At 42.4% G+C, this 106,278-nt stretch overlaps 2 protein-coding genes across 5 annotated transcripts in view; both read left to right on the top strand.

Moving 5' to 3' along the window:
* Nucleotides 1–333: 333 nt before the first annotated feature.
* Nucleotides 334–58,620, top strand: snx4 (sorting nexin 4). Of its 3 annotated transcripts, XM_085986510.1 has the most exons (14): nucleotides 337–472; nucleotides 7,571–7,695; nucleotides 26,332–26,470; nucleotides 35,044–35,193; nucleotides 36,805–36,852; nucleotides 41,329–41,384; nucleotides 44,411–44,483; nucleotides 44,770–44,831; nucleotides 45,249–45,314; nucleotides 46,016–46,105; nucleotides 48,494–48,593; nucleotides 51,022–51,167; nucleotides 53,057–53,171; nucleotides 56,798–58,620. In XM_085986510.1, the coding sequence occupies exons 1-14, from the start codon at nucleotides 359–361 to the stop codon at nucleotides 56,843–56,845; spliced, it is 1,332 nt and encodes a 443-aa protein (XP_085842636.1). In that variant the 5' UTR covers nucleotides 337–358; the 3' UTR covers nucleotides 56,846–58,620. The 3 variants fall into 3 exon arrangements, with proteins under 3 accessions (XP_085842635.1, XP_085842634.1, XP_085842636.1); XM_085986509.1 differs by lacking the exon at nucleotides 53,057–53,171 and having other exon boundaries at nucleotides 334–472; XM_085986508.1 differs by lacking the exon at nucleotides 36,805–36,852 and having other exon boundaries at nucleotides 335–472.
* A 39,647-nt stretch (nucleotides 58,621–98,267) lies between these two features.
* The window catches only part of znf148 (zinc finger protein 148), a 47,881-nt gene continuing 39,870 nt past the window's right edge, over nucleotides 98,268–106,278 (top strand). The window contains exon 1 of one of the 2 annotated variants that reach the window (XM_085986506.1): nucleotides 98,268–98,427. The gene's annotated coding sequence lies outside the window, so the exon portion shown is untranslated. The remainder of the gene's footprint in view (nucleotides 98,428–106,278) is intronic. The other variant, XM_085986507.1, reaches the window with a different exon arrangement.

The raw sequence follows: 106,278 nt of genomic DNA, 5'->3' as shown, positions 1-106,278 counted from the left end.
GAAATTCCACAAGTGTAAAGCTTCATAAGGCCAGTGACTGCATTCACACCTGAGAACATACTCAAAAAAGTGGCTGCAACTAATCTTGAAGAAACTAAACTTTCCTGTAAGTCAGGCATGCCTGCAAAAATTTTGCAAGGCTATGGGGAAAGAGCAGGGGAGTGGGGTTAATTGGGTAGCTCTTTCAAAGAGCCGGCAGATACACAAAGGGTCGGTCGAGTGGCCTCCTTCTGTGCTGTACGATTGTGAGAAGCGTGGAACGGTTGCAGAGCGTGGACTGTGCCTTTAAGCGACGGAGGGCGCGCTGTGCCTTTAACTGCGGGCTGAGCAGCGGTGGTTGCGCAGTGTTGGTCGGCAGATGATGGCAGGTCGGGTCGGGGTGGATGAGGACGAGGTGGCGGCGAGTTACCCGGGGCTTGAAGCTGATCCGGAGCCCGAGTCTGGACACAACATCTCCGGCAACAAAAGCACGGTAATGAGCGGAGTGGCGGACAGAGCTCGGGGAATAACCCGGCCTCAGGCCCGGGCCCTCGGGGGGTGGGGGGTTTGGTAATCGACGGCCCACTGGGCCGCAGCCTCGCCTCTAGCCCCGGGAGCGAGCAGTTCCCGCAGAGCGGGCCGGCGGTGTCTCGGTGCCCGGAGCCCGGCCCTGGCGATTGCAGCCCGCAGCTTCACTTCAGACCGAGCCCAGCTCCTCAGTTGGTCTCAATTCCCCCCCCCCCCCCCCCCCAATAAAGTCTTAGAGTGCAACAACTTGTCGTGAAATCCCTGTGCCTCTCTACAAAAGTGTTTTATTTTGCAGTATCATCGCCGTTTATATCCCTTTTATAGGAAACTGCGTTTAATCGTGTGATCCAAGCAACCAGTCATTGACACGGAGTGATGTTTTATTTATGTAGCAGGAGTTTTTCAGCACCCACCCTCTGCCGTGCCCCTTGCCCTCGGAACCTGGTTCTGAAATATCCCACTTTTAAGGGTGCTGTGTTTCAGCGGAGGTGCTCAGTTTTTACACAAACAAAAAAAACCTGGAAACACTCAGTACGCCAGTCAGTATCTGTGGAGAGAACAGATTTGTTCATGTTTCAGGTGTGGACTCTGTTTACATTGCCTGGCTGATTCTTCAGACCTGCTGCCCAGGATTGTGCTCTGTGCACATGGGTTTACATGCATGTGCATAAATAAATCTTCTCCCAGCAGTTTAAGTTCAGTTTAAATTTTTTATTGTGGATGGCAGCTTGTTCCTTGTCTGAGCACTTAAATTGATAGGTTTATAAAGTGTCCAGGAGTCGGTTTGGATACTAACTTTGGATTTTTATTACAACTTGTGTTGTGAACTTGCTTTGTATTACTAAAGTTGCAATGTAAATGCACATTTTCATTGGGAACATAACATAAGAACATAAATAGGAGCAGGAGTAGGCCCTTCGAGTCTGCTCTGCCATTCAATAAGATCATGGCTTATCTTCTACCTCAACTCCACTTTCCTGCACAATCCCCATATCCCTTAATAACCAAAAATCTGTCGATCTCTGCCATGAATATACTCAACGACTGAGCAGCCACAGCCCTCTGGGGTAGAGAATTCCAAAGATTCACCACCCTCCGAGTGAAGAAATTTTTCCTCAGTACTAAATGGCCAACCCCTTATTCTGAGACTCTGACCCCTAGTTCTAGACTCCCCAGCCAGGGGAAACATCCTCCCTGCATCTACCCTGTCAAGCCCTGTAAGAATTTTGTATGTTTCAATGAGATCACCTCTCATTCTTCTAAACTCTAGAGAATATAGGCCTAGTCTACACAATCTCTCCTCACAGGACAATCCCCCCATCCCAGGAACCAGTCTGGTGAACCTTTGTTGCACTCCCTCTATGGCAAGTATATCCTTACTTGGGTAAGAACAAAAAAACTGTACACAATACTCCAGGTGTGGTCTCACCAGGGCCCTATATAATTGCAGTAAGACGTCTTTACTCTTATACTCAAATCCTCTTGTAATAAAGGCCAACAAACCATTTGCTTTCCTAATTGTTTGCTGCACCTGCATATTAGCTTTCAGTGATTTGTGCACAAGGACACCCAGGTCCCTCTGAACACCAACATTTCCCAATCTCTCCATTTAAAAAATACTCTGCTTTTCTATTTTTCCTACCAAAGTGGATAACTTCACATTTCTCCACATGTTCCATTTGCCATGTTCTTGCCCACTCGCTTAACCTGTCTATATCCCCTTGCAGCTTCTTCGCATCCTCCTCACAACTTGCATTCCCACCTGGCTTTGTATCATCAGCAAACTTGGATATATTACATTTGGTTCCCTCATCCAAATCATTGATGTAGATTGCGAATAGCTGAGGCTCAAGTACTGATCCTTGCGGTACCCCACTAGTTACAGCCTGCCAACCCAAAAATGACTCGTTTATTCCTACTGTTTTCTGTCTGTTAACCAATCCTTAATCCATGCTAGTAACAATAAACAAGTAACTGTGTGCATGTTTATTTGCCAGTCTGCATTTGAGTTATAAAATTCTAACAGGACTAGACAGACGAGATGCAGGAAGGATGTTCCTGATGGTTGGGGAGTCCAGAACCAGGGGTCACAGTCTAAGGATAAGGGGTAAGCCATTTAGGACAGAGATGAGGAGGAATTTCTTTAACCAGAGAGTGGTGAACCTGTGGAATTCTCTACCATAGAAGGCAGTAGAGGCCAAGTCATTAAATATATTCAAGAAAGAGTTGGATATATTTCTTAAGGCTAAAGGGATCAAGGGATATGGGGAGAAAGCAGGGACAGAGTACTGAATTTGGATGATCAGCTATGATCGCATTGAATGGCGGAGCAGGCTCGAGGGGCCGAATGGCCTACTCCTGCTCCTATCTTCTATGTTTGAGTTCATATGTGGCTGCTGGGCCCTTCCTGAAGGTAGGAACAAGCCATGGATGGGACTTTGCTGATGCTCTCTTTGGGTAGGCTGTGTCTGCTAGGACCAGATAAGATTGCTTCTGCATTTAGAGGCATTGGTTATATTCATCACTAGGATGCTGGCAAAAAACACCAAGTTGGGCCTTGGCACTTCTGAAGGTAGCATGTTCCATTCTTTACAATGCCGTTGCCCAGATTGAGGCTGGCTTTGCTAGCCGTGCTGGAAAATAAACTAGTCTTTGTTACTAAGTGGCTTCTATTGTGACAGAATCCATATTAAAACAACTCAGCATCTGTGAGCTTGAGTCCAAATGACTGAGGAAGATCTGTGCAAGCCAGCACAAGGAAAAACTGATTTGTAGCCTGCATCTAATTAGCAAGACCACTCGGCCTCTTTGTCTGCATGTGACTAAAAGAACAGGACAATGCCTTGGAAGCCCTTGCTGTTTTTGCTGCTGTCAGGTGCAGACTGCAATCAAATCTCTTGGTGGTGTAAACTGTCTTGAGTAGCATGAGGGTGGATTTTCATACATTGCCACTTTGTGGCTGAACTAATGCCTCTGCACCAAGTAGATATTAGCATATTAAACCATCCTTTTTTGTTCCATAGGAACAATCTTCAGATGCACATTGATGTTTACTGTATATGGGACTGGGATGTATATTTTGCAGTAACCTACTTTAACCTGGTTTGTACTGTACAGAATAATCCAGCGAATTGTAAATGGACAAAAATGTTTCCTTTTTGTCACATAAAACATTATCGTCGAATGATTGAGTCTCAATAATTATTAAAAATCAACTGAGACCTAACTGTTCAATCTTTATGCCTGTTTGTTTTTGAAGAGTCTGTCTGCTCTTATTATTTTCCTCTCTCTACGCTTTTTCTTTTGTTTTGCTTGTTTCTGGTGTTCTCTTGCCATTTTGGTTGGAAGACAGTGAGTACTATGGCTAAGAAGGAGGTGTCAAATGGAAGTCCTGAGTGGCAGACACTGCATTTTATGATGGTGGCTTCATTATGCAGATTGGATGGGGGAGGGAGCTGCTGAGGGTTGAAGGCTGTTAAGCACTGAGTTATGGGTGAGGGTTGTCAGTTCAAGCAATGTTGCACACTCACTTGGTATCTGCAACATGACAACATAATGCCTCAAACATTGACCAAACATTTAATGGATTTATCCCTTCTTCCTCCACAGCCACCAAATTCCCCAGGCTTCTTGAATTACTAGAAAATTACATAGAAACATAGAAGATAGGAGCAGGAGTAGGCCATTCAATCAGATCATGGCTGATCATCCAAATTCGGTACCCTGTCCCTGCCTTCTCCCCATATCCCTTGATCCCTTTAGCCTTAAGAAGTATATCTAACTCCTTCTTGAATATATTTAATGAATTGGCCTCAACTGCCTTCTGTAGTAGAGAATTCCACAGGTTCACCACTCTCTGGGTGAAGAAATTCCTCCTCATCTCTGTCCTAAATGGCTTACCCCTTATCCTTAGACTGTGACCCCTGGTTCTGGACTCCCCAGCCATCGGGAACATCCTTCCTGCATCTAGCCTGTCTAGTCCTGTTAGAATTTTATTAGTTTCAATGAGATCCCCTCTCATTCTTCTAAACTCCAGTGAGTATAAGCCCAATCGACCCAATCTCTCCTCATACATCATTCCTGCCATCCCAGGTATCAGCCTGGTGAATCTTCGCTGAACTCCTTCCATGGCAAGAACATCCTTCCTCAGATAAGACGACCAAAACTGCACACAATACTCCAGATGTGGTCTCACCAAGGCCCTGTACAACTGCAGCAAGACATCCTTGTTCCTGTACTCAAACCCTCGCTACGAAGGCCAACATACCATTTGCCTTCTTAACCGCCTGTTGCACCTGCATGCTTACCTTCAGCGACTGGTGCACAAGGACACCCAGGTCTCGTTGCACTTCCCCTTCTCCCAATCTATTGCCATTCAGATAATCTGCATTCCTGTTTTAGCCACCAAGTGGATAACCTCGCATTTATCCACATTATTCTGCATCTGCCCAATCGCCCAACCTGTCCAAATCATACTGGAGTTTCTCTGCATCCTCCTCGCAGCACACACGCCCATCCAGCTTTGTGTCGTCTGCAAACTTGGAGATATTACATCTAGTTCCCTTGTCTAGATCATTCATATATATTGTGAATAGCTGGGGTCCAAGGACCGATCCCTGCGGTACCCCACTAGTCACTGCCTGCCACTCGGAAAAAGACCCGTTTATTCCAACTCTTTGCTTCCTGTCTGCCAGCCAGTTCTCTATCCAAGTCAATACCTTGCCCCCAATCCCATGTGCCTTAACTTTACACGCTAATCTCTTATGTGGGACCTTATCGAAAGCCTTCTGAAAGTCCAAATACACCACATCCATTGGTTCTCCCTTATCTTTTACCAGTTACATCCTCAAAAAATTCCAGTAGATTTAGTCAAGCACGATTTACCTTTTGTAAATCCATGTTGACTTTGTCTGATCCTGTCACTGTTTTCCAAGTGCTCTGCTATTACATCTTTTATAATGGACTCTAGCATTTTCCCCACTACCTTACCAGTCTATAATTCCTCGTTTTCTCTCTACCACCTTTTTTGAACAGTGGGGTAACATTAGCTACCCTCCAATCCACGGGAACTGTTCCAGAATCTATAGAATTTTGGAAGATGACCAGCAATGCATCTACTATTTCTAGGGCCACTTCCCTAAGTACCCTAGGATGTAGATTATCAGGCCCTGGGGATTTATCGGCCATCAATCCCGTCAATTTCCCTAACACCATTTCCCTACAAATACTGATTTCATTCAGTTCCTCCCTCTCATTAGACCCTATGTTCCCCGACATCTCTGGAAGGTTATTTGTGTCCTCCTTTGTGAAGACCGAACCAAAGTATGTATTTCATTGGTCTGCCATTTCTTTGTTCCCCATTATAAATTCCCCTGATTCTGACTGCAAGGGACCTACGCTTGACTTCACCAATCTTTTTCTCTTCACATATCTATAGAAGCTTTTACAGTCTGTTTTTATGTTCCCTGCAAGCTTACACTCGTACTCCAAAATTCCTAAACCTGAAGACCAAAGATAACCAAACTCGTGTAAATTCAGGAAAATATGGAGGCAAGAGGCAGCCTGGGATTGGAGAGAAAAGTGCAGAAAAAGTAATGAGTATAGGAGACACAATTGTAACTAGGCTAAAGCAGCTGAGAGGTGGCCTGGGATTGACTCGCGTGATGGCAAAAGGAGAGAATTGGGAAGAATGTGAGGTTGGAGTGGGAACTGGGCAGCTGAGATAATCCCAAAGCAGTTTACAGCCAATGAAGTATTTTTGAAATGTTGTAATGTGGGGAAACACGGCAGCCAATTTGCGCTCAGCAAGCTCCCACAAACAGCAATGAGGTAATGAGCAGATAATCTATTTTTGTCATGTTGATTGAGGGGGATAAATATTGGCCAAGACATCGGGGATAACTCCCCTGCTCTTAGTGCAATGGAATCTTTTACGTCCACCTGAGAGGGCAGAGGGGCCTCGGTTTAACGTCTCATCTGAAAGACGGCATCTCTGACAATGCAGCACTCCCTCAGCACCGCACTGGAGTGTCAGCCTAGATTTTTGTGCTCAGGTCTCTGGGGTGGGACTTGAACCTACAACCTTCTCTCTGAGGTGAGAGTGCTGCCCACTGAGCCACAGCTGACACTTGAATGGGAGGCATTTGAATGGGGGCCATAAGGAGAAATACGTTTTTGCCAATAGTTTTTTTTAAACTGGGGTTGTGGAACAGGAAATCTTTAATGTAGGCAGTAGGGCCTCTTGCTGTGGGAGTGCATGGGAAGGTTCTATAGTGACACCTGGTGGTTGGGCAGCTTAATGAAGACATTAACATTGACATTCCCATTAGAGCCACCTAGTGTCATTACAAGCAAGTGACATTTTTAACATTGGAATTCCCATAGGAAATGTTTACAAAGCAATTTTCAACAAGTGTGTGCCCTATAATAATTTTTGATATAAGATTTGTTTCCCCCCCCCCCCTCTTTGCAGGAGGGCAAGGGGAGCATATTGGAGCAAATGTTCAACTTGTAATGCTTAAAATAGCTGATCGGAAATTAATCTTGGGAGTATGCCGCAAGTTTATTCAAACCCAAAACTACCACAAACCCCTGAAGTTCACCCCTTGGCAATCTATAATATATTAAAAGTTTGCATCTGTCACCATGTATTTTCTATGTCAACATTTATAATGGAAAACTGCCTATATAAATTTTTCACAATTATTTCACTGGTGGTGATGTAATTTGTTTTTGATCTCCAACTTTTCAGCCTGTACAGCAGAGAAAGTCCAATGCTCCAGCCACCTCTGCTTCCAAAATTACTGTTTTTACTGTATAAAAAATAAAATAATAATATCTGTGAATTATGCTTGTACACTGTCCTTTAGCCCTACCTCACCTGAAGACTATGCTTGGTCTTGACTCCTAATGTGCAATGGTACTGGAGGTTCCTTAAAAGTTTATTTAGGAATATTTGTATAGTGCTGCTACTGCATGGTGCTAAGGGATGCAAATGCATGGGTAAATGGTAATTTTTAATTTTCTAGTTTGCAATTAACACTTTTTTTTTATAAATGCAAAGATAATGGAAGGCGAAAGCTGCTTATTGAAGAAAATGGAGATCAGTGTGTCGGAAGCAGAAAAACGAACGGGAAAAAATGCAGTGAACATGCAGGAGATTTATACCGTGTACCTCATTGAAACAAGGTAAGTGCAACTGCATTATAAAAAATGATGTTTAGCTCTGGTTTACAGAAGTTTAGTGGTCTGTAATTTACATTTTTAGGTGAAAACAAAAACTACCTTTTGAATTTAGTCACCATTGATTTTACAGTCAAGCTGCCATTTTAAGAGGTCCTACAAGTTAACTTGGACATATCACTTCAGAGTTTTGGTAGGCATGCATCTTTCTTCATAGAGCTGCTGATTCATTCTTTACAACATGTTACTATTCCTTTATATTGTACTACTGTACTGTATATGGGAATATAACATTTTCCCCTGAAAGTGACCAGCTGACAGATCACTTGTGCCAGGCCAGTGTTGTAATGTTGTTAACTGAATTTATAACCTGGAGGAACAATCACGATTGACGTCAGCATCTATCAAGAAAAATCAGCTGGAACAGAACATTAATTGTAAGTAAATTTGTTTGCAGTGCTGTACCAGAATCTTCATGGTTTTTTTGGGTAGTAAATTACTGGTATCTAAAATCCAGTGACTAAATTCTGTTTTTTTTTTTTTTAAATGGAGACTTTCCCAGCTTTGGCCTAAATTTGGAATTGGGGGAGAAAAATGAACATTCTAAGTAACATCTATGTTCGTTATACCATTTTTGATCTTTCTTCACTCTACTTTCTAGCTAGTTCTAACCCTTTTTGTGCGCTGTTTGTGTTTTCCTAATGCACTGAGCATTCCCGTGTGCATTTTATTTCAGTATGATGTTCATATTATTCCTGTTTTAATGTGCTCCTTAAACTTAAACTTTTATGGTACAATCCAACTAGGCTTATTTAGTGTAATTCGTGTTGGTATGTTGTAGGAAACATTGAACAACCCAGCACAGTTTAATACTGGGCAATGAGCTTTATTATAGTCTTAAATATTTTCAAACTGCTCTTGCTGCTACTAAATATTATGTGACTCAAAATCTGGTTGTATTGCTGATTGTCAAAATACCTGCATTGCAGTTATGTATAAAAAAAAATATGCCTACATTTCAATATTGTTGAAATCCTAGGGACACCACTGACATGATTATCTATCTAATGAGACGATTCTCCTAGTATAGAAATGGTCATCACGCACTTGCCAATTTCACCCCCCACCCCATGACCTCAAACTGGTGGTAGCTTTCTTGTCTGTCTGTCTGTCTTCTACAGTCTGGGAATAGTACAGGTGGCCTAAAGATGGGAAGAGAGAAATAGTTGGTGTGAAATGTTTACTATGCAACATGTATATTTTTTAAAATTAGCTTTCAGTTTTGGCTGGATGCTGAGAGCTAAGTGAATATAAGTTGGAATCTTGGTTGTGTTCATTTGAGACCGTACTTTTATTTAAAAAAAAAAAAAAAAAAATGGCACAGCTTTAGGAGCTGCACAGAAAGTAATCATGATTTATTTTTCTGAAATCTCCCTACAGAATGTACTGTTAAGTATGTGCAAGAAGGTTTCATTATGTTGCCATACACTTCCAGAATCATTATGTAGTCTTTAGGCATTGGCCTCCTTTCCTTAAAGATCCTGGTCAACATATGCCAAAAAAGATTGATTTAAAAAAAAAAAAATCTATTGGAGTAGGAAGACATTGGCAGTTGTGCCGATTTATTTTGCAGGGGGAAGGGGAAATTAACCTGAAGCATTTGGAGTGTTGCTCGTTCTCCTATTGATGCTATTTTGCTTGCCCTATACAGAGAACAGGTACATGCAGCAATGGCTACAAGGTTGCATCCCAGATATCCTACACTGGGGGGGAAGAATTGGCTTGTAACTAGTTACCATGTTTTTCATCTGAATTAAAGTGTCTTTCTTTTCTATAAAATGTATAAACACTACTAAACTAACCTGAGTATCAAAGTTGCTGCTGGGGAAATTATTCTATGGCCTCCTCCTAAGGTAACTTGAAGTAAGAATAAAGGCAAGAATAATATTGAATATCTGGTTGAAGCTGAGTCTGGGAGTTGCTAGCAGATTATATCCAATGTGCTTTATTAGAAAATGCATTGGATACTCTAAATGATTTGTATCATTGGCCTAATCCTAATTTGTACATTAAATAAGGGATAGCAGAAATGGAATTAGACATTTGTACAATACAGATACAGTTGGCATTCAGAACTCTGCCCTTGTGACTAGATTACAGCTTTATCACTCCTTGCTACCTCAAAGTATACTGGACATACTGTAAATGTGTTTTATGTTCATAATCTTCGATTTTGATTGATGGAGTTTGCCAAACAAGTTGGGTTCATTACAAAGTTAAAAGTAGTGCAATATGACATTTGTAGAAAAGTATTATGCTTCTTTGTGGATTTGTTTTGGCACTTGCACTTATCAATAAATAGCTTGTAGTTCACATGCAAAGCCTGTTCAGTACAGTTCTGGGGCAGGAGGGACCTGTTCAAGAAAGATAGGTTGCACTTCATCAGAGCTGGGACCAATGTCCTCGTGCTGTGGGAGGGTTTAAAGGGGGGTGGGCACCTAGATGACACATTAGAGGGGAGAAATGAGGTACACAGGACTGGATGAGACAAATAGCACTAGAGTAAAGAATAATTCAGAAATCGGATGGACCAAATGGGGAACATGCAAGGCAGTCTGAGGTGGGTTTGGAGTGCATGTATGTAGTAAGAGACCTGGCTTAATGAAGGGGAGGATTTGGAAGTTGCTAATCCTGGCTACAAGGTATTCAGGGAATGGAAAAAAGGAGGGGGGTGGTGCTGGTGGTGGTGGTATTGATCAAATAAACTATAATAGCATTAGACAGGATGATGTAGTTGAATCCGTTTGTTTTGAATTAAGGAACAATAGAGGAGCTATTGCACTAGGTGTATACTATAGGCCACCAGTGGGAAGGAGATGGAGGAGCAAGTTACAGAAAGTTGCAAGAACTACAGAGTAGCGATAATGGGGGATTTTAATTATCCTAATATAGATTGGGATAGTAACAGTGTAAAGGGCAAAGAGGGGGAGGATCTTGATCAGTGTGTTTCCAGACTAACGAGAAAGGAAGCAGTGTTGGATTTAGTTCTGGGGAATGAAGTGGAGCAATGTTCAGTGGGGGAGCATTTTGGGAATAGATCATTATATCATAAGGTTTAGAATAGTTATGGAAAAGGACAATGAACAATCAAGTGTAAAAGTACTTAACTGGAGAAGGGCTAACTGCAGTGAGTTGAAAAGGGATCTGGCCCAGGGGGATTGGAATCAAAGATTGGTAGGCAAAACAGTAATTGAACAATGGGAGGCCTTCAAAGAGGAGCTGGTTTGGGTACAGAGTAGAGACATTCCCACGAGGGGAAAGGAAGAGCATCCAAAACTAGAGCTCCCTGGGTGACTAAAGAGATAGAGATTAAAATGAGACAGAAAAAGGAGGCTTCTGACAAATGCAAGGTTCATAATACAGTAGAGAACCAAGCTGAATACAGAGAGTACGGAGATCTATAAAAGGGGCAGGGAGTATGAGATTAAATTAGCGGCAAATTAAAAGGAACCCAAAAGTCTTTTATAAACATATATAAATAGTGGAAGGGTGGGGCAGATTAGGGACCAAAAAGATGATGATCTTGTGGAGGCAGAGGGCATGGCTGAGGTACTAAATAAGTACCTTGCATCTGTCTTCACCAGAGAAGAGGATGCTGCCAATGTAGCAGTAGGGAGGTAGTGGTGATACTGGCTAGGATAAAAATGGATAGAGCAGGTACTTAAGTTTGGCAATAGTCAAAGTAGAAAAGTCACCTTGTCTAGATGGGATACATGCTAGATTACAGTAAGGGTGGAAATTGCAGAGGCTCTGACCACAATCTTCCAATACTCTTGGATATGGGGGTGGTGTCAGAGGACTCTGATTACAAATATTACACCCCTGTTCAAAAAAGGGAGAGGGATAAAACCTGACAATTGCAGGCCAGTCAGCCTAATGTTGATGGCAGGGAAACTTTGAGACATTAATTTGGTCACAATTAATTAGCATTTGGAAAATCATGGGCTAATAAATGACAGTCAGCATGGATTTGTTAAAGGCAAATAATGTTTGACTAATTTGATCAGGTTCTTTGAAGTAATGGAGAGGGTTGATGAGGGTAGTGCGGTTGATGTGTATATAGACTTTCAAAAGGCTTTGACAGAGTACCATATAATAGACATGTAAGCAAAATTATAGCCCATGGGTTTAAAGGAACAGTGGTGACATGGATATGAAATTGGCTAAAGGACAAAGCAGAGAGTAGTGGTGAACAGTTGTTTTTCAGACTGGACTGAAGTATACAGTGGTTGGTATTTGGACCACTGCTCTTTTTGATATATTAATGACCTGGACTTGGGCGTAAAGGGCATAATTTCAAAGTTTGCAGATGACATGAAACTCGGAAAGTAAATAATGAGGAATGTAACAGACTTCAGGAGGACGAGGACATGGACAGACTGGTGAAATGGCTGGACACATGGCTGATGAAATTTAACGCAGTGAAGTGATGCATTTTGGTAGGCAGTATGAGGAGAGTCAATATAAACTAAATGGTACAATTTTGAAGGGCTGCAGGAACAGAGACCTGGGGTGTATGTACACAGATATTTGAAGGTGATGGGACTATTTTATAGATTTATGTATATAAAAGCATATCGGGTCCTTCGTTTTATTCGGAGTACAAAAGCAAGGCAGTTATGCTAAACTTTTTATAAAACACTGGTTTGGCCTCAGCTGGAGTATTGTGTTCAATTCTGGGTACCACACTTCAGAAGGATATCAAGGCCTTGGAGAGGATGCAGAAGAGATTTACTAGAATGATATCTGGGATGAGGGGCTTAAGTTCAGTGGAGAGAATAGAGATGCTGAGAAGGTTAAGAGATTTGATCGGTGTTCAAAATCATGAACCATTTTGCTAGAGTAAATGAGAGACTCTTTCCAGTGGCAGAAGAGTCAGTAACCAGAGGGGACAGATTTAAGGTGATTGGCAAAAGAACCAGTGGTGGCAAAAGAACCAGTGGTGACATGAAGGAAAATAAAATTTACGCAACGAGTTGTTGTGATCTGGAATGCACTGCCTGACAAGGTGGTGAAAACAGATTCAATAGTAACTTTCAAAATGGAATTGGATAAATACTTGAAGGGAAAAAGATTAGACAGCTATGGGGAAAGAGCAGTGGACTGGGACTAATTGGATAGTTCTTCAAAGAGCCAGCATGATTAGCCGAATGGCCTCCTTCTGTGCTTTATGATTCTATGTTACAGTATATCCATTTTTTTGTTCATCGGATGTGGGCGTCACTGGTAAGGCCTGCATTTATTGCCATCCCAAATTGCCCTTGAAGATGGTGGTGAGCCGCCTGCTTGCACTGCTGCAGTCCGTGTGTTGAAGGTACTCCCACAGTGCTGTTACAGAAGGAGTTCCAGGATTTTGACCCAATGACTGTGAAGGAACAGCGATATATTTCCAAGTCATGATGGTGTGTGACTTGGCGGTGATGGTGTTCCCATGTGCCTGCTGCCCTTGTCCTTCTAGATGGTAGAGGTTGTGGGTTTGGGAGGTGCTGTCGAAGAAGCCTTGGCGAGTTGCTGCAGTGCATCTTGTAGATGATACACACTGCAAGATTTGTGCAAGGAAATATCTTCATTGTTTTAATGTAGAGGTAGATATATCTAAGAATAGCCAGACTGAGTGTCTCCTATTCCCTGTTGCTTCTAGTATTGTTTAACAAATTTAGCTAAAATTTAATCTTGCAAGCAGGAAATTGTCTTTCATTTCTTGTTCAGCCATCCAGTCACACTTTGTATAATCCTTATTTGAATGTTTTAAGTGAATTACAACCTAGCTGGAGGTTTGTTTTCATGCTTTCATTTTGCCACACTTCTGGTTTGAGTGCTGAAAAACTGAAATTGTCAGCTCTCAAAACTTTGTGCTAACCAAGATGAGGAATATTAATAGTGGGAATTGGAACATAAGAACACAAATAGGAGCAGGAGTAGGCCATTCAACCCCTCGCTTGCTCCGCCATTCAATAAGATCATGGCTGATCTTCTACCTCAACTCCACTTGCACTATCCCCATATCCCTTGATTCCCTAATATCCAAAAATCTATAGATCTGTCTTGAATATACTCAACGACTGAGCCTCCACAGCCCTCTAGGTAAGAGAATTCCAAAGATTCACCACCCTCTGAGTGAAGAAATTGCTCCTCGCCTCAGTCCTAAATGGCCAACCCCTTATTCGGAGACTGTGACCCCTGGTTCTAGACCCCCCAGCCAGGGGAAACATCCTCCCTGCATCTACCCTGTCAAGCCCTGTAAGAATTTTGTATGTTTCAATGAGATCACCTCTCATTCTTCTAAACTCTAGAGAATATCAACCTAGTCTACTCAATCTCTCCTCATAGGACAATCCCCCCATCCCAGGAACCAGTCTGGTGAACCTTTGTTGCACTCCATCCTTAGTATATCCTTCCTTGGGTAAGGAGACCAAAACTACACAATACTCCAGGTGTGGTCTCACCAGGGCCCTATATAATTGCAGTAAGATGTCTTTACTCTTATACTCAAATCCTCTTGTAATAAAGGCCAACATACCATTTGCTTTCCTAATTACTTGCTGTACCTGCATGTTAACTTTCAGTGATTTGTGTACAAGGACATCCAGGTCCCTCTGAACACCAACATTTCCCAATCTCGCACCATTTAAAAAATACTCTGCTTTTCTATTTTTCCTACCAAAGTGGATAACTTCACATTTCTTCACATTATATTCCATTTGCCATGTTCTTGCCCACTCACTTAGCCTGTCTATATCCCCTTGAAGCTTTCTTGCATCCTGCTCACAACTTACATTCCCACCCAGCTTTGTATCATCAGCAAACTTGGATATATTACATTTGGTCCCCTCATCCAAATCATTGCTGTAGATTGTGAATAGCTGAGGCCCAAGCACTGATCCTTACGGTACCCCACTACTTACAGCCTGCCAACCCAAAAATGACCCATTTATTCCTACTGTTTTTCTGTCCGTTAACCAATCCTCAATCCCATGACCCCTAATTTTGTTTAATAACCTCTTGTGTGGCACCTTTATTAAATGCCTTCTGAAAATCTAAACACACCACATCCACTGGTTTCCCCCTTAACAGATTCGTCAAACATGATTTCCCTTTCATAAATCCATGTTGACTGCCCAATCCTATTATTATTTTCTAAGTGCCCTGTTACCATGTCCTTATTAATAGATACAAGTTGAAGGTTGTCCTGTTTCAGGCACCCAACATCAACATAAACCTCTGAAGTCGGGCATAGCTAGGTGCATTGTAAAGCTTTCTCTACTCTGCCTCGATGTTTTTCCAAACGAGCACTCTTATTGCACCTGAGATCTCTTCCATTTTAAACATCAGACATTTTCTTGCATAATTACTTTTGGAGTGTATAACTTGTGTAAAGTGCTGTCATGTGTTACCTCTAAAAGGTGCTTTATCCCGTGGTCTTTGCGTGAGATTGGCCCAGTTAATTGCCACGAGAAACAAGGTTGACTATTTATTTTGTGTCAGATCCTTTCAACCACAGGGAGAAAAGACTTTCAACCTTTATTAGTCTGGGCTGGATTTTAACCCTGGTCCCAGAGGTGAAAAGCCAATTTACCAACCCGTCTGAAACATCCTCCAAAACTGAAGGTATTTCAAATATTAATTTCAAGTTGATGGTTGTATGAACTCATCTGGTATTGCACTTTGTATGTCTGATACCAGGGTAGTGATCAAACTTTAAACTTATAGAAAGAAAGAAAATCTTGCATTTATATACAGTAATGTCTTCTCGCATCTTCAGGACATTACCACTTTCTGGTCCCTTTTCTTCCTGAGACACAGGCGATGTGGAGAGAGGGATGGGGAGAGCGAGAGAGACAGAATGTCTATAGCTTTCTAAGGCAAAAAAAAATCTACCTATTCCTTGTGTTGGGATTTATCTTGCTTCCAGCTGCATGCTCTTGAGGGATTACATGACCTTGGATAATTTGTGGCAGAACTTTGAATGTTTGGTTCAATATTTTCCTTTGGAAGCAGAATGGTGAAAGAGCAAGGAAAATTGGAGGAGGGTGACAGAAATCTGATACCATGGATTGGGAGGTAAAATTTCCCCCTTTTTTGAAGTAGTGGGTGGTTCAGGGAGCATATGTAGCTTGGCCAATATGTAAAACTATTTGGAAGTTTTAGAAATGTTGGACACTAGTGAAATGAAACAGCACAATAACTTTTTGAATTTTCAATCATAACTGGGGGAGTGTAAGCCAGTGATCATTCCCTTGTATTTTCCTAACAGGATACTTGTACTGAAGCTACATTTGTTTTTATTTGAAGCTCCCACAATATAAGTTCATAAAAACTTGAGTTATGCAAATGAAATGAAAATTTTAGGCTTTAAATTTGAGTAAAATGTTTTTGGTAATAAATGGGATACTTTCTAAAAGCTGCAGAAAGCATTAGATTTGTTTTAGGTGCGATGGAATGGGAAGAAAATACCTGAATAATTACCAGATTAAAAAAAAAGAAATCAGGGCAAACCTCTCTGCTTTCAGCTGAAGAGTTAATAATGGGGGCAGGGTGCATCCTGCAGGCCGTTTAGAAAGTAGCTCACTTCCTATTAAATGCACACTTAATTATCGATTTTGTTACAACAGTTCTCTTTTCCTGTGCCTTGAAGCCATTGCTGGGTTGTCGTGTTTGCTGTGTCATACTAACTGAAGTTCTTTTATTGGATCGTGCATCTAATAATCGAAGGGAAATTCTGCAGGAGAAACAAAGACAATCCAGTACTAAGCCTGCTCTAAAATTAGTAGATATGGCTTATGACGGGTGGAATCCTTGCTGATGGCCATTGAAATTTAATTGAATCCATATGGTTTTTGTTGGAGCTGAAATGGCTTCAGCATCCTGCTGTTTGCTACAAAAGACCAGCCCAATCTATGTGGATCAATTTACTTCAGAATATTTTTGTTTAACTGTTCTTGTTCTGCCCTTGATTTTGTTTTGTGCCCCTGGGGCTGTACACACTAAGCCACAAAGAATTGTACTAACAATGTTGCTGAAATTGAAATGAGGGGGTTTATTATTGAAATGCATATCCTGCACAAAAGTAAATGGTTCTAAAGTCTGTCTCTTTCTTACCATAAGGGAGTGCAAAAGACAAGGCTGAAGCATTTGCAACCACCGTCAGCCAGAAGTGCTGAGTAGATGATCCATCTCTGCCTCCTCCCGAGGTCCCCACCGTCACAGAAGCCAGTCTTCAGCCAATTCGATTCACTCCACGTGATATCAAGAAACGGCTGAGCGCACTGGATACACCCGAGGCTATGGGCCCGACAACATCCCGGCTGTCGTTCTAAAGACTTGTGCTCCAGAACTAGCCGCACCTCTAGCCAAGCTGTTCCAGTGCAGCTACAACACTGGCATCTACCTGACAATGTGGAAAACTGACCAGGTATGTCCTGTCCACAAAAAGCAGGACAAATCTAATCCGGCCAATTACTGCCCCATTAGTCTATTCTTAATCGTCAGCAAAGTGATGGAAGGTGTCATCGACAGTGCTATCAAGCAACACTTGCTCACCAATAACCTGCTCACTGATGCTCTGTTTGGGTTCTGCCAGGACCACTCTGCTTCCGACCTCATTACAGCCTTGGTCCAAACATGGACAAAAGAGCTGAATTCCAGAGGTGAGAGTGACTGTCCTTGACATCACGGCAGCATTTGACCAAGTGTGGCATGAACGAGCCTTAGTAAAACTGAAGTCAATGGGAATCGGGGAAAACTCTCCACTGGCTGGAGTCATACCTAGCGCAAAGGAAGATGGTTGTGGTTGTTAGTCAATCATCTTGGCCCCAGGACATTGCTGCTGAAGTTCCTCAGAGCAGTGTCCTAGGCCCAACCATCTTCAGCTGCTTCATCAATGACCTTACCTCCATTATAAGGTCAGAAGTGGGGATGTTTGCTGATGACTGCAGTGTTCAGTTCCATTTGCAAATCCTCAGCCAATGATGCAGTCCATGTCCGCATGCAGCAAGACCTGGACGACATTCAGGCTTGGGCTGATGAGCGGCAAGCAACATTCGTGCCATGTAATTACTATCTCCAACAAGTGAGTCTAACCACCGCTCCATGACACTCAACGGCATTACCATTGCTGAATCCGCCACCATCAACCTCCATTGACCAGAAACTTAATTGGACCAGCCACATAAGTACTGTGGCTACAAGAGCAGGTCAGAGGCTAGGTATTCTGCAGCAAGTGTCTCACCTCCTGACTCCCAAAGCCTTTCCACCACCTGCAAGGCACAAGTAAGGAGTGTGATGGAATACTCTCCACTTGCCTGGATGAGTGCAGCTCCAACAACACAAGAAGCTTGACACCATCCAGGACAAAACCGCCCCATCCCATCCACCACCTTAAAAATTCACTGCCTCCACCACCGGCGTACCGTGGCTGCAGTGTGTATCATTTACAAGATGCACTGCAGCAACTCACCAAGGCTTCTTCGGCAGCACCTCCCAAACCCACGACCTCTACCACCTATAAGGACAAGGGTAGCAGGCTCTTGGGAACACCATCACCTGCAAGTTCCCCTCCAAGTGTCTCACATCCTGACTTTGCAATATATTGCCGTTCCTTCATTGTCACTGGGTCAAAATCCTGGAACTTCCTCCCTAACAGCATTGTGGGAGTACCTTCACCGCACGGACTGCAGCGATTCAAGAAGACGGCTCACCACCACCTTCTCGAGGGCAATTAGGGATGGACAATAAATGCTGGCCTTGCCAGCGATGCCCACATCTCAGGAATGATTTTTAAAAAACACAAATTGCACAGATGGCATAATTCACAAGTGCAAGTTATATTTGTGATGCTTGGGTGGGGGAAGGAGGTGTTAAAACAACTTATTAAACAAGTTTTTGGTTCTGTTATTAAATTTTATTGGTGTCTCTGTTTTAAAGGAATAACATGTATTTTCATTTTCCTCTAAATCTGACTTGCACTTTTGGGCTTTGCATACTCTGTAACCAGTGAGACATTGGTATTGTTAGTAACGTTTGGTTACATCCTGTGGTGCTATATAATTTGCAGATTGGGCTCTCCTGCCAGGACGGTGTATGTAGTGGCATTAGCGCCTTCCAGTGCAAGTTACAGAATGTTTTGTGCTGCAGGCTAAGTTTTTCAATTCTCTATGCATTTAATATTAGGATTATTTTTTAAGTTTTAAGAAATAAAAGTACATTAGTCATCTGTATGGCAGTGAAAAATGCTTTTGAGGAATAGTATTTACCTGCTTGTGCAGTGGATAAAGCCAGAAATAAGCAGAATATTGTTGAATTAGGATCTTGAGGCACTGAAGGTTGCAGGAACTCCTGGCTTTTGGCAATAATGCACTCGCTACTCTCTCTTCCTCATTTCACTTCCTTGGTCTGGTTTGCCTGTAGAGGTATATGACTCAGCACATTATTTTTTAAAATTGCTCTTTGACAACATTCATGACACACTTATGTTAAAATAATGTATTTTGTATCATGTTTGCATGTCATGTGTGACCCCTGCCCCACCCCCCACCCCCTAACCACCTTCTGCTCCTTTTTATTCCTTTAATAGAGGAACAGGTATGCTGTCAGGCTGCAAGATATAACTGCAAGCCTGCTGGGAATTTGATGTCCGGACCCTTCCATGGGCTGTGGGTACAGTACTACCTTACCTGGGAAGATAGCAGCAATTGGAGCATTAATGACTGATTCTCCCAAAGTCCTTCGCAGTAGCTGTCATGCGCTCCATGACGGTCTGAAGTGCAGTCCATCATGATTGTACAGATTGTGGTAGTGGTATCCTTCACACTGCTCCCAAGACCTTGCAGTGTGTATCTTTATTGAGAAGGAATCCTCTACTGCTCAAATAGCATTCTCCATATAAGCAGGCTCTGAAGTCTGAATCCCCACCTGCTGCAACAGGATTGGGTTCCATGCTAGACTTCTGCTTCATGGGTGCCAAGTCTTGGGTAATCAACACCGCTTATTGTTTGCCCATGGATTGTGATGTATCTGCTCCCTCAGCAATTCCCTTGTGCAGAGGATGTTATTGTGCTGAGATGATGCTTGTACGGCAATGTGCTATGAAGTGTGGGTTTCTGGGAGGCATGGGCAGGGCTTTCTAGGTCTATACCAGCTCTTTGTTTAACAATCTAAAACTAAAACTAATCCAGGTGCTCTCCATAGCCTTTTAACTTCTGCTTATGTATTCTCCCTGACTCCCCAACTAGAGGAAATAGTCTTCCTCGATTTATGGATACCAACGCAGCACGGTGGCATAGTGGTTAGCACTGTTGCCTCACAGCGCCAGGGACCCGGGTTCGAATCCGGCCTCGGGTGACTGTCTGTGTGGAGTTTGCACATTCTCCCCGTGTTTGCGTGGGTTTTCTCCGGGTGCTCCGGTTTCCTCCCACAGTCCAAAGATGTGCGGGTTAGGTTGATTGGCTATGATAAATTGACCCTTCGTGTTAGGGGGATTAAATACGTGGGGATAGGGTGGGATATGTGTTGATGTAGGGGTTACGGGGATCGGGTGGGATATGTGTTGGTGCAGGCTTGATGGGCCGAAATGGCCTCTATCTGCACTGTGTGATTTCTGTGAAAACCCTTCATATTATGAAAGTTTTAAAATTAAAACCCTCTAATACATCCCTCCCTTGGCCTCTGCTGCAGTCCCTGCAGCTCAGGTCTTTTTATAATTATAGTTTCTCATTCCTAGTGTTATCCTGGTGAATCTATGCTGTACGTTCTTTAGACTTTAATGCCCTTTCTATAATGGACACCAAAAGCTGCACACTATGCTTTTAACTGTGACCTAACTATAGCCTTTTTACAAATTTAACATAACCAATGTTTTGTATATATCACAAAGATCATGGTGAATAACTTGGAAGTTGTCTTGCATATAACATTACAGATAATGTCATGATTTCCTTTACCAACTTAATTCTGGTCATTCAAGGAATTCCTTCAGTAGCTTGCTGTGCTTTTACCAACATTAAGTAGTAGCAAGCTCAAGGGTTGTTGGGGCTGACTTGGAAGTCCTACTGGTGTTGCAATTGGAGGGCATGCCTAATAATCTTTGGCAGTAACCTTGTTTATTTCTGCAAGCTTGTTATCTTCCTTGCATCGTTCAAGGTCCTGGGGTTTTTGGACACGAAATTCATAGAATCATAGAATAGAATGGTCTTCCATTCAGCCCATCGAGCCTGTGCCGGCTCTCCAAGAGCACTTCAGCTAGTCCCACTCCCCCACTCTTTCCCTGTAGCCTTGCAAATTTCTTTCCTTCAGCAACTTATCCAACTCCCTTTTGAAAGCTGTGATTGAGTCTGCCTCCACCACCCTTTCAGGCAGTGCATTCCAGATCTTAACCACTCACTGCGTAAAAAAGTTTTTTCTTACATCGCCTTTGGTTCTTTTGCCAATCACCTTAAATCTGTGTCCTCTGGTTCTCAACCCTTCTGCCAATGGGAACAGTTTCTCTCTCTCTACTCTGTCCAGACCCCTCCATGATTTTGAACACTTCTATCAAATCTCCTCTCAATCTTCTCTGCTCCAAGGAGAACAACCCCAGCTTCTCCAGTCTCTCAACGTAACTGAAGTCCCTCATTCCTGGAATCATTCTCGTAAATCTTTTCTGCACCTTCTCTAAGGCCTTCACATTCTTCCTAAAGTGTGGTGCCCAGAATTGGACATAGTATTCCAGTTGGGGCCGAACCAGTGTTTTAAATCGGTTGTTCATAATTTCCACACTACCTCTATTCATGAAGCCCAGGATGCCGTAAGCCTTTTTAACTGCTTTCTCAACCTGCCCTGCCACCTTCAACGATTTGTGCACACATACCCTTGAGGTGTCTCTGTTTGTGCACCCCCTTCAGGATTGTACCATTTAGCTTTTATGTCCTCCTTACATTTTGGTAGAAAGAATATCACTTCACACTTTTCTGTTAAATTTCATCTACCACGTGTCCGCCCATTTCACCAGCCTGTCTGTCTTCCTGAAGTCTATCCCTCTCCCCCCTCACTGTTCACTATACTTCCAAGTTTTGTGCCATCTGCAAATTTTGAAATTGTGCCCTGTACACCCACATCCAAGTTATTAATATATATCAAGAAAAGCAGTGGTCCTAGAACTGACCCCTGAGGAACACCACTGTATACCTTCCTCCAGTCCATTAAACAACTGTTCACCACTGCTCTCTGTTTCCTGTCACTGAGCCAATTCCGTATCCACGCTGCCACTGTCCCTTTTATTCCATGAGCTTCAACTTTGCTGGCAAACCTATTATGTGGCACTTTGTCGAACGCCTTTTGGAAATCCATGTACACTATGTCAACTGCATTACCTTCATCAACCCTCCCTCTTACCTCGTCAAAGAACTCAATCAAGTTAATTAAACAAGATTTGCCTTTATCAAATCCGTGCTGGCTTTCCTTAATCAACAACTTGTATTTATATAGCGCCTTTAACGTAGTAATACGTCCCAAGGTGCTGCATAGGGGTATTTTAAGACAACAAATTTGACACTGATCCACAAGGATAAATTGGGGCAGGTGACCAAAAGCTTGGTCAAAGAGGTAGGTTTTAAGGAGCGTCTTAAAGGAGGAAAGAGAGGTAGAGGTGTTTAGGGAGGGAATTCCAGAGCTTGGGGGCCTAGGCAACCGAAGGCACGACCACCAAAGGTTGAGCGATTATAATCGGGAATGCTCGAGAGGGCAGAATTAGAGGAGCGCAGATATCTCGTCTTTTGGGGGGGGGGGGGGAGGTGGTGTTGTAGGAGATTACAAAGATAGGAAGGGGCGAGGCCATGGAGGGAAACCAGGATGAGTATTTTGAAATCGAGGCGCTGCTTAACTGGGCGCCAATGTAGGTCAGCGAGCACAGGGGTGATGGGCGAATGGGACTTGGTGCGGGTTAGGACACAGGCAGCCGAGTTTTGGATGATCTCCAGTTTACGTAGGGTGGAATGTTGCAGGCCGGCCAGGATTGCATTGGAATAGTCAAGTCTAAAGGTAACAAAGACATGGCTGAGGGTTTCAGCAGCACTTGTCCAAGTGACTTAATTTTGTCCCTGATTGATTGATGTTATTCATCAGCTATTTCTTACCACGTATGGTAAACTTGGTGTTTTGGGGGGGGAGATGGGTGTCCATTTTATAATTTCCATCACCATCAATTTCTTGTGTTCCCTGAGCCTGACCCTTTTTTCCCCCCAAAAAACATTCACTCCTTTGCTCTGTTAGCATTCCAATATTGTGCACAGGTGCTGCTGTTGCATGCATTTTAAACTGCCTTAACCGTCCGTTACAATCCCTTTTAAAATGTCTTTTAAAGCCAAATTGTGACCACAGCTTGGTTCCTAAAGCACATGGGCTAGCACAAATGGATAAAATGGTGAGATTGTGCCTTCACCTCTGCTCACAAACCAAAGATTAGGCACCGTTAATTCTCAGAAGGTGTAGAACAGTGATTTTTCTAGGAATTTATTTTAACTAGTTTTACTAATGATATTTGATTCTGTCTAATCTAACCATTTTCTTAAAAAATTGTCTCGCTGCAGTCCATCCATTTTGAAGTTGGTTGCTGTGGGGTCGGGGGTTGGTCTTTATGGGTTCAGGAAAAATTGTTGGAACCAATCAACCTGAAGTTTGATATAGTTGTCACAGATATGACCATGTCCACCTTTAAAGTGTTATTGCCAGTGAAATTGAAATGGGCTGGCAATGGACGAGTAAAGGCAGCCCCAAGAAGAGATTGTGCCTTCGTGAGTAAACTTCATAGTGCACTAAAGCTTAAAGAATGTCTTTGTGTAACAATGACACGTGGTTACCCTGAAATTTAATTTTGTGGTGAAGGAGCTTAAATCATTATTTTTAATCTAGTTCTCTTGCAGTAGAAGCCAATTTTAGAAAGGCATTATTTATAATCGTCACTTATTTACTTCCGGGATTATGACCATCGTTTTGGGCTAAGAGCAGAATAAATATTGGGTATACAAATTGCATAATCCCACACTTGACTGCTCGAAAATCCTTTGTATTAAAACTGGCCTTGATTTCGTGGCTGTGAGGAGAAGAAATTGGAAAAGGAACATCAAAAGACTTCAGTATCTAGTACAGGTCTTAGAATTTTTATATATTATAATGAGTCTTTTGCCATTGTTTCCAGTAAATTGAATAATGTTAAGGATATGAATGTTGTACAATGCACAAAAGTCTTAAATTCCAATTGATTGTACACTGTCTGCTTAACAATTGAGTTAACAGCAAGGTTGCCTCACTTGGAGTTTTTGTTCTTCAGGCTGCAAGCCAGGATGAAATGTCTGATTTTAAGCTTTTTTTGAAGTCCCAAGCTGCAAACCTTCTGATTTGTAGATCAATGTATATTGCATTCCAAGTGACTGGGTTACTCAGAGAAAAGTCGTCTTTTTTTTTAAACAAAAAGCAATCTGTAGCTTCTAGAGTAGAGTAATATGTATTTAAAATTGCACCCTGTTTTTAGACGGGGGAAATTGGTTGGTCTCTTATGTTGTGTGTGGAAAATACAAGAAGCACTTTGGAAAGCCAGAGGTTCCTTTTTTGAAGTTTTTATGGCTAACTTCTGTGACATGGATAAAGGTATTTGACGTTCAAGATTATGAAGGGGATTTGATGCAGGCAAATGAGTATGTTGAAGTCACTGGGTGAAAGTTTAAAAATTTGTAAGTTGAGAATAGAATTGTAGAAATTGCAGCACTTGAGGCCATTCAGCCCATTGCTCCAGTGCTAGTTCTTTAATTGGATCTATCTACTGATTGCATTTTGCTGCTCTTTCACCATATTTTTTTCAAATATTTGGTTCCATATCAATAGCTACTTGTGGTGGAACAGTACATGTTCTAATTTTTTTTGTACAGAAAAAAATCTTCCAACTTCCCCCTTCATTCTTCTGAGTCCTGAATCTGTGTTTTTCCTTGTTGCTGATCATTCCACTAGTCGGCAAAATCTTCTTGTTGACCCCTGAAAGCTTTTATTGGATGTTCCATTAACCACCTCTCCTCCAATTTGGAGGAGAGGATCAAGAGGAAGGAGGTAAGAAAGGGGGATAAATTACAGTTTGTTCCTGAAACCTTCACAGCCCCTTATATTAATGTATTTTTGCTGTACCTTTTCCATGGCTCTAATATCCTTCCTTTAATGAGGTTCCCGGAATTGCATGTGTTAGACTAACTGGCCTAATCCAATGTGTTGCATAAACTCCACATGGCTGGCTTTCTTTTCATATTCAGTGCCCCATCCCTCAGAATCCCATTTGTGTCTCTTGATGGCATATTTATAACTGTATTCACTTTTTAAATTGCATTTTGATGCTGTATGGCCTCTAGAACTGAAGGCAAAGATGACTGACTTTTAATAGAATACAGTAAATGCTTTTGAGGTATTAGTTGTGATGTAACTGGCATTTAGATGATTAGGAAGTAAACCTTCTGGAACACAGCATAACATTGCTCAGTCATGAGCAAGGTTTAATTGGTTGGTTTAGAGGGCATAGTTTCAGGAGTTAAAACTGAAATGAGGAATTTCTTCTGAGGGTTGTGAATCTTTGGAATTCTCTACCCCAGAGAGCTGTGGAGGCGGAGTCATTGAATATATTCAAGGTGGAGACAGATATATATTTGAGTTACAGGGGAGTCGAGGGTTATGGGGAGCGGGCGGGAAAGTGGCGTGGAGGCCAAGACCAGATCAGTCATGATCTTATTGAATGGCGGAGCAGGCTCGAGGGGCCGAATGGCCTACTCCTGTGTGTGTGTGTTTGCTCCTTTCTCCCCCCCCCCCCCCCCCCCCCCCCCCACTCCATTTAATTTCAGAATGTAACTCTAACCAGCTCTGAGAATAACTTGTCAGATCCTGTTGCAGTTACTTGACACTTAACAGTGCTCAGCTGTTAAATTAACTTGGTTCAACATCACCCCTGCTATTCATTTTTTTCCCTGGCGACTCCTATGGGTACGGTAGCAATATATACTGACAGATGTATGTGCCAATATTTCTTTTCATATTCTATGCAATTTGAGTTTTCTGGTTTTCATGGCTTTTATTTCCTGCATTACGACTGAATATTTTATTTTAAAAATTCAGTTTTAAGTGATGCACCACTGGCATATGTATATACCAGATCTGGTAGATCAATTGTTGTGTTCCAATCTAAATTAAGAGTCTAGAAAGCACTAAAGGATGATTTTCATTTTTTTTTGCCGCTCATACCATAGTATGTGAGTACTTCATGTAAATTCACCTTTTAATATTGACGTAGAACCCCTTTTTTTCTATTTAGTAAGCTTCTGTACAAGTGAGAAGATTTCCCTTCTCTGGCTGACTGGGAAAACATTGGATACTGTCCACTTTGAGTTTAGTGTCGAACAATAGATGTATTGGGTTAAATGTTCCTCCACTTTTTGCTAGAAATGTGCCTTTGTTACTGGCAGCACTTAACTTAAAACCATGAAGATAAACTTTATCTGTTACAGGAGGAAAATGAAATTTATTAGTCTGTCCCAGAGATTAGTGTTTAATTCTGATTTTTTTTTTTCCCCCCTCACATAGGCAAGTTGATTCCCAAAATGAAGATGAGAATTCTGTGCCAGACTCTCTCTGGAGAAGATACAGTGAATTTGAATTGCTGAGGAGCTATTTAGTTGTTACTTATCCCTTTATAGTAGTACCGCCACTGCCTGAAAAAAGAGTGAGTAATTTTAATGTTGGAAATTGCATTAAAGTAAATGCTGTGTTTCTTCTCTTCTAACCCTATCTTCCCCACCCCCAACAATTTGGAGAATTCAATCAATTGCAATGGACAAATGGGTAGGCCATTGTTCAAAGAGAAGGACTACCCTGTAATCATTTGATATCCTATACATGTATTGTAAGTGAAGAGAATATCCAGTTGAGATTTTTCCTCATTTGCTGAACTCTACAGACAAGTAGGAATACCTTCCATCCCATTTCTAGCAAGGGGGAGGTGGGTGTCATCTGGGGACACTCTTTAAGAAATCTAAAGGAAGTCAGGTGTTTTACAGTAGACTGAAGTTTTTTTTTAAATGTAGGCTTCTCTCTAGCCAAATCAGACCTCCATTTTATTTATGTGGATGTTGGTATGAACCAGGTTCAAATCCGCAGTGTAATGGAGTCATCCTTGCAGCAATCCTTACTCCAAAGGAATCCTTTCAGCCTGGTCACACTACTACAGCGATAAGTTGTACTTCCAAGCCCTAGATATCCATTCATTGGATTCTGCCATGAGTTCAAAGGGCAAATTTACAGCAAATCTCAAAGCACATAGAAAGTTGTACGCACAAGGAATGCCCCAATTTTTGGATTGCTTCTCATCAAGCCCACTGGGTCATGTTTGGACTCAATTTCCTGTAACCTTATAAGATAACCCTGCCTTTGTGAGGATTTGTGTTCCTCAAACTTTTCTAGAAGGTGAGGCCTGCTGTCCTGTAGGAAACATAGGGCAGGATTTTCATTGGGCCGTGGAAGCGGGATTGGAGGCGTGTGGGGAGTTAAAATCTCTATCGGGGGGCACGAACCCATCCCGCCCCCGACCCACCTCCATGCCAGTTTCAAAGGAGGCGGATACCCGACCTGTGCCTGTACCCGCCTCCGAGGCGGGAAGGGGATTAGTGCCAATTAACTGCCTGTTCAAAGGTAAGTGTGTCTAAAGTGTTTAAAGAAGTTTTACTTACATTTACAGCCTTCCTTCCTTCAGGTCTTGGGAGTCCCTCATCTCACCGGCACAGAAAGCAGAATGGCCGCGAGCTGTCAAAAGTTGCAGCGTTCAGCTTTCTGTTCCGGAGAGATCTCTAAATCAGCCCGAGAGGAAGGAATTAACTTGGAGTACAGATTGTCAGTGTTTGACTGCTTCAAATGCTGATATTTCATCTGTCAAAAGCTTTTGACAGATGAAATGTCAGTCTGTGACGTCACCTGTTGCCGGGTGGCCCTCAATTGGCCTGGGCTCAACAAGGTCAATCAAGTGAAAATCGTGTGGGTTGGCCACAACTCGATGGAGGTAGGACTACAACCCCGAAAGTTGTGGTCCCACCTCCTACATGCCACCTCAATGAAAATCCAGCCCATAGACACTGATGTCAACGTACAATAGTTTCAATATTCTTTCATAATGAGGCTTCACAGACATAGTTGAGTGCTAGAAAATAGGTAATCAATCCAAAATATGTAGTGCAAACACCAGATGGTCAAGGAGCGGAGCGAACCATTCATTTAAAAAAAAAAAAAAAAAAAAAAAAAAAAAAAAAATTTATGGGTTCTGGGCGTCACTGGCAAGGCCAGTGTTTATTGCCCATCCCTAGTTGCCCTTGAGAAGGTGGTGGTGAGCTGCCGCCTTGAACCACTGCAGTCGGTGTGGTGATGGTACTCCCACAGTACTGTTAGGAAGGGAGTTCCAGGATTTTGACCCAGCAACGATGAAGGATCGGTGATATATTTCTAAGTCCGGATGGTGTGTGACTTGGAGGGGAACTTGGAGGTGGTGCTGCCCTTGTCCTTCTAGGTGGAAGAGGTCGCGGGTTTGGGAGGTGCTGCCGAAGAAGCCTTGACGAGTTGCTGCAGTGCATCTTGTAGATGGTACACACTGCAGCCACGGTATGCTGGTGGTGGATGTTTAAGGTGGTAGAGGGGCTACCAATCAAGCGGGCTGCTTTGTCTTGGATGGTGTCGAGCTTCTTGAGTGTTGTTGGAGCTGCACTCATCCAGGCAAGTGGAGAGTATTCCATCACACGCCTTACTTGTGCCTTGTAGATGGTGGAAAGGCTTTGGGGAGTCGGGAGGTGAGACACTCGCCGCAGAATACCTAGCCTCTGACCTGCTCTTGTTGCCACAGTATTTATGTGGCTGGTCCAGTTAAGTTTCTGGTTAATGGTGACCCCCAGGATGTTGCTAGTGGGGGATTTGGCGATGATAATGCCATTAAATGTCAAGGGGAGGTGGTTAGACTCTCACTTGTTGGAGATAGTCATTGCCTGGCACTTCTGTGGCGCGAATGTTACCTGCCACTTATCAGCCCAAGCCTGAGCGTCGTCCGGGTCTTGTTGCATGCGGGCATGGACTGCTTCATTATCTGAGGAGTTGTGAATGGCACTGAACACTGTGCAGTCATCAGCGAATATTCCCATTTCTGACCTTATGTTGGAGGGAAGGTCATTGATGAAGCAGCTGAAGATGGTTGGGCCTAGGACACTACCCTGAGGAACTCCTGCAGCGATGTCCTGGGGCTGTGATGATTGACCTTCAACCACCGCAACCATCTTCCTTTGTGCTAGGCAAGACTCCAGCCAGTGGAGCGTTTTCCCCCCCCGATTCCCATTGACTTCAGGTTTACTAGGGTTCCTTGATGCCAGACTCTGTTAAATGCTGCCTTGATGTCAAGGGCAGTCACTCTTGCCTCACCTCTGGAATTCAGCTCCTTTGTCCATGTTTGGACCAAGGCTGTAATGAGGTCGGGAGTCGAGTGGTCTTGGCGGAACCCAAACTGTGCATCAGTGAGCAGGTTATTGGTGAGTAAGTGCCGCTTGATAGCACTGTCGATGACGCCTTCCATCACTTTGCTGATGATTGAGAGTAGACTGATGGGGCGATAATTGACCGGGTTGGATTTGTCCTGCTTTTTATGGACAGGACATACCTGGGCAGTTTTCCACATTGTCGGATAGATGCCAGTGTTGTAGCTGTACTGGAACAGCTTGGCTAGAGGCGCGGCTAGTTCTGGAGCACAAGTCTTCAGCACGATAGCCGGTATGTTGTCGGGGTCCATAGCCTTTGCTGTATCCAGTGTGCTCAGCTGTTTCTTGATATCACGTGGAGTGAATCGAATTGGCTGAAGACTGGCTTCTGTGATGGAGGGGACCTCTGGCATAGACCGATATGGATCATCCACTTGGCACTTCTGGCTGAAGTTGGTTGCAAACGCTTCAGCCTTGTATTTTGCACTCGCTTGCTGGGCTCCACCATCATTGAGGATGGTGATATTCTTGGAGCCCCTTCCTCCCGTTAGTTGTTTAATGGTCCACCACCATTCACGACTGGATGTGGCAGGGCTGCCGAGCTTTGATGTGATCCGTTGATTGTGGGATCGCTTAGCCCTGTCTATAGCATGCTGCTTCTGCTTTTTAGCATGCATGTAGCTTGTGTTGCAGCTTCCCAGGTTGCACCTCATTTTTAGGTGTGCCTGGTGCTGCTCCTGGCATGCACTTCTACACTCCATGTTGAACCAGGGTTGGTCCCCTGGCTTGGTGGTAATGGTAGAGCGAGGGATATGCCAGGCCATGAGGCTACAGATTGTGGTGGAATACAATTCTGCTGCTGCTGATGGCCCACAGCGCCTCATGGATGCCCAGTTTTGAGTTGCTGGATCTATCCCATTTAGCACGGTGGTAGTGCCACACAACACGATGGAGGGTGTTCTCCGTGTGAAAACGAGACTTCGTCTCCACAGTGACTGTGCGGTGGTCACTGCTGCCAATGCTATCATGGACAGATGCATTTGCGACAGGTAGATTGGTGAGGATGAGGTCAAGTAGGTTTTTCCCTTGTGTTGGTTCACTCTGCACCCATCGCAGGCCCAGACTGGCAGTTATGTCCTTCAGGGCTCGGCCAGTAGTGGTGCTACCGAGCCACTCTTGGTGATGAACATTGAAGTCCTCTACCCAGAGTACATTCTGTGCCCTTGCTACTTTCAGTGCTTCTTCCAAGTGGTGCTCAACATGGAGGAGTACTGATTCATCAGCTGAGGGAGGGCGGTAGGTGGTAATCAGCAGGAGGTTTCCTTTCCTATGCTTGACCTGAAGCCATGAGACTTCATGGGGTCCGGAGTCAATGTTGAGGACTCCCAGGGCCACTCCTTCCTGACTGTATACCACTGTCCTACCACCCCTGTTGGGTCTGTCCTGCCGGTGGGACAGGACATACCCAGGGATGGTGATGGAGGAGTTTGGGACATTGGCTGAAAGGTATGATTCTGTGTGTATGACTGTCAGGCTGTTGCTTGACTAGTCAGTGGGACAGCTCTCCCAATTTTGGCAGTTGCCATCTGTTTGGTGTCTTTGGTTATCCAAATCCTCTACTTTGACTTCCAGAGTGAGGTCAAGTAACCAACAGAACCAATTTTGCATGAGCAGACTGCAGGGTGTACAAGGGTAAGCAAGTTAACATGGAGTATAATTTGAGATGAAAAATTTTCCCAGGCATGCTTGTTATACTAGTCAAACATTTGCCTGAAACCATGTTTTCAGTGCTATCCTATGATTAATGTACTTGATTTAAGACACTGTTAAACACTTGCTTATTGTTACAGGGTGGGAAATTGTAAGGACTAGAGAAAGAGGAAGAATCTATGCAGGCAATGTAAACATTTAACAATTCATGGGGAGGTGCATAAGTACTTGGAGGAGGAAGATGATCACTATGTACAGATTAAATGTTTCATGTGCATATATAACCTGTTTTATCCAGAGTGTCTCTCTTGTGTGCACACTCTCCTGGCATTCTCCACCTGTACATGCACTTTTAGGGAATTGTGTTTTGAACTCCTTCAGGGTTTTTCCATTGTGTATTCTCTCATCCCTTGCTTTTTCTCCCAACTCTTGCACTTATCCATATTAATATAAGGATCAGATGGGGGGGCAAAAGAAAGCAGTCAGAGGAGTTTGGAGTACTTGTATGCAAATGCACAGAACATGGTAAATAAGGTTGGTGAGCTGCAGGCAGGTCGCCAAGTGGGACTATGATATAGTGGCAATAACCAAGACCTGGCAAGGGGTGGATTGGGAACTTAATATTCCTGACTACAATGTATTCAGGAAAGATAGGAAAGGAAGAAAAGGAGTGGGCTGGCAGTATTGATCAAATAAACTATTATAGCACTGGAAAGGGATGATGTAGTTGAGGGGCCAAAGGCTGTCTTTTTGATTAGAATTAAGGAACAGTAAAGGAGGTATTACACTCGGTGTATACTATAGGCCACCAAATAGTGGGAGGCAGATAGAGGAGCAAATTACAGAAAGATGCAAGAACTAGAGTAGTATAATGGGGGATTTCAATATTCCTAATATAGACTGGGTTAGTTAGTGTAAAGGGCAAAGAGGGGGAGGATCCTGATAAGTGTGTTTTCAGCCCAATGAGGAAGGAGGCAGTGCTGGATCTAGTTCTGGGCAATGAAGTGGGGCAAGTGGAGCATTTGCGGGAATAGTGATGATAATGTCATCAGGTTTAGAATAGTTAAGGAAAAGGACAAGGAACAATCAAATGTAAAAATAATTAACTGAATAAAGGTTAATTTCAGTCAGTTAAAAGGGAGCTGACCCAGGTGGATTGAATCAAAAATTGGTAAGCAAAACAGTAATTGAACTCATTCAGAGAGGAGATGGTTTGGGTACAAGTACATTGGGCACAAATTTGGGTGCATTTCCTCAAGGGGGGAAAGGCAGAGCATCCAAAGGCAGTGCTCTCTTGATGATTAAAGGTATAGAGGTTAAAATGAGACAGAAAAAGGAGGCTCATGACTATTTTAAGGTTCATAATACAGTAGAGAACCAAGCTGAAAAGAGAAAATAGAGATCTAAAAAGAGGGCAGAGAGAGAGTATGAGAATAGATTAGCGGCTAACCTAAAAGGAAACCCAAAAGTCTCTCTTAAACACTTAAATAGTAAAACGGGAGTCAAAGGAAGGGTGGGGCCACTTAGACCAAAAAAGGAGATCATCTTGTGGCAGCAGAGGGCATGGCTGAGATACTAAATGAGTACTTTGGCAGCATCTTCTCTAGTGAAGGCAGATGCAATGTTGCAGTGAAGGAGGAGAGGTAGTTACAATATTGGATAAGATAAAAATGGATCAAGGGGATGTATATAAAAGGTAGGAGCTCAAAGTTTAAAAAAAAAAAAAAAAGTCACCTGGTCTGGATGGGATGCATCCTAGGTTACCGAGGAAATGAAGGGTGGCAATTGTGGAGGCTCTGGCCACAAATTTTCCAATCCTCCTTGGATATGGGGGTGGGGGCCGGAGGATTGCAAATGTTACACCCCTGTTTATAAAAAAAAAAGGGAGAGGGGTAAACCCAGCAACCACAGAACAGTCAGCCTAACATCAGTGGTGGGGAAATCTTTGAGACAATAATCCAGGACAAAATTAATTGGCATTTGGAAAAAGTATGGGCTAATAAATGAAGTCCTCACGGATTTGTTAAAGGCAAATCGTGTTTGACTAACTTCGTCGAGTTCTTTGAAGTAATGGAGAGGGTTGATGAGGGCAATGCGGTTGATGTTGTGCATATGGACTTTCAAAAGGCCTTTGACAAGTACCACTTAATCAATTTGTTAGCAAAATTAAAGCCCATGGGATCATGGATACAAAATTGGCTGAGGGACAGAAAGCGGAGAGTAGCAGTGAGTTGTTTTTCAGACCGGAGGGAAGTATACAGTGGTGTTTCTTGCTCGGTATTAGGACCACTGCTCTTTTTGATGTATATTAATGACCTGGACATGGGCATACAAGGCATAATTTCCAGGTTTGCAGATGATGCAAAACTCGGAAATTTAGTAAGTAATGAGGAGGGTAGTAACAGACTTCAGGAAGACCTAGACAGACTGGTAAAATGGGCAGACACCTGGCAGATGAATTTTAACACTAAGAATTGTGAAGAGATACATTTTGGTAGGAAGAATGAGGGGAGGCAATATGAACTAAATGGTACAATTTTAAAGGGAGTGCAGGAACTGAGACACCTGGGGGTGTATGTACACCAATCAGTGAAGGTGGCAGGACATGTTGAGAGTTTTTTTTTAGTAAAGTCTCCACTGGAGTATTGTGCCCATTTCTGGGCACCACACTTTAGGAAGGATGTCAAGGCCTTGGAGAGGTTGCAGAAGAGATTTACTAGAATGATACTGGGGTAAGGAGCTTTAGTTATGTGGAGAAGCTGGGGTGGTTCTCCTTTGGAACAAAGAAGGTTAAGGGGTGATTTGATAGGTGTTCAAAATCATGAAGGATACTTTTCATAGAGTAAATAAGGAGAAAGTGTTTCCAGTGGTGGTAGGGTCGCTAACCAGAGGATTTAAGGTGATTGGCAAAAGAGCCAGAGGTGACATGAGGGAACTTTTTTTTTTTTTACGCAGCAAGTTGTTGTGATCTGGAATGCACTGCCTGAAAGGGTGATGGAAGTGGATTCAATAGTAACATTCAAAAGAGAATTGAATAAATGCTTGAAGGGAAATTTTTTTTACAGCATTATGGGGAAAGAGCAGGGGAGTGGGATTAATTGGATCGCTCTACCAAAGAGCCAGCACAGGCACGATGGTCCAAATGGCCTCCTTCTATGCTGTCTCATTCTATGATTCTGAAAGCCATTAAGACCACAGGATACCTTGCTATTGGATCATAGGACAATGAATGTGGAAATAGAGAGAGTAGAACGAAACATGGGAAAACTGGAGGAGAATTCTGAAAGCCCATTAGAACTGTCACTCTTGAAACATTAGCCCATTCTACTCGCCAGTATGTCTTCCTGAAGTCTTTCACAGTATTCATTGTTTGCCAAACCCCCTAGTTTCAAGATGATCGCTATACCCAAGTCCAGATCACCTGTATATACAGAGAACAAAAGTGGACCCAGCATTGACTCTTGGGGGCACCACTTCCAAACCTCCTTCAGTCCGAGCAACACCCACTGACCTTAACTCTGTTTTCTGTCCGTTAAGCAACTCTATCCATATTGCTACATTTCCTCTTCTACCATACATCTGTGTTTTTCTAACTATCCTTTGAGATTCCTTATTGACCTACAAATGGCAAGCAAGGGAAGTGATTAGATAAATTGTGTATTCCACAGTAAAACACCCTAAACCCTTTATCCTATGACTCGTGCTGAACAACACCATGGACATCTGTCTTGAGTTCAAATTAAAGTGAAAATTTAGGATTCTTGTTGGGAAATTCCTGTGAAGAGTAATCAATACTTTGGACTTCTGGCTGAGGTAGTAGCTACAAAAGAACTTGTGATATTTTGAGATAATTGGGATAATGTAATGGGGGACTACACCATTTTCCAGAAAGTTAGGTGGTATTGCCTTCCTCATCCACACTTTGTGATCAAAAATCTTGTGACCTGGAGAGAGTACTCAAGTACAGTGCTTTTGAGAGTTTATGTAAACCTGCAGGATTTTTCAAGAGTTAATGCATTTTCTCATTTATTTTACAGATAATAAAGCACAACTCGACTAACATGTCTTGTATTGATTCCTGCAGGCAGAATTTGTTTGGCATAAACTATCCGCTGATAACATGGATCCTGATTTTGTTGAACGACGAAGGATTGGTCTTGAAAACTTTCTGTTGCGTGTTGCTTCTCATTCTGCGCTCTCTCTCGACCCGATCTTCTATTTATTTTTAACACAGGTATTGGAAGCATGCTTCATTTTTCAACTCTGTTCTTGCATTTTGAATACCTTTCATTGTGAAATGCAATTGGTTTAACTTTGGCACTGTTGGGGGTGCGGTGGGGAAGAGGAGAGAGAAAGTGAGGAAAGAAAACATTTTTAAAAACTACACTAGCTATAGTGTTCTATAGTAAGCTACATAATGTACCACAACAATATTGTTGAGCACGTGACCAAGGCCTTTATCCTGCTGTTATGCTGCTTTTGAGGCAAATAATTTTATAACTTTAGTGTATGTAATGGTATGGAGCAGTAGTCATAATGATTTTAAATCTACAGTTAGATTCTAGGTACAAGCCACTGCAATGCAAGAGTTTTACTATCCTTATTTTCTTAAACATAGTTGCCTAATTTGTCAGCTATGGCTCAGTTGGTAGCATTCTTACCACTTGAGCACATAACCTCAGTTGACACTCCAGTGCAGCACTGAGTGCTGCTATGGTTAATTTCCTTTCCTCTTATTTCTATTTTCTTCCTCCTCTTTCTCTCTCTTTTCTCCCCCCCCCCAAAAAAAAAAAGAAAATCTCTACAGCATTGCCTTGAGATTCAGAATTTGCCCTGTCAAGAATCGAAGGATACAAAGCTTGAACAGCAAATGCCCATTTGGCTCATCAATAAGTTTGTTTCCACAGACTCTACTCTATTGAGGATTCTACTGTACTCTTATTCTATTTCCTGTTAGAAAGCTCTGGAAATGCTCCCTTATCCCTGGGCTCTACATCTTTGCTAATGAATACCCTTCCTTTGTGTACCTGTTCAAAGCCACTTCTATTTTGTTGCTACGATAGCAAAATACTGCGGATGCTGGAAATCTGAAATAACAACAGAAAATGCTGGAAATACTCAGCAGGCCAGGCAGCATCCGTGGAGAGAGAAACAGAGTTAACGTTTCAGGTCTGTTTTGATGAAGGGTCACAGACCTGAAACGTTAACTCTGTTTCTCTCTCCACGGATGCTGCCTGGCCTGCTGAGTATTTCCAGCATTTTCTGTTGTTTTTATTCTATACTGAGATGAGGAGGAATTTCTTCACCCAAAGTGTGGTGAACCTGTGGAATTCTCTACCACAGAAGGCAGTAGAGGCCAATTCATTAAATATATTCAAGAAGGAGTTGGATATATTTCTTAAGGCTAAAGGGATATGGGGAGAAAGCAGGGACAGGGTACTGAATTTGGATGATCAGCCATGATCGCATTGAATGGCGGAGCAGGCTCGAGGGGCCGAATGGCCTACTCCTGCTCCTATCTTCTATGTTTGTTTCTATATTGTTGCTGTTTAGTTCAGATTCTGAGAGAATAATTGGTGTGTTGATGCAGTTTTGTAGGACTCTGCACCCCGGATAAAGAAGCCAGGTTTAGCAGTGTCTCGCAGAATCCAAAGTAAAACTGCGCTGGTATAAAAGTGGCTGAAGGTTTCATTTTCCACATGATTCCACAAGTCAAATGCCTACAGATTAGTACTTCTTTTCAAACTAGTAGGTGCTGGTTACTGTATGTGAAAGTAACGTTATTTTAAATCATACGCTAGTATATTGGAAGCTGGTTATTTACTTTTACTATTAATTTTCTTAGGAAAATGGCTGGAAAGAAGCAGCAAATGAGTCAGGATTTCAAGCTAAGGTAAAATGCACTTTTTAATCTGTGACAAGGTAAATGGGAAAATGTGAGCTATACTAATTTAAAAATACTCCCTAGTTTGCTTTTTTTTTTTAAACCAAGGTAGAGCATGATTTTGCATCACTGAAGCCGTGCAAAGGTAACTAACATTTAAGTTTGTATATAGAATTTTAGAAAAAAAATCGCCCACATTTTCAGCAGTGAGGAAATTACATTAAACTCATTTGAGTGATGCATTGAGTTTTTTGGGGTGTAGGTTGGAATTTATGAAAATTCTTCTAGTATGGCTTCTCTGGAAGAAATTAGGTTTTTGAGTTAATTAGGATGGACAGTTTAGTGCTTGTTGGATTAGGCAATTTCCATCATCTTTTCCTGGAAGGTGCCCAATGTCCATTGGGTCTTGAGCAGACTTTGAAGGAAGACTTTAGAGCTATTTTTGACCAAAGAAAGAAAAGAAAATGCATATTTTGTAATAAACCAATTGACTGAACCAGATTGAGAAGAGTGATGCTTCCTCCCATCAAGATGAGGTCTTCATTACTGAAAGTTGTTGGACCAGTAAATGTATAGTATTGCAGTGTTTATTTTTAAGCTTAGAAGGTGGTTGACTCAAAACTGCATAAGTGTTGAATGGAGCTGCTACCTGTTTTACAGCACTAAATGTAGGTGTAAAGTGCATATGGATATCATAATACATGTACAGGAAACTTTCGATTAACCGGCCCCATAATAACCGGAACGCTCTATCCACCGGCAAAATTCAGGAGTCGGTTCAGATAACTTTTTTTTACTCCATTTGTTGCTGTGCAAGGGTGTAGCTGAAGCTGTTGCTAAGCTACAGAGGCGCTTGCAACTTGTGCCGATTGTTTTGCAGCAACAGGGTTTGTTGCTTTATACTGAGCTCCGTATCTTTTACTATAGCGTTCGGTTATCCGGAATTGTTGATGAATCGGCACCACGTCGGTCCCGTCTGTGCCGGATACCAGAAAGTTTCCTGTACCTTAGTTTGTTTATTATCTTTCTCTCATACTCATATTTGGCTACACCCTAACTAACTAACTGGGGAGTTGCACTGCAGAAATCCACTGATTTCTTTCCCATGAGGTAGTAAGTAACTAATGGAAAAATGTCCTCCCTTTGTTTAATTCAAACCAGTCTGTGTGCATTTTAAATATTTGGAGCACAGCATTGACGACAGTCCTGTAGAAGGTGATGCAATTTTTGATGCACTGAATTACAGGAAATTGTGCATCACCCAAATTCTGTTAATCAACATAATTTTCTATCCAAAAAATACTTGCTTATAGTCAGAATTATTTTGAGGGTTGTATCGAGACATCTTGGCTGCAAAAGACCCTATTTACTTACCCACCTCTTCCTTGCCCCAAAGAAGAATAGTCACAAATTGATCATCATTGACAAATGATTAAGTGCAGTTTTGAGCCCTCATTGTAACATGCCTCTGAAACAGCACTGTGTGTAGCACAACCCATAAAATGAAGTCTGGCGACTATCCTTTTGATCAAAGCACAGACGCACACCATACTGCATCAGTGCAGACCTTCAACAGTTGCTTGCTCAGCTGAGAGGGGCACAGGTATACATTCTCAAGCCTAGGTAATGTCTTCCTGCAGCTGTCATTCCAAGTTCGAGTTTCGGGCATTTAAAAATCTGTAATGAACGGCAATGTGTCGGCCACCTTCATGGTTCTAGGGGCACTGAGAGCACAACCTACTTGTAACTTTTTTTCCTCTTCTGCCATAAGTGCCCCTTGCAGCTTGGTTCTCAAACTCACATTTGCAATCTATATGCTTGGGAGCTCCAAACCATGATTGTGATGTGTTTGCTTAACTTGTATTGGGGCTCTGGTCTTTGTCATTTGTCTTCAAGAACAAGAGTGCCCTTTGCCCTAGTTTCAAAGTGCTACATCAGTCAAACTTGGCATCCACCAGAGCCCCAAGGACTGAAGGGGGTCATTTTAAATCTTTTAGTCCATACCTTTGAGACCCCTTCTTGAGCAGTGCAGACATGTAATTTTGGGGAATCAACATTTATATTCTGTTGGTTAGGCCATATTTTTGAAATGGTGAACGGTGTGCACTAGATTGTCTAGTAACCTCTGCAGAAAGAAACTCCATAATTCTTTTAGAACTGGGTGACACTTGAAGGCAGTTCCTTATGATGCCATTCAGCACATTGAAGATCTTAAATTAAATGTTCCCCTATTTTCGAAAGGAGTTTAATAAAAACACTCATCCACCCTTTCACTAATCCTGTAGATGGATTAAACATCTCTGGTAAAATCCAAGATTAAGCCAATTACTCATAGCTTCCAGCTTCATAATGTTAAAACCCTTAAATTGAAAGCAAATGTTAGTGGATTTGGATTTTCCTGAGCATTATGATATTCCATTCATGTAACTACATGTTCTTCAAGAATAAAATCAAGCCTAATCTCTGATCTGTTGATCTCCAAAGCATCCGATACATGTGCTGTAACAACCTGAAGAATCACCGAGTCAATGATGCAGCTGCGGTCATGTTCCTCTGAACTTTCTTGTACTTAAGCTATAAATATGCTGTTTCTCTTTTCCTCCTTCCTGTATCCCTACTATCCTCTACTCTCAACTTGCTACACAGTCTCCTATTCAAACTGAATCTAAAAACTGCAGCTTCTTACCCCCAGCCCTTTCCTCCTCTTGCCCCCCGCCCCCACCACCAGCATTATTTTAAACAATCTTCAAGCTTTTCATACCCAAGCTTGGCACACCTCCTTGCTATTTCCTTTTAAACTTATCTTTTATTGTACTCTGTACGCCTTGGTATTGTCCTGATCTTTGGATCTTGGTGCTGTACCTTGGTTGCTCAGTACACAAAGTATACCACTTTTAAAAGGAATACAGCAGAGAGCTCTACTGGATTGCTCGGTATATCTGAGAGCTTAATGTGCCTAGTGAAGGGTATAATAGCATTTGAACCAATTTTCACAAGTGAAAAATTGAATTGGCAATGTATTGTCAACGCTGTGTTTATAGGATGCTGAGCAATGTGGGGGAAAAATGATTTATTCTGAAATGGTGTGGTCCTCGAGCAGCTAATTAGGTCCATGAAGCAGAACACTTGGATTGCTGTAATTTGTATATATCTGGTGTTACATTTGTGTTGGCAGCTCTCCAGTACCTTTGCAGAGTGGTCATTCTTCATGTTTGAGCTCGGAGAGTTACATGTAGGCAGGCTATTTGACGGTGGGGCATTCTAGCCAAGCCTGATGCTGTCGCCATGCGTCATACACACTTTCCAACAGTGTGTTACTAGATAGCAATCAGGAGCAGCAACCCTGGCTCCCAAATACAAACATTGCTGTACCTTTCCAACCACTCGGCATGCTCCAGGCTCTCTCCTCACTTTTCTTCCCTCTCTTCTCTCGCCTCTCGATTCCTCAATGCTCCTAGTTGCTATCTCCTGCTTTTGCTTCAAGTGATTGAACGTGCTGCATACTATTCACCATAGTGTCTGGGCCTTTCAATGGCTTGGAACAGTATTAGAAGGTAGGAACTAGTGCGGAGGGCAAGGACCCGAGAGTGGTATTGAGGGCAGTGCAAGAGGAGGAGTGCCATAACAGCAGGAGGATGTGGAAAGGGTAGAACTCTGGCCTTTCTTGAGCAGGTTCCCATTGGCGGTCTGCTGCCAATGGGTTACATGATGAAAAGCTGAGCAGTTGATCATGAAAATCTCATGGCATTCATGCTCTATAATTGGAGTTGTATTAAGCTTTGAAAGGTCTCTTAATACAATTACATGTTTGAGCAATGGCAATCTTTTGATGTTTACAAGAGTGGTGATTTAAAAAAAAAAAAAAAAATTGCTTTTCACTTTGCCTGTGTCTTTATTTTACATTAATCCATGAGAACCTACAATTTTCCTTTAAAACTACACTAGCTTTTGCAGTTCCAGCTATTCCTTGAACTCTCTAAAGAGCTCATCAAAAATGTGTATCACAGCACTGTAAATAGGGAGTCAATTTAGCTGGAAATTTGGTATTTCTTGAAATTAGAACTTTTTTGAAGTGTGGGTCTGTGGCAAATTCCCATTCTTGGCAGTGCCCACAGACGCACTTAATGTGGTTTTTTTTAAATCAAACTCTTTATATAGAATAACCAGTGAATTTTAATGAAGATGTTCCATTCCCATTGCGTGCACTTCCCTCCCTGCCTGTCTGTCTATACTCCCTGTTGTCTGGAGGATGTAGCCCCTCTGCGGCCACTGCACTAGCATAGTCTTGTAACCTTGATGAACCTGCGCTGAAGTGAGGTTAGAGCCCTCTTTAAAGGGGGAGGCGGAAGCTCCGCACTGTATCTTTATAACGCCCAGTTTGAAAGTTAAATTGACTTGAGTTTGGGAGCAAATCATTTTCTTGCGAATCAATCACCAAATGGAGAAGAAACATTTTCAAACTGACATGTAACTATTTTTAAACAGGCAGATTCCAGGTTGAAAGCTCTCAATGCAACATTCAGAGTCAAGAACCCAGACAAGTAAGTTTTCCTTTACATTGTCACATTGATTTGAAATTTTGTAGCCGTTTTGTATTTTTCTTTCCCTCCTAAGGGCGTTGTAGGCACCTTTGTCTGTTCTACAGCAGTTTGTCCTTGAACACCAAGGTTTTCAAATGGAGGTTATTTTTTGCACTAGTGACAAAATGGAAATGCCCACTATAGATCTAGTTAATGGTCCAGATTTTGCGGTGTTAATGACAGCGAAATTGTCGCCGTTCGCCATCATTACTCCTCTGAAAGTGACAGCAACTTCTGGAGTCAGCGCATGTGTAGATAAACACGGAAATCCAGAAGTTGCTGTTGGTGATACTATGCTTCTCCACAGGTTATGCTGTGGAACTCGCCAGAGCCCACAATCAATTCGAATCACACTGCAATGTAGTTCCTGACGAAAATGTCCCCGATCACGCTGGAATATCACTGTTTAAACCCCCACCAACCACCCGAAAAAGTTTAAGCCTTGCTGAGAGGAGTATCTGGGGTTTTAATAGCGCATTGACTGATGAACAACCGTTCTGGCCCTGAAAAACTCATTTTTATATTTGTGGAATGTCAAATTTTTCCATTAAGTTTAAGAATTACATGGTTTTTTGAAAAAAAAATGTTTAAGTTTGATATTTCAGCTTCTACCTTAACCCTATATGTCCCAATCTTCATTTTGCTCTCTAAAATTTATAAAAAGTAAATTAGAATCTGCCATTTTCTGTCTGAGAATTCTTCAGTGTGATTGGCTGCTTAGCCTGCTTGATGACATCACTATTGCTGGACGCTGGAGATTTGCTTGATTTGGCGCCAGATTCAAACTAAGGTCGGGAGAGCTGAAATTCACGCCACAGGGATCGCTAGATCTTTGTGGGCTGCTTTCTTCGAGGTCAGCGGTGCGTGCCATCGCTTTGCCACTGACCACAAATTCTGGCCTGTTGTAGATGCCAAATAACCACCTCCTTGCAATGTATGTCAAATGGTTAGTTTTTGTGATAACTCTTGGTTTAACTTTTTTTTTCCTTATGGCTCATTTATAAGGGCCAATGGCTGCTCACAATTTCTTCTATACATTTAACATGTGCAAGATGGAATAATGTAAACAAATGTCGATTTTAAATATGTACGAATAGCATAATTTGGTAACAATCTCAACAAAGAAACTCCACTGATGCAGTTGTGACGGTGTTACGTTTTCCCCCCGATCACATGATTTGCTGAGGTCTCAAAGCTGCTTATAGGATCACAGAATAGTACAGCACAGAAGGACACCATTTGACCCATCAAGTTTGTGCCGGCTCGTTCGAAGAGCAATCCAGTTAGTCCCACTCCCCTGCTCTTTCCCCATATCCCTGCAATTTTTTCTCTTTCAAATATTTATTCAATTCCCTTTTGAAGTCAACTATTGAATCTGTATCCACCACCCTATCAGGCACTGCATTCCAAATCCTAACCACTCATTGCATTTAAAAGTTTTTCCTCGTCACCTCTTGTTCTTTTGCCAATCACCTTAAATCTGTGCCCTCTGGTTATCGACCCTTCAGCCATTCAAAACAATTTCTTTTTATTTACTCTCTCTAAACCCGTCGTGATTTTAAACATTTCTATCAAATCTCTTCCTGGAAGTCTTCCATTTATTGATCACTTTGTGTCAGCTGTGGCTCAGTGGGTAGCACTCTATCCTGAGTCAGAAGATTGTGGGTTCGAGCTCCCCTCCAGGGACTTGAGCATGTAATCCAGGCTGACATTCCAGTGCAGTACTGAGTGAGTGCTGCAATGTCTTTTGGATGAGATGTTAAACTGAGGCCTGGCCCTGTCTGCCCCCTCCGGTGGAAGGATCCCATGGCACTTTTCGAAGCAGAGCAGGGAAATTCTCCCCTGTTCGGTCCAATATTTATCCCTCAACCAACATCAAACAGATTGGTCATTATCTCATTGCTGTTTGTGGGAGCTTTTTGTGTGCAGATTTGCTGCTGTGTTTCCTACATTACAACAATGCCTATACTTCAAAAATACTTTGTTGGTTGTAAAGTGCTTTGGGATGTCCTGAGGTAGTGAAAGGTGCTATATAAATGCAAGTCTTTTGTGTAATGTGAAATCTTTCAGTCCTAAATTTATCATTTATTAGTTTCAGTTTATGCCTTGCCCTACTCTTACTATTTAACTGTAAATATTCTGTGTTTATCTTTTTCATTCCTTAACTATCTCTTGTACTTGGGCTTTTCAGCCTAGAAAGGAGATCCAAGTTTCTTGAGCCTTTGCTCATAATTCAGACCTTGGACACCAATGATCAGCGGCCTGACCAGAATCCTATACAGTTTGGTCATCACTCCCTCTGACTTGTATTCCACCATTTTGGCTATGTAGTTCAACATCCTCCTGGCTTGGTTGATCACTACTCTACATTGGTTGGACATACTGGGAATCAAGTCTACTTACGACTCCTAAGTTTCTCTTTCAGCTTCATCTTTAGCGATTGCAACACCATTCGTGGAGCACATGTCACTTGTGTGCAGTAATGCATTACATTTCATCTATCATTATTCTCCCCACATTTTATTTTATCCAACTCCAGAAAATGCTTTCAACTTGATGCTTTCCTCCCTCCACCTTCCTGAGTAAGACTTTGCATAAAGTTTTACTATCTCCTGCAAGCTGTCGTTATTGTGGCTATCATGTTTGGCATTTTTTTTTAAAACTGTATAGAGATGAGTTGAAAGTTTAATTGAAACCATATACTCTTGTGGTGATTAGCCTGTAAGTTAGCTTTTAAAAGAACTAGAGCAGTTGCTTGATCTATTTGTTTAGTTGTGCACACATTATATTGTACGTTCCTAGAAAGTCCAGCAAGTTTCAAGAGGTGCTTGTTTTCCATCATGTCATGATATGAAGTGACCTCAGTGTTGTAAAGTGTAATAGAAACTTGGCTTCACTTTTGTGGAACAGTTTATTGCTGTTCAATATATTTGCATTTCATAATTTGGATCAAGATTAAAAGTAAAGAACTGTTCATCTATTCACAGGAGATTTATGGAGCTGAAACATTATGGAGATGAACTGCAATCCGTCATCTCGCACCTCCTGCGGGTCAGAGCAGTATGTAATTCCAAGCTTTTTGGCAATTTTTCAGTCATTGCCTAGTAGTATAATTCAGAATTGGAGAAACCTCGTATCTATAGCAGGCAGGAGTTTAGGGCATTAACTTGATGAATTGAAACCAGCCTTTTATTTTTAGTTTTTTTAAATTGTGATATTGTATCAAGATTTTTCTCTAATCTTCCTAGTGTTTTTTTTTAGTTATCCACATGTGTACAATATTCACTTAAGTAGTAGCTCATATTTATTTTTGTTATTTCCAAAAACCTGTTTGTTGTAATTGCAGAGAGTGGCAGACCGTTTGTATGGTGTATATAAAGTGCATGGAAATTATGGAAGGGTTTTCAGGTAAGTTGTAGAATTTTCACCTTTTCCAAAAAAAAAAAAAAAAAAAAAAAATTTGAAAGTTAATGCAAACCACTTGGTTACATATAAAGCATGTATGTTGAGAAATCACGAATAATGAAATTAAGGTAAAAGTGGTATGGTTGTGTGGAATATGCCATGCCTGCTTCCCATAATTCACTGCTGATCTGATGTGTAAACCGAGTGCATGATTATTTAAAAAGAATTCATTTTATCAACAGTCCTAGAATACAAAGTTTTACTAAAGCTTCTTGCTGCTTTTTAACACCCTAGTTGTGAATTATTTTGTATTTTTTGGAAGCATTTCAGGGTTTGGCGTTGTGACCTGACTCAGGACAGCCATGTCCTATGAACTGCAATGCAAATATTAAATGTAACTTTTTTTCTTTTTATGAATAGTGAATGGAGTGCAATAGAGAAGGAAATGGGCGATGGACTGCAGAGTGCTGGTCACCACATGGATGTGTATGTATTTTTCTTGATGTATAACACAATGTCGCAACAAGATTTAAGTAGTCTGTTTGTGAGTTTAAAACCTTTTTGGGGCAGTTAGGAAGCAAAATATTACTGACATAATTTTGATGTGTTTAAAAGACAAAGAAATAGCAAAAATTAAAGTAGCTAAATATAAAACCTCAAGGGAGTTTCCAGTTTTATAATTGCAGGAACATTTTGGCATTGTTCCCATATCCCTTTTGAAACCTATGCCAAAACTCATGAAATAACAAAAAGGCTGCTGTACTGCACACTTGATGAGTTCCATTTGCTTCACAAAAACGACACTATCAAGGGCTTTAGATTGTATGTGACTGGAAAAATTGGTCACGCAGGATTATGTGATGCCCTGCTAACCATCAACAGACTGAAGCAATTGTAGAGCTGCACACATTGGTTTGGTGATCTGAGGAGCTGTGGTTGTAAACATTTTAGAAATAGTTTCCAGCAAAATACAAGAGTATCCTGTAGCAATAGTTGGGCTCTCTGTGGAGTAACTGTATATGATCTTAACTGTTCAAGATTTGATACACCGGTTAGTCACATCACTGAAGTGGGCTACATTTTAATCCCTTCTGTGCAAAGCAAAGACCTGTTATTAAAAACAATCTAGCAAAACTATTACAGTAATGTCTTGTAGTTCAAGCTCTGAAACTTTTGCCTTTTTTTAGATATGCAGCATCTATTGATGATATTCTAGAAGAAGAGGAGCACTACGCCGATCAATTAAAGGAATATCTCTTCTTTGCAGAAGCTCTTCGGTGTGTATTGTGTACTTGTTTAAATCCAAATCAATATGAGGAAATAGGATAATCAAATTGAAGCTTCTGCATGCACAGAACATTGAGTAATATCATTCTCGAGATGCACAACTCAAGATGTGTTGCTCCAATATAATTTGCTTTGATATAAACTTTTGGCTTGCCCAGACTTTAAGTTTCCATGTTATCCATACAATCTTTCAGCATTTGATGTCGCACACCATGTTATGCGCAACTATTGACCGTGTATGAAGCGGCTATCGGAAAATGTTCAGGTTACTTTAATGGCTAACTGAAGTTGTTGCAATGAAATATTGGGAGAAATTAGTTTTAAGACAAATTTTTAATGCTTGATCCAATACTAACCAAGATCAATTTGCTACAACATCATTAAATAAACACCTGTTACAGACCTTCATTATTGCTGGGTCAAACTTCTGGAAATCCTACTTCTCCATTGCAGCAGTTCAAGAGGGGCCATCACCACAAGGCAACTAGGGATGGGCAATAAATGCAGCCTTGCCAGTATTGCCCACATCCTAACCATTAAAAAAATTCTGAACCTCAGAATGCAAAGGCAGATGATCCAAAAATTCCTTGGAAGAGGATCTTTTCCTTAAGATTTCTGCATCAAAAGCAATAATGCTCAATTGATCAAGTAGTAGTTTCCCTTGAACATTTGTGATTGAAGGATGGGGGAGCAACTGGAAAACGGGGTTGGGGGGTAGTGGCCATAGTTTTAATAGGGAGCAGCAGTCCTGCACCTCCTGGCTCCACGTTTAGCTAAGTTTTTTAATTTAACTTTTTGGTGGCAGCCTGCTGGAGTCCCTTGAAGGATGGTTAAATTTGCAATCATGTTTTCTCTGTTCAAGTATACAAATGCGTATGCAAATAAAGGGCTTAATGCCTGTTTCAGGTGTAGGCCCTGGAGGCCTCTTTTGATGCCCATACCAATATGGTGTGTGGCATGGAATGTGCACGTGCTGCCAGCCAGTTGGGGCACTTCTGGCACCTGTTTTTTGCCTGTAAAATGGGAGCAGTGTCATCAAATGTCAAGGCCAGTGTTTGTTTTTTAAATGAATCACAAAAATGGACTTCAAACAGTACACAGCTAGTTTGTGGAACTGACAAACCATTGCTATTTTGGCTTAATACAATGAAGTTTAGATCTGTTCATAAGCAAAATCCAAATTAGTTCTGGCTGCTTGAGGAAAGCAAATGGCAAGAAATAAGCTTCATCAAAATAAAATTTAAAAATGCATTTTAAAATGAGTAGGGACTGTTTTATTAAGTTCTATGTTTAAAAACTATGTCTAAAGTGGGACTTCAGACATGTGTATGAGAGGATTATTTGACTAAATGTCATGCCTGATTTGCATACCTTCATATTTCCATTAATGCATAGCTAATGTTTCTTTTCGTAAAGGCTTAAGTCACAGTTCTCAAACAAATAACTCCTAGCATTCCTATAAATCCTCCAGACTCAAGGAATGGATCCTGACGTACAATAACAAACATGGTGAAACTGCAATGTATAAATTATGGCTCAAGACTGCTGTTACAGCACTGTCTGGCTTACAACTACCAAAATACAATTGTGCCCTGGAATTGTAGCGCATGCTTTCTAGCTTGGGAAAGAAAAGGTGCAACTGGGAAGAGGATTCTTTCACTAGGATAGGAAAATTTAAAAATGGAAACAAATTGAGGATAGTTGGAAATCTGGTACAAAACCAGATTAGCAGCTGTAAAAACTTTTTTTTTCTCTAAAAAATTTAAATTCAAGTTGACGGTTGGAAAGTCTAACTTTATCCCAAATTCTCTAGTCCTCTGGCATTATCCTGAATGTGTACTACAGGAAACTTTTTTTTTTATCCGGCACCAATGGGACTGGCGTGGTGCCGGTTGATCAAAAAGTCCGGATTACACAGAGGTATACTTATCAAGGTACGAGAGCCCCGTACACAGCCACAGGTGCAGGAGCCCCGGTTACACGGCACTTGTGCAGGAGTCCCGGTTACACGGCTACAGATCCAGGAGTCCCTGTTGCACGGCCACAGGTGCAGGAACCCTGGATACACGGCCACAGATTCAGGAACCCTGGTTACACGGCCACTAATATATAGTAAAACTTACCTGAACCTACTCCTGAATTTTGCCGGTTAAGAGAGAGTTTCCTGTATTTGGTGCATATTAATCACACTTACAAGTTCAAATGTTTCTGTTATTAAACTCCTTGAATTTAAATAATGTAAAAATGGGTGTTATCACAATGCAAACCTAAGCCTTTTACAGAATAATTGAATTGTGGAAACAGTTTAAATCAAATTAGGATGAGTACGAAGTGTTACACTATCGGTATTTTTACTTGAATCTTTTTTTAAATTCTAGGTCCGTATGTAGAAAGCATGAACTGCAACAGTATGATTTGGAGATGGCTGCTTTGGATCTAACATCAAAGAAACAACAAAGAGAGGAGCTAGCTACCGGGGTGCGACTATTTTCACCCCTGCCCCCATTACTACCCCTGCCCCCATTACTAGTCTACATTTCTATCTCGTAGAAAGCACTATGGTTATATGTCCTCCAGCAAATTCAGTTTTAGTTTCAACCAAATGAGGATTTTAAAAAAATTATTTCTGCTGCATTTATTTGAATAATGTTTTGAATTCTTTTTGTGCCTTTAAGTACATGTGTAGAGTTCAACTTGCATGGAAGAGCAGAGTGCAAATCCCAACCATTGTAGGCAGCTGCAGACATAAGCATGCAAATTGCAGTGGTAGGTTCCTAAGAGGTGAGGTGGTGCCAGTGTGCCACACTACTGGCTTGTGTGGATGATGGGCCAAGGGCTGAGAGAACCAGTAAATGTATTTCCAGGCGATGTGCAGGATTTATTTAGTTATTGGTGCTGTTCTTCTGTAATAAGCAAAACCACTAGCTTACTGTTTCCACGACAAAACAATCAATCATGTGAATTTTGAATTTGGCACGTGCATGTGACTGCCTCCTAATCTACTGCCCGAGTTGGATGTTTGTTCTGGGTTTGCCTGGCCATGATCAAAGATCTTCAACAATAATTGTATAAAAAGCAATATAACGGAGATGTGGTTACTGAAATGTGATGGCATGGAAGCCAAAAGTTAATGAATTTTTTGATTTTTAATTAAATGACTAGCGAACAAATTTTGCTGTTCTACTAATACATATTAGTTTTAATTTGAGTTGCCAGACACATACAGAATTTCTCCTGAATTGGATTTAACTTTAATTTGCATTGCTTAAAGTATATACAGAAACTGCAAGTCCATTTTACTCCATGCAAAGCAAACTATTAGGCCATTATATGAAAATAAATTAGAAAGGCAAATTGGGTAACACTACCTTTTAAAATGAATTGGCCATCAACCAATTGGGGCAATCACACTTTTAATGCTTTTCTTGTATTAGCCTTGCAGCCCATGTATAAAATGCCTCATTCTGGTTTTAATTTAGTTTTGAAAGAGTAGCGGTATTCTACTGGTGCACTGCTCTAGGAAAAAGATTTTCAATTTCAATTTTTTTGGTGTTTTTCTTTGGCTAAGCTACTAAACTATTTAATTATAGTCTTGATCACTTTTTTGCACATTTTATTGTGTTCTTAATTCAGATGTTTGTCTCGCCATAATGTTTGCTCTAGCACTTTCTGACTGCCTCAGTTGATACCAGCAGCATGATTGAAGTAGTATAATCTAGACCTAGTTGTCTATCCTGACTTCAAGTCTGTCATTACTCCTTGTGGTACACAGCTTTTTAAGCTCTTGAAAGGTGAATGTTTGAAAGAAAGGATACACTTGCTTGATCTTTTGTGCTCTGCAGATGAGACTTCAAGTTGAATCTGTAGATTCACAAACCCAAGTCAGGGAATAGAGAAGAACTTTGAGAGGTGGGGCTTCTGTAGCATCTGTACAAATCAGGATGATCAATTCCCAACTTTCTTTGGAGCAAGTATGTTCACTAGCAAGTGACCCAGATTAAATTTGCTGTCAGACAGGTGCACTTCTCTGCAAGGAATAATTAACATTGTGCAATTAGCCATTGAAATAGTTTGTAGCTTGGGTATCTTTCTGTGGAGACATCCTGCCCAATGTCTTTTTGTTGAGCTGCTGGCAAAACTTTTTTTAAGAGAAATAATTGACCAGGCACTAGGAGCCATTCTTGATCATTAGCATGAACCAGTACCCAGCCTCTTGACTTGCACAACTTGGTTCAGGAGGCCCTAGCAGACAAACCAATGAGCTAGAAAGAAACTCCCACCTGCACTCTTGGGAGTAACTTTTTTTGTCACTGTCCGATTCTGGCAGAGTATTCTTTGTGTAATGGCTGTTATTGAATCGGCTTGGCCGTCTGCTGTTTCCATCAAAGGCCTGGGGAAAGAATCCATAATGAGAATTTATATGCAACTTGAGTCAGGAAAATTGCATAGTTACTGTAATGGTGCATAAAATTTTAGTGTTACTTCTGGAAGTGGAATACATTCAGCAGTAATGCTATTTTATGTTTTTTGAAACTGGAACACTACGGTGAAATGCTGGTAGTATCTGTTGGTGGCAGTTTGGAGTGATTAATTTGTCACGAAGCGTATTGCACAACACTCGCGTATTGTTTTTCTCTCCTGTATCAGTATGCTAAATAAACCTAGTGATCGTGTGTTAACTAACCATAACATTTAGATTCATTCAGCACAGGAGTCTTTTATTATCCTTTCTGTTGCCTGAATAGATAGTTTTAAACACTTCACAGTTGCACAACTCATGCTTTTTAATAGCATTAATTCTTAAATGTTTCCTGCAGTGACAATTGGTCTATATCTTTATGGAAAATGTTAATTTGCAACATCTGAATGGTAAAACCAATTTTTATTTTTCTAATCTGTTGTGTAGACAGTGCGAACATTCTCCCTAAAAGGTATGACCAGCAAACTTTTTGGGCAGGAGACGCCAGAACAAAGAGAAGCCAAGCTAAAAATGTTGGAGGAGCAAATTACTGATGGAGAGGAGCTTTTGAAGGCCAAAAATCTTGAGTGCGAGTAAGGCCACCAGCATGACTTGTATAATCCTACTACTAAACAAACCTTAATTAGACCTAAAGTATTGTAGCATTGAATTGTGCAGAATATATATTTAATCTTGGGATCTGCACTGAATCCCAAAGGCCAAACCTTTACCAACCAGGAGATCTTAAAGGGGATGAATGGGAGTGTTATTTCTGTTGGAAGTGTTTTCCCCCTCCTAGATTCCTTTCCTTGTATTGAGAATGTTATGACTACTTGGTGAAGTCCTTTGGATAGACTTCAGAAATATTCAGTAGCCAGTACAATAGTGAAAATCTATAGTCCTGGCACTTGTGTTTTGAAGAACTTGCAACTGTATTAGGATTTGGAGTTAATTTGCGCAAAAGCTGTATTGGTTTAGTCATGATTTTACTCCATTTTGGAGTTTTTGGGGAATGGGCCATTTTATATTTGCCAATAGGTTAAATTCAGTTTATTAAAACCCACCAATGGGCAAGAGTTTTGGCAGTGGCTGGACTGAGGTGGGTAGTGTTACAAAGGTGGAACTGAACAGTCTTGTGATGGATAGGATGCAGTGTTGGATGACCACTTAATGCTAAACTGAGGCCCCATCTTGTGTCATTGGCTTGGGTAAGCACTAAAGATCTAGTGGTATTTGCAGAAAAGCAGGAAGTTCTCTACCCTGAATAACATCCATAACTACCCATATTAAAAAAAAAAGGATGAACAGGGCATTCATCACATGGTTTGTGGCATTTTGTGTGCAAAATGGCTGCCATGTTTGCCTATGTAATGCTAACTTTACTCCTATATATGAAGTGCTTTGAGAAATTTGAGGGATGCAGTAATGCCATAAATAAATGCAAGCCTTCCTCCTTCAGATTTGTGGAGAGCCAGAATCTTGACCTTGCAGCGTTGAATGTCTGCATTTCCACAGTTAAACCATCTTGGTGTTTATGGATGTGGCAGTAGCTTGCCCACAGGACTGCTACTCCTCAAGATGCCATCATTTGAGGCTCACTTAAATTTACCTCTGTCCCTTCAAGCCCTGTAGACACCAGACTTGGTTTTCTTCTAAATAGAATAGCTTTTTGTAGAGGAATGCTTTGTTACGGCAACTGTTCTTGTGAAAACGTGTAATCTCCTGGCCCCAACTTGACTCTCTTGCCTATGGTTACTAAAGAGTGGAATTCTCGAGGCTTAAATTCTTGTCAAAGTTGTGCTACAATAAAAATTAATGTAATTTCTGGCATGTTTTGTGATGCAATCTTTTGGCACCTCCATCTTTGTGTATAGGTACAGATTTGTCGCTCGAGACCGTGGTGTTCAAAGCTAATCTGCTTAAGTTTTTTCTGCTCTGATCTAGGTAGTCCATGGAGATGTCTTTAAATACCTTTATTGCCCATTTAGCATCTTTCACCTAAAGTTTTTTTTTTGGTATTTCCCAAATTGCTTTTTCCCTTTACACCCTAGTATGAATTTTCAAAGGTATAAATGGCATTTTACTGAGCCTTGCTTTCCTCTGGTAGGGGAGGGGGAGGTCTGTATGTCTACACCAACTTGCTATTGTACTTTTTCCATAATGGCTTATTCTTGGGCTTAATTCACTTTTCAGTTAACTTTTGAAATTTTAAGTTGGGTCTCTGTTCTGGGTTCTTTTAGAGCTAGGGGTTTGTATGTAATGTTCTTGCTCCATATTTTTATTTAAACATTCTGCTGCAGGTGAGTATGGAAACTTTCCATACTGCTGGGATATTTGAGCTTTACAGCCACATCAAATATCATGATTCTTTTGATACTGTCTTGTGTGGTTTTCCTGTTCAACACTAATCAAACAGGAACTTCTTGAATCTACATTTCCCAGTAAATTGAAGTTCTATTATGATATCTACTTCACCTTTTAGAGATTTCATGAAGGGTGCTTGGGCAGACATTGAGCGTTTTAAGGAACAGAAGAACAATGACCTGAAAGAGGCCCTCATCAGCTATGCAGTGATGCAGATAAGCATGTGCAAAAAGGTGGGTTGGTTATCAATGCAGTCACCTTTTTTTTTTTTAAAACTACCACTGATAGAATGACTATGTAATATACAAGGACAAAGATGGCAAGAAAAAACCATTGAGCCCCATAACATGATCTAGAATTAGCATTGTAATAGCATCTTTGATCATCTGAAAACTTAAGACATTGCAAGTATTTTCCACAAGTAAAATTTTAATGGTAAATACTCTGCTTTTGAGGCCATACTCATAATTGAAACTTGCCTATGCAGTTATGAGTTTCAAACCAGCGTAAGTGCATTGCCTGACTCTGTTGAATCAAGTCGTGCCTCGATTTTACAACTTTCAAAGTAACATGGGACACTTCTGTGGTGACATGTCTGTATGATCGAATTTAAAAGTCTGTCTCTTGTCCTATGACATGGCAAAGCTAATTTACTTTGGAAGTATAGGTTCAAGAAGCTGCAAAAAAAAAAAAAAAAAAAAAATTACACCATTACAATTCATTTCAGAAAGTGATTATTCTTCTTCATGGGAGTGTGGCTCTCTTGCTCTCTCTCTCACACACACGCACACGTTTCCTCTTGACAGTATTGTATAAGTCAGCAGTTGAGACCTTGGAAGCAAACGCATCCCATTGTTCCATGGTGCAGAGTAACTTTTACCTTTTGCGTTCCTTCTATGTGTGTTCAGTCTGTAGATATTTGCTTGTACGTTTTTGGCAAATGTTTGACTAATTCTTGGGTAAGCTAGAAACCAGCTATTGAGTTTTACTGCCTATGAAAGCACACCAGGAAGCTGGAGGCTATGATTTATTTTGTTGGCACCAATCCATAATTATTAAGAGCAGTGTTTGTTCTATTCCGATTTAGTGTTTGTATTGAAATACTTCCAAATTGGTTTAAATGACCTGATGGTGAGGGATTACATTTGTTCAAGCTTATCAGATTGCTGAAATCAAATAAACACCACAAAGTCACGAATGCTTTTAAGAAAATGCTGATTTTTTTATTCTTTTGAGAAGTAAACAGTTTTAATAAAGGTTAATGTACTTTTTTCCAGCGCTTGCTCAAATGCGTGAGCTTGAAATGGTACTTCAATAAAAAGCCAGCAACATTATTGCTGCTGTTCTTGAAAGCTTTGTTTAGTTTTATTTGGATTGTGACCTAAACCCATTAAACAAGTTTTCTGTTGGATTTATTGTACCACATTTTAACTTTGATTTGACTTACTTAGAAGTTGGTCATATTAAGTGACTAAATAATTGTAAAATATTTAAGTATTTCAGAACAAGCTATCTTGTGCGTGCAACATTCCCAATTTGGTATAGATGGTATACTTTTAAATTTGCTTACCATGCATGATCACTCGTTGCTCATTTATAGCTGCCACAATTTGGCTTAGAATTTTCTTTTATCAAATTGATTCTCCATTAGTTTGATCTTATTCTGATCTATTGTTTAGCTGCATCTTGTATCCTTTTGGCATTCTGTGTACCAGAACTGAATAGCTATTATTTGCCTTTCCTTATGGTGTAGTTCAGTTGAAATTCTTGCCACCAGAGAATCCTAACTACAAATCCCATGATTTGAGAGCATTCTATTCATGTTTTGACTACCTGGAGAGAAATTTATAAAACCTGATGACTAAGAGTTAATGCACATTTATAATGCTGCAGTAGTTAGTTTTTTAATTGAACTGAACTCTTGTTAATGCATATAAATTGTTAACTTATCTCTTTGTTAAAAAGTACTAAAAGTGCTTTTGTTCCAATATTCCTGCAGTTTCATTATTGGGGGAATTAAGTGGCTTGGTCTAATAATGGGGAAATGTTCAAGACTTTTATTGGACCCTGGGTGTTTAAAGATTGTAGAGACTGAGCAGTCGATGTGGTTGAAGTTGTAGCTTGTGTATCCTTTGCATGGTTTTTCATAATGCATTGAATAAAACATTACATGTATTTTTTTTTTAAGATTTACATTGTGGAAGTTAACTCAAGGCAGTGTCTCGAAGGAGTCAAATCAAAACCTGTTTTAATCTAATTTTAGAAAGACATGTCAAATACTGTGCTATTATGGGCTCTCTGCCTTTTTTAAAAAAGAGCATAGATGCATTAGCTCATGAGCAATGAGGATTATTCTAGCGCTTTGAAGAGAGGTTAACTGGTTTCAATTTTCACAGCAGTAAAAGATTGGAAAGGGACAGCATTCAGGTATTTTAAAGTGGCGAGTTGTATAGATGGGAGCAGGTTATTTACTTTAACTGACTTGCACAGCTAGAGTATAAGCACAACATTAAGTACCATTTCAGAGACCTGCCTCTTTATCTCCCCATTCCCTTTCAAAAGAAATTTTCTGAAATGTGCTCCAATATAAAGTAATTTGGCTACATTGATCAGTGTTGAGTTAAATATCTCTACGAATGGGATTGAAAGTGAGAAAGCCAAGTATAGATGGAAATGATCAAATATATCCTGAAGTTTTGAGCTTGGCAGAAATTTGTATTTTTTGTCTTATTCCCTTGGGAATAAAATTTATGTAATGATATAGACAGGAATTTCTTATGCCTCTCCTGCTCCACTTCCGTGCGTAAATAGGAATTCTGCCAAAGTTACAGCAGTGGAGCGTAAGTGGCCTGAGGAACATTGATAGTTGTGGAGGGGTCTGAGGCCTAGATTATCCCGACTCCATGTCAAGTAGTTTCTGCGTAGGAAGAAAATGAAGAGTAAGAATTAAGGACACAAAATTGTCTCTTTATTTTGTCGGTTATTCACTTTGACAAATAGTGGTTAGAAGGAGTGAATGCATTGTAGCCAGTCTTCAGCCTAGCTAGTTTTTTTAATATGTATATAAAATGGGTGTTGCCTTTCTTGATTGATTTTAAAATGATAGTTATTAATTCAATAAATGTTACAAGTTTGTAGAGCATAAATTGTAAATGTACAACATTTATCTGAAGCTGAGCATAAATACTATGATAGTTATGTAATAGAGGACATTAAACTACAGTAACTATTGTATTTTAGTGTCTTTGGATGATTGCAAACCAGTATAAATCAAATTACTTTTTAGATGAAAGTAATGCATAGAATTAGCACAAAGTTAATAGTTTTATTTGGTATAAGCACCAATCAACAATAAATAACATTGCCGAAAAAAATAATTCTGGGGAATGTAGTTACTTTTTGAAGAACCGTAAACCATAGCTTAGAATTGTTTTAACTAGAACTAAAGTTGCTGTGGATTTAGTACCCAGAGGTTCACTGCTTAGTGGCAGGAAGGAATGAAAACAAATCATGTAAATGTAATGGAAGAATGTAATGGAAGAGAGGCAATCATTGGGGTGAGCTATAGAAAATAGCTCTACTTAGTCCATTCAGAAATTCAGAACTGTTGACTATTTAAATATAGCTTATTGTGTATATAAAAATGGCATGGTAAATCCTCAGTGGAGGCTACAGTATATGTTTAAAATCATTGTCCTGGAAGTCAAACATTTTTCTTGTGTTGCTTGAACTATAACACTGTTTCTAGTTAACATGTTTACTCTTTGAAAATGCATACGTCTCGAGCAAATCATTTACACCTAATACACTATTTTGAAATTGATATCTACTAAAGTAATGAATTTTTTTCTTTTTTTAGGGAATTCAAGTTTGGACCAATGCTAAGGAATGCTTTAGCAAGATGTAAAAGTTTACATTCAATAAACTCAAACCTTACATAATAGAAGCACAAGAAAAGCTACAATTCAGAAATTAACTTTGAGCACGTGGAATCCTTTTTACAGCAATTGTATATCTGTCTTTCAATCCACTTGCTTGTGAACTGGGCACAAAGAAACTTTTGTGAGAAAATGTCTTGCTAATAAAGCTTAAAAATCATGTTTCCAGGGATGTGGGGTTAAGGGGAAAGCAGGCAGAGAATTTCATTCTGTTACAGAAACTAATCCATATGCTATGCTGGTTTCTTCCTGTAGATTTGGAGGCCTTCAGATCATTTCCAGATGTAGTTGCATTGTGCCAATTGTTTTTTTTTGTGAAATTTTGCGTAGGCTTTCAACAAGGCTAGTTTCCATAAATCTTAATAAAATGGATGACTGCTCATATGCTGCAGAATGTCTAGATATATACAATCCAATCTTAAGCTTATTTTGAAGAGGCAGATGAAATTATTTGATTTGTCTTAATACAGAAAAAGTCCCAATTTTCTTTGATTTCTTCTAGCTGAACCTCCTGGCATTAAGCAAATGAGTAGATAACCATTCAGCATGTTTAGTATTTGGCTGGAATATAGAGGAAATGCCTTGCAGCCAGCTAGACCTAATTAATGATGGCACAAAAGGCTGTTAACTTCTTGGTGTGACCAGTGTAGCTCATTAATTTCAGTAAAAAGATTAATTCAGTTGCTCCTATTTATGGCAAATGGTTTAAACGTCATGTTGTCATCTGGGGAATGTCATTTGTATAGTTAGCAATCGTGGTCTACAAGTGACTATGAAGGTCTCGTAATTTTTTTCTTAACTTCATTCCACAAACTCATAGGTTAACTGCAGTTTCCAATTTATGTAGACTTTTTATATTCTAGCTATCCAAAACTTGTAAATTTCAGAGAAGTGTACATTTTGACAGATGGCCTTCTGTGGGTGTTTGAATAAATGTGATTTTGAAAATATTTAAATGTAGTTAATGACACTAACAATTGTATCTGTCTATTGAAGCCATTTTGTCATTCTTTAAGGACTAATGGGGGTGAAATGCTTCCTCTAATTTCAGCAAAAATGTCAAGGGAAAATTGCCTTTTCTACTCATGGTGACTTTTCTATACTAAAATTGCCAATGGGGGAAGTTCAGTCCTGTTAGAAGCATGCTTTATGTATGGTATGCAAAGCAATGAATTGCCCTCAATTTTCTAAATTTGTTCTAACTAACACCATTTTGTTGCATGGATTATAAAAGTGTTTGTTCTAGCACAGCTTAACATTGAGGTGATTTTTTAAAATCTGTTAACCAACACTTGAGTGGATGGCAAAAGGGATAATTTGAACATTTATAAACATCACCTGTTTTATGATGACAAAAAAATTGCAGTTTTAAAAAGTTATTACCTGTTCAAGAATAGTGACTTAAGTGATGCCATTAATGCTTTTGTTGCCTTTGCAGTTTCTAAATTTTGCCTTTAAATGCCAAAACAGAATAGAAAACACTAAATGAAGGTGCCTTAAATTTTCTGCCAATCTTGTACTTGTTTGTATTTGTAAAACAATTACTGCGTGTTAATTTGCTTTGCTTCCATCTTGGTTTGCTTAAAAAAAAAGGTGCCTGAAAATTGTTCAAAATTTGCATGTAGACAAGTCCAGAAAATACCTTGAAGTTTGTAGAAGAATAAAAGGAATTTCTTCCCCCCCCCCCCCCCCCTTGTAGACAATGTGTCAAATATGCAGAATAAAATTGCTTTTAAAATGCAAATTTTTTGTGCTTTTATTTGAATTTACTTTTCTAGTTGGAAATTTGAACAACAAAGCATCATGTTGCTCATCTTGCTGGTGGTGATGGAAGTAGAGATTTGCACTGGACTAGCTACGGAACAAATAATCAACTTTAATAACTTATAATTTAACCCCCTCCCTTTTTTTTCTTTTATCCCCATTCCTTCCTAGTCATTGATGGCTCCAAAAGAGGAAGTTGAGAGGAAGGCGGCTGCCTAAAGTGATCTTGCCCAGTGCTGTGGATGTGGATCCTAGTGGAGAGTGATGAGCTTTGGATAGCAATCCTGAGAGCGAGTTGATTTTAAAAGATAAATGGCCTGCCTTGTCACTGAGCTTTTGTGTAGTTTATTAATTAGAACAACAAACTTAAAATCTAAAAGTAATCTTGGAGTAACAAATTAGAAAACCTAGTCCTGATAGACCTGGTGAGAGCATAGACGAGCTTGCTCCAATCCAGGGATATTGTATGGCGATCTTAACTGTCAGATTGTAGGTTTGAGCTCCACTGCATTTGAGCATATGATTAGCCTGACATTCTCAATGCACTACTGAGGGACTGCTCCATTTTTATAGAAGTCATATTTCAGATGAGACACTAAACTGGAGTCCTGTCTCTGTTCAGGTGAATGTAAATGATTCCATTTGCACTTCTTTGCTCTACAGAGAACAACCCCAGCCTATCCACGTAACTGTAATCCCTCATCTCTGGAATCATTCTAGTAAAACTCCCCTGTATCCTGTTAGCAGTCAACCTCCTTCCTCCTCTGATTCACAATAACACGTTTCGTGTAAGCACGAGACACTTCGTAGAGTAGTATATGGAACAGGCTTTATTAATACACAGTACAGGTGATCAGCCTAACTGTATAAAGAGTGGCTTTTCAGTATCTTTCAAGCCCTCAAAGAAATGCTCCATTATACATCATATTTTGCCTACGTCAAAGGTACATGTTATAAATAAGACCATGACGTATCCCAAATCCTTTGAAGATAGACTATTTATGTAAACCCTTTAAAGAATAGGCTTTAGCAACCGCCATCTTTCCATGCTATAGCGAATAAATAACACTTATTACCCTAGAGCTGCACTTTAATCACTCATGGCTGATGTCATCACAAACACTTCTTTCCTGGCACAAGCACTTTTTGCATCAGAAGACAAGTTATGCCTTCCTCTCAACACTTCAAAGTCATCCTGTTTATATTGGAAAGCCTCTTGCTCTAAGATACAAAGTTTGACTTTTAACTCTCTACGATGTCCAACATACCCTCTCAAGCCTTCACGTCCTCCCTAAAGTGTAGTGCCCAGAATTGGACACAATAATCCAGCTGGGGCCGAACTAATGTTTTATATGGGTTTAGCATAACTTTCTGGCTTTTGTATGCTATGCCTCTATTTATAAAGCCCAGGATCCCATCTGCTTTAACTGCTTTGTTAACCTATCCTGCCACCTTTGAAGAGTTGTGCATAAACACCCCCAGGTTGTCTTGCACCCCCTTTAAAATTGTACCATTTAGCATATATTATCTCTCCTTCCTTCCAAAATGTATCACCTCTCACTTTGCTGTGTTGAATTTCATCTGCCACGTGTCCACCCATTCCACCAGCCTGTCTATGTCCTCTTCAAGTCTATTACTATCTTCATCACTGTTTACTGCACTTCCAAGTTCTGTATCATCTGCAAATTTTGAAATTATGCCCTGTACCCCAAACCATTAATGTATATCAAAAACTGCAGTGGTCCTCGTACTGAACCTTGGGGAACTCCACTATATACCTCCCTCCAGTCTGGAAAAACAGCCATTCCCCACAACACCCTTAGCCAATTTTGTGTCTATGTTGCTACTGCCCCTTTTATCTCCTGGGCTTCAATTTTGCTAACCAGTCCAATGTGTGGTACTTCATCAAATGTACCATATATTGGGGTACATTCTTAAAAATAACAGGGAGGTTAAGAGCAGGATGCAGTTTGTGTGAAGCAACTCATGGCAAATCTCTTAATCCCCTGAACATGCTGGCCGATTTGCACATTAGTAACAGTGTACATTGTTAACATGCCATTATTTTTCAAGCAAGATTTGGCCTAAGTTTCTCTGCAGTACAGCCTAAGGAGCTGTGAGAAGCGAATGGGTGTTACAGTGCCACCACTGGTAGCAGGGAGTAATTATAGCATTTAATTTGCATAGGAAAGCTTTTTTTTAATTATAAATGGACATAAGAGTTTATAATTGGGGGGGAAATGAGACAAAACTGACAACAGGAAATTTTGCAGACCGGATGTACTTGCAGATATAACATTTTTAATATTGAGAGTTGATGATCTGTGGTGGTGCATGCGGGGATTAAAGATAAGGTGTAGTCTTCAGATGAAGTTGGAGCTAGAGGCCGGGTGATAATTAAGCCAAGGTGCACAGATGTAAATTAGACTCAATTTTAAAGTCATACATTCTGTCCTTATTTTTATTTCCTTTTTATAAATGCCTATACCCACGATTGTCTATGTAAACGTGTCACTGTAATTGCAGCTCCTGCCAGTGGTGCAGTAGCACCTCCACTGGCAGGGTGGTATAATTACAGCATAATAAGTTTGCATATGTACATTTTACAATGGCAGCTACCTAAAGAATTTTTAATGGAAAAAGTTGACATTAATTACCATTGCTGAATCCACCAACATCAACATCCTTGGGGGGGTCACTATTGACCAGAAACTTAACTGGACCAGCCACATAAAAACTGTGGCAACAAGAGCAGGTCAGAGGCTAGGTATTCTGTGGCGAGTGTCTCGCCTCCCGACTCCAGTCTTTCCACCATCTACAAGGCACAAGTAAGGAGTGTGATGGAATACTCGCCACTTGCCTGGCTGAGTGCAGCTCCAACAACACTCAAGAAGCTCGACACCATCCAGGACAAAGCAGCCTGCTTGATTGGCACCCCATCCACCACCTTAAACATTCACTCTCTCCACCACCGACGTACCGTGGCTGCAGTGTGTACCATCTACACGATGCACTGCAGCACCTCCCAAACCCGTGACCTTTTCCACCTAGAAGGACGAGGGCAGCAGGCGCATGGGAACACCACCACCTCCAAGTCACACACCATCCTGACTTAGAAGTATATCACCGATCCTTCATCGTCGCTGGGTCAAAATCCTGGAACTCCCTCTATAACAGCACTGTGGGACTGCAGCAGTTCAAGAAGGCTGCTCACCACCACCTTCTCAAGGGCAACTAGGGCTGGGCAATAAATGTTGGCCTTGCCAGCGATGCCCACATCCCATAAACAAATTAAAAAAATGTTAAAAAAATATATTAATAGATTGATATTTAGGATAATTGGGATTGTTATCTGGCAGAGTGCTTGAAAAACATGATTGTGGATCACCTGATGGCTGAGATAGTTTTAAATAAGAGCTGGGACAAGAAAGAAAGGACTTGCATTCATATAGCTCCTTACAAGACCTTCAAGATGTCCCAAAGCACTTTAGAGCCAATTAAGTACTTTTATTCAAACCATGTGCTAGGCTGTGAAGGAATAAGCCATATAACCTATTCAGAAAAAGACACCATTCGATGAAAGAATTCTGGCCTTATTAAAACATGACAAACTGGGTCTGGAGACCCGGCTGTGAAGGGTGTGATAGCTTTCTGGCTATAGAGATAAGATAAGTTGTTGACACTGAATCAATAACCTTATTGAAACAGAAGGTTAAAGGCTCCTGAAGTCTGAACCTTTGGGAACACGACAATAGTTACCCGGTACAAGGTATTCTAATTTACACCTCGTAAAGGAGCACATAAAAGTAACAAACATCTGCCTTCATAAAAATGATACCAAGTAAAGCGCACCTGCTGTTATACCGTTTTTTATGATAAATTTTGAACACCTAGAGAAGAGACAAAATTCTGTAGTGCTACCAGCTGAGGTGACTGTAAGAACTGCAGGGGTCAGCAGAAAAATGACAAGATAATTAGCATACATCAGCAGAAAACCTTAAAGGAAATGCCATTGGAAAAAGGTATAAATATTGAGTTCTCAAATGGGATAATAGACTCGCTTAAAGGGGCAAAGCGATTCTTGGCTTCAGTACCAGCTCTGTAAGTCTCCAACTCTTTGTACCTCGGGGATCAAGGTACTGTATTTGATTTTGGTGGATATCCTGAATAAACTTTAAGAACTGTAAAACTGTAGCGAAGTTAAGTTTTGAGAGTAAGGATCTCTGATAAGATTGTAAAGCTTTCTCTTTTTGGAACTGTTAATGTTGCGATTGACTCACCAACTGTAAATTATATGTCGGTTCTTTAATAAATCTATATATTTTTAGAATTGTCTCACATAATACTTCTGTATCAAACTTGCAAACTCAATCTCTGTACACTCTTTGGTGAGGAGTTGCAGAATTCTGGGGGAGTTTTCCAGACCCTCATAATATCCAGAACGTTACAGTCTAGCTAAACTTATTAGAAGTGTTATCTGGAGGACGGTAACATTTTCAGGTTGTTCCTTTCCTTTAGGGAGAGATGGTCCGGACCTTTAGACCCATATAAGCATCTTTAGGATTCGGCTACCTCAAACTTTAGTTGAAAGTGAATGTCTGAGGAATACACCTGATCCGGGGTAGCTCTAAAGGGGCTAGGACTAGTAATTATCCTTTCAATGCAATGGTACCCCACTTTTTACGAGAGAAAGAAGAGGACAAAATCGGAGGTAAAAGTTGTAGCTCAAAGACATTTGCATTTTTGACTATTTGAAGAACATGAACTCTCTTCGGGATCATCCAGGTGTCTAACATGCATGTAAACATATCTCTGCCTAAGAGTTTCGAAACCAAGCCATTAAGAAATCCACACACAATCCACAAATTAGGCCTTTCTATTTGCCTAATTTGGAGTGTACACTTTCTCCCCAAAGAGACATTACTTTCTTCAAGTTCAAAGACCTTAGGTTGGCAAGAGCCAAGGCTTAGAGACCCTGTCCCCCAAGAATGCATTGCAGTACTACTGGAGCTAAACTAGCTAAAAGTGTGCAGCTTATCAGCACAGAGCACTGTTGATTTTCCAACGTCTTGTCTAACTACCCTACCCATTCGGGCATTGACTTGCAGGGTGGTCTGGAGCCAAGTGGCTCAGCTTTCAGATGACCAAGTTTTCTGTGGTAGATTGACTTGATTCTTTTATCACCAGGCATGTTGTTAATGCCAGTGTAGAACTACCGCTAAATGTTGGTAAGTATCCTCTGCTCTCTGCTTTCGTTTATTTCCAACATGGTGCCTCTAAAGTTTATTTATATTTGCAATGCTACTGAGTCACAAATGGAAACTAAGTTTAGCCATGTGACAAATTGTTACTACTGATTTTGGAGTGTCCTGGGGACTCAAGTATAAGAAAATATTATATTGTCAGTTCTCATAGCTAAATAAATTATGCAAGTAAGGGAGGGAGTCTTTTAGTTTTTAGTTCTGATGAAGGTTTACACCCGAAACATTATCACATCTTTACAGATTCTGACTGGCTTTCTGTGTATTTCCAGCATTTGCAGTTTCTTTTTGTTGCAAATAAAAGAGTAATTGATAACCATATACTCAGCAGTCTGTATCCAAAAAACAAGTTATATAAACTATAGCACCTCTCACTGATGCTGTTATTCTGCAGGTCAAATGCCATCTTCTCTATCATTTCCATCCGATACCCATCTGCCCAACACTGCCAATGTTACCCCTTAAAAGGAGCCGATCATGAACTCCAACACTCTGAAAACGTTATTCAAAATACCAGATCACTTGACATTTCTTCAAGTCATTAATTCTAATAAATGCTTTTCTTATAAAACCTGTCTCCATTTCTAACTGCTAAATACGCACACTGTCAGGAGGTTGCACGGATCTCCCACATGACAGTTGCAGGTCCTTTCTCTCTGGTAACAACTGATCTCCATTAAATGACTGCTATACAAGATAAAAACTGCAGGGGAGTGAGTTGAAAGGTAATAATTCAATCTAGAGGGCTTTATTAACTGCTTGAATGTCACTCTTGCATTTTTTGTTTCACATTATCATTGCAAACTGCCCATATTGGCAATCATCAGTAAACACCACCTAGTTCCATTGTTACAGTCTCTGCAACTACAGCACAAAGAGCTGACAACAAGTAGCTTTTATTCAATTTATCACCGATTGAACTCAGTTTAGTCCAAAAACCTCTATTTGATTTCCTTATGTTCCTTTCTCTGCTTCAATGGAAAAAGTCCTAGTATTACAAGTATCATAACTATAGATTACAATCCCTGGTATCATCTAGCTGTAGCACACTCTGGTCAATTTTGAGCGCTTTTGCCAGCTACCCGTTCCAGCGGTGAAGAGGCCCCCGTGATTTTGAGGGCCCAGTGCAAGGCACCAAACAGGCTTTCCGGTGCAGCTCGCCAGATTGAGGCCTCAAGATTGATCCAGGGCCGCTGCCAGCAAGGTAAGTTACTGGGGTGGGTGGGGGCATGGGGCGTGTTTTCAGAGGGTGGGGTTCCTGAGGTGGCAGCAGCCCAGATTATTTTTGTAGGCCCTGAAGATGCTGCTCTGGGACCCACAAAACTACTTTGACACTTACCGTTGGCGAGCCTCTTCGATCCCACCACCCATGGAACTGTTTGGAGTCTGCACAGTGCCGGCTCCGACCAGTCCCGAGCTAAAATGGCAGTCAGGGTCCTATTTACCCTGAATTTCATATTAAAAAGGGCCTATCACCTCAAACAGGCTGGTGCTTTGGACACCCAGTGGTAAGCCCCTTTCAAAATGGAGCCAGCTGCATCACCAGTATTAATGGGGCGGTAAGGCTAACAACCCCATTTTGAGGCTGTTACTGCCCTGTTAGCACCAGACGAATGTTGTTTCTATAATGGGGTGCCCAAAAACTGCACACAGTCTAACTATATTCTAACCAATGTTTCATGCAAATTTATCATTACTTATTTACTCTTGTAGTCCATGCCCTTATTTATAAAATCCAAAATGCTGGTCTTTTTATATGGCTTTGACTATCTACACTGGCACTTAGAGACTTATGCACACTATTCAGTGGGTCCAAGCAGCACAATCTCTCGTGCCACACCTGATGTCTGAGATCAAGTGGGTCCTGCGGGTGCACCTCCGATGTTCACTCACTTCCTTGGCTGCACTATTGTTCTTATTATTCGTCAGCTTTTTCCAGGCATGGTTTCACCGTAGTTTGGGGGAAGTGAAATAGTGCACAAGCTTTCATGAGGAAGTCTTCATATACGTTTAATTAGAATTTAGACAAGCTAAACTAGACTTGCACATGGAATTTACTGTAATTTGCGTAGTAAAAGGGGGAGTCATTTTCTGTAAGGAGTAGCTTAACTGCCGCATTAGGTCAAACTTTAAAAGCTACTCAGCATTCGCACTCAGTTTGTGTATGTGCAGTAACTCAATCACACACTGATTTCAATCAGAAAATGTTTTTCAGCCTACGATTGCCCCCTTGTGTCAATTGAAGAAAAATCAATGACCAGGCCTTTGGAGTTACACATTTTAGAGCAAATAGCACTGAACCTTTTACAGTATCATCATAATATATGTGAATGTTTGAATATTTAAAAAAAATCTCACTTTTAGTATAATATTCACCATCTATATGGCAGTAGTATTTGCAGTATCTTTGCATTAATTATAGAAGTATTTGATTTACAAAAATGTATCTTTCTAATATTGTAATATTAATGATCAAAAACAGAATTAAGCCATTAAAATAAAAAAGCAGTTGGCATAGATTTATAAAAAGGAGCCATTGAAGGCAATAATCCAGTTTTGGTTTCAAAGTTTATTATATCTCTGATATTTTACTTGCATTATCTCCAATTATTATATTATATGATGGTAATATTGGTGTGTGTTCAAATAGCACTGATGGAAGGACTTCAAAGGGATTGTGTTATCCTCTGGAGGATTCAGTCCCTGGAACAGCCATGAACACTCTGCCTCACAAGTCTGCCCTTAAGATTCCATTCTAAAGAACACTTTACTGTGCACCAAAAGCTCTATCAGCTTCAGAAATATATTTCCCCGTGATTTATATAGAACAAAAAAAATTCTTTACATTTTGTAAAAGTAAATCAATATAGCAAAACATACCTCACTTACAAATAATGTACAAACTCAATGGACTGATATAAAAGTACACGCTGTAGCACTAGCATCTGTCATTAAAAAACACAACTCCTGAAAAGATAATGGCCCAGAAATTCGGGTCCCCACGCGTGAGTACGCGCTGGGTACTCACGCGTAGGCCCAACGAAAGTGTCGGATTCGTGCATGGACTGCGCATGCGCGGGAAACCGCATGTATTTTTACGACAAACCAGTTACATATTTCAATCTTAGTTTGGAAATCATTAACAGTGTATGATCCAGGTTCTAGTATGTAACAAAATGATATTAAAAAAAAACCTAATGGATTTTCTACAAAAGAAACACGCTAAAATACAAAGAACTGCATTTAAATTGTCCATACCATACAGGTTTTGAAATATTTTTAACTTTGATTGATAAAAGTGGGTTGCCTTAACTAGTTTCAACTGAAAACAAAATCATTTGTGCTTTCAAAAAGAAAATCAATAGATTTAATAAATGTTCTACAAGGATCTCAAGGAATATTTACAAAACTAGGGAACAGAATGCTAAATCCCTCTTTCTGGCCTCCTTTATCAGTGACTGGCATGACTGGCAGTAGATAAACATGAAATCCAAGAATATAGGTATACCAATGCTATTCTCTTGATCGGCAGGGTGGGGGAGGGATGTGGGTGTTACATTTATTTACAAAATATTTCTGGAGCATGCAGAAACGTTGAGAACAACAACCTAAAAAAAAAATTTAAGTATAAAAACAAGAGCTGGATTTGTCTTTCCTGCTGTAATGTCACCACATACGTAATGCATTGTTTCCACTGATAGTACTGCAATACTTTAGCTGAAGCAGCATCAGCTTAGCCTGGTGAGGCCATCACTCGGATTTGGCGCACACTGCTTTGGGGTGGGGAGCAGGATGAGTGGGGGTTGGGGGCAAGGGGAAGGGTTGGGGTCGCAGCAGTGGGGAGGGGGGGATGAGGAAATAGGGACGAAAAAGTACCTGGAGGAGAGGCAGAGATCTGGTGCAGCAGCAGCATAGAAAACCTCCAGCTGCTTAAAGTGATAAAGGCAGCACTGGAGAACGAAGGCAATCTGGGTGACAAGGGTGGCAGCCAGATCAAAGAAATGAGCAGCAAACTTCAGGGAGCCGGACCTGCATGTCCTCCTAATGGAGATACAGATCAGGAGAGAATGGTTTGTTTTGGGTTGTGGGCTGGACACCTGCTATGGAGGGTGGTGGCTGTGCCAGTGAGTGCCACCTCCATGAACCCTAGGTCTTATTTGTATTGCAGGAAGCAGTTTGAACAACCTCACCAGAGCAGCGCAGGTAAACTATTTGCTCCTCCTGACTCTTTTCTTGCAATCTCTTTATATGTGTGGCACTCCTTCCTTCATTCATTACCCTCACTGTGCCAGAGGATTCAGAGGTTAAGGTGGGATTGATAGTAGGGATTGGAGGACTGGTCAGCCCTTGGTTCTCAAGCCGGTAACCAAGTTGTTCCAGTACAGCAATAAAACTTGAATCTACCTGTCAATGTGGAAAATTGCCCTTGGATGCCCTATCCACAAAAAGCAGGACAAATCCAACCCAGCCAATTTCCGCCCTATCAGCCTACACTCGATCATCAACAAAGTGGACAAATGTGGGAAGTCACACAACACCAGGTTATAGTCCAACAGCTTTATTTGAAATCACAAGCTTTCGGAGCGCTGCTCCTTCGTCAGGTGAAGCAGCGCTCCGAAAGCTTGTGATTTCAAATAAAGCTGTTGGACTATAACCTGGTGTTGTGTGACTTCCCACATTTGTCCACCCCAGTCCAACACCGGCATCTCCACATCATCAACAAAGTGGTGGAAGGAGTTATCAATAGTGCTATCACCAATAACCTGATGCTCAATTTGTGTTCTGACACGACCACTTGGTTACAGTCCTCATTACAGCTTTGATCCAAACATAGTTCAGATCAGCCATGATCTCATTGAATGGCAGAACAGGTTTGAGGGGCTTAAAGGCCTACTCCTGTTCCTATGTTCCTATAGACACAAGAGCTGAATTTCAGAGGTGAGGTGAGAGTGAATGCCTTGACATCAAGGCAGCATTTGACCGAGTGTGGCACCCAGGAGCCCGAGTAAAACTGAAGTCAATGGTGATCAGAAGGAAATCTCTCCAGTGGCTGAAGTCATACCTGGCACAAAGGAGGGTGGTTGTGGTTGTTAGAGGCCAATCATCTCAGCCCCAGGATATCGCTGCAGGAGTTCCTCAGGGTAGCATCTTAGGCCCAACCATCTTCAGCTGCTTCATCAATGACCATCCTTCCATCATAAGGTCAGAAGTGGGGCTGTTTGGTGATGATTGTTCAGGTCCATTTGTAATTCCTCAAATAATGAAGCAGTCTATGCCGCAGGCAGCAAGACCAGGAAAAATACTTTGATATTATAACTTATTTGAGTTAGCCTGACTACTAGAAATAAAAATCATGAAATATTCTCTTTTTATTCTATACATTCTAGGCCATGCAACAAATACTGTCGCTGCTTACAGTCATTGGTGAACACAGATAAAGCAAAAAGTAATGAATCAACCCATTGAGATGTGTCTTCTGCCTTAGTTCTGTGCTACTTAATCAATTATTTAATTTGTCATCAATTAATCATTAATCCACTTGACTTGGAGCCAATCAGTAGTAGTACTGTACAGTGCTTTGCCAACACTTAATCCAGTTTTTCACATTCCACTTTATGCATGACAGCAGATACTATTGTCAATACAAACAAAAGACTGGAATGTACTTGATTACTGCAGATTTGCGGATTACCCATATATTAGCTGAAAAGTGCAATTTGGTGCATCCAAGATGAAAATAACTGGTCACTATGCAAGACATTGAATCCACATGTGAGCATGGAATTATACCATTTTATTATTTAACACCAATCCAGATTTACAATAATTTATAGAATTTTCACTTCCCAAAATGCATTTGATCAGCCCTTGTTTCTCTACATCTGTGTGATCCTTGTTCTGGGGAGCTTTGACCTTTAATGTTGCCTTTGTATATCACTGATCAGGGGGAAAACGCTCCACTGGCTGGAGTCATACCTGGCACAAAGGAAGATGGTTGTGGTGGTTGGAGGCCAATCATCTCAGCCCCAGGACATTGCTGCAGGAGTTCCTCAGGGCAGCGTCTTAGGCCCAGCCATCTTCAGCTGCTTCATCAATGACCATCCCTCCATCATAAGGTCAGAAGTGGGGCTGTTCGCTGATGCTATGACTCAATATAATACCCTGAGATTAGGAAATATTAAATAAACCAAAGCAAGTTTCTGTTATGTTTGATGTTTTTTTTCCTCCAGTACATTTTAGGCAGAAGATTTCCACTGCTTGTTATTTGTATTGAAATTGTAAATGTGTTTGTTATACTTTTGTTTCTGATTCACTACAAGTGGCAGATGTTTCCGAAAACATTGCAGTGCCCCTTTCTTGCAGATGATATTATTCTGCTCACAAACTGGGGATCTTATGTTCTCTACTCAGAATCTTGAACAATTAGCTAACAGGTGGGATATAGTGATGGATGTCACCAAGTTTGGTATTTTAGCCTTGCATAGTTCAAGAAAGGATCTTAGAGGTATTGATTAGAAGATGCAAGAAATATTTGAACTGAATGTTGATTAATCTTGGTACCTGGGTGGCAACTTCAGCCTGGAGACAGTCCTCCTGTACTGAAATGAGAAAGGACAAAAGGCACTTTGTTTTTTCTTGTCTTCCCTCAATGACAGAAAAGTTCCAATGCAAGTTAAGCTTTTAGTATACAAGCCATCTGCCCAAACATTTCTCCTTAAGAACTGCTAGATATGAAATGATGGAGCTTTCTTCAGCCACGCGCAAGGTTCAGGACCAAGCTTTGAGATGGATTTGTGGCAAAAAGGGTAGTGAATGATGGGAGGGTTGACTCTAGCCTACACCAACCTATCACTGAGCACCCTGGAGGAGGCCTCAGCCTCACTGCAGGCATGCCTATTGACAAAGCTCCTCATGTAAAGATCTGGATTAAGCAGTTGGTGATGAGTAAGTGTTGTATGTAACACTAGACTTGGACATCTAGACCATTAAGGCAGTTGGCATGATATAAACTGCTTTGTGTAGGTCCTTCCACCAAGCTGAAAATAGATGTCCCTCATGTAGCTGATGAGGAGACTCTGAGACTTGGGACAACAGCTGCTGTAAGTTGTTAACTACCAGTTGGGTAGGAGAACAAGCACTCATATAAGTAGGACTTGGTGCCTACGATAACTGGGTAGCAGCTGCTACTGAAGCTATACATCTCCACTGTTCCACGGGGGATACTGTGTGTTGATACTGTCATCAAGAGAACAGTGACAATGCACTCACACATTTTATGGTGAGTTGTGCTGCTCACCACGTCACTTGTGAGGGGCTCATATTACCTGCTGGCCACCTAGAAAGAGTTCAAACCCAGGCTTGCCAGTTTTCTAATGACTTCTCCAATGAATGGGGAGGTAGCCAATGTCTTCTTGGGGTTTACGTGCCTCCAAAATGGAAAGTCGGAACTTGGTAATCCGATACATGAGACAGGCAGGTCTGTAGTACTTCAGGATACTGTTGATGATTGACCAGCAAGTCTAGCTTACTAATGGAACATGATAATTGACCTGACAATGGGAGCTGGAATTCTTCCCACCTGACTCCATATAGCCAAAGCCCTAATGGGTAGGATGGTCTGAGCTGGACAACTAGCAGAAAGCTCACCAGTGATTTGCTTGGTTCATCCAAAAGCACAATGTCAGCTTTCACATGTACACTAGCGACACTGAGCTCTGCCTCACCACCACCTCCACTGCCTTTGTATTGTCAAACTGTTTGTCTGACATTCAGTCCAAGATGAGCTGACATTTCCTCCTATTAAACATTGGTAAGACTGAAGCCATTGTATTCGGTTCCCTAGCCACCAATTCTATCCCCCCTCCCTGGCTACTGTTACAGGCTAATACTGTGGTAATTAATCTGCCCTGTCACAGTTAATATCTTTTTAAATTCTAATGTTGGTCAGTATATGTGCTATAAGTTGCAACTGTCAGCTCAGTGAGGTAGTTCAGACAGTTTTTTGTTAGATGTTTTAAGCTCTCTTGAAATTATATGGTACTTATAGCACCAAGCCTTTGGTAAAATAAAAGCTACTCTAAAATTCAAGAGTTCTAAATAAAGTATTCTTTGGTATTTTAATTACAAGGAATAAAATTATGGCAGTCACTTACAAGAAATTAAGTTTAGCTCTTCAACCCTTTAACACAAGGTTAATGCAAACATATAATGACATTTTTCAGAAATGGATTACAACTTTCTTTTTCCCTAGACGAAGGGGATTCAAAAATAAATGTTATGTGGTAATATAACCTCCTTTACTCTATGCCATGCAAGGAAAGGGGGAGAGCGAGCGCATCACTGCTTGCTGTGGCACAGCATGGAATAGCATTGACAGAAGTTGTGAAGGTCATGGTTCAGACCACATTACCCTCTTTGCAGGAAGAGGATGCTTCATTGGCAGCCAGAATTGTTGATAGGAAAAACAAAGAAAGGCTTATACAGGGGAAAAAAATGAAAGGCTTTACAGATCTTCGTCTGTATTACAGCAAAGTTCATGAGGAGATATATTGCTTTCAGTTAGACAAAAAATGACTTCATTTTAAAAATTGGCTGAAGTGGCACATTTTCAGTGGTGGGGTGGGGGGGCGGGGCCTGGGCAGCGGAGGAGATGCCATGGTGCAGCTTGTTGATACACCAGTGTGCTGTGACATGTGATCCTGCTTAAGTTTCCACATGGCGAGGTCATCATCTCAGCAGTGCTGGAAGGGAGGATAAACAGTACATAATTCGGATCTGGTTGATCACTCCTTTGCATTCAAGGAACTGGCTCAAGGGCAGCATAGCCTTAGGCCTAGAAGCGGGTTATCTGCCCATTAGGTCTGGTTGACTGAAAGGGAGGGAATAAAATGAGGACAAATAATATGTGAGGAGTATGATTGAAAAGCAAATACTCATGAACAGCTTAACATGTCCAAATACAATAGGCAAAACTCCAGAGGAACAGCTTTTCCCCATTTTAATGTTAGTATTTTTTCTTTGAAGAAAATAAAACAAGTTTTGACAAAGACTTTTTTTCAAAAACACAAGTAAAGTAACTCAAGAACAGAATCTTAGATATCCAGAAAAATTGTGTGCATTTCCCCAGAAAGAAATATTCTTTCCTTTCAAACTTGTGTTTGATGGAATAAAAATCAAGATGGAATTTAAAATTTCAACACTCCTACTTGTGTTCTGACTGTATAAAATGAACATTCAGAATAAAGCTAGCTTTTCAGTGCTCGCATGTATTTAAGAAGTTGTAAGAGAATTTATGGCAGTCAGAGGCTTCTTAAAGATGGAAAGGGGGAAGGGAAGTTATTATTATAATCACTGCCTTGTTTGAAACATCCTAAAATATATTGGCAGTCAATGTAATCATTAAACACCTCTTAGCTTTTAAATTTCAACTCAAAACACGAAGGTTAATGCTGCCAAGATATAGCAGAGATATAGCATTTCTGTACCTGCTCTCAGTATGAATTACGATGTAGTGTTGGGGTAAATAGTAATAAAGGTAATGTAATACTTTTAGTACACATGAGTTGTCTACAAGGTGTCATAAGCAGATCTGGCATCAACATTACGTTGTGTTCTTGTCAGTTTTTATTTTGATTTAACTAAGATGTATTTGTTTTTGTAATTCCTGGTTGTGTGCAGAAGTACCTCTAAGCTAATAGGGAGTTCTAGTAGACCTTTATGAATCTGACTAGTAATTTTCAATTACATTAAAGAAAGTATTACTGACTTAAATCTAACTATTTATATATCCCTAGATGCTGATCTCATATTATGCTTTCTATTTGTTGAAATGTCTTAATATTTGTTCATTTTCTGCTGATACCTCAATATAGGGAGATGAGAGTTTGCTGTGTTGATATGCAAACACTATTATGTAACAAAATAGTCTGACAACATTTGTAGAATGATTCTCTGCTTGACATCAATGACACTAAAAACACTAGCTGAGGAATTAGCATCATGGCACATGGTTACCTACTACATTGGTAAACAATTATTCTGCATTATAGCGTAAACGAGAAGTAAAACCTTGCACATACATTGTGCATAAGAACATAAGAACATAAGAAATAGGAGCAGGAGTAGGCCATACGGCCCCTCGGGCCTGCTCCGCCATTCAATAGGATCATGGCTGATCTGAATCTAGACTCACGTCCACTTCCCTGCCCTCTCCCCGTAACCCCTAATTCCCTTATCTGCTAGGAAAATGTCTATCTCCGTTTAAAATTTATTTAATGTTGCAGCTTCCACAGCTCTCTGGGGTAGCAAATTCCATAGATTTACTACCCTCTGAGTGAAGAAGTTTCTCCTCATCTCAGTTTTGAAAGGGCAGCCCCTTATTCTAAGATTATGCCCCCTAGTTCTAGTCTCACCCATCAGTGGAAACATCCTCACCGCATCCACCCGATCAAGCCCCCTCACAATCTTATATGTTTCGATAAGATCGCCTCTCATTCTTCTGAACTCCAATGAGTAGAGTCCCAACCTACTCAACCTTTCCTCATACGTCAACCCTCTCATCTCTGGAATCAACTGAGTGAACCTTCTCTGAACCGCCTCGAGAGCAAGTATATCTTTTCTTAAATATGGAAACCAAAACTGCACGCAGTATTCCAGGTGTGGCCTCACCAATACCCTGTATAACTGCAGCAAGACTTCCCTGTTTTTATACTCCATCCCCCTTGCAATAAAAGCCAAGATTCCATTGGCCTTCCTGATCACCTGCTGCACCTGCATACTAACTTTTTGTGTTTCATGCACCAGGACCCCCAGATCCCTTTGTAATGTAGCACTTTGCAGTTTCTCTCCATTTAGATAATAACTTGCTCTTTGATTTTTTCTGCCAAAGTGCATAACCTCACATTTTCCAACATTATATTGCATCTGCCAAATCTCTGCCCACTCACTTAGCCTGTCTATGTCCTTTTGCAGGTTTTTTATGTCCTCCTCACTCACTGCTTTCCCTCCCATCTTTGTATCGTTGGCAAACTTGGATATGTTGTACTTGGTCCCTTCCTCCAAATCGTTAATATAGATTGTAAAGAGTTGGGGTCCCAGCACTGACCCCTGCAGAACACCACTAGTTACTGATTGCCAGCCCGAGAACGAACCATTTATCCCAACTCTTTGTTTTCTGTTAGATAGCCAATCTTCCACCCATGCCAGTATATTGTCCCCAATCCCATGATTTTTTATCTTGATCAGTAATCTTTTGTGTGGAACCTTGTCAAATGCCTTTTGGAAGTCCAAATACACTACATCCACTGGTTCCCCTTTATCCACCCTGTATGTTACATCCTCAAAGAATTCAAGCAAATTTGTCAAACATGACTTCCCCTTTGTAAAACCATACTGACTCTGTCCTATTAAATTATGTTTATCCAAATGCTCTGTTACTGTTTCCTTAATAATGGACTCTAACATTTTGCCAAACACAGATGTTAGGCTAACTGGTCTATAGTTTCCAGCTTTTTGTCTACTTCTCTTCTTAAATAAGGGTGTTACATTAGCAGTTTTCCAATCTGCCGGGACCTTTCCTGAGTCCAGGGAGTTCTGGAAAATAATCACCAATGCATCCACAATCCCTACTGCCACTTCTCTCAAGACCCTAGGGTGTAGGCCATCAGGTCCGGGGGATTTATTCGCCTTAAGCCCCATTATTTTACTGAGTACCATCTCCTTAGTGATTTTAATCGTGTTTAGCTCCTCCCCCGCCATTGCCCCCTGTTTGTCCAGTGTTGGGATATTTTTAGTGTCCTCTGCTGTAAAGACTGATACAAAATATTTGTTCAGCATCTTTGCCATCTCCATGTTCCCCACCACTAGTTTCCCGGTCCCATCCTCTAAGGGACCAACATTCACTTTAGCCACCCTTTTTCTTTTTATATAGCTGTAGGAACTCTTGCTATCTGTTTTTATATTTTTTGCTAGTTTACTTTCATAATCTATCTTCCCTTTCTTAATTAATCTTTTAGTTATTGTTTGCTGGCTTTTAAATGCTTCCCAATCTTCTATCCTCCCACTAGATTTGGCTAATTTATATGCCCTTGTTTTCAGTCGAATACTATCCTTTATTACTTTACTAAGCCACGGATGGCTGTCTTTTCTTTTACTCCCCTTTTTCCTCAGTGGAATATATTTATTTTGAAAGATGTGAAATATCTCCTTGAATGTAGACCACTGCTCTTGTACCGTCTTACACTTTAATCTGTTTTCCCAGTCCACTTTAGTCAATTCTACTCTCATACCTTCATAGTCTCCTTTATTTAAGCTTAGTACGCTGGTTTGAGATCCAACTCTCTCACCCTCAAACTGAATTTGGAATTCAACCATATTATGGTCACTCATTCCAAGGGGATCCTTTACTAGGACATTTTTTATTAATCCTGTCTCATTACACAGGACCAGATCTAAGATTGCCTGCCCCCTGGTTGGTTCAGTTACATACTGCTCAAGGAACCCGTCCCTAATACACTCTATGAACTCTTCCTCAATGCTGCCATGCCCAATTTGATTAGTCCAGTCAATATGAAAGTTAAAATCCCCCATGATTATAGCTGTTCCCTTATTACAAGCCCCAACTATTTCCTGATTTATACTCCGACCAACAGAGTTGCAACTGTTAGGAGGCCTATAGACTACGCCCACTAGTGACTTTTTCCCCTTATTATTCCTTATCTCCACCCAAACTGTTTCACTATCCTGATCCTTTGACCCAATATCATTTCTGACTATTGCAGTGATTCCATCCTTGATTAACATAACAACCCCACCTCCCTTTCCTTCCTGTCTGTCCTTCCTAATTGTCAAATACCCTTGTATGTTTAGTTCCCAGTCATGATTATCTTGCAGCCATGTTTCTGTAATGGCCACCAGATCATACCCATGTGTAGTTATTTGTACCATCAACTCGTCAATTTTGTTACGAATGCTGCGTGCATTCAGATAAAGAACTTTCAAATATCACATCTTAAAGCACTTCGCACAATTTGAAGAACAACACTGGGAGAACTCACTGCACTTCTTCGAATACTGCCATGGGAATTTGAATTCACCTGAACAAGCAGTTGCAACCTTGGTTTAACACCTTATCCAAAGGACAAGACCTCTGGCAATGCAGCATTCCCTTAGTACCTCATTGGTGTATCAACTGAGATTATGATTTTAAATCTTGGTTTGGAGTCTGAACGCACAATCAGCTGACTCAGAGGCACACATTCTACCTACTGAGCACAGCTGACACCAGAGAGTAGCTTCTCCGAGTCTCTGCCCGCTACCAGCATTTATCAGAAAATGTTCCAATACGTGATGGCCACAGGTAAAGATGCAGAAAATAAACCATTTATAAGACAAACCTGCCAAGGCCAGAATTTTTGAATTTTTATATACCTTTTATTGTTTTTAAGGTAATGTTTGTCAGTGTTTAAGAATGGAACACTTTTGCACTTTAGCCATCCAGTATTCTCAGTAGAAGCTCCAACGATAAGTCATTGACCTAAAATGTTAACTCTCCCCGCAGATGCTGCCTGACCTGCTGAGTATTTCCAGCATTTTCTGTTTTTATTATAGGAGCTCCATCTATTTTATTCTAGTGATATGTCATAACCCACTCTCAAAACCGCACCCTATTGTGATAGTGTGAATTTTCCATTTTCAATACTTGCCATCTTTATGCCCTCTCTGAATGAGATTGCTAATTAGTTGTCAATTTGTTTTGAGTTATTGGTGGTTTTGTGCTGTGGATTTGCACACACTAAGAACTTGGTTGTGATTGCTGAAACTAATTTCATATAACACTCCTTTCTTGATCTCTCTGTTTCACACTAACTGTGGTCAAGATGTTAAGCAGACCTGATTGCAAGTGTTCACCAGTGTTACTAATTACTCAGTATTACTGAGTTAGCAACTAGGAAGTTCATGATACTAACCGGGTGATAACTCTTACTTTAACTTTAAATTTCCTCCTTTCCCTTCCTATGGCGAAATATCTGACCTCCATTTGCCCCTGTCCCACAGTGAAAAAAATGAGACCAGGCTCAGCACTGTAGGGGAAGTTTGGGTGTGAACCCTAGTTGCACCATTGATAAACACTTCTTCTTCTTAGGCAGTCCCTCGGAACTGAGGATTGTATTAATTTCTTTGTGGGTTCAATAATGAGACATTTATGAAAGAGAATGACTTTTAATCTAAAGCTTGTTCAACTCTTTTATACAGCTTTTACAGGAGACACGATACTTGTGATGCATCTAGAACGAAACTGAAACTAAACTCAACTGCCTTGCTTGTCTCGGTCACATGCCCTCTGCTGCTCAGGCACAAGCAATCAATACATGCAAACATGCTATTAAGGCATCATAATCAAACAGGCAAATACCATCTCTATTTGCTAATATCATTACATCTCCTTTTCTTAAAACAAAAGTATTTTACTTTTAACTAACAACATGTTTTCTTTGTATTAATCTGCATTTTAACTGTAACACTTAATGAACTTACATTATCATTATCATGATCAAGGTTTTTTAACCTTGCTTTGTGTGTTCACATGAAATATGTCAATACACTAGAACTTGAAGAAAGAATAAGATAACATTACTTCCTTCTATAACAATAGTCCTTAAATTTGCTCCATGAGTCTCTCAGGAGGCTTCACGTGTCTTGAGGATTTTCTGTTTGATTGTCCTTGAATCTGAGTTGTTGCCTCAGATGATTGGTTCTCAGCTGTGTGATCAGGTTGTTCAACAGTATCAGTCTCTTGACCAGCTGTGGCTGGTCCCATGAGAAGATCTCGACGATTTCTTCTCAGAACAGCACCCTCATCTGTCTGAATGATGTATGATCTTGGTTGAACTTCACTCAGGACAGTTCCCTTCTGAGTCCATATGTTTGTTTTGTCTTTCAACCTTACTTGGTCACCAGTGTGGAGTTCAGGTAGGTTTTGTGTTCCTCTGTCATAGTAGTACTTTTGCTTTTCTTTCTGTTGTTCTTTGAACGTCCTCACTTTCTCCCCCTCTTTTGTTTTCAGGAGGTTCTCCGGGATGGGTAGGTTTGACCTTAGCCGACGTCCCATCAGGGGTTGGGCTGGTGACATACCACACTCGAGCGGCGTTGTGCGGTATACAAGCATGCTTTGGTAGAAGATAGTTCCACTGTCTTTTGCCTTGTACTTCAGTCTTTTCACTGTGTTTGCGGGCTCTCCTGGGTCAACAGCTCTGGACAACGTGTCTGCTGTATACCTCAGCTTACCCTGTGTGTACGCAACATTCAGTTCATCATAGACTGTCTCTCCTTCGCTTTCCACAACGAGGACTCTCTTTACCAGGTTCAGTCTCTCACAGGCTTTTAAACCTAGTATGGCTTGCACATCCTTTGGCACCACGATTAATGCTAGCGTGTGCTCTCTGTCCTTGTGTGTCACTTTGACAATGCATCTTCCTTTCACTGGTATATCAGTACATGAGTATCCTGTCACTTTCACTTTGATTCCATGTATCTTTGGTCTGGGTCTAATTTTCTTAAAATCAGTCTCTGATATCACATTAACTTGTGCTCCAGTAACCAATTTAAATGGAATGTGTATGTCATTCACTTTTAGTGTCAACATCCAGTCTCTTTTTTCTTCTTTGTTTTCAGACACTACATCTACATAGAACTCCTCTACCTCGCTTTCATCTACTGTATGGACCTTGCTTTGTTGCGCTTGGTTCTTACAGCAACGGGCATAATGGTTGATTTTGTTGCAACTATTGCATGTTTTACCATATGCTGGACACTTTTTTGGTGGATGCTGTGTACCGCATCGACTACATGTCTTTCGATTGTCCCTTTCATTTTCGTTCGCTGGCCACGCCTCTTTTTTCACATTGGTGCTCTTTTTGTTAAACAGTTTGTATCCGTTCTTTCTCACTGCATCCACGTTGCAGCTATTGTCACTGAACAGCTCCTTTGCCTGCAACTTCACAGTCTCTGTAGCCCTACACAGTGCTATGGCTTTTCCCAGGTCTAGATCTTGCTCTCTTAACAGTCTTTCCCTTAGACCATTATCTGGAATACCACACACCAGTCTGTCTTTTATCAGCGAGTCTGTCAGTCCCCCAAATTCACATGTTTTGCTTCGGTTTCTCAGTTCAGTCACATACTGATCAATAGTCTCACCCGTTTTCTGTACACATGTGAAAAATCTGTGCCTCTCAAACGTCACGTTACGTTTAGGTATGCAGTAGACCTCAAACTGTTCCATTATTTTATCTAGCTTCATTTTGTCTCCATTAGCAGCAAATGTGAAGTTATTATACACCTCCAGCGCTTCATCACCCACGACATGTAAGAACAGTGATGATTTCCTTTTATTACTTTTCTCGTCAGCTCCGATTGCCGCTAAATACAACTCTAAACGTTGTTTGAATCTCCTCCAATTTTCAGCCACATTACCTGTCAACTGAAGCATCGCCGGTGGGAGTAAACCTTCCATTTTTTCACTTCGTTAGCTATTCTCCAATGGTAAGCAACGATGTTCTCTTTTGGCTTGCTAATTTGTGGAGAGCTGATTTAACTTCAGATTTTTTCTCTTCATCTCTTTCAATCACTTCTGACACCATGTATTGATTTCTTTGTGGGTTCAATAACGAGACATTTATGAAAGAGAATGACTTTTAATCTAAAGCTTGTTCAACTCTTTTATACAGCTTTTACAGGAGACACGATGCTTGTGATGCATCTAGAACAAAACTGAAACTAAACTCAACTGCCTTGCTTGTCTCGGTCACATGCCCTCTGCTGCTCAGGCACAAGCAATCAATACATGCAAACATGCTATTAAGGCATCATAATCGAACAGGCAAATACCATCTCTATTTGCTGATATCATTACAAGGATGACTTGCTTCAACACTAAAAATGAGTTTGCAGGTGACAGATGAGTCCACTGCGGAACCTACAGTCTCTGTCACAGGTGGGGCAGACGGTGGTTGAAGGGGCGGGTGGGTGGGGTGCTTGGGTTGACATGTGCTCCTTCCGCTGTTTGCGCTTGGATTCCGCTTGCTCCCGGCGAAGAGACTCGAGGTGTTCGGCGCCTTCCCGGATGCTTCTCCTCCACTTTGTGCGGTCTTGGGCCAGGGATTCCCAGGTGTCGGTGGGGATGTTGCACCTTTGGAAGGAGGCTTTGAGGGTGTCCTTGAAGCATTTCCTCTGCCCACCTGGGGCTCTCTTGCCATGTCGGAGCTCCGAGTAGAGCACTTGTTTTGGGAGTCTCGTATCGGGCATGCGGATGATGTGGCCCGTCCATCAGAGCTGATCGAGCGTGTTCACAGCTTCGATGGTGGGGATATTGGCCTGAGCAAGAACACTGACATTGGTGCGCCTATCCTGCCAACGGATTTGCAGGATCTTGCGGAGGCAGCGTTGGTGGTACCTCTCCAGCGCTTTGAGGTGCCTGCTGTACATGGTCCATGTTTCTGAAGCATACAGGAGGGCTGGTATCACTACTGCTCTGTAGACCATGAGCTTGGTGCTGGGTTTGAGGTCCTGGTCTTCAAAAACTTTCTTCCTCAGGCAACCGAAGGCTGTACTGGCACACTGAAGGCGGTGTTGGACTTCATCATCGATGCCTGCCCTTGTTGACAGTAGGCTCCTGAGGTATGGAAAGTGGTCCATATTGTCCAAGGCCTCGTCATGGATATTCATAATCGGGGAGCAGTACTGGTACTGCAATGAATCCTCAAGATGCCTATGTAGGGCTGCTTTTAAATGCAGCATGCACATCACTGTATGAGTGAGATTAAATAATACATTCAATAATGAATCAGAACAGATCAATAGCTTGGAGGTAGGAATAACTTAAGCACCCAAGGTGATGATATTGTTAGATTTGACATATTGATGAGGATTAATTCAAGTACAGCGATTTAGTGCACTGGCTCTCAGAGGAACAACTGTAATGAAAGTGATATAGTGTGGGGGACTACGGTCTCCCGCGTAAAGAAATAGGCAACACAGCGAGCTACAAGAAATAGGTCTTTACTCCAACTCTCACAATACAGTACTGAATTCGTGAAGCCCGCGAACCTGTGATGACTCACGGATTGGTCACCTGCTGGAACCTGATTGGTTTTCCTTCTATCAGCAGCAGGCAAGTCTGAACCTGCCTTATTCCTCTCAGCTTGCAACTGTCTTGCGGGGGGAGGGGAATACAACAGTTAAAAGGGGATTATACAGGTTTATCTACATACACACAGTGTTTCCCCAATGTGGCAACGCCACATACGCCCCCCCAGAATCCTCGTTAACTGTAAAAGTCAGTCTCTGCAGAGGTTTGACCAAGCGGCCGTAGCGGCTGTAGTAGCCATCTGGCGTGTGAGGAGGGCTGTCTGGGAGGTCGTCCGGTTGGTTCGTCGGCTGGTCTGGCGGCTGGTGTGCCGGTGGGCTGGCTGGACGGCTGCCGGCGAAGGTGGGGTGGCGGCCGGAAAGTAAGGTTCTGGTGTGTCTTGGCCCTCTTGTGGGGCCGCCGCCAACGCGGGAGGTCTGCCCCGCCGTGGGGGAAGAGCCGGCCGAAACGGGAAGCTAAGGTCCAGGTGCGCCGGTTTGAGGCGGTCTACTGAAATAAGGTCCGGCTTCCCGCCAACATCGATAAGAAAAGCTTTGTCCCCCGTCTCCAACACTGAGAAGGGGCCGGTGTATGGTGCCTGCAGCGGGCCTCTGTGTGTGTCCCGGCGCACGAAGATGAACTCCGCATGTCGTAAATCTCGAGGCACGTAGGACGGCTGTGGGCCGTGTTGCGAAGTGGGCACTGGACGGAATTGCTGGGCCGCGTCCTGGTGCAGGGAAAGCTGTCTGGCGGCCGACCACGGCTCCATTGTCAGGGGGCGGAAGTCGCCTGATACTCTGAGCGGTTGGCCGTAGACCATCTCGGCCGCAGAGGCGCGGAGGTCCTCTTTGGGCGCGGTATGCAATCCCAGGAGAACCCAGGGCAGTTTGTCGATCCAGCTGGTGTCGACCAGGCTGGCGCGGAGAGAGGCTTTCAAAGAAAGATGAAAGCGCTCGCAGAGCCCGTTGGCCTGCGGGTGGTAGGCTGTTGTCCTGTGTAACTTGGTGCCGAGGCCGGCGATGATGGCATTCCACAAGTGGGAGGTGAACTGGGGGCCTCTGTCCGAGGATATGTCGGTCGGCACGCCGAACCGGGCCACCCATGTCGAGACGAATGCTCGCGCGACGTCGGTCGTGGTGGTGGAGACGAGGGGAACCACCTCGGGCCATCTGGTGGTGCGGTCGACGATCGTGAGCAGGCGTGTAAAACCGTGCGACGGCGGCAAGGGGCCTACCAGATCGACGTGGACGTGGTCGAAACGCCTCTCGGGCACCGGGAAACACTCCAATGGCGCCTTGGTGTGCTGCTGGACCTTAGCACGCTGACACGGCACGCATGTGTTGGTCCAGTCTCTCACATCCTTGTGGAGTCCAGGCCAGATGAACTTGGTGGACATAAGTTTCTGAGGCGCACGCATCCCTGGATGTGAGAGGCCGTGGATGATGTTGAAAACTCGCTTGCGCCAGGCGGATGGAACGACCGGCCTAGGCGAGGGGACTGAGACGCCGCACAGGAGGGTTGTGCCGGCTGCGTGGAAGTGGATGTCGGCCAGGGTGAGACTGGTAGTTGATGTCCTGAGGGCCTGGATCTCCGCGTCGGCAGCCTGGTCTCTCGCCATGCTGGCGTAGTCGACGCCCAGGTGCACTGCGTGGAGCGAGGGTCTTGAGAGGCAGTCGGCCACCAAATTATCCTTGCCGGCGACGTGGCGGATGTCCGTGGTGAACTCCGAGATGAAGTTGAGTTGGCGCTTGTAATGAAATCTGTTTGTCTTGCCTGTATTCGTTTTGCACTCATGTATATTACCCTCCCCCACACTGTGTATAGTTTCACTTCCTCTTTCCTGACTAACCTGGAAGGTTCCAGGTCTTGGCTCTTGGCTCCGCCCCTGACTTCTCTTACATAAAGATCTCAGGATCTGTATGACTCATTCATGTGAGCCAGTCGGTGTGTTGAGATGTTAGCTCTGATCTTAGTGATTAAAAGCCAACTTGTTTAAATCTATAACTTCTAGTTTTGTGGTTATTGAAGGCACATCAATTTTAATCACTAACGAATACTAGGATGGATCGACTCCTAAAACCAGAGCGTCTGGACTTGGATCCACATTCTGCTGAAGCATCAAATCAATTTGGACACTGGCTCAAATGCTTCGAACTCTTCGCGAGGGCCTCATCCGCTAGCGAGGTAGATAAACTGAGTCTACTGACTACTCGCGTTAGTCATCGGATTTATTCGTTCATCCGGGATGCCACCTCTTACACGGAGGCCATCACTATCCTGAAGGCCCAATACCAGAGGCCAGTAAACGAAGTGTACGCCAGACATCTGCTGGCTACACACAGGCAGCGACCTGAGGAATCAATGGACGATTTCTTACAGGGCCTAAAGGACTTGGTCCGGGACTGTAACTGCAAGGCCGTGACGGCCAACGTGTACTCTGACGAATTGGTCCGCGATTCCTTCATCACGGGCCTCAAATCGAATTATATCCGGCAGAGACTGCTGGAGAAGGAGGTCCTGGACTTTAAAAAGGCAGTGGCCACTGCGCGATCGCTGGACGTGGCCCAGAAAAACTCTGACTCTTATTCTTCTGGCCATGCGGCCCTCACCGCCTCGTGCGCGCCGAGCGGGCCGCCATCTTGGAATCAGCCATCTTCCCCATCCAGGTCTCAGACCAGCTCTACACCGCCGGAGTCCCCACACAGAAGTTCACCCAGGAGTCCTACTACAGCGGCAATGTCTCGAGGCCCAAAATGCTACTTCTGCGGCCAGGCCAAGCACCCCAGACAACGATGCCCAGCGAAGGACGCTACATGCTTCAAATGTAAGAAAAAGGGGCATTTTAGCAAAGTCTGCAGGGGGAATCCGATTTCCAACTCCGTCACCGCCTCGTGCGTGCCGTGCGGGCCGCCATCTTGGGATCCGCCACCTTTTCCCGACTCAACGGCCGCCCAGGGCCCAACAGTGGCTTCGATCACGGTGGATCAATCCAGGCCACACCCGTTGACAAAATCCATGATGGACATACAGGTAAACGGGAATTTAACTAAATGTTAATTGACTGTGGGAGTACCAAGAGTTTTATCCACCCTAGCCTGGTACTGCGGCACTCATTAACGGTAACCCCTACACGGAGCAGAATTGCTATGGCTGCTAAGCCCCACACTTCGGACATTTTGGGCTACTGTGTGGTAACACTGACTGTAAAAGGCACGGACTACAAGGATTTTAAACTCCTCGTGATGCCAGAACTCTGTGTTAATGTAATCTTGGGCCTGGACTTCCAGTGCCACCACGAAAGTGTCACGCTAGCATATGGCGGGTCCCAGCCGCCACTCACAGTCTGTGGCCTATCAACCTTAAAAATCAGCCCGCCCTCTTTATTCGCTAATCTCGCTCCGAACTGTAGGCCCATAGCGACCAAAAGTAGACGGTACAGTCTGGAAGACAGACACTTTATCAAGGCGGAAGTGGACAGACTCCTGCGGGAAGGCATTATTGAATGCAGTACCAGTCCGTGGCGTGCCCAAGTAGTCATAGTTAAAAATAGCGAAAAGAAACGGATGGTAATTGACTACAGCCAGACTGTTAATATTTATACCCAGCTGGACGCCTACCCTTTACCCCGCATATCAGAAATGGTCAACCAGATTGCGCAATACCGAGTCTTCTCGACTATCGACCTCAAATCCGCGTATCACCAGCTCCCCATTAGAACGGAGGACCGCCCATACACCGCCTTTGAGGCGAACGGACGCCTCTACCATTTTCTCAGAGTGCCCTTCGGGGTAACAAATGGGGTCTCGGTCTTCCAACGTGAGATGGACCGCATGGTTGACGAGAATAAACTACAAGCTACCTACCCCTATCTGGACAATGTCACTATCTGCGGGCACAACCAGCAAGACCACGATCTAAATCTTGCGAGATTTTTAAAAACTGCCCTAAAGCTGAATCTAACCTGCAACGAAGACAAATGTGTCTTCAACACAACCTGTCTCTGTATCCTTGGCTGTGTGGTGGAAGATGGGGTAATTGGACCGGACCCTGACCGATTACGCCCCCTAAAGGAACTGCCCCTGCCACACAATCCCAAAGCTTTAAAAAGGTGCCTGGGATTTTTTTCGTATTATGCCCAATGGGTGCCCAATTACTCTGATAAGGCCCGACCCCTCATTAAATCGACGTCCTTCCCACTATCAGCTGAAGCTCGGGAGGTTTTCACCAGTGTCAAACAGGACATTGAAAGGGCTGCACTGTGTGCAGTGGACGAAAGCATTCCCTTTCAAGTCGAAAGCGATGCATCAGACTTTGCCTTAGCTGCGACCCTCAATCAGGCTGGGAGACCTGTGGCCTTCTTCTCCCGAACCCTTCAGGGACCTGAAATCAGACACTCTTCTGTCGAGAAGGAGGCACAGGCTATAGTGGAGGCAGGGCGGCACTGGAGACACTACCTAGCCGGCAAACGTTTCACCCTGCTCACCGACCAGCGGTCGGTGGCTTTCATGTTTAATAACAAACAAAGGGGGAAAATCAAGAATGACAAAATACTCAGGTGGAGGATCGAACTATCCACGTTCGACTATGATATTATGTACAGGCCGGGAGCCCTTAATGAACCACCAGACGCCCTATCGCGGGGAATGTGTGCCAGCATTCATACGGACAAATTACAGGGTCTCCACAACGACCTCTGTCACCCAGGGGTCACCCGACTATACCATTTTATAAAGTCCCGCAATCTGCCCCACTCCATCGAGGAGGTCAGGGCAATGACCAGAGCCTGCCGCATCTGTGCGGGATGCAAGCCTCGTTTCTACAGGCCTGACCGTGCACACCTTATCAAAGCCACACGGCCATTCGAGCGCCTAAGTCTGGACTTCAAGGGACCCCTTCCCTCTGCCGACCGTAACGTATACTTCCTCAATATCATCGATGAATATTCCCGCTTCCCCTTCGCCATTCCCTGCCCAGACATGACCAGTGCCACAGTCATCAAGTGTCTCTGTAATCTATTCTGCATGTTTGGCATGCCGAACTACATACACAGCGATAGGGAGACGTCATTTATGAGTGACGAACTGCGCCAGTTCTTGCTCTCAAAGGGGATAGCCACTAGCAGAACCACTAGCTACAACCCCCGGGGTAATGGGCAAGTGGAAAGGGAGAATGCTACTGTTTGGAAGGCTGTCACGTTAGCCTTAAAGTCAAAAGGCCTTCCGACCTCCCGCTGGCAGGAAGTCCTCCCAGACGTGCTCCACTCCATAAGGTCTCTGTTATGTACAGCCACTAACGCTACCCCTCACAAAAAGATATTCGTTTTCCCCCGGAAATCCACCTCGGGCATATCTCTACCCGCGTGGCTGACGTCTCCGGGGACAGTACTATTGCGGAAGCACGTGAGAGGCCATAAAATAGACCCCCTTGTGGAAAAGGTACAGCTCCTCCATGCAAACCCTCAGTACGCCTATATTGAATACTCTGACGGGCGAGAGGACACTGTTTCCATAAAAGACCTCGCTCCCTCGGGGAGCGGAGAGAACGATGAGAGACTACCCGAGGAAGACCTACACCAAAAAGAGACAGGACGCCCAGAGGTATCAATACCCAACTTTAACCTGGAGGACACTGCAGATAACCTGGAAGACACTGCGGAGGCCCGGACAGTGGAGGAACCAGAATCTACTCCCCTAGAGGCACCCCAACCGGCTTTGCACCGATCACTGAGAACCACAAAACCTCCTGACAGACTCACTTATACCAACTTTTAAGAAACATCACCCCGATGGACTAAATCTAAAGAAGGGGTGAATGTAATGAAATCTGTTTGTCTTGCCTGTATTCATTTTGCACTCATGTATATTACCCTCCCCCACACGGTGTATAGTTTCACTTCCTCTTTCCTGACTAACCTGGAAGGTTCCAGGTCTTGGCTCTTGGCTCCGCCCCTGACTTCTCTTACATAAAGATCTCAGGATCTGTATGACTCATTCCTGTGAGCCAGTCGGTGGGTTGAGATGTTAGCTCTGATCTTAGTGATTAAAAGCCAACTTGTTTAAATCTATAACTTCTAGTTTTGTGGTTATTGAAGGCACATCAGCGCTGTTGGCGCGTGGACCAGGGTTCGGTTACTTTGGCCATGGCGAAAGTGAGCGGCTTGTGGTCCACGAATGCGGTGAACGGCCGGCCTTCCAGAAGGAAACGGAAGTGCCGGATTGCCAGGAACCGGGCCAGGAGCTCTCTGTCGAACGTGCTGTAAGCCTGCTCGTTCTTGCGCAGCTGTCGGCTGAAAAATGCCAGTGGCTGCCACGTGCCTTCGACCCACTGTTGCTGGACAGCGCCGACGGCGTAATCCGAGGCGTCCGTGGTGAGGGCGGTCTTGGCGCCCGGGATGGGGTGGGCCAGTAGTGTGGCATTGGCCAAGGCGCTTTTGGTCTGGTGGAAGGCTGTCGCCATCTCGCTGGACCAGGTGAGTTGCTCTTTGCCCGTTTTGCCCCTGGTGGCTTCGTAGAGGGGGCGCATGAGTGCGGCGGCCTTGGGCATGAACCGATGATAGAAATTGACCATCCCCAAAAATTCCTGCAGCGCCTTAACCGAGGTGGGCTGGGGAAAGTCCGCCACCGCCTGCACCTTGGAAGGTAGGGGAATGGTTCCCCTTGGCGAGATTCTGTGGCCGAGAAAGTCAATTTAGGCTGCTCCGAACTGGCATTTGGCCGGGTTGATGATTAGCCCGTGTTGGCTGAGGCGCTGGAAAAGGGAGCGCAAATGCGCGATGTGCTCGGCCTTGCTGGTACTGGCCATGAGGATATCGTCCAGATAGACAAACAGAAAGCTCAGGTCCCGTAGGACGGAGTCCATGAGCCGTTGGAAGGCCTGTGCGGCATTCTTAAGCCCGAAGGGCATGCGCAGGAACTCGAACAGTCTGAAGGGGGTGATGGCCGCCGTCTTCTGGACGTCTGCGTGGTGGACGGGGACCTGATGGTAGCCGCAAATCAGGTCGACCTTGGAAAAGACGGACTTTCCTGCTAGGTGTGCTGAGAAGTCTTGGATGTGCGGAATGGGGTATCTATCGGGTGTGGTGGCGTCATTGAGCCGTCTGTAGTCGCCGCAGGGGCACCAGCCACCGCCTGGCTTGGGCACAATATGGAGGGGGGACGACCAAGGGCTGTTCGAGCAGCGGATGATGCCCAGTTTTTCCATCATGGCGAATTCTTCCTTGGCCACCGCCATCTTGGCTGGGTCCAGGCGTCTGGCTCGAGCGAACACTGGTGGTCCCGTAGTGGCGATGTGGTGCTCGACCCCATGCTTGGCTGCCGCGGCTGAGAAGGTCGGTTGTGTGAGCCTCGGGAAATTTGCGAGTAGGCGGGCGTAGTCGTCATGCGCCGGGGCGGAGCAGGACCCGACGAGGGCCGGGCTGTTGCTCTGCTGGCAGGCCAGTGAAGCGAAAGTTGCTGCGTCGATCAGGCGACTGTCGCGGACGTCGACCAGGAGTCCATGGGCGCAAAGAAAATCGGCGCCCAGCAAAGGATGTGCCACTGAGGCCGTCACGAAATCCCACGTAAATCGCTGGCCGTTGAAACAAACCTCGGCCCGTCGCTTTCCGAAAGTAGCGATGGTTGCGCCATTTGCTGCCACGAGGGGTGGGCCGCTGTGGCCTGCCTGGATGTCGAGCTGGGAGGCAGGAATTATGCTGCATTGGGCTCCGGTGTCGCAAAGGAATCTGCGCCCTGAAAGAGAGTCGGTTATGTACAGCAGTTTACCTGTGGTGCCGATGGCCATCGTGGCGGCGGGGGTGCGGTCAAGCGGGCCTAGGCGGCGGCGTGGGCCTGGTGCGTTGGGCCGGGCGGCCATCTTGGTTTGATCGAAAGAGCAGGGTGCTCTGCAGCATTGGGCCTTGTGGCCGAAACACGCGTGGTAGTAGCATAGTTCTGCGGCCTGGCATGGCGGCGCGCGCTCAGTGGTGTCGGGGAGCCTTGCGGCTGCACAGCCGAGTTGGGCGACGGCGAAAACTTTATCCGCGGTGGCTGCCAGTTGTACGCAGCCTGTGATCGGGGACCCCGTGAGGGCAGTCTGTACCTGCTGAGGAAGCAGGCTGAGGAAAAGGGCCCGAAACAAAAAGCACTGCGGTTCAGAGCCCAGGAGCGCAAGCATCCGGCTCATCAACTGGGTCGGGGTAGAATCGCCGAGGCATGGTAGTGAGAGAAGCCTGCGGGCCCTCTCCTCCTTGGACAGGCCGTAAGCCTGCAGCAAGCGGCCCTTAATGGTTGAGTACTTGCCGGTCTGTGGTGGGTTCCCCAGCAGGTCGAGAACTTCGGCGGCGGTAGAGCTTGCTAGTGCTGAGACTACGTGGAGGTACCTTTCTTCATCGTCTTGAACCCTGCGAAGGGTGAATTGGGCCTCCGAGTGCGCGAACCAAGCTGGTGCTTGGTGTTCCCAGAAGGTGGGGAGCTTCAAGGACGTGGCGCCGGCCGACATCAGGCTGCTGCTGGTTGCCATCGGGTCGTTGCTGGCCTCTGTAGGGCTGCGTGAGTCGGGGGCTTCGGCCGCCGACATTCGGGGTCACTAATGTGGGGGACTACGGTCTCCCGTGTAAAGAAATAGGCAACACAGCGAGCTACAAGAAATAGGTCTTTACTCCAACTATCACAATACAGTACTGAATTCGTGAAGCCCGTGAACCTGTGATGACTCACGGATTGGTCACCTGCTGGAACCTGATTGGTTTTCCTTCTATCAGCAGCAGGCAAGTCTGAACGTGCCTTATTCTTCTCAGCTTGCAACTGTCTTGTGGGGGGAGGGGAATACAGCAGTTAAAAGGGGATTATACAGGTTTATCTACATACACACAGTGTTTCCCCAATGTGAAAGTATATCAGATGATTAAACAGCTATAGAGAAATTACTCATTTTTAAAAATATGCTCGTAGAAATTCAGTTGAAATACAAATAAATGAGAAACAGAAGAATAACATGTAGACCAAACCCAAAGTAAACTGAATAGAAAGGCAAAATGAGGGCAAAGCTTCAGACCCCTCGCCATTCCTACTTTGTTTACTGGTGACCTAGCTTTGGTTCTCAGGTACCCATTGGATTTCCTGTATTTTTTTTCATGAAGATGATCATGTTGCACATGGAGAAGGAGGAATGACGAACGGTAAGGAAAGAAACCCCAGCATCACCACCAGCAACAAGATGCACAAAAACCAACACAACTTCATGCATTGTACATACTGAATCCCACACAAGCTCCACCAATTTCACCCCTCCGTACGTGGTACGTAGTAGGTAGTTAATAAACCAATTGCGAGCCTTGCTGTTGCTTCCTCATAGATTGTGCATAACATGTAATTTGTTGGCTTGTATCTGTAATTGATAAACAGCTCATACCTACTGTGTTGGACAGTTTTTGATCTCTTTCTGACTGAATAGTCAGGAATGAAGCAGAATGTCAGAGACCGAAAAGACAGTCTAGTTTTTGCAACCAATGTGGCAGCCTGAGGAAGAAAAGTTCCAAAAAATGCAGGCACAAGAAAAGTAGAGCTATTATTCTGTTTAAGTTAAGGAAGTTGACCCATGGAAGTGGGGGTAGTGGAGTGCATTCATTATTTTCATGTGATCATATGGATACTGTTGTGTATGTAATATGTGTGCTACTTTTAACCTATGGACAGGACTGCACTACTTGTTGGGCGTAGTGATACGCAGTACCACTCCTGGCCATAGGGGTATAAATAGTACTGTGGGTACTGATCCCCCTCAGTTCCCGCCTGTGGGCATGAAGTAAAGACCTATGTATAGTCCCTACCTCCAACCAGTAAAGACCTGTTTGAGTTATACGTTTAAGTCTTTGTGTTAATTGTTCAATACAATACACATACTTAACACTGGCGACGAGTCGGTTCGAACCCTGCGGCAGTTATTCCACGGCGGCTTCGTCCAAAGACAGGACGTTGAAGAGAGGTTCCAATCCTCAACACCCCACTGAAAACTGAAGGGCAGCAGAAATCCTGACAGCTTCCAGCGACTGGAAGCGACAGGCATTAGGACCCTGAAGCCTCCATAACCTCGTGGGTAAGCCAGAGCCCGGGAGGGCGCGAGCGGGTAAGCCAGAGCCCAGGAGGGAGCGAGCAAGAGCCGCCGAGCGGGTGAGCCAGAGGCCGGGAGCCGCTTCAAGCGGGAGGCGCTTAGCGGGCCAGCGATCACACCGGTGATAAGGGCTGAGAACCGTTTCGGGCGGGCGGCGCACCAGCGATCGCACAGGAGATAAGAGCCGCAGTCGGGCTGAAAGTCAGCGACGAGAAGCGCGGGAAAACCGTCATTGAAGTGGGCGGGGAGAGCGAGAAGCGAGGGAAAGCCGCCATTTTTCGCGGGAAAACCGCTGGGGAAGAAGGCAGAAGCGGGAAAACCGCCATTTTGTGGGCGGAGGACGACGGCAAGAGCGGGAAGCCGCCATCTTGGATAACAGTAAAAAAAAAATCTGAGAAATTGCAAATCTGATAAAGTACTACAATGCCTAAACACGGGAATATTAGCAACTTTGATAGTGACATCGAAGGTTGGGCCATATATGTTGAACGAGTTAAAAATTATTGTAAGGCCAATAAAATTCGTGAGGCTGATAAAGCACTAACATTATTAAATTTAATGGGTGCGAAGACATACGGGCAATTGAAACACCTGTTATCACCAGATGAACCGGCGGATAAGACGTTCGATGAGATTGTTACTGTCCTGAAAGATCATCTAAACCCCACGCCGCTGATGCTAGCGGAACGATTTAAATTTTACGACAGAAGGCAGCTACAGCATGAAAGCAATGCTGATTATTTGCTGGAATTGCGTAAATTAGCGAAATATTGCCAGTTTGGAACGGGACTGACAGAGGCACTTCGAGACAAATTTGTGTGTGGTTTATTTAAACAGGATACACAAAAGCGACTGCTCGAGGAGAATGAGCTGACGCTTGAGAAGGCGGTCACTATGGCAGCAGCACACGAAGCCGCAGCGAGAGGCACGGCAGTAATGCAGCTACGGTCACCGGAGCTCAGTGCACACAAATTGGGTGTGAGTTCTGGCAAATGTTATCGTTGTGGAAAGACAACGCATGATCAGAACCAGTGTTGGTTTAAAAACCAAGAATGTAGAACTTGTGGTAGGCTTGGACATATAGCTAGAGTATGCAGGTCAGGGAAGAAGACCAGCAACAAGAAGTCACCACAAGGAAAATACGCAAAGGTACACAAGGTGACCGAACAGGAGTCCGATTCAGACGCTAGCAGTAATGAACTGGCTAGCTTAAGCTGTAATGAACTGGCTAGCTTAAGAGTACTCAACGCTGGTAAGGGTGCAGACCTCCAGACAATTTGGGTCACTCTTCAGATAGAAGGAGTCCAAGTAAAACTGGAATTGGACACTGGATCGGCATTGACGGTCATAAATAAGAAAGATTACGGAAAGTTATTCCAACATATTCCCCTACAGGATACGGGGATTATATTGAAAACATACATGGGGCAAAGAGTGTACCCCATCGGGAAAATAGAGGTTGCAGTGGTCCACAAGGGCGAAGACAGTCAAATAATGGACTTATATGTGATATCTGAAGGAGGTTCTCCACTACTAGGACGGGAGTGGATTAGGAAAATGAATATGGACTGGCATTTCCTACAAACAATAACGAGTGAGAACTCGGTGAAGATAGTCGGCCCAGACTCTGGAACGGATGATGGTAAGCCCAACTCAGGTGCAAAAGACAAAGTTTCAGCACAGAATTCCACTGAGCAACAACAACATAGTTTAACTGTGGATTCTGAGTCTGGCAAGTCTACTGATGTGCCCATTTCTGAGGGACACCGGGCTCGAACTCAACTCCATTTCAAACTACAACAGCAATTAGAACAAATGCTTCGCCGTTGTGAGCAAGAGTTGAATGCAACGAAAGAGTTCTTTGATATAGAGTTGGAGAATCTGGAAAGACAACAGAAGCAGCTGATGGAGAAAATGGAGCAGGAGCACACAAAACGTCTGATGTCAGAGGAGTTAACGGTCAGCCAACTCCTGCATATGCTGAAGGACAGGACTCTGAAATGGGAAAAACTTGAACACGAACTTCAATATTCAAACGAAAGGGGTTCGGAGCTCTCAAAGGTTATTGGAAGAGCTGAGGTGGCAACACAGACTGAGATGACTGCAACAGAGCAGCCCTTGGATGCCAAACGTACGCTGACTCACGTCAACGTAGAACAACAGACTGCTGAAACAGCTGCTCCGGTAGAGGGATTGAATAGTCCGATCAATCAATCTCCAAAAGAAGTTGAAGTAGTAAAATCTCAAATGAGGTCATTAGTAAACGACTTGCTGAAAGCCCAGAAAAAGCTGGATGAAGAGGTACGCATGAAGAAGTCTCTTCAGGAAAGATGTCTGGACTTGGAACAAAAGCTGGCTAACGCCCAGCTGGGTATGGAGGAAATAGAAGACCCTCTCGCTGGCCTAGATCAGGACGACACCGAATATTACTATGTCCTGTCCTGCCCAACTTGTAACTTCGACTCCCACCATACAGAAATCATGGAGGAGCACCGAAAGTCTACGGAACATCGGGAGAAGGTGGCTCTACTACGGAAAAAGGAGGGAGAGAAGGAGGAACTGCGCATGCAGCTGGCAGCTGACAGTGGAGCCCAGAGAGTCTCCAAGAAGCAGAAAAGGGAAAGTCGAAACAGAAGATGACCCATCTGAACCATTATTACCTCTACCAGATCACACACGTGGTCCCTCCGAACGGAGCCAATTCAGTTCGGAAGTTCAAACTGTTAAATCCATGGAAGGACTATTGAATGAGTCACTCCAGCAACGTGAACTGACTCCACCACAGAGATTGAATCTGTGAACTGTTTTCCGCAGAGACTGAATCTGTGATCTGTTTTGACATGAAGTTATCTATGTATCTATGTTATTCTGTTATGTAAACCTGAAGTTATATATGTATATATGTTATTACGTTATGTTAAATGGGGAGATGACTGTAAAGCTAGGAAGGGAGGAATGTTGTGTATGTAATATGTGTGCTACTTTGAACCTATGGACAGGACTGCACTACTTGTTGGGCGTAGTGATACGCAGTACCACTCCTGGCCATAGGGGTATAAATAGTACTGTGGGTACTGATCCCCCTCAGTTCCCGCCTGTGGGCATGAAGTAAAGACCTATGTATAGTCCCTACCTCCAACCAGTAAAGACCTGTTTGAGTTATACGTTTAAGTCTTTGTGTTAATTGTTCAATACAATACACATACTTAACAGATACAAGTTGTATTTAACTAAGTAAATTTGATTATAATTCATGCTCTATAGGTTCAGCTTTTTGTGGAATGAAAGAGCTTAATGATTTGAAGCAAGCCTTGTCTCATCTAGTGGTAACTCAGTCTGTCAATGGAGAGATTGAAGAAACACACATGCAAGAGAGACAGGTACTCAGTTCAGTGCACAAGGTTTTTTTGTTACATCCTTGTAGATATAGAGCAGTGTGAATCAACTCCTAGAAAGGTAAGATACTCAAACTGCTCTGGAGAGTGACTGACGCCACTGAACCTGAGACAGTATCTTTGACAGACCCAAATTTGTAACGTATGAATCATTAAGCAGCTTTATTAACACAAGCTCTAAATGAACATACAGATTAACCATCAAAGGAAATTTCACTTACTTAGCTCACTCTCATTTATCTCCTGAAAAACGTGAGGAAAAATTAATTAACCATGTGTCCTGTCCCTTTTATGGGTTGATTTACTTGTTCCTGGCATTACCTTTCTCTCAAACTACTTCTACTTTGCTTTGGAAGGGGTACAGTGCAATTTCATCAGAATGATACCAAGGTTTAAAGAGTTAAATTATGAGGCCAGGTCGCATAAACTTGACTTGTATTTCCTTGAGTTTAGAAGGTTGAGGAGTAATTGAGGTCTTTAAATTGATTAAGGGATTTGATAAGGTAGATACAGAGAAACTATTTCCTCTGATGGGGATGTAATCGTAAAATTGGAGCTCAACCATTTAGAAGTGAAATCAGGAAGCAATTTTTCCACACAAAGTGTAGTGAAAATCTGTAACTCATTCCTCCAAAAAGCTATTGAGGCTAGGTCAAAGGAAACCTTCAAGACTGAAATTGATAGATTTTTGTGGGGAATATCACAACTAGAGGCCATCAATATAAGATAGTCACCAAGAAATCCAATAGGGAATTCAGAAGGAACATCTTTACCCAGCGAGTGGTGAGAATGTGGAACTTGCTACCACAGAGAGTGGTTGAAGTGAATAGTATAGATTTATTTAAGGGGAGGCTAGTTAAGCATATGGGGGAGAAGGGAATAGAGAGTTAGATGAGGAAAGACAGGAGGAGGCTCGAGTGGAGCATAAATGCCAGCATGGTCTGGTTGGGCCAAATGGCCTGTTTCTGTGCTGTATATCCTATGTAATCCTATGTAACCTTATGTAAGGATAGCAGGGAATCTGGAACAAAGTCGGGTAAGGAAATTCTGGTACAGATCAGCCATGGTCTAATTGAATGGTAGAACAGACTTGAGGGGCTGAATGGCCTATTCTTGTTCTCATGTAAATGCTAAAATCTGACCTCCAGCATTTCTAGCCTACAGCTGCAGGCACCAACCATGGGTTTCCCTTATTTTTTCTCTTAATTCTGACTCCAAGCAGCAGTGCAACAGTATTTCTGACAGCATCCTGTGCAGGAAATTTGCAGCAGGCTTGTGAACCAAATTGACTACCCTTTTACTCAGGAGTATATTCTCCACAGACACCTCATGCTATTCCCACATGCATAGAATCATCTCCACTACAATGGGTGTGAGCATTTGTTGACCATTTGGGATGAGATAACAAATTGCTTAAAATCCCCAGTTATCCTGGCTAATGGGCCTGGAATGAGACAATTGATTATCATTGTGTCAGTTCAAAATAGATTGTGAGCTGTGACATTCCTCATCTGTAAAATTGTAAAAGCCTTTGAACATGGCCTTTCTTTTAAACATGTGCAAATTCACTTTGCTTTAAAACATTACACTTAAACACAACTCAATCTCAAAATCCTTTTCATTAATAAAAAAAATGAGCAAAAACCCTGGAGGCTAACATACAAGCATTGCCTGTGTTACCAATCCACTAGTCAAACCCGTTTGATGGGTCCAATGGCCTTTTTTAAATGTTACAACTTTTTTCTGTTCTATGCAGTAAGATAAAGGAAATAAAGGAATACTTCAGGATGTTTGGTAACATTTCCTGCTGGACTATAAATACTTGGAAAATTATCACATTTTGTGCACACAGCAAGGCATAAAAATGTTTTAAATAACAACAGAAAATGCTGGAAAAATTCAGCAGGCCAGGCAACATCCGTGGAGAGAAATTAGAGTTGACGTTTCGGGTTGAAACCCTTTTTCAAAACTGGAAAGGAAATAAAATAGATCGAAGGCAGGGCTGCGATAGAACAGAAGAAGTAAAAGAGACATTAAGAGGTATTCAAAACCAGACGAGATGGTAATAGGACAAGTGGAGACAAAAGACGGCTGAGATTAGGTGTGAAGTGTACTGGCAGGATGAGACAGAGCTGCCATGTGGGAGAGAGAAAAAAGGAAAGGGGGGGGGAAGGGAAGACCCAAGGTCTTCTACTATCATAAAAATGTTTTACTTATTTTTTATCCACACCTTTGTTTTGGCCCTCCTCCCTTTTTTTCTCTCCCACATAGCAGCTGTCTCCCATTCTGCCAGCGCATTTCACACCTAATCTAGAGCCGTCTTTTGTCTCCACTAGTCCTATCACCATCTCATTTTGTTTTGAATACCTCTTAATGTCTCTTCACTTCTCTTTTGTTCTCTCCCAGCCTGGCCTTTCAATCAATTTCATTTCCTGTGCTTTTTCAGTCTTGAAAAAGGGTTTGACCCAAAACGTTGGCTCTATTTTCTCTCCACGGATGTTGCCTGGCCTGCTGAGTTTTTCCAGCATTTTCTGTTGTTATTATAAAAATGTTTAGTCGACTTCAGTTCGTGCACATTTGCCAGTTTTCATTTAGAAGTGATCCTAATTGGTAAATATATTATATATTAATTTAAATCGCAAGAAATAAAACAAAAGATGACTATTGGCAAGCCTGCTGAACCTTTGATGGCAGAACGTGGTAATGGCAGAAGTGCTTCCCATAAGCCACAGCGCCAGTGAAAAGCCTCCACTCGGCAGGGGCCGGGAAAGAGAGCCACGCATGCGCAGCTGCCATCTCGGTGCTTTGTGGGTAGCGGCCATCATGAAAGAATCTGAAAACAGAGCGAGGGTGTGAGAGAGAGAGAATTTGGAAAGTTGAGCGGAGAAGATTTCAGCCGGGGGCGGGGGTGAGAGAGAGAAAAGGTACGTGGAGCGAGGGGTGGTGGTGGTGACAGGCAGCGGCCAAAGCTCCTGGCGCCAGCCGAGCTCGGAGGGGTGTTTTTTTTTGGTGAAGTGGCGGAAACAAGCCGGTAGAAAGTGTGGCTTCGGTGTCAAAGAGCTGCGCTGCTTGTGTGCGCGCACACGCACACACAGGCCCGAGCTCCCCACAAAAGGGGGCGAGGGGGTGGCTGTGTGCAAGGTTGGGTGGTCTGGGACGCGGTGAGTGAGTGATTGAATGGAGTCCAAGGAGCGCTGTGTGTGTGTAGCTCCCCGCGCGGGGATTGGATTGGCCCAGCCCGGCCCGGCCGCCTGCCTGCCTCCCAATGTTGCTGCGCATTCGGGAGCGTCCCTCCGTGTCCGGGAGCCACAGCAACATCGGTTTATGATGTCACAATAACCCTTCCCGAGGCACAGACCTCCTGCTAACCTGGAGCAGCCAATGTTGCTGCTGCTGCTCCTGAAGAGCAAATGTGTGTTTTTGTTCTCCCCCCTACTGTGATCCATTTAATAAATGAGTATCATAGTTCATATACTTTTTTTTTAATGCTTATGTCTTTTTTAAAATTTGAGGGTATTAAAAGGAGTGAAGCGCTGCTAACGACCTCACTTCTACCTGAAAATCGCAACTTCCTGTTCTTACCAAATCCACCCGACGCAGCTAACTTTGGGTTTTTCTAGCAATGTAACTTGAAAACGGCCTAAATTGGTTATGCACCATTGATGTCGACTGAATACCCAAATATGTGTATTTGTGAAGTGCAGTGATGATTGTTATGCGGGCAAATAGGCTAGCCAATTTGCCCACATCTTTGAGATGAATGATCAGTTCATTTTTTGGGGGGAATGTTGGTTGAGGGTGGAATGTTGGTCAGGAGAGTGCCGTGGGATTTTTATTTTCACTGTAGCAATAGAACAGACAGATGGGGCCTCAGTTTAATGTCTCCATCCAAAGGATGGTATGATAATGCGGCACTTCCTAAGTGGTACACATAATGTTTTATTTAAAAACAACATTTAAAAAACTTGTTGATCTTGGTAAAATGCCATATAATAGACTTGATAGCAAAATTGAATACAATGGGATTAAAGGGATGGTGGCAGTGTGGGATACATGATGGATGAAATTTGATGCAGAGAAGTGTGCATTTTGACAGGAAAAATAGGGAGATGCAATATAAACCTAAATGGTACAATTTTAATGGGGATACAAGAACAGAGAGGGGTTCATATACACAAATCTTTGGCAGGCTGTTTAAAAATCTTATGGAATTATGAAGGGTTTATGGGATCCTTGGCTTTATTAATGGAAGCATAGAGTATAAAAGCAAAGAAGTTATGCTTAAACATTTACAAATCACTGGTTAGGCTTCAGCTGGAGTATTGTGTTCAATTCTGGGCACCACACTTTAGGAAGGATGCCAAGGCCTTGAATAGGGTGCAGAGGAGACTTACTGGAATGGTACCAGGGATGAGGGACTTTAGTTACGTGGAAAAGCTGGGATTGTTCTCGTTGGAGCAGAGAAAGTTGACATTCAGTAGAGGTGTGAAAAAATTATGAAAGGTTTTGATAGAGTAGCTAGGGAGAAACTGTTTTCACGGGTGGTGTGGGGCGGGTGTGGTGTGGTGTGGGTCGGTAACCAGACGACACAGATTTAAGATAAATTTGGGGAAAAAAGCCAAGAGGGAGATGAGACACTTTTTAAGCAGTAAGTTATGATCTGGAATGCACTACCTGAAAAAGTGGTAGGAACAGATTCAATAGTAACTTTTAAAAGGGAATTGGATAAATACTTGAAAAATTTGCAGGGCTATGGGGAAAGAGCAGGCGAGTGGGATTAATTGGATAGCTCTTTCAAAGCACAGGCACAAATCCCATAAGCACTGCCACCCAGCAGCCAAGGTGGGACACAAGGTTATGTCCTGACCACAGGAGAGGCAGTAGTATAAACAGGGCACTGATTAGAACTAGCAGGTTCATGAATGTCATATTTAGTAACATTCATTACTCTTAATATTATATAAATGTAACATTTTACTACAGCCATGTAGCACTCTCCAAGTTATCTGTTCTTTGTTACTGAAGTAACAAATTGTCTGGGGGAAGACTATTTAAACAAATTAACATTTACAAAAAGTAGTAACACTGGATAGTGTTCCGATAATGTAGCCTTTCAGAAATCTTACTTCCACCATATTTCAGTTTTGAGTGGCGTTAAGTTATTTGCTTGGCAAGTGTTAAGTTCTCTCTCAAAACTACAACAAATAGACTCACTTTTTAACTATTTGTAGTATCCTAGTGAAATTATTTTAGAAATAACTTGCATTTATATAGTGTCTTACCATCTCAGGTTGTCCCAAAACAGCCAATAAAATGTCACTGTTGTCATGTAGGGAAATGCGAAAACCAAATTGCGCTTTAGCAAAGTCCCGCAAAGAGCAATGAGATAATTGACTCTCTCACCACATAACCTGTTTGTGATGCCAGTTGAGGGGTAACTGTTAGCTAGGACACCGGGAGAACTCCCCTGCTCCTCCTCTTCAAATAGCGCCGTGGGATCTTCTACATCCACCTGACTGGATATACGGGACCTCTGTTTAACATCTCATTTTAATCCAAACTACAGTTGGATGAAATAACTGCTGCTAATATGGGCAGCTGTACGGTTACTGTGACACATAAATGTAAATAGGTCAATGCATACAAAGTTCTTGTGTTTCTTTGTACAGTTAGTGTACTATGTGCTAGCCTCTTAATTATAATATATATTTATGGTTAAGTAATACTTGTTTATAGTGGCCTTGTCCTTGAGTATGAAAAGTATGTCTCTCTTTTTAATTTTTTAAATAATTACCCGTGGAAAGCTGCCTAGCACAGTGGTTTAAATACAGGCCTTTCACCCGGGAACCTGGTTTCAAATCAAGCCCAGACCTATGGGAAGTAAGCTTGGGTAGTTTCAATCCAGTTCCTACAGCCCAAAACTGCCCCTAATTTATCATAAGCTGGCAATGTCACTATAGTCTACTGATAATTCAGACATAAAAAAACTAGATGATGGAAATTGATATTTAATGGCAAAAACTAAAATGAAGTGAATTATCTATATTCAAATTAACCAATGTAAATAACACATCAAAATGGAAACTTTAATGCTTAGAATTGAATTCTCATATTTTTAATTGAGCAGATGTTGTATGCCACAGTGTATTAGGAGCTGAAGCACATTGTTGGGACATAGTGAAGGGAACATTGCTCTGCACGTGATTGTTCTTGCCCTGTGAGTGTTTGATGCTGACACTCGGTGCCTGAAATAGAAAGTGTTCCATTCGCTGGCACTAGCATCCTTCACTCTGAGCACACAAAGAGTGCACCCACTCAAGATTTTTGTTATCTTCAAAAAGAAGTTAAACTTTTCTGTCATTGACCACAGTAAAATATAAACAATTCATCTACCAACAAAAATTTAAATCCTGTAGTTAGAAAAGTTGAATGGGTTGCTATTGGTAGTAGATCAAAAAATGAATAGCTGAAGACTTCCTTAATGGCTTGGTGGATAAATGCGTGGTGTGGTGCTGGTGCAAACTAGCAAGATTCCTGGTTCAGTCTTTGGTCTGATCAAAGTGTGCTGATCTTGGGCTGGTAATTCTTGGGGTACTGCATTAGCCTTTAGGTCCGGGGCAAGGGAGGGGAAAAATCTATTGGAGTTTGCAGTTTTGATTGCTGTCCAGTGATTCTAATGGAAAGAGCGTGGGCATTGGCTGACAGAATTGCGCTGTGCTATGATGCTGCCAGTGGTTGATGCCCACTGGGCTCCTGCATAAAATATGGTCACTTGGGAGAGGTTGTAGTGGGCTACTGGTGCCCATGGGACTGGACCCTAGCGTGAATCACTGCCTTTTGAAGAGGAGCGGATGAGGCAAGGACAAAGAAATTCTTAACTTGCACAGAGTGAGAAAGGAAGATTTAAGTTTACAAGAATTATTAAGTGTAGTGGCTTGTTTCTTGAGCAGGGCAACAGTGTTTATGATGTTTCCTGAGGCTGATCACTGAAATACAGAAGCATAACTCCTAGAACCCTGTTCCACTAAAAGCATTAAATGAGAGAGAGGAGCAGAAAGAGCCAAGGCTGAGCTAGATTTCAGCACCACAACCACAAAGATGATTAGCCTGATGGAGAGGCCATCTGCTTTTTTTTAAAATAACCACATAGGAAGTATTTATTCATTTTAGGGTCCTGAGTTTTACTTTAGTGTAATTTCCCCCGTGACTGTAGTACCTCCTCTCTCTCTCTGTCCCCACCCCCCCCCCCAATGTCATAATGCAGGAAACTTTTTTTTATCCGGCACGGACGGGACCGACGTGGTGCCAGTTCATCAAAAATTCCGGATAACCGAAAGCTATAGTAAAAGCTGAGAGCTCCGTATAAAGCAACAAACCCTGTTGCTTAGCAACAGGTTCAGAACAATGGCCACAAGTTGCAAGCGTCTCTGTAGCTTAGCAACAGCTGCAGCCACACCCTTGCACAGCAACAGATGGAGGAAGGCAAGTAATAAAAGTTACCTGAACCTACTCCTGAATTTTGCCGGTTAACCGAGATTTCCGGTTATTTAGGTGCCGGTAAATCAAAAGTTTCCTGTGGTATGTAGTTTAATGAAGATGCAGTATTGAAATGTTGACTAGGAATGAATGGCAAATGTGTCACATTTTAAATGTGTATATACTGTTAAAGATAGGGGCATTAATATCCGTTCCTAATCAAAGTCTGAAATGAAAATCAACATTTTGAATTTTTTTTTCGTTCATGTGATGTGGGCATCACTGGCAAAGCCAGCATTTATTGCCCATCCCTAATTGCCCTTGAGAATGTGGTGGTGAGCTGCCGCCTTGAACCACAGAGTCAACCACATTGCTGTGGGTCTGGAGTCGCATATAGGCCAGACCAGGGAAGGACGGCAATAGAGAGCATCCTGACAAACTGCATCACAGTATGGTACCGGCAGCTGTAGCTACACCGGAAAGCCCTGCAGCGGGTAGTCAAAACTGCCCAACGCATTACCCGGCACCCGGCTACCGACCATAGAGCACATATACCAGAAACGCTGTCTACGGAGGTCACGGTCCATCATCAAAGACCCTACCCACCCCAGCCACAGTCTGTTCGCCCTCCTGCCACCTGGGAGACGCTACAGATGCATTCGCACCCGTACGACCAGATTTAGGAACAGCTTCTTTCCCAGGGCTGTCATCCTACTGAACTCCACAAATAAACTCTAAAGCCTGCACATCTGCCAATGCACTTTATTATGGTTATGTTAATGTATTACAAGCCAAATGTATGTTGAATGTTTAAATGTCTTAATCTAAATGTACACTCTCGGGAGCCGCAAGCCTACATTTCGTTGTACTGCACTTGTGCACTAACAATGACAATAAAAGTTGATTTTGATTTTGATTTGATTTGATTTCCTTCCCTAAAAGACATTAGTGAAAGATGATTTTTACGACAATCCGGTAGTTTCATTAATGATGCTAGTTTTTTTTAATTCCAGATTTACTTAATTAACTGAATTTAAATTCCACAGCTGCTGTAGTGGGATTTGAACTCTATCTCTGGATCAGTAGCGCCAGTCTCTGGATTACTAGTCCAGTAACATAACCACTGCTGTAGTGGGATTTGAACTCTATCTCTGGATCAGTAGTGCCAGTCTCTGGATTACTAGTCCAGTAACATAACCACTATGCTACTGTACCCGTCTATTTATATAGTCTTTAATGTAGAAAAAATGTCCCAAGGCGCACATGATTTGAGAGAAAATATTCAATATGTAAATCACTTCTATTCATTGCCCTGTTAGGGGAAAAAAAAAATCAACGAAGGTAAACAAATTTTTGATTCTTGTTTAACCCCTTTGCCAGTAATGTCAGTACCTGCTCCTCTGAGCCAACAACAAGATAGCTGAAGAGCTTCTTGCTTGTAAAGGGTGGCCTAAAAGGATAAAGTCAAATTAGTCACACCAATGAAGCAACCAACTGAATGGCTGTATAACTCCTCTTTTGGAATTAGGTTCGGCTACTTTGGATACATTTAAGAAATGTGGGCCCAGGTCAGTGGAGACGCGTTCATAAATAAGATGTAGACAAAATAAGAACTAAATAATTAATATAAGGAAGAAGAAATTTTGAAAGAAATTCATTAAACAAAATGGTAAATATAGCTCATTGTGCTGCTTTGATTATTCCAGTAATGTAAGTTCTGCTGTTGAGCTCAGAGACGAGAGATTAGAGAACATGTGGCAGCGGGAGAATACACATTTATTATGTATTTAAAACTTCATAAAATTGGTATTTTAGTTGGATAAATAGCATTCATTTTGCAGTAAAACTTGCGTTGTTTCTATCAGTTGCTTCAATATTTGGGCATTTTTCAATGTCACAGCCTGTGATAGAACTGGCAAAATAAATTATAATCTGACCATTCTTTTCAGACCTTAACTATAATTCAGTTAGCATGTATTTTCTTGCCCTCCCTTTTTATAGTGCAACAATTACCGTGGGATCTTCAATACATCTGATTAGTTGAAAGCTGCTTTTTATAATCTGTAATAAAAACAAAATGCTGGAAACACTCAGCAGGTCAGGCGGCATCTGTGGGGAGAGAAACAGTTAACGTTATAGGTCGATGACCTATCATCAGAACTAGAAGATGTTCGAGATGAACGGCTTTTAAGCATATACAGAGGCAGAGAAAAGTGGGGGGGGGGGGTGTGGGAGAAGAACAAAATGATCTGTGATAGGTCATCGACCTGAAACGTTAACTGTTTCTCTCCCCACAGATGCTGCCTGACCAGATGAGTGTTTCCAGCATTTTCTGTTTTTATTTCAGATTTTCAGCATTTGCAGTATTTTGCTTCCATGTTTTATAATCTGAATGTTGATTTGTAAAACTGTAAAAACTACACCTAACCTGGCACACTGCTGGTGCATTAATCTGCTACATCCATGGTGTCTTGTGATGAGATGCCATCTTCAATCAATGAATATAAAGGTGGAGGTGGTTCCCCATAGGGAGTGGGCAATTTGGAAGGAAGAGTTTCCTACCCCATACCAGTGCAGCTGCCTTAAGAATGTTGGTTATCTTCTGTCCTGCATAGAAAGTGCTAAATGGGACATAAAGATGGAAAAGTATTGGTAATAGAAAACTATTTAAAAAAAAAAAACCTGTAGCCAGCAACTTGCGACAAAGACCAGTTAGAGCCCTCCTCTTCCCTGCTCAAGACATATATTTTGGAAAAGCTGTGTTTGTTTACTAAAAGCTAGTTCTGTAGAGTAGGACCTACAGAAACTTTTATTTGAATAAATCGAGAAAGAACTGTTTCTCTTGCAATTAAGAACTGATCTGAAGATGCTGCAGTGTGATTGGAAAGTTATGACATCAGCTAACATGTTTCCATTACAGTGAATTTAAAGGATCTGCAGGGGGAATGTACCAGGTTTATTCAGAGTAATGGAGATTTCGTAGGTTCCAAGTGAAAAAGGTATTTGTTACATATAGTAGAAAAAATAATCAATGCATTTATGTTTTCGATTTAACAAGCATGAATTGCAAGGAAAATAGTTCTTACTATGGCTAAGATGCTTTTTTACATGTACAATTGCACTCTATTAATTTCTGTTGGAGAAGTAAATACTGATGAGCACCCCCATGCCAACTGTTTCAATATGTGAAGTAGGATTAGGAGTAAACCATTCAGTCCCTCAAGCCTGTTCCGCCATTCAATGAACAAGGAGTATCATAATTCCTTTACTGGATATTCTATAGGAACATTTTTCTAAAA

The sequence above is a fragment of the Somniosus microcephalus genome, chromosome 4 (genome assembly GCF_052327205.1).
Source record: "Somniosus microcephalus isolate GS21.2 chromosome 4, FLI_Smic_1.0, whole genome shotgun sequence".
NCBI classification, from domain to species: domain Eukaryota; kingdom Metazoa; phylum Chordata; class Chondrichthyes; order Squaliformes; family Somniosidae; genus Somniosus; species Somniosus microcephalus.
This window is presented reverse-complemented; position numbering and strand designations above follow the sequence as displayed.

What these genes read in the sequence shown, in the direction of transcription:
- snx4 (XM_085986510.1), top strand. Translation starts at nt 359, where the DNA reads ATGATGGCAGGTCGGGTCGGGGTGGATGAGGACGAGGTGGCGGCGAGT. An exon ending in AGTCAGGATTTCAAGCTAAG is followed by an intron (nt 36,853 to 41,328) that starts GTAAAATGCACT and finishes ATTTTTAAACAG; the next exon opens with GCAGATTCCAGGTTGAAAGC. An exon ending in AATTATGGAAGGGTTTTCAG is followed by an intron (nt 44,832 to 45,248) that starts GTAAGTTGTAGA and finishes TTTTATGAATAG; the next exon opens with TGAATGGAGTGCAATAGAGA.